Genomic DNA, 144,179 nt, shown 5'->3' on the forward strand with positions numbered 1-144,179 from the left:
GCACTGATGGCAGCCATTGTCCCTGTCTCTAGCCTCCCCCCTCCAACTTCCTCCACCCTGACCCAATCCCCTGTACCTCTGCCTATCCCAAGCACACCATCAGACCAGCCTGCACACACCTCACCACACAAGGGAAGCTCAGGCAAACATAAGCACCACACATCCCACAGGCACTCACGCAAGCATCACACACATACAGACACACCAACATCCACTGCCTCCACTGTGTCCCCCTCCTCGTCGTCTCCCTCCTCCCTCCCAGTCTCGTCTACACTCACACCTACAAGCACTACCACTACAGCTACTACGTCCCGCACCAGAACACACACCACCACACCCCGCTCACGTGCACTCACCACCCCACTACCATTTACACGTCCCCTGTGTCCTCTCCCAGTGTGTCTGTGACGCCCCCCCGAAGATACACAAACGCAGGCACACACCCACCCAACAGCCATCCACCTCACGACAGCCTCCAGCCCATACACCTGCACCCAAATCCACAAAACGTACACCTCCTACAACCACCACTTCTTCTTCCACTCCTAAACCCCCTCCATCTACCCGTCCCAGTGTCTCCAAAAAACTTTTCCTGGCCCCCCTTAACCTATTTCCCACCACCACCACCCCGAAATCTCCGGGACCAGTGGTGCCTGTTGTTACAGGTATGTGAAGTGCACCGGCCACCAGGCCAGCCAGTGTGGCACAGAGCCAGAGCACAGCGAGTCCCCCCCCGTGAAGCACCAGAAGTTGGACAGTGCCCGGCGGGAGAGGGGGAAGACTCCAGCCAGCAAAGCCGCTCACAAGGGTCCCGGAGGGAGTGTCGACTCAGCTGTGACTCCTCCCAAGGTGGGGAAGGGGCAGAAGAAATCTCCAAAGTCTGGGAGGAGCAGCATGGTGGAGAGGACCGCCATCATCCCCGCTGCCCAGGAGGCCACCGCCAGAGTCACTGCCCAAGAGGCCAGCCCCATTGTCACTGGCCAGGAGGCCACCGCCAGAGTCACTGCCCAAGAGGCCAGCCCCATCGTCACTGGCCAGGAGGCCACCACCAGCCACAGCCCAGCTGGCTAAGAGGGCCCCGCAAGCCACAGCCCAGCTGACCCATGAAGGACCGCCAGCCACAGCCCTGCTGGGCAATGAAGGACTGCCTTGGCAAGCACCGCTGAACAGGCCAGGGACCGCTGAACAGGGCAAAGACCGCCATGGAATGCACCGCTGAACAGGTCTGACACTGGCAACGCAAGCACCGCTGAACAGGCCAGGGACCGCTGAACAGGGCAAAGACCGCCATGGAATGCACAGCTGAACAGGTCTGACACTGGCAACACAAGCACCGCTGAACAGGCCAGGGACCGCTGAACAGGGCAAAGACCGCCATGGAATGCACAGCTAAACAGGTCTGACACTGGCAACACAAGCACCGCTGAACAGGCCAGGGACCGCTGAACAGGGCAAAGACCGCCATGGAATTCACCTCTAGCCCATTTGCAGCTGGGGCAGTGACGCAATTGTGACCGTCACGGGGTGTGTGCTGCATTCTGGGCACCAGTCCCCCTCCAGCACCAGTGGAGACTGTTATCCACTTGAGAGACTGTGGCTTTGCACTCCCCAGGATGTAACAGTGGGCAACCTACCCACTGCAGAGACTTGAGAGACTGTGGCTTTGCACTCCCCAGGATTGAACAGTGGGCAACCCACCCACTGTAGAGACTTGAGAGACTGTGGCTTTGCACTCCCCAGGATGGAACAGTGGGCAACCCACCCACTGTAGAGACTTGAGAGACTGTGAGCTGTGACTCCTCCCAAGGTGGGGAAGGGGCAGAAGAAATCTCCAAAGTCTGGGAGGAGCAGCACGGCGGAGAGGACCGCCATCATCCCCGCTGCCCAGGAGGCCACCGCCAGAGTCACTGCCCAAGAGGCCAGCCCCATCGTCACTGGCCAGGAGGCCACCACCAGAGTCACTGCCCAAGAGGCCAGCCCCATTGTCACTGGCCAGGAGGCCACCGCCAGAGTCACTGCCCAAGAGGCCAGCCCCATCGTCACTGGCCAGGAGGCCACCGCCAGCCACAGCCCAGCTGGCCAGGAGGGCCCCGCAAGCCACAGCTCAGCTGACCCATGAAGGACCGCCAGCTACAGCCCTGCTGGGCAATGAAGGACCACCTTGGCAAGCACCGCTGAACAGGCCAGGGACCGCTGAACAGGGCAAAGACCGCCATGGAATGCACCGCTGAACAGGTCTGACACTGGCAACGCAAGCACCGCTGAACAGGCCATGGACCGCTGAACAGGGCAAAGACCGCCGTGGAATGCACAGCTGAACAGGTCTGACACTGGCAACGCAAGCACCGCTGAACAGGGCAAAGACCGCCATGGAATGCACCGCTAGCCCATTTGCGGCAGGGGCAGTGACGCAATTGTGACCGTCACGGGGTGTGTGCTGCACTCTGGGCACCAGTCCCCCTCCAGCACCAGTGGAGACTGTTATCCACTTGAGAGACTGTGGCTTTGCACTCCCCAGGATGTAACAGTGGGCAACCCACCCACTGTAGAGACTTGAGAGACTGTGGCTTTGCACTCACCAGGATGTAACAGTGGCAAACCACCCACTGTAGAGACTTGAGAGACTGTGGCTTTGCACTCCCCAGGATGGAACAGTGGGCAACCCACCCACTGTAGAGACTTGAGAGACTGTGGCCTTGCACTCCCCAGGATTGAACAGTGGGCAACCCACCCACTGTAGAGACTTGAGAGACTGTGGCTTTGCACTCACCAGGATGTAACAGTGGCAACCCACCCACTGTAGAGACTTGAGAGACTGTGGCTTTGCACTCCCCAGGATTGAACAGTGGGCAACCCACACACTGTAGAGACTTGAGAGACTGTGAGGTGTGACTCCTCCCAAGGTGGAGAAGGGGCAGAAGAAATCTCCAAAGTCTGGGAGGAGCAGCACGGCGGAGAGGACCGCCATCATCCCCGCTGCCCAGGAGGCCACCGCCAGAGTCACTGCCCAAGAGGCCAGCCCCATCGTCACTGGCCAGGAGGCCACCACCAGAGTCACTGCCCAAGAGGCCAGCCCCATTGTCACTGGCCAGGAGGCCACCGCCAGAGTCACTGCCCAAGAGGCCAGCCCCATCGTCACTGGCCAGGAGGCCACCGCCAGCCACAGCCCAGCTGGCCAGGAGGGCCCCGCAAGCCACAGCTCAGCTGACCCATGAAGGACCGCCAGCCACAGCCCTGCTGGGCAATGAAGGACCACCTTGGCAAGCACCGCTGAACAGGCCAGGGACCGCTGAACAGGGCAAAGACCGCCATGGAATGCACCGCTGAACAGGTCTGACACTGGCAATGCAAGCACCGCTGAACAGGCCATGGACCGCTGAACAGGGCAAAGACCGCCGTGGAATGCACAGCTGAACAGGTCTGACACTGGCAACGCAAGCACCGCTGAACAGGGCAAAGACCGCCATGGAATGCACCGCTAGCCCATTTGCGGCAGGGGCAGTGACGCAATTGTGACCATCACGGGGTGTGTGCTGCACTCTGGGCACCAGTCCCCCTCCAGCACCAGTGGAGACTGTTATCCACTTGAGAGACTGTGGCTTTGCACTCCCCAGGATGTAACAGTGGGCAACCCACCCACTGTAGAGACTTGAGAGACTGTGGCCTTGCACTACCCAGGATTGAACAGTGGGCAACCCACCCACTGTAGAGACTTCAGAGACTGTGGCTTTGCACTCACCAGGATGTAACAGTGGGCAACCCACCCACTGTAGAGACTTGAGAGACTGTGGCTTTGCACTCCCCAGGATGGAACAGTGGGCAACCCACCCACTGTAGAGACTTGAGAGACTGTGGCTTTGCACTCCCCAGGATGGAACAGTGGGCAACCCACCCACTGTAGAGACTTGAGAGACTGTGGCTTTGCACTCCCCAGGATTGAACAGTGGGCAACCCACACACTGTAGAGACTTGAGAGACTGTGGCTTTGCACTCCCCAGGATGGAACAGTGGGCAAGCCACCCACTGTAGAGACTTGAGAGACTGTGGCTTTGCACTCCCTAGGATACATCAATGGGCATGGAGCCCCCTCGTGGATCTGGTGTGGTGCACTCATCCGGCTGAGGTGCCCCCTCCTTCCCTTCCCCCTGAGGTGCCTGTTGTATTTCTATCTGATGCCCCAGCAGTGTTCTCTCCGTTTTGATCAGGTATCTTGTGTGGGCCTCGCCCATGCATTTTGGTCCCAGTGGTCCGCGGACAATGAATGGTGCATTACCTGCACTACTAATCGTGGTGTATATTTTGTTTAATGTGTATATATATCTGTAAATATTTGCTTACTGTATTTTGATATATTACAATGGTTCCACTAATTTCCTTTTGTCTTTGCATTCTTCCGGGGTGGTTGGGGGGTGTTACTGTAATGTATAGATAAGCATTGGTGTGTGTGTTGTAGTGGGTGAGGGTCGGGTGGGGGTTGGGATGTTGGTTGTGTGTGTCCCTGTGTTTTTGCCTCCCCCCTCCCCTATGTCATAGGTGCAGTACTCACCGTGCTCTTCGCCGCCGGCGTTGATGATCCTCGTATAGGAGCAGGAAGACTATCGCTGTCAGAATATGGAGTTCCGGCTCCATGGTGTCCTGATTCCTCGTGGGATGTGTAGAGGTGAGCGTTTTCCCTTTGAAATTGCTGTTACCGCCGTGTTTTTATCCGCAGTGAATCTGCCCCGGAAAAGGTGGCGGATTGGTAGGTTGTGATACTGTGGGCAGTACATTGTCCTTCCGCCTGTCTGTTGTCAGTGACCGCCGCGCTGTTTGTCTGTACCGCCGTGGCGGTCGGAGTGTTAAAGTGGCTGTCTTTGTTGGCGGTTTCCGCCACGGTCATAATTCCAAAATGTTTACCTCCGGCCTGTTGGCGGTGTTACCGCCGCTTTAACACCATCCTCCAGGGTTGTAATGACCACCTGAATCTTTGGCCCAGACAGTGAAAACATGAGTAAAAATAGGAAACTAATGGAGTTATAGTATCACAAAATGTATCTTCATATGTATACTTTTTATACACGCACACACACACACGCCCACATTGTGTTCCTGTGACGTCGTACTTCGTCTACCAATGATGACCTACTTTGTCTAAAAGTGATGCCCTCCTACACACTTCATGGATGTTCGACTCTTGTTCAAAACAGTTGGAAAAGTCAACTGAGCCAGTTTATAGTAAGCCATTGGATGAGGAGGTGTTTCCTGATTTAGGGTGAGGCCAGGCGTCACGTATCCAGTTTAGTAATTGACTGTTTTGTTTCTTTGTAGTTCATTGTGGGGGTTGTCCTTTTTGACACTTTGCTGAGCATGACTGATCAACCTGTTACTCAGTAATTTGGACTTCAGGCCAACACCGTTGCAACTGCTCAATTGATCCGCAGCTCAACACGCACATTGTGCATAGGATGTGAAAGCACGTGCCACAAATCTGCTGATTAGGCTACACCCCACAGTCCTGCCTTTAATGGATAATTAATTATTGAGTATTTAAAGATCAACCAATATTAATTAGTAAAAGTCTTTGAAAAGGAATTAAAAACACTACTAAAAAGTTGATTTAAAGCAAGGAAAAGAGTAAATAGGTAAAACACAAGCCGCCTTGAATCAACTTCAAACACGTATTAAAATTTCAAATTGGTCACTCAGCCAACCGTGCTCAAGCCAGGCACCGAAAAGTCAATTTTCTGTGGAAGAACGTGGCTGTTAAAAAAAAAAACGTTGAAGTGAATCCTTCCTGGAGGCTCGTAGGCTACGTCAATCAGTTTAGCCATAACTGGCGCAGAGGTTCAAATTTCCACTAAGACCTCGGTCTTCCAGGTGATGAAGATGATGTGACAAAATGTTTGAACTTTTTTGTATGCTAAGTCAAATTAATATTTCTGCGTCTCAGACACTAATTCATAAAGTGTGGCAGGGTCCTATCCCTACTACAAACATAATTTTCAGAGTCTCCAGCACTCTCCGGTCAACAGACAATGAGCCCCTGTAGGACAAACAGGACCTCTGGGTCACTTCAGTCCAAAAGCCCTCGGTATTCTTGCAGGCAGTAGCCAATATTAGATGACTAGCAGGTGTTTTGCCTGCTTCAGACTGAGAGGAGACAAAATGTAAAGAATCATGAATCTGAGTAATTGATTTATTAAGGCACTTCCAAAAGGCTGGTGAAGGGAAAGAAAAATGTAGAGGTTTATGTCAAATGCAGCAACATAAGTTCACTTCTGAAGATAATCACAGCAGTAGAATAATAATGATCATAGAAACAAAGAAAATGCACTACTTCAACAACGGATAATATATATATATATATATATATATATATATATATATATATATATATATATATATATATATATATAGATATAGTGACTATGTATTCAGTCACAACGCAAAGCTGAAAATAAGAATTAAAAATGCATCACCATGAGGCTTGACAGTGACATCATCCCTTTTGGCAGCATCAGGCCGAGGAACCCTCACAACCGAAACAGAGGGAGCGTTTCCAACCGCATGGGAATCTTCTGTGCACGGCGTCCCTCCTCAGAAATAAGTTAATTCCAACCCTGTGGTCAAGCTTCCTGCCCTTATATACATTAAACAAACTGGAGAGGAGAATTCTAGAAGCCACCCCTCCCATCAGATGAGTTGTTCAAAAGCTGGCAGCACCAGGTCAATATTGGAAAGATGGATGTGTGAGACTGGTCAACTCTCACAGTGTTTTTCTAAGACTTAGCTATTCCCTGCCTTTCCATAAACATTCTCTGCCTAGTACAGCTTATCATCAGGGTTATTCACTTCCCAATGTTATGTACCTATACTTCAGTGAAAAAGAGCAAAAACACGTTGCACAAGCTGTGCGCAGAAAAATACCTGATGGTGTGTGACTAAGCTAAGCACAAAATGGAGTCAGTGGTCAAGTTGGAGCAACATGTTAAATACAGATAGCATTACAGCAGCTTACAGCATCCAGTCAGCATTCAGGTTCCTTTTTCATCGAGAGTCAGACAGGTTGCTGCTTGCAATCCCAGAGTCTGTTCTTTTTTCCTACCTCCAAAGGCTTTCAGAGGCACAGTAGCCATGGGAAGGGTATTTGAATGACAAAGAATGATATCACTGCTGTATAAATACTGTTAATTCTGCCCTAATTTACATCAGAATAGCCCAACTCCTGTTCTTAGGATGTGTTTTATGACGGAAAAACCCACATAGACCATCGTAACACAAAGCCCAAAAAAGTGGGGAGATGGGCTCTCAGAGTCAAAACTCCTTCTATGCCTTGAGCCTCACTAATATTCCCTTATCACTGCTCTCTGAGGTATAATGAAGATTCATACACCTGCCTTGTAATATAGCCTGTTCCATGCTCTTGTCGAAGAATTTCTGTGTTAATAGAATTGTGCATTATTAACCACATGCAGTTTAGTAATCTACACTCTAATTAACATGTATATTAATATGATGGTACTGAACTGAAACGATTTTGCAAGTCCTGTCAAAGTGCATTTTCTTTGCTTGTGCTAACCAGTCCTCACTGTCATTGTATTCAAAATGGATGTCTCATCGTGTCACATTCACTGTTTATTATTTCTCTGTCACATATTTAAGAAAGTCTTGTTTGTTTATTTATTTCCGAATTACATGATTCTTGAAGAAGACTCTCTAGCAGGGGCTCAGAAATATAACTTTTCTCAAAGATTCTTCTGCCTGCCCACAATATGCCATTCATTCACAATGATTAACTGTTGTTTTGTAACAAGGTTGTTCTAATTTCTCTAGACGACATTACCACGGGGAGGCCTCAATCAATAGTCATGCAGTAGGAACATGCTTAGTTGTTAAGTATTAGAAATGGGGTTACTGGTTGACTGGGGTTTGAACCCTGGTCAAGCAGCAACCACAATCCTAGTCAGGGTAAGGCACAAGCAAACCCCAAATTAACCTATGCTGAACCCCCTGGTAGCTTGCCACAGAGCTGTGAAGCTTAGCTTAAAGGCACTGTGTACAGTATTTGCTCAAAACTTCAAACAGTAAAACAGTTAGAGCTCGATTTAATTAATAAATCAAGACCAAAACAACAAAAATACAATTAGTAATACCAGCAATATTGTGTTTTAACACTTTTATAAAAATAGCACCAAAGGGTGTAAAGTGCCAACTGTGGATATCTGGTTGCACCAGACTGGGACAATGGGGGTCATTACAACCCTGGCGGACGGTGTTAAAGCTGCGGAAATACCGCAAACAGGCCGGCGGACAAAAAAAGGGAATTTTGACCCTGGCGGAAACCGCCAACAAAGACAGCCACTTTAACACTCCGACTGCCCCGGCGGTACAGACAAGCAGCGCGGCGGTTACCGCCAACAGACAGGCTGGAGACAATGTACCGCCCACAGTATCACAACCCGCCAATCCGCCACCTTTTCCGGGGCGGATTCACCGTGGATAAAAACACGGCAGAAACAGCTTTTGCTATGGGAAAACGCTCACCTCAACATACTCCACGAGGAACGATGACTCCATGGACCCGGAATTGCAAATACTCCCTGCCCTTGTCTTTCTGCTCCTCTACGAACAACAGCTACGTAGGCGCAGAAGACACCGGTGAGTACTGCACCTACGACACGGGGGAGGGAGGAGGCAAAAGTTAGGGGGACACCCACCAAACACCCCCACCCTCGCATATCACAACATACACACCAATGCATTCATAAAAATAACAGTAACAACCCACAATCCCCCCGGAAGAATGAAAAGACAATGCGAAATTTGGTCAAACATTATAATGTGACAATATACATGTCTTAAAAAAATATACAGATATATATTACAAAATCACTCAGAATTATATACAATACGAGAAGTAGTGCAGATATGTACACAACAATGTCCGTGCACCAGCAGTCCAAAAATGTATGGGCGCGGCCCACAAACAACACCTCACCACAATCGGAGAGAACACTGCCGGGGCATCAGATAGAAATACTACAGGCACCTCAGGGGGAAGTGAAGGGGGGGGCACCTCAGCCAGGTGAATGCGAAGCCAGATCCACGATGGGGCACCATGCCCATTGATGTATCCTGGGGAGTGCAAAGCCACAGTCTCTAAAGTCTCTACAGTGGGTGGCTTGCCCACTGGGCCATCCTGGGGAGTGCAAAGCCACAGTCTCTACAGTGGGTGGCTTGCCCACTGGGCCATCCTGGGGAGTGCAAAGCCACAGTCTCTCAAGTCTCTACACTGGGTGGCTTGCCCACTGGGCCATCCTGGGGAGTGCAAAACCACAGTCTCTCAAGTCTCTACAGTGGGTGGTTTACCCACTGGGCCATACTGGGGAGTGCAAAGCCACAGTCTCTCAAGTTTATACAGTGGGTGGTTTGCCCACTGGGCCATCCTGGGGAGTGCAAAGCCACAGTCTCTCAAGTCTCTACAGTGGGTGGGTTGCCCACTGGGCCATCCTGGGGAGTGCAAAGCCACAGTCTCTCAAGTAGATGCAGTTCTCTACTGGTACTGGGTGGGACTGGTGACCATACTGGATGAGTCTCCATGTGAAAGTTCATGTCCTGTCACTGTCCCAGCTGCACATGGGATAAGGATGCCTGATGTGGCGGTCCATTCATTCCTACACGGTGCTTGCCCTGTTCAGCGGTCTTCACCATGGCGGTCTTTGCCCTGTTCAGCGGTCTTCACCATGGCGGTCTTTGCCCTGTTCAGCGGTCTTCACCATGGCGGTCTTTGCCCTGTTCAGCGGTGCTTTGCCATGGCGGTCTTTGCCCTGTTCAGCGGTCTTCACCATGGCGGTCTTTGCCCTGTTCAGCAGTGCTTTGCCATGGCGGTCTTTGCCCTGTTCAGCGGTCTTCACCATGGCGGTCTTTGCCCTGTTCAGCGGTCTTCACCATGGTGGTTTATGCCCAGTTCAGCGGTGCTTTGCATGGCGGTCTTTGCCCTGTTCAGCGGTCTTCACCATGCGGTCTTTGCCCTGTTCAGCGGTCTTCACCATGGCGGCCTTTGCCCTGTTCAGCGGTCTTCACCATGGCGGTCTTTGCCCTGTTCAGCTGTGCTTTGCCATGGCGGTCTTTGCCCTGTTCAGCGGTCTTCACCATGGCGGCCTTTGCCCTGTTCAGCGGTCTTCACCATGGCGGTCTTTGCCCTGTTCAGCGGTCCTTTGCCATGGCGGTTCTGATACGGACATTGGTGTGTGGCATGACGATCTCTACACTGGGCATTGGTGTGTGGCATGATGTTCCATCATTGCCCAGCGGGGCTGTGGCAGCCGGGGCCCTCCTGGGCAGTGACTCCGGCGGTGGACTCAGGACCAGTGACGATACTTGTGCCCTCCTGGGCTGTGACTCTGGCGGTGGTCTCTGGACCAGTGACGATAGTGGGGCCCTCCTGGGCTGTGACTCTGGCGGTGGTCTCTGGACAAGTAAAGATACTTGTGCCCTCCTGGGCTGTGACTCTGGCGGTGGACTCAGGGCCAGTAACAATACTTGTGCCCTCCTGGGCTGTGACTCTGGCGGTGGTCTCTGGACCAGTGACGATAGTGGGGCCCTCCTGGGCTGTGACCCTGGCGGTGGTCTCTGGACCAGTGACGATACTTGTGCCCTCCAGGGCTGTGACTCTGGTGGTGGACTCAGGACCAGTAACGATACTTGTGCCCTCCTGGGCTGTGACTCTGGCGGTGGACTCAGGACCAGTGACGATACTTGTGCCCTCCTGGGCTGTGACTCTGGCGGTGGACTCAGGACCAGTGATGATACTTGTGCCCTCCTGGGCTGTGACTCTGGCAGTGGACTCAGGACCAGTGACGATACTTGTGCCCTCCTGGGCTGTGACTCTGGCGGTGGACTCAGGACCAGTGACGATACTGGTGCCCTCCTGGGCTGTGACTCTTGCGGTGGACTCAGGACCAGTGACGACGGTGCTGGCGGTTGTGTCTGGACCGCCGGAAATCATGGCGCACTTCTCCGCCGTGACACTCACAACAGGCTGGCAAGACTTCCTCTGGACCTTCCCCACATTTGGTGGGGTCACAGCTGCCTCTCCAATCCCCTTCGAACCCAGGTCAGTTGTTGTCCCACCAGGAGTCTTAACATGGTCCCGTCGTCCACTCTCCAATTTCAGAGCCTTTACAGGGGGTGGGCTGCCAGTGCCTTGGCTCCGGGTCCTACTGCCTGCCCTAGTGGCCGGTGCACTCCACAATCCCTGAACACGCACCACTGGTATTGGAGGCTTTTTGGCTGAGGCGCTACGACGGGACTGATGAATTGGAGGGGGGGGGCAAAAAGGTAAATTTTGCACAGGGACAGTTTCTGACGAACACTGGGATGGGTAGCTGGAGGGGGTCTGGGAGTGGAGGAAGAGGAGTTGGTTGTAGGAGGTGTTACTTTAGCTGTTTTGGGTGCAGGTGCAGGTACAGGAGGCTGTCGTGAGGTGGATGGATGTTGGGTGAGTGATTGGCGGCGTTTGTGTACTTTGGGAGGGGGCGGCACAGACACACTGGGAGAGGACACAGGGGACGTGTAAATGGCAGTGGAGGTGGTGAGTGCAGGTGAGTGGCTTGTGGTGCTGGGTGTCCTGGTGCGATTCCTGGTGCCTGTAGATGTGGTGCATGCAGGTGTGTGTGTAGACGAGACTGGGAGGGAGGAGGGAGAAGAGGAGGAGGGGGACACAGTGGAGACAGTGGATGTTGCTGTGTCTGTATGGGTGTGATGCTTGTGTGAGTGCCTGTGGGATGTGTGGTGCCTATGTTTGCTTGAGCTACTTTTGGTTGTTGACTTGTGTGCATGCTGGTCTGTAGGTGTGCTTGGGATGGGTTGGGGTACAGGGGATTGGGTCTGGGTGGAGGAAGTTGGAGGGGGGAGGCTAGACACAGGGACAATAGCTGCCATCAGTGCTGAGGCCAGAAATTGCAGGGTTTGCTGAAGGACAGCCTGACCAGAATGAATGCCCTCCAGGAATGCATTACCGTGTTGTAACTCTCGTTCTACACCCTGGATGGCATTCACAATGGTAGACTGCCCAACAGTGAGTGACCTGAGGAGGTCAATGGCCTCCTCACTGAGGGCAGCATGGGTGACTGGGGCAGGGCCTGAGGTGCCTGGGGCGAAGGTGATGCCCACCCTCCTGGGTGAGCGGGCACAGGGCGAACGCTTAGGGGCTGCTGGGAGGGCGGTGCTGGTAGGGGAGGTGGCGGCTGTACCTGTAGAAGTGGTGCGCACAGATGGTGCCGCCACCACAGGGGAGCTCCCATCGGCGGCCGAGTCCGTGTCGCTGGTTGGTGATCCGGTGGCCGACATCAAGCTCCCCTCGCCCTCCGTCCCATTGGTGCATTCAGAGTCCGTGGTGTGGCCCTCCATGGCCATGTGGGATGCAGCTCCCTCATGCTCCGGTGCCACTGTACCTCCGCCTGTTGATGCTGATGTACAAAAGGACAGGGAGAGCAGGAAAAGGGGGGGGGGGAGACAGAAGAAAGAGAGTTTTAGTGCATGGTATTCCGCTACCGTTGGCGGACAAGACAGACGCAGCAGCCCCCTGCATTACGCCGTGCTCCTGCACTCTGCACACGTAATTTCTGGGTTATGGCCTACATGGCAATGGTGGACATCTGCACACATGGATGCCACAGGGGCAAATAAACCTCGACTTGGCACTCTGCTGAGGTGGGGTTGAGCGCCACATGGCCTACATTACGGAGGGGCTTTGCCTACCTAACTCGCCCTGGCCTAGGGACACCCACAGCCCACCTCCCCCACCCAGACCCCTCCACTGCACGCAAAGTCCAGAGAATGAGGTTGTACTCACCCCCTTGTGTCTGCTGTGATGTCCTCAATTGCCCATCCAACTCCGGGTAGGCCACCGCAAGGATCCGGAACATCAGGGGGGTCATGGTGCGACGGGCACCCCTCCCACGTTGGGAGGCCATCCCCAGCTGAGCCTCCGCTGTCTTCTTGCTGCAGCGGCGAATGTCCTCCCATCTCTTACGGCAGTGGGTGCCCCTTCTATGGTGGGCCTCCAGGGTCCAGACCTCCTTGGCGATGGCACGCCAGATGTCGTTCTTCTGGTGGGCGCTGACCTACATGACATGCACAAGGGAAGAGGAACAGTCATTACCAAGTGCCCGGTCGTTGTGAGTGGCCCCCCTCCCTACTCTGGCCATGTGGCCCATTCATTCCCATGCATAACTGTTCTGTGTACTCTGCCCCCTTCCCTCTTCCACCCAGCCCTCTCCACTCAGGCCTAGCCCATACAACGTGCTCCCTCTGTACTAACCTGTTGGTCTGGAGGACCGTAGAGTAGCGTGTACTGGGGGAGGACCCCATCCACAAGTTTCTCCAACTCCTGTGCAGTGAAGGCAGGGGCCCTTTCCCCAGACGCAGCAGCCATCGTCGCTTCCAGACCGAGGTCACAGCTGCACTAGCAGTGAAGGTCCTCTCCTGTCGAAGGTCAGGTATCTAGTGATTGAACAGATAGAAAATGGCGGTGACGTCCGCGGCGGTGACGTCCGCGGTGGTGCGCATCATCACCGCCAGCGCACCTGTTCATTGGCTCCTGGGACCCATAGGGTCCAATGTTAACCAATGCAGCATTGCGCCGCGGTCTACGACCGCCTACCGCGACGGTGTGCAACACCAGCGCAGTTACCCCACAATCCCATTATCCCAGTTTAGAGGTCAGGCAGCCGCCATTTCAGGGGCCCACATGGCTTCATTTACTACTGCGTCACACATAGCTAGGCCTACACTCAACACTCATACAGGAAGGGTTTTGTGTCTGGTGTAGTCTTGTGTGTAACAGTGGCTACATACCTGGAGGATTAATGACTGGTCCTTCACTGTTGTCCTTCGTAGGCACCGTCAGCTGGGACATATGAGAAGATGGCGGAATCCTCCGGTGTACCGACCGCTGGTGGACCTGTTGACAATGGAAGAAAGACATGTCATCGTCACCTACAGGTTTGACCGTGCCACTATCCAGGAACTATGTACCCAGTTGGAGCCAGACCTGATGTCACCGATCCGCCATCCGACTGGAATCCACCCTGACGTGCAGGTGCTGTCAGTGCTCCATTTCCTTGCAAGTGGGTCATTTCAGACAACAGTGGCCATGGCATCAGGGATGTCCCAGCCTATGTTTTCCAACGTCTTGTCCAGAGTGTTGTCTGCCCTGCTGAAACACGTAAGGAGACACATCATATTCCCTCAGGTGGAGGATTTACCTACAGTGAAAGGTGACTTCTATGCCCTTGGACATATTCCCAACGTCATAGGTGCCTTTGATGGGACCCATGTAGCTCTGGTCCCCCTTGCAGGTGTGAACAGGTGTACAGGAACAGGAAGAGTTATCATTCCATGAATGTCCAGATGGTCTGTTTGGCAGACCAGTACATCTCGCAGGTAAATGCTATGTTCCCTGGCTCAGTGCATGACGCCTACATCCTGCGCAATAGCAGCATCCCTGATATGATGGGTCAACTCCAGAGGCACCGTGTATGGCTCTTGGGGGACTCTGGTTACCCCAACCTTTCCTGGCTATTGACCCCAGTGAGGAATCCCAGGACCAGGTCAGAGGAACGGTACAATGATGCCCATGGGCGGACTAGGAGGGTTATCGAACGCACCTACGGCCTCCTTAAGGCCAGGTTCAGGTGCCTCCATGTGACAGGTGTATCCCTATTCTACTCACCGAAGAAGGTGTGCGACATCATCGTCGCCTTCTCCATGCTCCATAATTTGGCATTGCGACGCCAGGTGCCTTTTCTGCAGGAGGATGATCCAGATGACGGTGTTGTAGCAGCTGTGGAGCCTGTGGAGCCTGTGGACAGTGATGAGGATGAAGCTGAGGAAGAAGAAAACGACAACAGGGATTCAGTCATACTGCAATATTTCCAGTGACACACAGGTGAGAACATTTTCTGGTTTAACATTACATTAACTTTCACACGTCTACCTCTATTCTGTACCTACATTTCACTCACTATTTGTTAATTGAGTTGTACCCTTCCATTTCAGTTTCACAAGTGTGGTAACCTACGTGTCAACTGCTTGCATACTTCAAGGGCTTGTGATGTGTGACATAGGTATGTTAGCCTTACAATGGGTAACCCATTATGACACTGTGATTGATAATACAAAGTACCAAATCATAGACTGACTACAGATTTTTTGGTGTTTCAAGGGTGTTTATTTACGTGCTCAAAAAATTAAGGGGGGTTGTAAAATGGTGATGGGTGATGGTGGAGGAATGTCCATGGCAGAGTCCAGTCTATTAGTCTCACAGGTGCACTGCCCATCTGGGCATAGGAAGTGGAGCTGGGGCAGTCCGAATATGGACAGGGTAACAAAGTGGGATAGTGGGAGGACAATCAGGGTGGTCTTATTTCCTGGTGGGGGTCTTGCCATCTTGCTCTGTCCTGTTCCTGGATCTCAGGGACCGCTTGCGTGGTGGTTGTCCGTCTGCAGGGGGTGGGGTGCTGGTGTGTTGGTCCTGTGGCGGGGCATCCTGTCCACTAGCGCCGGCGGAGGTGGTGGGCAGTTCATCATCCTGGCTAGTGTCAGGGGCCCCTTGGAGTGCCACGGTGTCCCTCAAGGTCTTTTGAATGTCCGTCAGCACCCCTACGATGGTGCCCAGGGCGGAGCTGGTGGTCCTGAGCTCCTCCCTGAACCCCAAATACTGCTCCTCCTGCAGGCGCAGGGTCTCCTGCAACTTGTCCAGGACCGTGGCCATCGTCTCCTGGGAGTGGTGGTATGCTCCCATGATGGAGGAGAGGGCCTCGTGGAGAGTTGGTTCCCTTGGCCTGTCCTCCCTCTGTCGCACAGCAGCCCTCCCAGTTCCCCGGTGTTCGTGTGCCTCCGTCCCCTGGACCGTGTACCCACTACCACTGCCCCCAGGTCCTTGTTGTTGTTGGGGTGGTGGGTTATCCTGGGTGCCCTGTAGTGGTGGACACACCGCTGATTGACCTGTCCTGGGTAGGGAGGTTTGGGCCCGCTGGGTGGCTGCTGTGCTGGTGTTACCAGAGGGTGGAAGGTCGGTGTTGGGCTGTGGCTGGGCAAGGGGAACCGACTGTCCTGAGGCCCACGATGGTCCGGGCTGATCATCAAGATCCAGTGGGGCAGAGCTGCTGTCGTCACTGTGGGCCTCTTCTGGGGGTGGAGTGGTGTTGTCTGGACCCTCTGGTGTGGTGACGGTCCTTTGGGTTCCTGCAGGGGAATGAGAACATGATTATTGCATGTGTGTGTGTCATGGTGTGCAATGGGTGGGTGTTTGTGTACCCCAGTGCAAGCATTCCTGTGTGGGGGCTTGTGTGATGATGGTTGGGGGGTGTTCTGGGTATGTGCAGTGAGCATGCTTTAGTGAGGGGTGCCTATGCTTAGTTGTGTCATGCAGGGCTTGGTGTTGGGATGGGTGGTTTGTGTTATGGGTACATTACTGTGGATGTGGGCTGATAGGGGAGGGTGTGAGGGTGGGGGTGTGTGATAGCATGCAGGTAGGGTGGGGGATGTGATAGTTAAGATTTGACTTACCAGTGTCCCATCCTCCACCGACTCCTCCGAGGCCCTCAGGATGCAAGATGGTCAAGACTTGCTCCTCCCATGTTATTAGTTGTGGGGGAGGAGGTGGGGGTCGGCTGCCAGTCCGCTGCACCGCGATGTTGTGCCTGGATACCGTGGAACGCACCTTCCCCCGTAGGTCGTTCCACCTCTTCCTGATGTCCTCCCTATTTATTGGGTGCTGTCCCACGGCGTTGACCCTGTTGACTATTCTGCGCCATAGCTCCATCTTCCTGTCTATTGATGTGTGCTGTACCTGTGAGCCAAATAGCTGTGGCTCTACCCGTACAATTTCCTCCACCATGACCCTGAGCTCCTCCTCGGAGAAGCGGGGGTGTCTTTAGCGTGACATGGGGTGGTGTGTGTGAGGTGTGGGGTGGTGTATGTGGTGATGAGTGTGGTGAGTGTAGTGGTATGTGGTGTTTTGTGCGTGGATGTTGTGTGGGTGATGGTGTTGTGTGCCTCTGTGTGATGGGGTTATCAATAGCAGTGCTCTCTCTCTGGCCTTCTCTCAGAATTTCTGGTTGTAGGGGTTTGTGGGTGATGTGGGTGTGTGTTTTATATTGTGTTGGGTGTGTGGGAGTGTTGTTTGTATGTGTATCAGGTGTGTGTATTTGTAATTGTCCAATGTGGCGGTGTTTTGTATATGTGTGTGTATTTTGAGCGTGGCGGTGTGTACCGCCAATGGAATACCGCGGTTGAAAGACCGCCGCGTGGATTTGTGGGTCGTAATAGCATGGGCGTGTTTCTGTTGGCGTGGAGGTGGAGGATTTGTTTCCGCATGTTTATCGCTGACCTTTGGTGTGGCGGTGTTTTGTGGGTGTCTGAATTTCGGCGGATTCCGAGATGTGTGTCATAATAGCTGTGGCGGTCTACCGCGGTGGTGTATTGGCGGTCTTCTGCACGGCGGTAAGCGCCTTTTACCGCCAATGTTGTAATGACCACCAAAGTCACAAGTTCAGGTCAACTGTAATGGAGCACATGTTGGCTACAGGGACCTAGGTAGGACCGCCAAACAGAGTACCTTAAATCCTGGTTTGCCGAGCATTGCGCTGGTCCATTTCAAAGATACGTCATGCAGCTGAGGCGATCCATCAGAGAAAGCATAATGGTGCAGCCAAGTTATGCTCTATCAACCCCTCCCCAACTGATGATGTATGGCATCATCACAAACTACTTTCCTTCTGAAATAAGACTCTCTAGAACATGGTGTTTTTTACCAATTTTTACCTAGATTCTTCCAAACGTTTCATATAATCATAATATTTACAATGTTGATCCTCTGACTCAACATCAGCCCTCATCCTTTTCTTTCCCTTCTGAACCTTCAGTCTTTGGAAAACGTTATATCTCACCACCAAAACTATCACACGTGTGGCAATAACAAAAGGCTTCAAGACTAAACCCACAACTCCACTTTCTAATTTTCCCACCCACTTACCTATAACAGAAAATCCATCTACAATTGCTTCACATACACCTGTTATTTCCTAGTCCTTCAAGTCTTTCGTCAAGCCTGAAATATTCTGTGTATACTTTTCCAAATGTTTAATATTGTCCAGGATGTAAGTGCAGCACTGCTGGACTTTTAGCCTCTGACAGATTCTGCCTTCTTTTGCAAGTAACATGTCTAACGCAAGTCTATTTTGAAAAATCATATATCTGATCACTATCATTTCAAAATTTACAACCAATAAAGCTCCTGCTGTGTTGGTAGCTAAATTATCCACAACGGTAGACAGCCTTCTAATCTTTAAGTCATTCAAGATCACTCCCACAGATGGAATCACAGCACCAAATATGCCACCTACCACTTCTCCAGCATTAAGACATCATTTGGGTCTAGAACCTTTAATCCAGACAGGATCATTAAGATGTTCTATATGATTAATCTTGAGAAACACTAGCCGGAAATAACACATATCATACCATCCCTTGGGCAGTTGAAAATAAGCATGCTTTCCACAAATAAAATAAATTCCAGGTATAACAGTGTCTTCTCCATCCAAATACAACTTGTAATTCCCTCAAACTTCGAAAGTATGGTCACATTCACTTTTTCCCACAAATACACTGTCAGTATCAGATCTTTCACTCCAAATATATAATCTTCCCATATGTTTCCAATCTAAAGCTAATGTAGATAATTTTCTAGTTAAGTGATGTTCAATCTCTTCCTTAGTCCATTTATTCTGACTTTGAAGGCTCTCATCCAATTGTGAGCTAACTTCTAATTCCCTTCTTCGATCTTCACCAAATTTAGAAACTTCTTCTCAACTTCAGACAACATACATTGTAAATTGTGTCTGTGTGCATAAACTGTGTCTAATGTTGTAATGAGAGCTGGAAGTCTGTTTAAATGATCAATTATAGGTTTCTCTGAAAGAGTCAAGTCATAATTTGAAAAATAATATTGATAATGTCCTGTCACATAAAACAAACTCAACAAAACGCTATGTGAAATCTCATAAGTCACGGGAATGCGATGATAGCTGATACCTTCTGACACAGAGCAAGGCAGTTGTGTACATACATATCAGCCCCTAGCCTTCATTGTGTCGACATATGCATATCATAAGCAAAAATATGAATTTGCAGAATAATCTCCTCTAGGTGCAACTAACCGTAAAGCTTTCTCATCTAAATTATGGAGTTTTCCATTCCTAGGGGTTGATGTGGAAGGACAAACACTAAGGGGGTCATTACAACCCTGGCAGTACAAGACCGCCGGGGCTGAAATGACGAAAGCACCGCCAACAGGCTGGCCGTGCTTCCCTGGTCATTATGACCGCGGCGGAAGTGCTGCGGTCGTACCGCCGGGGCCGGCGGTTTCCCGCCACTATGGCCCTGGCGGTAGTAATCCGCCAGGGCAGCGCTGCTAGCAGTGCTGCCCAGGGGATTACGAGTCCCCCTACCAACAGCCCAAACCGCCAGGAAAAGGCTGGTGGTACGGGGAGTCGTGGGCCCCATGCAGGGCCCCATGCAGCCTGACAGGGCCCCATGCAGCTTTTCACTGTCTGCTATGCAGACAGTGAAAAGCGCGACAGGTGCAACTGCACCCGTCGCACGGCCGCAACACCGCTGGCTCCATTTGGAGCTGGCTCCTATGTTGCGGCCGAGATCCCCGCTGGGCCCGGATCTCATAATGACCACGGAGGGGGTGCAGCTGCATTGGCGGCCGCCCGGCGGTCTGATGTTGGCGGGCGGCTGTAGCCGCCCTCCAAGGTCATAATGAGGGCCTAAGTATAGCTGGGTTATCTACAGATGCAGTAGGGGAAATACTCTTTCTAATAGTGCTACTAGCACAGTGAGGAGAATAAGCAATATTATAACTACTATGTACCTATGTCGATTTCTCTGATTTGGCTGTATTACTTTTCTAAATTCAGATCTAAAATTAGGTGGCATGCAGCAGCAACAGAATACCTCCCTGTTAATTCCACCTGTGCAAATAGCAAATAAAGTTCAAACATTCTGGAACATACATAAATCTTCGTGAGACTTCCCTAACCCTACTTCGTGTTCTTTTACTCTGGCCTAGCTATTCTTCTGATTTCCCTATCCCAGTAAAAAAAAATGTCCCTAAGGATCACACAGTTCAAACTCATCGATGGAAATGAACATTCACGGTACAGTTCAAGCAAAATGTTTAGATCATGGAGGATCACTTGATCTCGAATTGTGACACTAATAACTCCAGAACTATTTGTCTGTGTCATTTGCAAAATAAGTCCACTCAGATAAGGAGAGCCTCCAACTGGGCACTCTTCTCGATATCCTCACAGTCTCACTTTCACCTTTGCTTAGATCAGAGTTCTTAGGCCCATATTTATACTTTTTCACTCAATACTGCGCTAATGCAGTTTTGCGTGCAAACGTTTACAGCTAGCTAGCGCCATCCAAGATGCTTGCCGGGCGTCTTATTTATGGAATGGCGCAATCTGGCACAAAAGGTCAGTGCCATGTAGGGGGGCCCATCTCATGGCCCCCAATGGCATTAAAAAATGCAAAATACCTCTGCTTACCTATACTTACCTGGCATGAGGTACCCCATCCTCTGCTGTCCCTCTGGTGTGGGTGTCCCTGGGGCCTGGGGCCTGGGGAGGACACCTGTGGACTCATTCCATGGTGTTCCACCATGGAAATGGGCCCACAAGGTCCCCTAATGCTTGCGCTGACCCAGACGTTAAATAATGGTTCTAAGCAAGCTTAGTGCCATTATTTAGGCCCGCCTCCCTCGTGTGCACCCTTTTTGCACCAGAGGATAAATAAGGTGCCTGGGCCTTAGAGTAATTCTTTGCCCGGGAACACCTACCTTGCATCTCATTGACTTTAGCAAAAAATGACTTTAACTCCATAACTTTAGTGCTAGACTGGTCTAGTGCCAAAGTATAAATAAGGAGTTAGGTTTGCACTGAATTAGTGTAAAAAAAAGAAGCTAATTCAGCGCAAAGCTAGTATAAATCTGGGCCTAAGTATTCTCTAATATTATCTGTGGCAAATGTTCTCTAGGCAAGATCACTCTTTCTCTCTCTTGTCTTCTGGACCATTGGTCTCCAGCTTCTACTCGTCTTCTCACAGCACTGGGTCCTTCATCAGGGTCTGACTCTGAGCTTGTCTCACTCACCACCTCCATGGGAAAGAGACAGGCTGCTCAACGTCAGGTTCTACTTCACCAATGGCTTGTTCCTGACCTCTCAGAGACCAATCAAGTGCTGTGTCAGCCTTTGTTTGACCCCTGAAAGCTTGGTTGACCTGCTCCTCTTGTTTCTCTGAAACCACCAGCACTTCTGGAACAGGTGCTGTCATATTAAGGGGGCATCCATCTCTGCCACTATGGGAAGCGTGAATTCAGCTGGGGAGATCGCCACATTTTACAGCCGTTGTGGTGACTAAGGTTACCTGATATGGCCCACGCAATCGCGGTTCCAGGCACATCTTCCAGACGTGTTTCTTCACCAGGACCCAGTCGCTGAACTGAGGTCATGGGACTGCTCTTGCTGCGGAGAAGTTGCTGATGCGCCAACCTGATGGAACACAGAACATACCACATCAGCCAGGCCTTTGCAATAATCAAGGACCATGTGTAGGAAAATGGCTCCCTGTTGCAGTTACCCCCCTCTTTTTGCCTAATATTGATGCTGACTTGACTAAGAAGTGTGCTGGGACCCTGCTAACCAGGCCCCAGCACCAGTGTTCTTTCACTAAAACTGTACCATTGTTTCCACAATTGGCACACCCCTGGCACACAGATAAGTCCCTTGTAAAAGGTACATGTGGTTCCAAGGGCCCTGTGACCAGGGAAGGTCCCTCAGGGCTGCAGCATGTGTTGTGCCACCCCAAAGGGATCCCTCACCTAACACAGGCACAATGCCATTGCAGATTGTGTGTGTTGGTGGGGTGAAAAAGGCAAAGTCGACATGGCATCCCCCTCAGGATGCCATGCACACAAAATACTGCCTGTGGCATAGGTAAGTCACCCCTCAGCAGGCCTTACAGCCCGAAGGCAGGGTGCACTATACCACAGGTGAGAGCATATCTGCATGAGCAATATGCCCCTACAGTGTCTAAGTCCATTCTTCGACATTGTAAGTACAGTGTGGACATATTAAGTATATGGTCGGGGAGTTTGTCAAAAACGAACTCCACAGCTCCATAACGGCTACACTGAATACTGGGAAGTTTGGTATCAAACTTCTCAGAATAATAAACCCACACTGATGCCAGTGTTGGATTTATTACAAAATGCACACAGAGGGCATCTTAGAAGATGCCCCCTGTAATTTACCCAAACCTTCAGTGCAGGACTTACTAGTCTGTGCCAGCCTGCCACTGAGACGAGTTTCTAACCCCTGGGCGAGAGCCTTTGTGCTCTCTGAGGACAGAAACATAGCCTACACTGGGTGGAGGTGCTGCTCACCTCCCCCTGCAGGAACTGTAACACCTGGCGGTGAGCCTCAGAGGCTCATGCCTTTTGTTACAGCACCCCAGGGCATCCCAGCTAGTGGAGATGCCCGCCCCTCTGGCCACTGCCCCCACTTTTGGCAGCAAGGCTGGAGGAGATAATTAGAAAAACAAGGAGGAGTCACCCAGCATTCAGGACTGCCCCTAAGGTGCCCTGTGCTGAGGTGACCCCGGCCTTTAGAAATCCTCCATCTTGAGATTGGAGGATTCCCCCAATAGGATTAGGGATGTGCCCCCCCTCCCCTCAAAGAGGAGGCACAAAGAGGGTGCAGTCACCCTCCAGGACAGTAGCCATTGGCTACTGCCCTCCTGACCTAAACACACCCCTAAATCTAGTATTTAGGGGCATCCCAGAACCCAGGAAATCAGATTCCTGCAACCTACAACAACAAGAAGGACTGCTGACCTGAAAGCCCTGCAGAGACGACGGAGACGACAACTGACTTGGCCTCAGCCCTGTCGACCTTTCTCCAGACTCAAACAACCTGCACAGCGACTCATCCAACAGGGACAAGCGACCTCTGAAGCCTCAGTGGACTGCCCTGAACTCAAAGGACTAAGAAACTCCCGAGAACAGCGGCACTGTTCAAAAACAGCAACAACTTTGCAACTTTCTTGCAACTTTTAAAGAACTCACTCTTCCCTCCGGAAGCGTGAGACTTCACCCTCTGACGTGGCTCAAGCTCCAGAGAACCAACACTACAGGAAGGACTCCCAGGCGACTGCGACCTCGTGAGTAACCTGAGACGACCCCCCTGAACAACCACAGCGACGCATGCAGAGCAGATCCAGATGCTCCCCCTGCCCGCAACTGCCTGGAACAAAGAACCTGACGCCTGGACCAAGACCTGCACCCGCAGCCCCCAGGACTAGAAGGAACTGAACTCCAGTGCAGGAGTGACCATCAGATGACCCTCTGCCTAGCCCAGTCAGTGGCTGGTCCGAGAAGCCCCCCTGTGCCCGGCCTGCACCACTAGAGTGACCCCCGGGTCCCTCCATTGATTCCTAATGAAAACCCGACGCCTGCTAAGCACACTGCACCCGCCGCCCCTGTGCCGCTGAGGGTGTGTTTTGTGTGCCTACTTGTGTCCCCCCCAGTGCTCTACAAAACCCCCCTGGTCTGCCCTCCGAAGACACAGGTACTTACCTGTTGGCAGACTGGAACCGGAGCACCCCTGTTCTTCATGGGCGCCTATGTGTTTGGACCCTCCTTTGACCTCTGCACCTGACTGGCCCTGTGTTGCTGGTGCGGTGACTCTGGGGTTGCCTTGAACCCCCAACGGTGGGCTGCCTATGCCCAGGAACTTGAACTTGTAAGTGCCTTACTTACCTGAAAAACTAACCAATACTTACCTCCCCAGGAACTGTTGATTTTTGCAGTGCCCACTTTTAAAATAGCTTATTGCCATTTTAACTAAAACTATGCATGTTACTGCTCTTATTCAAAGCTCCTTACTTACCTGTGTGGAGTACCTTGCATTTTATGTATTTACTTCAAATCTTGAATCTTGTGGTGCTAAAATAAATTAAGAAAATATATTTTTCTATATAAAAACTATTGGCCTGAAGTTAAGTTTTTGAGTGTGTGTTCCTCATTCATTGCCTGTGTATGTACAACAAATGCTTAACACTACCCTCTGATAAGCCTACTGCTCGACCACACTACCACAAAATAGAGCATTAGAATTATCTAACTTTGCCACTATTGTACCTCTAAGGGGAACTCTTGGATTCTGTGCACATTATCTCTCACTTTGAGATAGTATATACAGAGCCAACTTCCTACACCGTCATCGGTAATGTTCACTAGTGCATTGCCAGGATGCGCTGGCAGTTTCATCGCCCTACCCATTATGATCTGGTGGTGAGACAATCCAGTCTTTTGATCAGGTACACTCCAAAGACTCATCAACACAAGAGGCAATGCATCAGGCCATTTCAAAGATGTCAAAGCACACACTTTTGCCAATCTGGATTTCAGCATGCCATTCACTTTCTCCACAAGACCCGAAGCCTCCGGTCCATAGCTGCAATGTACCTTCTGTTCAACCTGTAGTGCTGCGCATAATAACCTCAAAAACTAAATATTGAAATGGGTACATTGATCTGATTCCAAAGAAGTCGGGTAGCCAAATCAAGGGGATGAGCTCTCTTACCAACAGTTTAAATACTGTGAGGCTATCATTTCTTCTGGTTAAGTATGCTTTGACCCAATGCAAGAGGATACACACAATCATCAGGATGCGTCTCAGTCTGTTACACACAGGCATTTCAATAAAGTCCAAGTGCATCCAACTGCAGGGTCCTCCTGACCTCCCTATGTGTACTCAGTGGAACTGCAGTTCTCTTTTCAGCACTGGTCTTTTGACAAAAAACACACCTGTGACACAAAGCCTCCTCCATCAATCTGAATTTCGGATTAAACCAGGTGTATCTGAATAACCTCAGCATGGCATCCCTACCAACATGAGCTGGACCATGGAAATATCTCACCATTAGAGGCAAGAAAATGTTCGGTAACACTGGTCTTCAGTCCATCGAATCCCAAATATCATAATCTCTTTTGACCCAACCTGCTCAGACCCAACCCTGCTGTTCCTCCTCTGGCATTTCCTCTTGCAGGCTCTTGACTTCCTCCCAGGTATCAGTGGAAGTCAACAAAAACTTGTAGTTAGCCTCATCTATCCCCTCATTGGTATATTGTCCATTGAAGGTACAAACAAATGCACAATATCTTGCAACCTTGTCAGCATAATTATTGCCCAAAGTCACATGATCAGTACCTGGATGATGTGTAGGGCACTTGAACACTGCAAGCTGCTGTGGCAATTGTAATGGGCCCAGGAGGTTTCTCGCCTGTTCGCCATTCCGAATTGGGGATCCAGAAGACATCATAAATCACCTCTGGGATCATAGTTGTCCAAAGTCATGAAAGGCACCAAAGTCCCACTGACCCCCATATTTGTACTTGCTTTGCACCGAATTTGCATATTTTTTTTACTCAAATTCAGCGCAAACCTAATTCAACATTTATACTTTGGTACTAGACTCGTTTGGCGCCAAAGTTTTGGAGTTAAAGTCATCTTTTGCTAGCGGGAAACTACATTGCGTCAATGAGATGCAAGGTAGGCCTTCCTGGGCAAAAAATGACGGTATGGCCTTAGCACCAAATTTATTCCCCCACCGGGCTAGCGTCCTTTTTTGTGAGGCTAGCCAGGCCTTAATGCCGGCTAGCGTCATTCCATAAATATGACACCCGGCCGGTGTCTTGGAATGCTGCTAGCTGGCGGTATACTTTTTCAAGAAAAACGGCGTTAGTGCAGTTTTGCGTGGATAAGTATAAATATGCCCCTGACTGTCTGTAAAGATTGTCACTTTCAACTGGTCTGAAACACAGAATGCCATAGTAAGAGCAATCAATTTAGCCACTTGGGTGGAGAACACTCCTTGAGGCCAGGAGGCTTTGACAACGCCTGGAAGAGTGCAAATAGCATAAGCTGTTCTCTGGCTCCCCCATTATCTCATAAACAAGAACCATCTACATAAAGAAGAAAATCAGATTCAGGCAATGGTTCTTCTCATATATCTGGTCTTGGTTTGGCGCACAGTTTACAGACATCAATACAATCATGGTTCACTTCACATTCTACATCACTTTCAACATCTGGTAGGGCAACAAAGTAGAAGGGTTTTAGATACAACAACATTTGACAGTTATATTCTCTGCTGACAATATAATTTGTTCATATTTGGTCTGGCGGTTGCTAGTCATATGTTGAGTTTTCGTTTTGGTCACAACAATTCAATCGAATGTGGCACATACACCATTAAAGGGTGTCCTATTACAGTATTCTCACATCTCCTAATACTCGTGCTGACGGAGGCCACGGCCTTAAGACAGCTGGTCAATGCAGAGGCAACTGAATCTAATGTGGCTGAAAAATATGCCATGGGCATCCTGGCGTTTCCATGAGTTTAGTTGTATAAATACTGAGAGAGCACAACCCTCCCTCCACTGCAGAAAAATTTAAAAGACTTGTAATCAGGCGTCCCTAGAGCTGGGGCACGACAGAGACTTTCTCTCAGTTATTATCCCAAGGTACCAGATAAGACACCTCCTTGTGTATCAGCCTCTTTAGAGGCTTGGCCACTATGTAAAAGTTGGGGATCCAGTGACGACAGTAGCTCACCTTTCCCAAAAGCATCCTCACTTCCTTTTGTGTTGTTGGCAGACTCATTTTCAAGATTGCTGAAATTCTCTCCTGTGACACTTTCCTCACGCCTTTTTCAATGTGAAGGGCAAGATACAGTACTTCCTTCAGGACAATTCCTGTTCCTGGGGACAATTTATGTCCATTCTCAGCCAGGTGGTTCAACAAAGCAATGGTATTCTGTTTACATGCTTTCTGGGTATTCAACGCCACCAAGAGGTCGTCGATATACTGTATCAAGACTGAATTACAAGGCACAACCAAGTTTTTCTTAAGAATCTGATTAAAAATGGTTGGACTCTCAGTATACCCCTGTGGGACTCGGCACCATGCCAAAAACCCTATTTTCGAACCAAAATGCGAAGAGGACTTGACTATCCTCATGCAAAGGTATAAAAAAGAAGGCCTGATACAAATCGATGACAGTGAACCATTCAGCTTCACATGGAATCAGAAACAATATAAAAGCTAGATTCGGTACCACAGGACAACAAGGGATGACTATATTGCTCACCTTAGGCCAATTAGGTACAATCATATACTTCCCACTCAGCTTCTGCAAGGCCATGATAGGGGAATTACAAGGACTGCTCATGATCTCCTTCAGGATTCCCTGCTGAATGTTTTTGGAAATTCAACATTGGGTTTGACTATTATTTGGACAGGCTCAACCTCTATATTCAGGCCAATATCCTTACCTGAAAATTCCCCAATTTTGACTGTGTCTCTCAAATCTGTGAGTAAATCATCAACAGTCAAGAAGGTGAATTTGATACAGTATGGCCCATCATTTGCCAATTTGAAGGCAGCATCTTCATCATGCATTTGCCTCGCTGTACCCTTTGGGGTATATAGATGGTACAGTTGAGTTTGCAGAGTAAATCTCTTCACGAGATTCACTGGTCTGAAATCGCACACCACAAATCTGTGTCTGTCTTCAAAAGATCCTATTATCACCAAAACTGCCTCAACTTCCTGGGTCCACATCTGTTTGTCTGATACCCCTATAACGTGGACTAATTTTCCTGAGAGTGTTAGGTTTAGAACCTATACTGTTCTTAAGGTAGAGTAGGTAGCACCAGTATCACCCAAAAATGACACAGAGTGACCGCCCACCTCACTGCTTAGAAATTATCCACCTGATCCACATCTGAGGCTGTGCCAAGCATGCAGCCTTCCTCCTCTCTCAGGCACCATCAGGCTGACCAAACCCATAGTTCTCTTTGGGTTCAGACAGAGGAAATTGTTGGAAAGCATTTCCTCCCTGTATCTCATTCATATTCCTGCTCAGAATCTGATGAGCATTGGCTCTGGGACTCATCGCATTTTGTTGTGGTATTGGAGGTTGTGGAACCTGCTTCATCAGAACTTGGGGGCATGTTAAAGTTTAGGTTTTGGTTTCTCCGTCTCAATACATTTTGCATCTGTGGTGTGTTAGCATTCTCTGATGTAGAAATCCTGAATTTTGTAGTTGGTTAGCCAGATTAAAAGAACATTCCAACTTCCAATGCCCCATCCGATTACAGATGTGACAAAGGGTTGTCCTTTTCAGACTATTGACATCCATTCCAATAGTCTGGTCAATAGGCATTTTTCAGCCCTAACTTGCATGGGGCTTGACCCTTGCTGGTATACACCTTGCATTGTACCAACATTGCTCACTATCAGCTGAATCTGACTAGTTCCCTGAGCTGCTTTCATCTCTGCAATCATACATTTCTCCTTCAATTTCTTCTGCTTCATCTCAATCTCATTGTAGCAGTACTTGGGGTACAGCAAAATGTCATCAATTGACTTATTCTGCCAACAAATCAGATGTTGCTGGACTTTGAGAATGACTTCTGGTCTCAGTTCAATCACAAACCTCGACATATGTCCTATATCTTTAGCTTCTAACATCTCCATTCAAATAGGAGTCAGAACAATGCTTGCTGGAACCACGTGTGCCTAAACAACGCGGTCAAAACAACGACTGCGTTGTTACCACGAATGCCTTTACCACAAATGCCATACCAGTGACTTTTTTTTGTAAAGGCATTCCTGGTAGAGGCATGCGTGAACGGCATGCGGGGTTCCAGCATGCGACTCCTCTCACCTCTAAAACAATCGTACCCCAACACCCCACCCCTAAAAACTATTCTACCACTACCCCAACCCCTAAAACTTAAACTACCCCTGCCCCTAAACTACTGCGACCCTCCACTCCTCTCAAAATTAAAAAGCCTGCCCCCCCACTCCTGCCCCTAAAAGTACCTCGACCCCTCACCCTGCCCCTAAAAACGAAAAATACCCCGACCCGCCCACCACAGCCCCTAAAACTACAGTGACCCTGCCCCTAAAACTACTGTGACCCCCACCCTCCTAAAACCTAAGCTACCCCGACCCCCCACCCCTAAAAACTAAAAATACCCCAACCCCCCACCGCGGCCACTAAATCTACAGCGACCCTCCCCACCCGCACCCCTAAAACTACTGCGATCCCCTACCCCCCTAAAGCCTAAACTACCCCGACCCCCAACCCTGCCACTAAAAACTAAAAATACCTCGACCCCCCACCTCTAAAACTACCACAATCCCCCACCCCCTAAAACCTAAATTACCCCGACCCCCACCCCACCCCTAAAAACAAAAAATACAGCGACCCCCCCACCACTGCCCCTAAAACTACTGCGACCCCCCACCCCCTAAAATCTAAACTACCCCAACTCCCTACCCCGCCCCTAAAACTACTGGGACCCACACCCCTATAAAACCTAAACTACCCTGACCCCCTCCCCTAAAACTACTGCAACCCCCACCCCCTAAAACCTAAACTACTCTGACCCCATCCCTGCCTCTAAAAACTAAAAATACCCCGACTCCCTACCCCTAAAACTACAGCGACCCATCCGCTAAACCAAAACTACCCTGACCCCCACCCCTGCCTCTAAAACTGCTGTGACCCTCCACCCCTTAAAACTTAAACTACACCAACCCCCTACCCCTGCCCCTAAGAGTACTGTGACTCCCATCCCGATAAAACCTAAACTACCCCGACCTCCTCCCCTAAAACTACTGCAACCCCCCACCCCCTAAAACCTAAACTACTCCGACCACCATCCCTGCTCCTAAAAACTAAAAATAACCCTACCCCCACCCCTAAAACTACAGCGACCCGTCATTAAACCTAAACTACCCCAACCCCCACCTCCAGCCCTAAAACTACAGTGACCCCCCACCCTGCCCCTAAAACTACTGACACCCCTACCCTCTAAAACATAATTACACCAATCCCCCCACCCCGCCCTTAAAACTAAGGCAACCCCCACGTCCCCTAAAACCTAAACTACCCCAACCCGCCCCTAAAACTACTGTGACCCCCTAAAACCTAAACTACCTGACCCCCCTCTCCTCCCCTAAAAACTAAAAATACAGTGACCCCCCACCCCTAAAACTACCGCGTCCCCACCCCCTAAAACATAAACTACCCTAACACCCCACCCCCTAAAATCTACACTACCCGACCCCCCCACCCCTCCCCTAAAACTACAGCGACCCCCCACCCCTCCTAAAACCTAAACTACCCCAACCCCCCACCCTGCCCCTAAAACTACAGCAACCCCCCACCTGCCCCTAAACCTAACCTAAACTACCCTGACCCCCCTCACCCCACCCCTAAAACTACAACAACCCTCCCACCCCACCCCTAAAACTACTGCAACCCCCAAAACCTAAACTATTCCATCCCCCAACACGCCCCTAAAACTCCAGTGAACCCTCACCCCCTAAAACCTAAACTACCCCAACCCTGCCCCTAAAACTAAAAATGCCCGACCCCCCCACCACGCCCCTAAAACAGCCCGAGCCCCACTTACCTGATTGCGACCTCCGACGAAGCTGACTCCCTTCCTCTGTGCCTTAAACACACATGTGCATTGTTCAGCACATGGGTGGTTAAGTCACCGAACAAGGAAGTCGTGGTTAACGAAAGCGTTGTTCCGCTTTTGTTGTTCACGACTTTGTTGTTCGGGAGTCGTGGTTGGGGATGTTTCCCTCTCCATTCCACTGTACTGTTTGAACGCCTGCAACAACCTTTCATAATCAGCATGGATCGACACCTTTGACTCTTGAGTTGGTCAGTCAATTTTAGCCCAATCAACATCTTGGGAAGGCACCTTCCCCTTCAAAAATGTAATTGGTAAAGGACTCTTTGTTATCGGGTTTCTATTTGGTTCCGTCTCAGGCCACTGGACAGCTACCTTACACTGCATCCACAAGTCACTTGGAACAACAATGTCAAACAAAGTATTTAAAGCAACCCACAACAGCTGTGATATCTTCACAAATCTCTTAACCTGTCTGTTCCATTCCACTGGCTTCTCACGTCATTTTGAAAAATCATTAGTAAATGATGCAAGATCACTTCTGCTGCATGGCACATGTGCATGCCCCCTACCAGGCACTTCTCTGAAGGGAAAGGTTGTAACGCTCTCCTCTGATATAACTGGAGGCTGTTCACCTGGGGATTTCTTTACCTTCTTCTTTTTCACCCATTTGGTCTCCCACTTGTCTCATTCATTCCATTTCCTAAGATGTAAATTTGTTTCATTATCTGAGTTTTTAGTCCCGGAGTTCTCATATCAGCAATATCTGTTTCTCTGAAACAAACTTGATAACTTCTCTGAAAGGACTTAGTTTTGTTTAAATCTATGTTATATTTTTGAGCTAATTCTGCCAATTTATCATGAACTTGGCCCGCTCACTTGGCAATATCCATAAATGAGAGTACATTTTCATGATAGGTCTCTAATTGCTCCAAGCCTTGCCAGATCCAAATTTCTTTCTTTCACTGTTGATAGAATAGTTCCCTGACTCACCTCTGTGCTCGTATTCTCTCTAGATGAAGTACCTTCATAACAAAATTTCACCAAATCATCTATCTCCTTCACACTAATGGATCGGGTCACGACAGGAACCTGGCGCGTAGCACAATTTCCTTGAGCACAATCTCCCAAATTTAAAGACAGCGCCCATACAGGAGTATTGGTAGGCACTTTCTGTTAAGTACCTATTGATGTGCATCCTGACAGGTTTAAATTTGTTCATGCACTTGCTTCACATTTGGAACTAGTATGTGCTGGATCCAAAGGAACAAACTCCCTGACATCTGGGCTGTTTGGAACTCCACCCTGCCCTCCAACAGTATTAAGCACAGTGAGATTTTAAGTATTTTTCTCAGAGCCTTCTGATTTATATATAGGTACTACCGGTCCAAGAGTAACTGGGATTGTAAGGGCATCAGCAGTACTCATGGTAAGATCAACTGGCACACACTATCTCAAACCTTCACTTCTTGGTTCAAAAGGCATGTTAGCTGAAAAGTCTTCCACGGAATTAGGAGTCATCTTAGCCGGAGTAGTGGCAAAAGTAAATGGACCATTACCACCAATATCTGGTTTCTACTCTTGTTTATTGTCTCATTGTATGGGGTGGACGATCTGATAGTAACACATACAAAAGCCTATCTCCAGAGTCGTCATCACTGCCTAAACTCATGTCATCAGGCTCTTTTTGTTTCTTCTCCTTCTGTTTTCTAATTGTTTTTGTAGGAAAGTACCCTATTTCTTTGCATGGTTACCCCCATTTTCTGCCTGTTGTCAGTGTGTTTATGTTCTCTCCCTTCGAAATTGGTAACTTAATTACTTTTACCCCACATTTGGCATATTGGTGCCCCCATGTAAGTCCCTAGTATATGGTACCCAGGGCATGGGCTATCAGGGGATCCCCATGGGCTGCAGCATGTATTATTCCACCCATGGAGAGCCCATGCAAAGCGTTCTGCAGGCCTGCCATTGCAGCCTGCGTGAAAGGGTGCATGCACACTTTTTCACTGCAGGTCACTACATCAGGTCACTGTAACTCACCCCTACGGCAGGCCCTTCTAGCCCAGAGGCAGGGTCCATGTACCTATATGTGAGGGTACCCCTGCACTAGCAGAGGTGCCACCACGACCTCAGGACCATTTTCCTAGACCTCGTGAGTTTAGGGACGCCATTTTACGCATGTACTTGACATAGGTCACTAACTAACATAGGCATGTTTGGTATCAAACATGTTGGAATCATACCCCAAGGCTTTTGCAAGCATTGATTGTATGATTCCATGCACTCTGGGGGCTCCTTAGAGGACCCCCAGTATTGCCATTACAGCCTTCTGATGTTTTCCAGGCAGCCCCAGCTGCATCCACCTCACAGACAGGTTTCTGCCCTCCTGTTGCTTGCAAAGCTCGAGCCCAGGAAGGCAGAACAAAGGATTCTCCTTGGGAGAGGGATGTTACACCCTCTCCCTTTGGAAATAGGTGTTGCAGCCTTGGGAGGGTAGCCTCACCAAGCCACATGAAATGCTTTGAAGGGCACATTTGGTGCCCTCCTTGCATAATCCAGTCTACAAATCCTGGCACAAAACTGGATAAAGGAAAGGGGAGTGACCACTCCCCTGTCCTTCACTACCCCAGGGGTGGTGCTCCAGAGGAGGATCCCATCTTGGATTCCAAGTAGCAGGGAACTCTGGGAGCATCTAATTTACCAATGCTACCAGGTGACGTCAGAGCCCTCCCCGATAGGTACTTACCTGGTTAGGTGACCAATCCCCCCTTTCAGGGGTATTTAGGGTCTCTCTTTTGGGTGGTTCTTCAGATTCGGATTGCAGGAATCTTCTGCATCCTCCACTTCAACTTCTCACTCAAGAAACTGCATCAGGACCCTCCAGGAACTCTACAATCTGCAACAAAGAAGTAAGACACCTTCTGCAACATTGTATCTTCAGCTCCTGCCAGCAACTGCAACTGTATCCCAGTCGTGCATACTCTGAGGACAGCCTGTCTTCAGCCAGCACCAGAAGAGCGAAGGAATCTCCCTTGGGGTGAGGGAGTCACTCCCCTGATTCAGCAGGCACCTACTGCAACGACGACCGGCTGCCTGGATCCCCTCTCCTGCTGAACTGCGTGGATCCTGCATCCTGAAGTGGTCCTGACGTCCTACTTTCTACCTTTGATGGAGGTAAGAGCTTGCCTCCCCACGCAAGACAATTCACCCATGTACTGCGTGTTTTTCAGATGCCAAGGCTTGTTGGCATCCTTCCATGAAGTTCTTCGTGCATTGTGCAGCTCCGGACCCCAACACTCTATCCTGTGACGCACATCTTCCTGAGTGGTTCTGCAGCAGCATGGGAGCCTCAGTCGTAGTGCTGCATGGGCCTCCTTTTGCACCTCCTTTGTCCCCATGCTGTGGGACTCCTGTATACACTGCCTGGTCTTCTGTGGGCTCTCTGAGTTGCTGAGAGCCCCCTTTTGCTCCCCCTCCTGGGTAGAGTCCATCTGGTCCTCCCTGGTCCCAGGCAGCGCCATTTTCCACTAACCGTGAGCTTTGCGTGTTCCAAGGCTTGTTGGTGGACTTCAGTGACACAAACCAGACTGCAATCCTCTATCCGGTGTGGGACATCACTTGCACCAACCAGGAACCTGACTCTGTCTTCTTGGGTGCAATACTGACTGTTCTTCTTCACCGGTGGTTCTTCTTTTGCACTTTTATCTGGGTTAGCAGGGGCTCCTGTTCTTCCTGGACTCTTCTGTGCTTCTTGGACTTAGTCCCCTTCTTCCACAGACCTTCAGGTCCAGGAATCCACTGTTGGTGTCTTGCAGTCTCTTCTGGTTCTTGCATAATCTTTGTTTTCATTTCTGTGTGTGTTCTGGGAAAGTTACTGTGTTTTACTCTTGCTTTCCTGGGCACTGGGGTGGATTCTAGTACATACCTTTGGGGTTTTCTAGTAGTCCCAGCGTCCCTCTACACACTACACTTGCCTAGGTGGGGAACCGACATTCGCATTCCACTTTCTTAGTATATGGTTTGTGTTCCCCCAGGCCCGTTTTTAACTATTGTGATTGTCACTAATTGCACTGTTTTCTAACTATTTGTATGCCTATTTCTGCATACTAGTGTATATAATCTGTGTATTACTTACCTCCTAAGGGGAGTATAGTCTCTATGGTATTTTTGGCATTTATTTTTTTAACACTAAGGCCCATATTTATACTCTGTTTGCGCAAATTTGGCGCAAACCTAGCACCATATTTATACTTTGATGCCCGACCCCACGAACGTCAAAATTCAGCAGTGTGCGTCATTTTCTGGATGCGTGAAACCGCCTTGCATTAATGACATGCAATGTAGGCGTTCCCATCCACAAAATTACTTTAAGGCATGTGCGCCTTATTTATACTCCCACGGCATATTGACGCACAGAAGGGGGCGGGCCTTAAAAAATGGCATGCAGCCTGATTTGTGCTGTTTTTTAACACCTGGGCGAGGGCAGGCGTTCAGGGACCTGGTGGCTCATTTCCATGGTCTTTGACCATGGAAGCAGTACACAGGTGCCCTTCCCTGCCCCAAGGGACACCCCCTGCCACCCTCGCCCACCCCTGGAGGACACCCATGGATGGGGGGGACCCATCCCAGGTAAATACAGGTAAGTAGAGGTAAGTAATTATTTTTTAAAGTGACATAGGGGGGCCTAACGTGCCCCCCCCTACATGCCACTGTGCCCAATGACCATGCCCAGGGGACAGATGTCCCCTGGGCATGGCCATTGGGCAGTAGGGCATGACTCCTGTCTTTCCTAAGACAGGAGTCCTTTCAATGGGTGTTGTGCGTCAAAAATTGTCGCAAGTCCGGTTTGAGTCATGATTTTTTTACTCTAACCTGACTTGCACCATTTTTGACGCACAACCCCCATTCTTCTCTGCTCCTGTGTTGCCCGGTTAGAGTCATTTATTTTTACTCTAACCAGGCCGCAGCGCCGGCTAACGTCATTCCATAAATAAGGCGCCCGCCTCGAGCGTTGGAATGGCGTTAGCCGGGGGTAAATTTTGTGACCCAAACCAGCGCCGGCGCTGGTTTGCGTCAAAAAGTATAAATATGGGCCCAAGTGTTTTCTTTCATGTGTGTGAGTACTGTGTGGCTACAGTGGTATTGCATGAGCTTTGAATGTCTCTTAGATAAGCCTTGGCTGCTCAGCTATAGCTACCTCTAGAGAGCCTGGCTTCTAGACAATGCCTACATTTCACTAATAAGGGTTAACTGGACCTGGTATAAGTTGTAAGTACCTTAGGTACCCACTACAAACTAGGTCAGCCTCCTACAATGAATAGTTTCCAAACACACAAGAAAGTTAACAAACACTTTGATTGAAACCTCGACCTGTGGGGTATCATCCAGATCAGTACAGCTTCAATCTGCGCAATAGGATTATCTATACCAATCAACTCACATTCACACAAAATGAGCCCCTATTTTAACTGTGCAGTTGACAACTTCTCACAATGAGTACAACCTTTTAGTAAACTATTTAACATGGTGTCTCTTGCCACCTTTAAAAACTATCCTGGTATCTTATGTCACGTTGGATCTATTAACCTCTTCAACCTCTTTTACAAATCGCACTCTCACAACAAGCAAACATCTACGCAAGACATCATCCAAACTCACAAACATGGCAAGCTAAGTACAAACCACTATAATTCATAATCATATTAATACTCACAAGCCCATCTCAAATATGGCAGTCTTCCACTCCTCCGCAACTTCGGAAATCTTCCGCAGTTCGGACATGGGCTCTGGTGACTGGGCCCTAAGGACTAGCTTATCTAGGAGACAAGGATCTAACTCTCCTTACTTCAGGAACCCAACCATCATCACTCTGCTACCATGTGATCTTGCAGCATCCCTTCTTTCTGGGTTTGATGAATATTTTTAGGAGTCCCAAAGGGCAAAGAGAAACACCTTCTCTCATGGTACTAAATGAAAATGTAAGCCATTTGGTTGGACATTAAGAGGCATAATTATAGGCCCCTAGCACCACCTTGCACCACATTAACGTCATTTATTTTGACGTTAATGTGGCCCAACGAGGCCAAAATCCCAAAGCTGTGGTGAAATGCATGCATTGCGCCACACTGTAACCCTTTGCGCTATATTATGCCTGCGCCTGGCGTAATATATACAAAGGGGGTGTTCCCCCGCTAGTGGAGCCAGAAATTGGTGCAGGAAAAAGTATGGGATTTCCTTGCACCATTTATTTACGACACTTTTAACACCTGCTGAAGAGCAGGCGTTAAAAGGGGACTTCCATTCTTTATCATGGGCCCCTATGTACTCTGCAGGAGTAGCACCAAAATTTTGGTGCTACTCCTGCATAGTACATCGATAGCGTCATAAAAAGTGACACTATTGCCCCCTACCCTGCCACATGGTCCGACGTATTTTAAACATGGCGCACACATGGTGCGGTAGGGGGGTGCTAAGGGGCGCCGGGAAAGTGGCGCTGCACTTAGTGCAGCAGCACTTTCCATAAATCTGCCCCTAAATCTCAGAGACAAAATTAAAGTTTAGAAAGGGATTTATTAAAGACTCTAAGCTAAGCGAAACTTACATAAATGAGTCTCAAAAACATGGTATATATGTATGTGATCACCAAAAGAGAATCAAAATGTCGCACAATGTTACGTTTTACTAACATATAAAAGGCAGATAATTCAATAGCGACAATGCAGGAAACAAGGAAAAGCATATGGTGATGTGAATTCAGACTCTGAGTTTCCTGCTTAACCATTGAATCTAAGCTCTTAACTATTCCAATAAACTAGAGATAAATATAGGGTAATGCACAAGCAAACACCAAATTAACCTGTGCTCACTCTCTGGTAGCTCGGCACAAGCAGTCAGGCTTAACTTAAAAGCAACGTGTAAAGTATTTGTGGAACACTTCAAATAGTAAAATAGTGAGAGCACCACACAAAAAGGATGCCATAGACAAATAGAACATAATTTAATAAATAAAACAAGACTAAAACAACAACAATCCAAAAGGTAGAACTTGAGTTATGAATTTTTAAAGAATACATTTTAAAACAGTGCTCATAAGCAAGACGTGCCAACCGGGGACATCTGGTTGCACTGAACCGGGACAAAGTAAAAAGTTTACAACAACCACGATGGAGTGCAGACCGGCTGCAGGGACCCAGTTAGCCATGCTGAACTAAAGTACCTTAAACCCTGGTTGCGGAGATGTGCGTGGATGAGAAACAAAGATGCTTTAAGCAGCCAGGGAATGTGTCAGTTCTGACATGCGGTTAGGCTGCGGTGCAAAGATTTGATGCTTAGCTGTTGAAGATCCTGTCGATGGGACTCACAATGTGGAGATTGGTGTCATGGATGTGTGGTGCTGTTGAGATGATGCGTTGGTTTTGATCAATGCAGAAGCAGCTATGTAGAGGTTCGGCATCATCATCAAGGCTGCCGTTGATGAGGAATACGAGGACCTTGCACCAAGGATAGTGTCACAGTGGCAGTCCCAAAGGCGATGTGCTGATCCCAAGATGCAGCAATGCAAGTCTGTTGAGCCAGTAATGATCCACGCAGTAGTGGTCATGAGCTGGTTCTGTTCCACACCACATGGGTGATATGTTGGTTCCACTGGAGCAAGCACCTTAGGCCCACTTCCAGGGTCCAAGACTGGGGTAGCACTACTTGGCAGGGAAGACTCAGATGGCAGAGTCGAGGTGGAGAAGCAGAGTGGTTGGAAGTCTTTTATGTCCCTGAGACTTCATCGCAGGAGGCTATCCAACTAGCCCTTGGAGTCACTCTAGGTTCTGGGTTGGAGAGATACAGATCCAGTCCTTCTCACTCCTAGGCCAGGGGCAGGAGTCACAGGTCAGCACAGGAGAGCAGGAGTCCAGTCGAGCAGCAGTATAGCAGAGTGGCAGGCCTACAGCAGCTCAGGAGCCCTTAATCCTGGCAGAGTATCCACAGGTCGAGAAGTGTACTGAAGTGGTGGTGTCTGAGGTCCAGTTATTTTACTCAGTTGTGCCTTTGATGCGGGGAGAGACTTCAAAGACATGCCTTTGAAGTGCATAGATGTCTTGCCCTTCCTGCTCTGGATCCAGACTCACTACAGGAGGCATGCAGCCGTTTGTGTGTCTACAGGATACAACCTATTCAGGTGTGAGGCTGTGTCCAGCTCCTCCCTCCCATTGTGCCCAGGATGGCCCATCAAGTCACACCTAAGTTTCCTTTGTATGTGGCTGTCTACACAAAGCCCAGCTGTCCCCCACCTCAGACATGTTATCAGAGACAGACAGCAGGCACCAAATGGCTTAGGCAAGAAAATGACAAGTTTCTAAAAGTGTCATTTTCAAATCTGCAATTTAAAATCCAACTTCACCATAAGCCAGGATTTTAAATGTTGATTCCAGAGATACCAAGGGGCAGATTTATGGAAAGTGCACTTTTCCTGCACCGTTTAGCACACCGCTAACACCACCATGTGCGCACCATATTTAAAATACGCGCATCATGGTGCAGGGTAGGGGGCAATAGCGTAATTTCTCATGATGCTATTGATGTACTCCTCAGGAGTAGCACCAAAATATTGGCGCTATTCCAGAAGAGTATACAGGGCCCCATTCTAAAGAATGGAAGCCCCCTTTTAATGTCTCCTTTTGAGCAGACGTTAAAAGTGCCATAAAAACTGGTGCAAGGAAATCTCATAGATTTTCTTACGCCATTTTTCTGGCTTCCCTAATGGGGGAACGCCCCCTTTGCATACATTATGCCTGGCGCAGGCATAATGTAGTGTAAAGGGTTAACGAGTGGTGCAATGCATGCATTGTGCCACCCTATAAATACAGCGCAGGGATTTCGGCCTCATTGGGCCACATTAACGTCATACACAAGTATGTTAATGTGGCGGAAGGTAGCGCTAGGTCATTATAAATATGACCCAAACACGAAAGGTCTATCTCTACCGGACTGTGAATTACAGTCATAAGATGTAATAAGGTGATCCCAATGTTTTCCACCAGGACATGTGGTACTTAAAAGTGAATCTCCAACTTTTTATATACAATGCCCCCGCCCTAGGGGCTGCTTAGGGCCTACCTTAGGGGTGACATATGAATTAAAAAGGAAGGTTTGGCCCTGATAAATGGTTTACTTTGCCAGGTCGAAATCACATTTCAAAACTGCACACACAGGCTCTGCAGCAGCAGGCCTGAGACATGTTTGAAGGGCTACTCAAGCGGGTAGCACAATCAGTGCTGCGGGCACACTAGTAGCATTTAATTTACATGCCCTGGGTACACGTAGCTCACTTTACTAGGGTCTTGTAAGTAAATTAAATATGTAAATTGGGGATGAGCCAATGTTACCACATTTTGGAGAAAGAGCACAAGCACTTTAGCAATGGTCAAAAGAAGTAAAGTGTGCAGAATCCTAAGGAAAGCAAAAATAAAGTCAGCAGAAATAGGAGGTTTAAAGGCAAAATGTCAGGGGGAACCACACCAACGATGCCCGGTCTAACATGTGTCCCCCCTCATATGAAAGTAGGAAGAGCTACCCAACCTCTTGAGAGTTCTCTTCACCAAGGGCCTGATTTAGATTTCAGCAAACGGGTTACTCTGTCACAACGGTGACGCCTATCCTGTCCACCAAAATATAAATTCCATTATTTTCTATGGGATTGATATTTCAGCGGACGAGATATCCGTCACTGTTGTGATGGAGTAACCCGTCTGCTGAAATTAAAATCAGGACCTAAGCCAGAAAAACCTGGAGAGACCATCAGCATTGCCATGGTTTGTTCCAGGATGGTGTTCCACCATAAAGTCCATTCCCTGTAGGAAGATAGTCCACCTCAACAGTTTGGAATTCTCACCCCTGATCAGCATTAACCATCTGAGGGATCTGTGGTCTGTTTAAACCTGTAAGTGAGAACCAAACAGGTACAGTCTCAGCTTCTTCAGTACACAGACCTCAGCAAGCGCTTCCCTCCCTATTGCACTCCATCTCTTTGTTCTGGGAAGTAACCTCCTACTGATGAAGACTACAGGTTGATCCAGGCCCACTTTGTTTAGCTGTGAGAGCATGGCACCTATGCAATGCTCTGAGGCATCTATCTACACAGGGAATTCTTGGGAGATGTCAGGGGCCTTGAGCATGATTGCTGTGCACATGGCCTCCTTCAGGGTGTCAAAGGTTTTCTGGCATACCCCCATCCAGATCACCTTACAAGCTGCTTCCTGGAAGTCAGGTCTCTGTCAAGGGGGCAACAATGGTGCCATACCTCTTGACAAATCTCCTGTAATAGCCAGTGAGGCCTAAAAAAGAACCTCACCTCTCTCTGGGTCTTGGGGGGTTCCCAAGTCAGGATGGTTTCAATTGTGGCCGGGAGGGGCTGCACCTTGGCTCTTCATACTTGGTGAACCAAGTAGACCACTGAACCCTGCCCTATCTGGCACATACTGGCCTTAATAGTCAGCCCTCCCCTCTTCAGAGTCTGAAGCACTTCCTTAAGGTGACACAGGTGGTCCTCCCATCTAGAACTGAAGATCGTAATGTCATCTAGGTAGGCAGTACTGAAGTTCTCCAACTCAGGCAGGACCTAGTTGACCATCCTCTGGAGGGTGGCAGGGGCGTTCTTCAACCTGAAGGGCATTACCCAGAGCTGGATGCACCCTTCTGGGGTAGAGAATGCAGGACTCTCCTTAGCCCCCTCAGTCAAGGCCATCTCAGATTAAACGTGCTGAGGAACTTGGCATCTCCTAACCAATCTTTAGGCTCATCAGCTCTGGGGATAGGGTGCACATAAGTCTTATTGACCGCATGGAGCTCATAGTAGTCCACTCAGATCTTAAGTTCGTATGTGACACTTGGAGGAGCAGTCTTGAGGACCAACACCACTGGGCTGGACCAAGGGCTGTTTGAGGGCTCAATAGCCCATAATGCCAGCAACTTGGAGACCTCCTCCTTAATGCTGGCTCTCACTTTGTCAGACAACTTGTAACTTTTATTCTGCCTAGGCAGGCTGTCCCCAGTATCAATATCATGGGAGCACCATGTAGTGAGTTCTGGGGCAAGGGAGAATGATGAGGCAAACAGCACCGGCAACTGGGAGCAGACTTTTTGTTGGTCTAGGGTCCGTGGAGGGGAGTAGTAGACACCCTCTATGACCCATCCTCCTTCTCATTAGAAAAATGGAAGTCAGGGAGAGGATTACTCTCCTCTTACGCCCCATCATCAGTGACTAGGATCATGCTTAGCTCAGACCTCTCAAAGTTGGGCTTGGGGCGATTGACATGCAGGACCCTCAAAAGGTTGCTGGGAGTCTTGAGGTCCGCCAGGTGGGTGTCATCACATGCTCCTTCACCTCAAAAGGCCCAGACCAGTGGTCTTGTAGGGCCCTGGGTTCCATGAGCTGTATTATCCACCCTTTTAGACCAGACCAAAACTCACCCAGAGTGGCATTCTGGTCATACCACTGTTTCATGTTCTCCTGACTGGTTTCCAGATTCTCCTGGGTTAGTTTCCAGACATGCGCAGTCTGGTTGTGGAGTGTCAGCATGTAGCTGATGACCTGTTGAGGTGAGGGAGGAGGAGGAGGAGCAATGTTGGCCATCGTGGCTAGGAGGCATCAGGGGAGTGTAGACGGTAGAGAGAAGGGACGGAAGGGAGCGGGATTAGAAATTGAAGCGAGAAGAGAAAAGAAGGTGGGAAGAAATTGGGAAAAGAGGAAAAGAAAAAGGAAAAAGAAAAGAAAGAATCCCTTGGGTAATGGAGGGGAGGCAGGTAACCCGAAACGAGTCAAGTGTAAACAGGAAAATTAAGAGAAGAAGGGAAAAGAAATGAAGACCGGGAGTAAAGGGGGAGAGTAGCGAAAGGGGGAAAAGAGAAGAAAAGGGAAATAAACCAGCAAGAAACCAAAGGCAGAAGCCCCAGGAGAAGCCGGCAACTGTGCACTGCAGGTATAGGCCTGTGAATCCAGGTGCACCAGAGGTCCAGTGGAGAGGGGCAGATAGAGCAAGTGATAATGAATTAGGTCGGTGCCAGAGCCGTGAGTCTGGGAAGAGGAAGGAAATGCGTCGGGCCAGGAATCCCAAATAGGGGGGGAGGAAGATAAAGAGGGCATGAACAACAGCAGTTGGCAAGAGGGGGTGGAAGGGAAGGAGTAGGCTCTGCTATAAGGCCCGTGGCCCACGGATCAACACTAGGGGCATAACAGAGATGCAACAGCAATAATAAGTTAAACAGTGGTGTTTAAAACAACAAGCTGCTCGGCAAGGTGGAGCATTGCATAACAAAGCAGAACATGGCAATGCATAGCAAAACACTGCAAAATACAACTGTACATGAATAAGCATTCTACGACACAGTATTTATACAGAGCAGGAGAGAAACATGCAGGCAGTAGTATTATACCTAGTCCTCCATCCTGAGGGCGCATGAGGCCTCTACATGCAGCAGCCAAAGCAAAACAACAAAGAACATGGCAAGAATGAGTGTGTCTAAGACCTCAGACTGTTAAGGTTTCAGCAGAGCACACGATTTGTCATGGCCACTGTCCAAAGTAAGATCATCAACCTCTTTGAGGGCCATGTCCTTGCCAACCTGGGATCAGGCTAGACGGGCCAGCTCCCTGCCCTGGTTGCGGCCCTTACTAGGACTCCAGTGACCCCCAAATGTGGTAGGGGGAGGATGTGCCTGAAGGGCAAGGCTTCTTAGAAGAGTCCAAGGGTGTGAAATCCATCTCTTGTTCAGAGGGGTTATCCACGAAGGAGCCCATTGCCTCCGGGATGAAAAGTCCTTTGACCTACCATTGTTCATGATCCTCATGCAGACACTTTCAAACAGTCCAAATCTGATGCCCAATTTCCTTAGTTGGGGCTGCAAAGCCAGGAAGACTTTCCCCTTGTTGTTGGTCTCCCTAAAGATGTTGGTGGCTATGCAAATTTCATGACCCTCGTATGTGTACGGGAACGAGCTACAGTCGAGTTGTCGCACATGCTCATGACTGAGAAAGCAGGCAATAAAAAGGCGTGCACTTTCCAATGTTGCCAAGCCAGTGGGAGGAGGGCCATGCGGTGAGCCCGCTATATTTCCAGGGGAGGAGAGAAGATCAGCCCTGTGAGCTCGGGAAGAATGTCCTGAATGAAGCCCCTGACATCAGAGCCCTCTGCACGTTTTGTGAATCCAAAAAAAACAGATATTGTCCGTTCGGCTTCTATATTTCCGGTCTGTGAGTTTGTTCCACAGGTGCCAGAGTTCCTGGTCTCTATCCAGGATGGAGTTAAGGCATGCCTAATTCCCTCACTATCCTCTCCCACTTTCATCTTTTCCAAAACTCTCTTCTTCTTTGCCTCTCATTGTTTTCCTCTCTTCCTCTGTCTCCTATTTGCTTCCTTTTTGCCCCTATTTCCACCCCCCTCAGGCATGTGGATGGGAGTATGGATTCCCTGTTAGCTTTTCTTCTGTTTGTTTCTTTATGTTTTGTCATGTTACGTTTTTCTCCATCCCCCCACCTGCTGACCACTCTGTGTACAGATGTGGACCCATGAGACCTCCTTGATATTGCCCTGCCTTGTCCTTCAAGGGTCCCTGCGTCGTGTGAACACCACAAGCCATATACCAAGCACTCTGTTTCATCCTGCACTATGTTGTTTGTACAGTATTACTGTTTCACATATGGTACCTTATGTTCCCCATCCATCCTTCCCTTATACACTGTTTTGTTTTAATCTTCCAATAAAGAATTATGAAACGGCATGTAGCTGACCACATCTTGGGCGGGCCTTTCCATTAGCTTGCTTTCAGCCCTCCTTCACCAAACTGAGAGGTCCTCTCACAGGGTGTTCATACAGAAGTTTAAAGGGGTTGAAGCCAACCCCCTTCTGTGGTACCTCCCTATAGGCAAACAAAAGGCATGGCAGAAAGAAGTCCCACTTCCACCTCATGGGTTCCGACAACCCAGGTGTCATGCCTTTTAGGGTACTGCTGAATCTTTGAACAAGCCCATTAGCTTGGCGGGTGGAAAGGAGTGGAGAACTTTAGCCCACACTCCTTCCACATGGCCTTCATGCACCCTGACAAGAAATTGGTACCCAGGTCCAACACCACCGCCTTAGGGAACCCCACATGGGTAAAGATCCCCATCAAAGCCTTAGCCACTGCAGGCACAGTCACCATTCTCAGAAGGATAGCCTCCAGGTACTGGGTGCCATGGTCCACCAAGACCAGGACGAACCTGTTTGCCCATGGCTATTTTGGGGTAGTGAGGTCCAACAATGTTGATGCCCACCTTTGCAAAGGGATGCCAACAACTGGAAAAGATTTCAGGGGAGCCTTGTGCTTCCTTCCTGACGTGCCACTGGTCTGGCAGGTAGTACAGGATTTGCAGAATGCATCTGAAGCCTTGCTCTTTTGAGGCCAATAAAAGTAGGTGGGTAACAAGTCTGTCAAAAGACCTTGTTCTGCCTCAAATGACCTGTCATAGTACATCAGGAACCACCTTTGGTAGGAAGGCCCTGTAGCACAGGGGGACAACCAACACATGGGTTGCACCAGACTGAGGAACCTTAGGCTTGCTACAAAGGAAACCATTCTCCCAGTAAATCAGGTGATCACCAGAGGTGTTTCCAGCTGCCTGAACTTTGTCCAGCTGCCGCAGATCCACAAGAGTAGAACATTCCCTTTTCAGTCTGCAAAACTCCTCGCTGGTGGGATCGCCTTCCTTCTACCAGTTGGTCAGCTGAGACAGGTGCCATAGTTCGGTCACATCCTCCCCTGTAGGCTCCGGGGCGTCCTCCTCAGGGTCAGCCTCTTCCCAGGCCATGGGTATTTCAGGAGCAGGTTTCCCACATCCCTTGCCCTTCTTCTTCTTGGCAGGCCCCTGGGCCATTCTTCCAGGCTCCTGGTCCTCTTGACTAACCTTCTAGGCTGCCATGGACCGTATGGTGAGACACACCTACGCAGGCAACCCTAACATCTCCAAGTGGGGCCTGAGCTTCACGTCCTTCCAGGTGGTATGCTCCAGATCACTGCCATGCAGACAATCCATAGACAAGGACAAAATCACAGCTACCCACAGGGAACCTGAGACACCCCCCTCCTCATTCAAAGGGAACCAGACCCACTGGATAGTGACTCTGACAGTAGTCAGCTGGAACAACTTGGGGTCTATCTGCTCTGAGGACACCAGATTACATCTGTCGATTGTCATGCTGGCTCCAGAATCTCTCAGAGCCGCCACTCTTTGCTCATTTATGGTGACCCACTGCCTGTATTTCTAGTTTTTCTAGGCATGAGGGCCCTCTGCATCATCTCTATGTCACCCAGGGACATTAGGGTATCCTCTACTCTGTCCTCAACACTATCTTGGACAATCTCCTCTCCAGGCGCTACACTAGCCAGCCCCAGTGACGGCCTACCGGAGGGGGTCTGTGCCCACTTGGGACACTTGGCATCTCCTTGAAGTACCCTTCCTGTTGGCACTCATAATACTTGAGGGGTGTCTGACCCTGAAGACTATCAAGGAACCTCCTTTTTTTCTTCAAGTGGGTCCTGACCCATAGAACTAGTTTTGGCCCTTTAGAAAATTCCTTGTTTTTATTCTTCTCTCCCCTTTCCTTCTTCTGATGGGGTCCCTGCCCACCCTTGTTGGGGTCCCTGCCCACCCTTGTTGGGATCCCCACCCCCAGATACTTTATTGTGGACCCTGGTGCTGACCCGGTGGTCTGCCTCCTTAGAAGGCTTCCTGGAATGAGTCCTTAATGTCAATCAAGTGTTGGCACAGATCTGTAAAACAAAGACTGAACATGTGCTCTTTTGCAATCATATTCTACAGTGCCTGGTAATCCTTTACTTCACTGTCCTTCACACAGCCTTTTCTGTCTTGAACAAGAAATCAACACAATCCACCCAGGTCTGTTGAGCCAGCTTCTGACTCTATCTAAAATTCTGCCTACACTTTTCTAGGGTCATACCATATTTTCAGACAAGGGCTTCCTTCATGGGGGTGCCTCATCCTGTCTCCTGCATCTAGGGCCAGTAGGGTGTCCCTCCCCTCGCCAGGGATATGCCTTCACAGAATAGTCACCCAAAAAATCTATCAAACATTTATAGAGCCCAGCAAATCACCTGTAAGGGTCTTGAGGTGCTGGAGATATGATAATTCGAACACCTAGTTGTTTAGTTCTCATCTGAATCACTGGAGTGACGGTGCGGTCCTGAGTTGCAGGGCAAGGTTGTTCAAAGCCTTGGCTTCCAGGTGTGAGAAGGAGTGTCCTGTGTTGTTGACTAACAGATCAATGGGGTGTCTGTGAGGGAGAGGGAAGCTGATCAGAGTTGTCTGGTCAGTTGGTGGAAGGTCAGGTATTTGTTGATGTATGCTGGTCCTTTGCTGTGTAGGGCCATTTAGATGTGGGTCAGCATCTTGAACTGGCATTTCTTCTGAATCGGGAGATAGTGCAGTTTCTTGAGATGGGGTGTGATTATCACCTAGTGGTGGTGGTGCCTGAAGTACATTTCTTATACTCTCTGGTACCTTTGATGTGGGGGAAACTTCAAAGACATGCCTTTGAAGTGCACAGTGTGTACTGGACAAAGCCTATTCAGGTGTGAGGCTGTGTCTAGCTCCGCCCTCCCATTCTGCTCAGGATGCCCCATCAGGACAGAGATGGCCCATCAAGTCACACATAAGCTCCCATTGTAGGTGGGAGTCTAGGGTGAACATACAAAGCCCTCTTGGGGTGTACTCACAATGAGGGATTGAGACTACACTTGCATCAAGTTCTGCAGACTTCTTTTCAGTCTCAGGTTGATAGCTAGGTCCGTGCTCAATTTAGGCCCCACGGGGCTTCAGCTCACACTAAGGTAGTCAAGGCTTTTGCTTCCCTTCAGGTCCCTAAGGCTCCGTTTTGCCCTCAGTTATTTGTGGCTCCTCTTCATCCACAGTTCTCTTTGGCTGCTGCTAGCAATTCCCTTAGGAAGGAGCTCACAGTAAGCACACTAAGGCTCCTCCACACTCCTAGGTCCCCAGAGAGTCCTGCTCCTAGACGTGCGGTACAGTGTGTGCACACACATCAACTGCAGATCATAAATCGGGAAAGCTCTGTTTGCACATCTTACGTATAGATGAGAAAAGAGGCATCTTTTACATGAATGTAATCATAATTGTGAGAGAGCGTAACATATAATCTATATTAACATGAAATGTTTATGAACGAATGTATAATAATGTCGCATAGAAACTGTACTAACATGTTTTGCTAAAATGTGCACTTGAAATGTGACCATGGGGAGTGGCCACCAATGTATACGGGGACTAATGAAAAGGACTAATATTGATGTCATTTTATATTAAATGTGATTTACACTAATAATAATAGGTATATGTTGTAGACTTTTGCTAATAAATCTTTTGGGCCTTAGTTAGCATGAGTCGAGGCCTACCTGCCTGACTCTCATATTAAATGTATTTTTCTAACATGCAGTGTGCTGACTTGCTAAAGGACATGAACTCTTGTTTTTTTTAAACTAGAAGCTAAATGTAACTGTAGTAGATCCGTTCTCATGAAATTCACCCTGCCTATAGTAACGTTTTTAGCTAAATGCAACAGTGTAGATTAACAAGGTCGCCTAAACCGGTAAGGACAATGGAGTCACTGACCGAAGATGTGCAAAGGACCACAAGGCGATGAAATCATACCGGACATTCCACCCGCTAAAGCCGTCAATCATTAAGCACCAATAAAATATGTGAGAGCTGTTGTGGGGTAACAAATTTGATGAAGTAATGTGATTTTAATTGGTTAAAGATAGTGGGGTGCAACCCCTTGTCCAATTAGATTTTAGAGGAATGTACAACGAAAAAGGGATAAAACCCCTTGACACACGGAAATGAGTTAGTTAGTTAGTTAGGGAGATTCTGATGCGATTTGATATGATCCAGAGACTTTGTCACTTTACCTAGTGACTTTGCTGATTTTACTTAGAACCATCCTCGTCCTTAGATGGCCCATTTCCACTTTACCTCCTTATGAGGGAAGTGCCTGTTCCTTTTTGCAGGAGCTGAATCCTTTTTTGATGGTGAATCAACTGATGTCCTGAAGACGAAGACAGAACTTGAGTGCTGACCAAACTTGGAGGGTAACTATATGACAATGAAATTGTGATTGTCTGTTTGCTTTTTATTTCTAGGTACCAACTGCTTTTCTTTTGACAGGAGCCATAGCTAGATGTTTTCCAAATTGGTGTTACTAAATTGTTTTGCATGAAGTCCAACGTGCCAATGCTAATTTGAGGTTAGGTGAGAGGTTCATTGAACTGACACAAATAGACAAATGACTGAATCTATGTTTTGTTGAACAGTGCGCTAATACACTCTGCTGGGGAATAACCTATGTTCAAGCTGTGTTATATTCTAATGGTTGTGGTTTTTGCTTTGATGAAATCTTATCAGAGTTGCCATATTGTGACTATGCTATTGTGTCTCTTGGTTTTGAGATTAATAAATTTGCTAATAGTATTGCAACCAATAGGGAATAAATATCACTAAATTCATACTAAACTGGTGTGGTTACTCATGACTGCAAGGTCATGGTGGTGTCTTGAATTTGATTAATGTCTTTAACTAAAGTGAAATGCATTATTGTGATAAATATTGACGATATTATTGACGTAATGATTGACATGTTGATTGGCTATCTCGTCCTAAGGTGTCTCTCAACAGGGTCAAAAGATTCATTGGCCTAAAACGAGTCCCAATGTGTAATAATTTATCATAAAGGGACGGGTTAACAATTGGGAAGCATGGTGCAATAATCTCTTTTTTAAATAATGGAATGTACATTTGAGAGTTGATTTCAATCCATCATCATAATATGATGCAAACCAAGGAAACAAAACAAATGGAAAAGGTGAGAAATTCAATTATCATCTTAAGTAATTCACCTCAAAGGGTGCAGTTGGTACTTCTGCTGATAAATTAACACAGAACTCAGGGCCTGATTATGTATCACAAGCCCCCATACATTAAAAATATAATTATGTAATAAAGACAAATAACGTTATATTTCAAAATGAGGTCGTTCTACTGGACATTCCGTTTGTGGTTCTACACGTGTATTGGAACAATGCTTTGCTGGTTTAGCACTCCTTAAGATGTCATGTTTGCAAGTCGAAGAAGTGACTGAAAATGAAGCAGAGATTGGGGGATACAACGAAAAACAAATGAACAGAGTACTATTGTTATTAAATGACATGTTGACAGAGCCAATTAAGGAACCTTTAATCAATATTGAACAAAAATCAAGGAAACTAGAGTCTCTAACTTGAAAAAGAACTCAACAGGCATATGCATGCCACTCCTTCGGCAAAGTATCATAAAGCTGTAAGGATACTGTGTGAACTAAGGTCGAGTAAAAAGCCAACTGTATGTGGCAACCGAAAAGATTTCACTCAAAAAACGGAATGCAATCCTGAATGTTAATTGGACTTAATTTTCCATAATATGAAGTCGCTGGCTAAGTGTCTTGAAGGTTAAAAAAGAGATTGAAGTCGGATATACAAAAACATACCTAACTAGAGGAATAGAAGGAATATTTGGACGGTATAAAATCAACGTTGGATGAAAATGTAAGAACCACTCAGAGATCAGAAAGTTTTCAAGATATACCCTGCATTATAAATTAGACGTAGTTAACACAGAGCAGGAATCTTATAGTAATAGAGAATACAAAAATAAAATATCTAGTGTGACAGAGATCAGCAGTGATGAAGAACTGGGACTGAAACAGAAAACCAGAGAAATAGTTGCAATTGTATCAGACCCAAACCGTGTAGGAACATCAAGTCCAACAGTAACAAATAACTGATGAAAAACAGAGCTCAGAATCAAGGCAGAGGCTGCCACCGGAAGTGCAAGCACTAAGTACAGAAGGAAGGAGAAGACAGCATAAAAGTGATCCTTAAACAGCCTAACCCAGTTACCAGGCCTTTGTTAGACATAAACCGGAATCTTTCGACACACACGAGACGAGGTAAGGAAATAAAAAAAACCAGTAAGAAGCAAAAAAGTAACTTGTGATTAACATATCTTAAATTACCCTTTCGTGATTCCAAGAAAAAGTTCTTCAGAAAGGGACTTAATTTGTACCCGCTACTTTGATGTTTTAGTAGATTTATCAAGTAAAATGTGACAAATTGTATTGCCACCAAACTTCCCACCATCTCCTCTGAGTAAGCTAACCCCATACTTGGGAAAAGTAGCATAACGTCATTGACCAGAATAATGATAACCTCAAAAGAATATTCTATAAATACAACTCCCTATATTGCTAACCAAAAAGGATAAATAAATGTTTTCGTCTTTGGTAAAAATCAACTGCATATAATGAAACAGATTAGGGTAATGTTTACAATTACTGAGCAGGAAAGGCTGTACATACTCTCACTGAAATGTAAAGTACTTGTTGGTAGTAACTGCAAAGGAGCACTTTGTATTATGCCAGAATCTAGCACCAAGCTATGGTGGATTTAGTGTTGCTGCTTCTGTGATCTAAGAAATATGGCATTACTAAAGAGGAAAATACAGAGCTACTCCAGGGGGATAATAAAAGCCTTGTTAGGGTTGAACAGCTGCATACAGGATTGTTCATCCATCCTTTCAGGTTCTCAATGCAAACTGAGACATCACTATGTAGGAAGTGAGGGTTCGCATTAGGCAGAGTAAGAAACGCTATTTGGAGATAGGGAGAGAACATTTAATGGGAAGTGTGTTTCTGCTGTGTCTGGAATGAGTTGCGCTCAGTCAGTAGTGAGCGACCACTCCAGTGGGGAGTGGGGGTGTCTCTGCAAATAATATGAAATCTCTATATGAATGAGTTGCTACCCTATGGGGCATATTAAGCCCTGTCTGCTGGGAGTCACAGGCCATTCAATGGGAAGGCTTAGTTGCCAACTTACCCCAGGTGACGTGTGACAGCTTATAGTCAGTGTAGGTGATAGCACTTTGCATGAGGTTACGGCGCTAGAAGTGAAACTACAAGTCCAAAAACGCAATGTGTTTTAGGTTAAAAGCCAGAGCTGGTAGACGATGTCACACGACATGGGGAATTGGAAGCTATTTTAGTGGAGAGAACTCTGTAGTGCAGCCTTACCTGTTATACTGCTGATATATTACTCAAAAGCTTGCACCCTCCCTTCGCTAGTGGCATATTCCGTGTGGAACAAAGAAACTAGCAGGGGCATAGATTTGGAGAGGGAATTGAGGTGTTACACCTCCCTAATAAATGTATTTTGTGACAAATAGTTGGGTACAGGTGCTTTCTCAGGGGGGTATGGTGAAATGTTTGTCGGATTTCACAGGTAACTTTTACACATACAGACAAAACACGCCCACACACTTCCTCTTAACCCCCCACCATCTGGAAAGGCTTGAAAAATGCTGGCTATTTCACAAAATAATATGTATTTTCTCACTTCCTGCCCCTACCAATCTGCATTTCTATATCTTTCCACTTCTCTTACGCCCCTCAGGTGTGCCCTGCTTGCCGTATAATGTATTTTAAAATTATGTGCCAACATGAGTGTTGGGAAATCTGAAGATCACATTCCCCAGTCTTTCTGTCCAAGCTTCCCCCTGGAAACTAGGCCCCACTTCTCCATAGGAAGACCTGGCCAGAGACCCTTCCCCCACCGCTAATGCAAAGCTAGTGCTATTGGTTTACCTATGATGCTGCTTATAAGCAGAGGCTCCCCAAGGATTGCTTGTAGTGCCTTGAGGAAGCCTGGTGGCTGACACACTTCATGCTGTGTAGTCTGCGCTAAGCCATTGTCTTTCTAAGCATGTTAATGATCGTTACTAGCCTGTGTCCTTTGGTCAGAAGACGGACCAGCACATGCTGCACAATTTTAAATGCTGCTTGTCAGGTTGTGCACCAGTGCCTTCAGCTGCCCAGGAAGGTGGACGCCAATGAATCCTCATGAAATAAACTGATCCACCAGTTGGTCTCAGCCAATGGCTTTTCAGTCAGTGATTGATCTCCAACCTCGCCTACCCAGACCTAAAAGATAGTCAGGCTAAACTACAGTACAGACACAACACTTATCAACGCCACAGACAACATCTATATGATCCTTGACAGAGAAGACACAACAGTCCTCATTCTCCTTTACCTCCTTGCAACATTTGACACCCTCTCACCCTCCATCCTCATCAGCCGTCTGTTTGAAATTGGTATGAATGGACCCGCTCTCTTTTGGATCTGCCCCTTCTTAACGGATAGAACTCAAGCTATCAACCAGGCACATTACTCCTCGGAAGTCCGCACAGCCCCTTCAATGCATAGATGATGCCACTGGCCAACAACATCCATGCACAGACATCCACATTATCTTCTACACCAATGACAAGCAACTCTCCCTCTTGGACAAGAACCCCAACATAAGAAACAAGTTCACTGCCTGCATGTCAAAAGTCGCTAACTGGATGAAAGCCAACTATCTAAAGCTTAACACTGACAAGACAGACATAGTGATCTTCGGCAACAACAATTCACCATGGGACTCCAGCTGATGGCCAGCCAACAGAACCTTCTTTTTCTTTTAATGGTGAGGTTCAGTCCGCCCAGGTGGAATTGTCCTACATGGCTGGGGTTAGGTGGTCAAATGATGAAGCATGACACTATATAGTGTGTGAGACCACCTAGTCCGTAAAGGAAACACCCCCTACACCCAGTGAGGTTAAGGAGCTCCAGGAAAATCTCCCTTGGGTATAGCTCCTCATTATAAGTGAACCCCATACCCTTTTGTGTTTTTTTCAGCCAACAGAACCCACATAATCATTGACAGAAAACTGGACATGACCGGACAAGTCAATGCCATCACTGCATCCTGTTTCTACACCCTGAAGATGCTGAGCATGATCTTCAAATGGCTCACAAGCAACATTAGAAAAATTGTCACTCTAGTTACCAGCAATTTAGACTATGGAACACCCTTTACTTCGGAATCACCAAACAACTCACTAAAAGACTACAAACCATCCAGAACTCGGCAGCAAGGATCATCCTCAATCTACCACACAGAACTCACATCACACCACATCCCAGGGGGCTCCACTAGCTCTCAATACACAAATGCACTCTTTTCAAACTCCTCACACCACATTCAAGGCAAGACACAACTTACCTGAACAGTCATATCACCTTCCACCAGCCTCCCAGAACACCACTGCTCTACAGGACTCCTCCTCACACACATTGCAGGCATACGCAGAACCAGATCAGGAGAACTGGTGTTCTCTTACATTGCTCCCAAAGATTAGAATGGCCTCTCACTCCACATCAAAGACTCTTTCTTTCTTCTTGAATTCCATAAAAAGCTGAAGACCTGGCTTTTCAGTTAACCAACCTACCATATGCAGAACTACGTACACAACCTGCTCAGAGCCAGGATACCCTTGCGATCGATAGTGCACTTTACAAATACACATAGCATAGTAACTGGCGAAGTGGACTTGGCTCAGGCCAGGGCAGTGCCCCCTATTAGCATTAATGGGCTACCCCCAGGGCAGCTATGAACTTGTGCCTGCCGTGGGGGCAATGCACTTGTAAAAGAGAAGGGAGTCCTGTATGCACTTGAAAGGGGTACTGATATCCCCCAGCCTGCAGGTGCAGTGAGTGATTGCACCAATGAGGGGTGTGTCTGGGGGAGTCCATGGAAAAATCTCCATGAGGCTGCCCTCAGGAAGAGTAATGACACTGCACTCATTTTTTGTAGCATACAATCAGAGCGTCTTCTGACTGTTTTTTTTGCCTGCATCTATAATGTGTGCTGGTGCAAAGGCAAAGTGTTTTACTCATTTGCACAGGGCCAAGCTCCCCTGTAAATGAGGTAACTCCATCTTAAGATAGCACTAGTACTGTATGGGTAGTGACACTATCAGCAGGGCTGACTTTTGGCATGGGTGAGCTGGGCACAGGCCCAGGGAAGCGCTAATCTTCTGAGAGGCATAGGGAACTGTCCGCACTATGCTCCTGCAGACAGCAGAGTGACAGTCACCTGGCTCCAGTCCTGCAGGCACTGTTTTTAACACCCCTTCAGACTGCTTTTTTACCCTCCAATCTCTCTCTCACCCACTGCTATCACAAAATATTAACCCCTTGTGAACTGACTCTCATGCACTAGAGTGCAATGCGAGGACACCAGGACTCATGTGGTACCATGGATTGTCAGATCAGCATTCTAGTGGTTGATGATGTTGTGGCCAATCCCATTAAAATGGAAGGAGAAGGAAGTAATGGTGGCATGAAGCAGTAGACCCAGAGGACAGAGGCATGTGAGGATTTGCAGGAGAAGGAGCGTGGTGTGTGGAAGAGACAGTGTCAGGGGAACGGGGGGAGGAAGCCCAAAGGATGTCTGCAGGAGTGGAGGGAACTACCCTAGGGCATGGGAAACCCAAGAGAATGGGAAAGGAGGTGCCTGATGGGAGAAAGGATGGCGTGACGAACATACACCATCAGCTCTTCAAGGGGAGGCAGAGACGATTTCCCCAGGAGAGGCGTTTTGGATGTGGCCGCTGCAGCTCTTGATCAGAGCTGTGGCCTCAGGCGATTGATCAGCAGGGGTCCGAGGAGTTCAATGTGGTGGGTGGCAACATGAGAAACATTACTTGGTACTGGTAGTGCTTGGATGCATAGGTTCAAAGGTGTCATCAGCAGCTGCACTATTTTCACTTGAATGTTTTTTTTTTTTCTCTTGATGGACAGCTGCACAAGGTTGAACACGGGGCTAGAGATTCACTGTCTGAGAAAGTTTTTACCTCATTCTAAGTCCCGAAGAAGCACACTGTAGTGTGGTATTGGGACCTATACGGAGTATTAGGTGCCTGATTGCTAAAAACTATGGGCCATATGTACAAAGCATTTTTCGCAGAATTGGCCTGTTTGAGACTAGAAAAATGCCTTTTGAGATGTACAAGGCCCAAACTGAGATTCGGTAACTTGTTACCGAATCGCAATTTGGGTTTTGCAATTCGGTATTAGGGAGGGGCGTGTTCAGGACGTCCATTCCTAATACAGAATCTAAATGGTATGTATGATTGTTTTTGACCTTGGATGCAGTTGCAAAACAATCACAGTTATCACAAATTTCAAATTGGTGCTAAACCATTCGTAAAGGGGAATGGGCCCTTAGGGACCCCTTCCCCTTTGTTAATGCATGTGAAAACGTTTTTAAAGAGCAGGCAGTGGTCCCACCGACCACTGCCTACTCTTCAAAAATGAAACTGAAACGTTTCATTTTCTTTCTTTTTAAACGCAGCCTGTTTTCCTTTAAGGAAAACAGGCTGTGTTTAAAAAAAAAAGATTGTTTTATTTAAAAGCAATGACAGACATGGTGGTCTGCTGACACCAGCATGCCACCATCCTTGTGATTTTTTGCGATTCCTGGTGGGTCGCAAATTGCGACCTACCTCATTAATGTTAACAAGGCAGGTCTATTTGCAACCCACTGAGAATCACAAAAGAAACTCAGTGGAGTTTCTTACATTTGTAATTGCGATTCCTTAATTGCGATTCGCATGGAATCACAATTAGGGAATCTCAATTCCAAATATACGTACATGTACCCTATGTCCTTTTATTCCCACAAATATACCATTGTATGGAGGGCAGAAGTCAACAAGTCCAGTCTGTGGAACCAGAAAAAGGTCCTGGCCTGTGGTGGTTCGACCTTATTGAAGTGTTACAAAGCATATTCTGAATAAAAACCATTACACCCACACCTCCTCTGTAGTGGTGTCCAGTCCATCCTCCTGTTACACCCCCATTCCCCCAACAAGTAACTTGGCACCAGAGTCAAGAGCAAACTTGGGAGTGATTCGGGTGAGTTGGCAGAAATACAGAAAATTGTGTATTCAGAGGCCAGTCACAACTTTGATGTAATCTGCCAGGGACTGACCTCTGAACACCAAATGGGCCCCCCTACTGTTTCATTTTATTTACCGCCAGCAGCAATGCTGCCAAATGTATTTCTGCCCCAGGCGCAATTATACCGAAGCCCGACTCTATCAGTTTTACACAAAAGCCCATACAAGCATCTGCATCTCCATTTGCAATATATAGCACTCTGGGGGCACAGAGAAAGGGCAAACAAACCAGTTGCATCCTCAGAGCATTGCATGTAACCCAGCCCCAAGTGTCAAGAGGCAGTGGCTAACAGCTGTAAAGTAAAACATATTTTTTGCTTCTATTAACTGCCATGCACAGCAACCCATACCCCTATCCACCTGCCCCCTTGAGTAACTTTGTAAGACCCAGGCCCTCTTTATGAGTCTGGCGGTCTTGAGACCGCCAGACTCGCCGTGGCGGTCTCACCGCCGTATTACAAGTTGTGGGGTTTGGCTGAAACCAAACCTCCATAACTCCGCCTGGCCCACCGGTGCGGTTGCACCACTGCGGCAGACGGTGTCGTCCTCCATTCCGGCGGCAGGCCTCAGGCCGCCGTCTTGATTATGAAGTTGCAAACCACCAGGCTTTCTGTGGTGGTCACCCGCCACGGAAACCTTGGTGGTCACGCACCAGGTGACAGAAATCTCCATTCCTGTCGCTGGCACACACACATACACACATGTCCCCACACATGCACACATTCCCCTCACCCAGCTACACACTCACAAACTCCACTTTCATGCACGCATGTATGCACATGCACACACATGCAGCACATGCATACATCCACTCAGACACCCTCACTCACTCGCATGCATCGACTCAGACACCCCCACTCTCTCGTATGCATCCTCTCAGACACCCCCATACACGCTCACATACACGCACACACACATTCACATTCAGTCGCATACACGCACAAATTCACCACCCCCCTCTGCAGAGATGCACACACGCACCCAAACACACAGACCCCCTCCCACCTCCCCTTTCGGACGCCCACTTACCTTCTGAGACAAGAAGGACATCCGGAAGAGGATGGGTCCTGGCGGTCTTCCCTCACCGCCACCACCACAGCAACAGGACACCACTGAGTCATATTACGGCTTGTAATACGGTGGGCGGAGTAATGCTGGCGAGGGATCAGCCTCTGCACCGCCGACCACCAGAACTAATGATGGCTGCTTTCCGCTTCAAAAATGGAGGTGAGCAGCCACCACTCGTAATATGGCGGTCTGCTGACCACCAGCACTGGCAGTCGTCTGGCGGGTTTAGCTTTGAAACTGACCGCCAAAGTCATAATGAGGGCCTTAGTGTGTGCTGTTGTTTAATTTGCGCTCCTACTCTGGGCTTCTTCCAACCTGAAAATATTGAAATGTTACATCCCTGAAACCAGTACTCCACTAAACACAGATGAGCACAGCTGAATGTGTGCAGTGTAAAACTGAGGCCAGGGTTTAACCAGTAGAAATCACCTTAAATAAGTGCAGGGGTTCAGTTTTGTTCTTATAAGTCCTCTATGACCCTATTGAATGCCAGGGTTGCAGAATACCAATGGTGCCCAGTTAGGTTGATCGCGCAAGTGCTTTGACCTGTTGTAAGTATTGTGGGATTTTAACCACGCCATCGCTTTCACGCATTCCTGGGCGTGTCTTTCAAAAATCCATTGTTATCATTGGTAATTGCTTTACATTTGCCCCTCCTTGGGGCGGTTTTGTTACCGCCTTGCAGACTGCCCCTGCTCAAAGGATAATTACAAGTGCCAGTACGTTTGACTGCAAGCAAACTTCTTTTTCTTTTTGTCTCTCCTTCGTGCTCATGCTCTTGGTGGCCATGGTGCTTAACATCAGCTCGCTTATGTCAACTGCTTAAGCTGCAACAAAATTCCAGTTAGGAATTTACAACGCTAATAGCTCTAACTCAAGCAAACGCGAGACCCATTGCATTGTAAATGCTTGTTTGATTGCAGCTCATGCATCTTTTACGCCACTCTACAATTTCTGTTGCTTTACCTCACTCTCATTTTTCTCCTCACATGCAAGAAAACTAGAGAAATAGATACTGAGGCACGAAGCCACAAATATTGACAAATATTGGGGCAAGAACTTACTGATACAGGTACTCAGTCGGAAAGACATGGTACAAACTGTGGAGCAGGCAATCAGAGACGTGGCTATTAGGGACGAAAGAGACAGGCTATGGCCTGAGAACAGAGGCCCAGCCTTGTAAGATGCAAGTTGGCACAGATGTTCATGATGCTTAACATTGTAGAGCATTCGTTTTGTACTTCCTCATTACGGATACTTATAGAACACTGACTTCACCACAGGGGCAACAGTGTATGTTTTTCATTTTATATTTTTGCGTTTTTACACAGCGCAAACATGGCTCAATATAAACATATACAGCACTTTCCAGTAATAACATAACACCGGAAAGTGGATTATGCAAACCTTCTTGACCCATTATGGTACTCAATGGCTTTAGTTTGGACACGAACATCAAACAACAATAGAATCCACAAGATCAGCTTTTGCCTAACCAAACACTCAAGACGACCCACTACAGCGAGCTCACTCTCACTGAAAAGAAATTAAACTTACAGCCAGATTTACAAGGCGCTAGTACCACCAGAGTGTCTTTTTTCGGTGGCGCTATTTGCTGCACCACTTTTTGTGGCTTAATGCCTCCTTATAAATATGGGCCCCTCCCACGCAGTTTTCTGCAGCAGCGAGGCGTGCAATGGGTGTTGCTGTGGGCGTTCCACCGCAACACCCATTGCTTTTGACGCTGCCCAAGATTTACGAGAAATCGTAAATCTTTGTCAGCACCAAAAACTAACACCACCACAGGGGTGGCGGTAGCATGACGCAATGAGGAGCAATACTTTTATTCCTCCTTGTTTTTGCTTTATCTATGTGTGCTGCATTCTGCAGCGCACATAGAAAGAGCAAAATGCCATAAATCACCTTCCTGCACATAAACAATCTGTCTCCTTGATGCACACATCCTTGCACTATGGTGCAAGGATACCTGTGTTGCCGCTGGCAGCTAAATGTAGCACAAGCGCAGTGGGAAACACAGGGGTGTACTGTATTTTTGTAAATAAGGCACATCCCTGCACTGCAAAAGTGGTGGACGCTGCAAATTTTGTTGCAGTGCTGCACCACTTTTTGTAAATCTGGGCCAAAGTCTTTCCTCTACGTCCACCTCTATGCACCCAACCACCACTGACCCCCTCCACCCATTTCATTTTGCAAACTTCATGTCCATCTTCACTCACCTCCTCTTTCCAGCCATTCCCAAACAAACTCCCTGGTTCAGATTCCCACCCAACTTACTCTGTCCTCAGCTGAAATGAATATACCAGACCTCACCACTATCAACTGTCTCACAACTATGTACATATCAATGTGGTATTTCTATAGCGCAAACCTAGGCAAAATGCAGCAGACCGCATGCCAAAGTTGAGCATAAACTCATTGGGTAGTAGGAGAGGTAGTTAGTTTCTAGACTGCTAGTGAATTGTAATGTGGTCTTATTTAAAGACTTGAATCTTCAAGCCTTGGAGCAGCACTGGGGCAGTCCTGGTGGATAGTGGGCTGTTGTTCCATATCCTGCTCCTTTGGGTGTTTTCTTTTTTGACATTTCTTAGTCTGCAGGCTGATGTTACCTGTTGGACCTGGCCCTTTTACAGGGTCATTCCCCAGACGTTTTGCCTTTTGCCTCCCTATTTTTCTGACCGTTGTTGGCTGACGTTATGACTCTGAGCACTTTTTCACTGCTAACCAGTGCTAAAGTGCATGTGCTCACCCTTGTAAAATTGGTATGATTGGCTTACACCTAATTGGCAGATTTAATTTACCTATAGGTCCCTTGTAAAGTCGTATCCCTACACCCAGGGCCTCTAAATTAGATGCTACTAGTGGGCCTGCAGCGCTGCTTGCGCCACCCACTGAAGTAGCCTTTCAAAGCTATTTCGCAGCTTTCTGCCACAGGGACTTGGCATCTAAATTTACTTGCCAGGTGCATAACTCCCTTTTACTACATGTAAGTCACCCCTAAGGTACGCCCTAGCTACCCCTAAGGGGGTTTGTGCATACTTTTCAGACAGCCTGTACACAGGGAGGGTGGAGGTGTCACAGAGGTGCAGCTACATATTGTATAGCCTTCCTCGGCTGAGAGAAGGGAGAGGCGGGGCACACCTGCATTTGTAAAGGCTGTGCCCTGGACTTGCACAATAGGGTCGTTTACCCCCCCACTGATGTTTGGAGCCTGTGCTGGAGGAGAGAAGGGGCACTCCCAGAACCAGTTGTAACTGGTTGGAACACCCTCTCCTCCTCATTGTAAAACACACTGTAAACTTAGTATAAGTACAGGGGAATTTTCCCCACAATTTAGACATTCTTTGAACATTCTTGGAACTGGACCAAAGGCTGTTTAGAGGACTCACAGGAACAGCCATGGACTTCTGCTGTTGTGCTGACCTGTGATCCACCGGAGGAACAGTCACTGCATGCATCCACTTTTGTGCTGGCCTGTAGCTGTGTTCACCAGCCCTGTGCCCCTTCTTCAATTTTTGTCTCCAGGGTCAGGGTGTTGTGGCCCCTAGCCCCTGTGAAACGACTCCATCCTGAGGAGTGCTGCTTCAAGGACTGAGCGCTTGGAGAGTGCTCCTGTATGACCCATTAGCGCTTTGAAAAGTGCTTCCTGGCTGCAAGGTTCACCGCCGCAGCCTGGGACACCAGTATTGCCTTACGCTCTGTTTTGAAGTACTTCCTGTGTGGCAAAATCACTGCCGCAGCCTGGGACTTCCTTGTTGTTCGGCGCGCCCATCAAAGTACTTTCCATTTGCCAAAGATCACTGCCGCAACCTGGGCGTCTTGTTTCAACGACGCGCGAGCGTTGCACGCTTCCCAGGGCCCCCGGGGCACAAGAAAAAGGTAATAGGAGCAAGAGTGCTCCTATCAGTACCCTCAGGGCACGGCTTGCTCCTTAGAGCATCCCCGGGGCACCAGCCGTTCGCCATTTTTGGACAAAATCACCTCTGCGGCCCGGGAGCTGCAGAAAAACACTCACGCACCGGATCAGGTGTGGGTGAGTGTGAGGCAGCGGCCCCAGGAGGGAGAGGGACCTCATCCGAGGTTTCGTCTGAATCCCAGGGCCGCCCCTGAGGAGCAGGACTCGAGAGAGGTGAGGGGAACGTCCCCCCTACCCTGATCACTTGCATAGGAGCAGGACGCTCCTATTTTCAGCCCGGCATTATTTTTAGAAACGGGGAAGGGAGGCCTGGCCGGAGGCCCCTTCCTCTCGCCCCCATTACTTTGTTGGGCTACCTTGCCCCCACCTCTTGGTGATAGGGCCCGTGGAGGCCTGGGGGAGCTTCACCGAGATTGTGGGCCCCAGGAGGGGCCCGTTATGCACAACAGAGGGGGTGCTGAGTGCCCCTCTCCCCCAGGAACTACGGGTGGCCTCCGTTGAGGGCATAGGAGTGCCGGGCCCCCTACCACTAGAAGTGCCCTGTTCCACCAAATAAGGTACTTTTGGGGACACTGGGAGGGTGGTATGCTCTAGGGTTATTGTTCTACTAATATGTATTGACTAGATGTTCCTATTATGGGCATGCTAGGCTGATGTATGTTTACTCTCTCATGACTTGCCATATAATTTTGTAATGTTCCTGATATAGGCTCTTCTGATATTTTCTATGACAAGTGCACACATTTATTTACTGTGATTCCTGACTACTGCTTATGTTGCAGAATCCTGAGTACTTACGTATTCTAATGTGACAACTGCTTATTCTTGCAGAATATTAGTAACTTGTGTAACGTTCTAACAACTGCTAAGGTAGCAGGGTATTACTGACGTCTAATGTTTGGTCTAATTATGTTTTGTGCAATACAGTGTATTTTTACATAGCTCAGTGTTGTGTTTACTTTGTGGTGTACATATTGCGTCACATGTGTTGTGTGTGTCGTGCAAACGCTTTACACATTGCCTTCGGGGTTAGGCCTGAGTGCTCGTGCCAAGCTACCAAGGGGGTGAGCAGGGGTTATCTTGGATGTGTAACTCCCTTGGCCTGACTAGAGTGGGTGGGTTCTGCCTGGCTTAAGTGCATACCCTAGCAAACCAGAAACCCCATTTCTAACAGTATCCTTCTCCACAATTATGAAACTGCTGTGTTCAGTAGGTTAACATTTCATATACACAAACACACACCAACCCATGGCCATATATCTACTCGTCTTTCTCCAATCACGTTTTTGATGCCTTCACTCAACTTAGATGTTTCTCACACAGGTCCCTGGCTTCATCACCACCACACCTGTCAATACTCTGTCGTTTACATTCCTCCTCTATGACTAGTACTCCACTTTCAATCCAGTCAGCCACTACACATTGCTGCATATTCTCTTTCCTCTAGGTATGGCGGGACAGTACTTGCCTGGTTTGCCTCCTAAATTGAAGACTGATGCTTTCCTGGGTCCTGGGGCTTCAGCAAATTGCCACCCAAACCTCACCTCATGGGTATTTCCCATGGCTCAGTGTAAGGAAATGCCTCCTTGGCATGGTTACCCCCTGACTTTTTGCCTTTGCTGATGCCAAGTTATGATTTGAAAGTGTACTGGGACCCTGCTAACCAGGCCCCAGCACCAGTGTTCTTTCCCTAAACTGTACCTTTGTCTCCACAATTGGCACAACCCTAGCACCCAGGTAAGTCCCTTGTAACTGGTACCCCTGGTACCAAGGGTCCTGATGCCAGGGAAGGTCTCTAAGGGCTGCAGCATGTCTTATGCCGCCCTGGGGAGCCCTCACTCAGCACATGCACACTGCTTGCCAGCTTGTGTGTGCTGGTGGGGAGAAAATGACTACGTCGACATGGCACTCCCCTCAGAGTGCCATGCCAACCTCACACTGCCTATGGCATGGATAAGTCACCCCTCTAGCAGGCCTTACAACCCTAAGGCAGGGTGCACTATACCACAGGTGAGGGCATGGGTGCATGAGCACTATGCCCCTACAGTGTCTAAGCAACACCTTAGACATTGTAAGTGCAGGGTAGCCATAAGAGTGACTCCACAGCCACATGACTCCACAGCACCATAATGGCTACACTGAAAACTGGGAAGTTTGGTAACAAACTTCTCAGCACAATAAATGCACACTGATGCCAGTGTACATTTTATTGTGAAATACACCCAGAGGGCATCTTAGAGATGCCCCCTGAAAACATACCCGACTTCCAGTGTGGGCTGACTAGTTTTGCCAGCCTGCCACACACCAGCCATGTTGCTGGCCACATGGGGAGAGTGCCTTTGTCACTCTGTGGCCAGGAACAAAGCCTGTACTGGGTGGAGGTGTTTCTCACCTCCCCCCGCAGGAACTGTCACACCTGGCGATGAACCTCAAAGGCTCACCCCCTTTGTTACAGCGCCACAGGGCATCCCAGCTAGTGGAGATGCCCGCCCCTCCGGCCACTGCCCCCACTTTTGGCGGCAAGGCTGGAGGAGATAATGAGAAAAACAAGGAGGAGTTACTCCCCAGTCAGGACAGCCCCTAAGGTGTCCTGAGCTGAGGTGACTCTTACTTTTAGAAATCCTCCATCTTGCAGATGGAGGATTCCCCCAATAGGATTAGGGATGTGCCCCCCTCCCCACAGGGAGGAGACACAAAGAGGGTGTAGCCACCCTCAGGGCCAGTAGCCATTGGCTACTGCCCTCCCAGACCTAAACACCCCCCTAAATTGAGTATTTAGGGGCTACCAGAACCGAGGAAGATAGATTCCTGCAACCTAAGAAGAAGAAGGACTGCTGACCTGAAGCCCTGCAGTGAAGACGGAGACGACAACTGATTTGGCCCTAGCCCCACCAGCCTGTCTCCCTACTTCGAAGAAAACTGCAACAGCGACGCATCCAACAGGGTCCAGCGTCCTCTGAAGCCTCAGAGGACTACCCTGCATCTAAAAGGACCAAGAAGCTCCTGAGAACAGCAGCCCTGTTCAACAAACCTGCAACTTTTCAACAAAGAATCAACTTTTAAAAGACCACACGTTTCCCGCCGGAAGCGTGAGACTTTCCACTCTGCACCCGACGCCCCCGGCTCGACCTGTGGAAAACCAACATTACAGGGAGGACTCCCCGGCGACTGCGAGCCCGTGAGTAGCCAGAGTTGACCCCCCTGAGCCCCCACAGTGATGCCTGCAGAGGAAATCCAGAGGCTCCCCCTGACCGCGACTGCCTGCTTCAAGGAACCTGACGCCTGGAAACCACACTGCACCTGCAGCCCCCAGGACCTGAAGGAACCAAACTCCAGTGCAGGAGCGACCCCCAGGCGACCCTCTGCCTAGCCCAGGTGGTGGCTACCCCGAGAAGCCCCCCCTGTGCCTGCCTGCACAGTTGAAGAGATCCCCGGGTCTCCCTATTGATCCCTATTGAAAACCCGACTCCTGTTTGCACTCTGCATCCGGCTGCCCCTGTGCCACTGAGGGTGTACTTTCTGTGCCTGCTTGTGTCCCCCCCGGTGCCCTACAAAACCCCCCTGGTCTGCCCTCCGAAGTCATGGGTACTTACCTGCTGGCAGACTGGAACCAGGGCACCCCTATTTCCATTGAAGCCCATGTGTTTTGGGCACCACTTTGACCTTTGCACCTGACTGGCCCTGAGCTGCTGGTGTGGTAACTTTGGGGTTGCCCTGAACCCCCAACGGTGGGCTACCTTGGACCCAACTTTGAACCATGTAAGGGTTTTACTTACCTGTGAATTTAACATTTACTTACCTCCCCCAGGAACTGTTGATTTTTGCACTGTGTCCACTTTTAAAATAGCTTATTGCCATTTCTGCCAAAACTGTACATGCTATTGTGATAATTCAAAGTTCCTAAGATACCTGAGTGAAATACCTTTCATTTAAAGTATTGTTTGTAAATCTTTACCTGTGGTTCTTAAAATAAACTAAGAAAATATATTTTTCTATATAAAAACCTATTGGCCTGGAATTGTCTTTGAGTGTGTGTTCCTCATGTATTGCCTGTGTGTGTACAACAAATGCTTAACACTACCCTCTGATAAGCCTACTGCTCGACCACACGACCACAAAATAGAGCATTAGAATTATCTCTTTTTGCCACTATCTTACATCTAAGGGGAACCCTTGGACTCTGTGCACACTATTTCTTACTTTGAAAGAGTATATGCAGATCCAACTTCCTATATTGGTGGATCAGTGGTGGGGTACAAGACTTTGCATTTGCTGGACTACTCAGCCAATACCTGATCACATGACTACATTCCATAAATTGTGATTAGAAACTGATTTTTGAAATTTGAGCTATTTTTCTAAATGTTTAAAAGTCCTGCTAGGGCCTTGTGTTAGTCCCTGTTAGCATTTCTTTTAGAGTTGAAAAAGTGTTTGTAAAAGTTTGGATTAAGTTCTAGAGATAGTTTTAGATTTTTAAAAAGTATCCCAACTTTTAGAGAAATAATGTCTACTGCAGAAGAGATGGTGGTGGAGCTCAACCTCACCCCTTACCTGCATTTTAGGATGTCAGAGTTAAGGACTCTCTGCTAAATCAAAAAGATAAAAACTGGATCAAACCCTACCAAAGTACAGCTCCAGGAGCTCTTGGCAGAGTTTCCTAGAGACAACCCCTCTGAAGATACCCTTACAGAGGGGGAAGCTAGTGATGTGGAGGAGAATTTCCCCCCTCCAGTCCTAATTAGGGAGAACAGGGCTCCTCCAACCCTGACTCCACAAGTTATAGTCAGAGATGCTGCTTCTCCCACAGGAGAGTCCAGCAACTCTGGAAGCATTGAGGGCAGCCTCAATGAAGATGACGTCCTGTTAGCCAGGATGGCCAAAAGATTGGCTTTGGAGAGACAGCTCCTAGCCATAGAAAGGGAAAGGCAAGAGATGGGCTTAGCTCCCATCAATGGTGGCAGCAACTTAAATAGGGTCAGAGATACTCCTGACATGCTAAAAATCCCCAAAGGGATTGTAACAAAATATGAAGATGGTGATGACATCACCAAATGGTTCACAGCTTTTGAGAGGGCTTGTGCAACCAGAAAAGTAAACAAATCTCACTGCAATGCTCTCCTTTGGGAAATGTTCACTGGAAAGTGTGGGGATAGACTCCTCACACTCTCTGGAAAAGATGCAGAATCCTATGACCTCATGAAGGCTACCCTGATTGAGGGCTTTGGATTCTCAACTGAGGAGTACAGGATTAGGTTCAGGGGGGCTCAAAAATCCTCGAGCCAGACCTGGGTTGATTTTGTTGACTTCTCAGTCAGAACACTGGATGGTTGGATTAATGGCAGTGGTGTAAATGATTATGATGGGCTGTACAGTATGTTTATGAAAGAACACCTTTTAAGTAATTGTTTCAATGATAAACCGCATCAGTATCTGGTAGACCTAGGTCCAATTTCTCCCCAAGAATTGGGAAAGAAGGCAGACCATTGGGTCAAGACTAGGGTGACCAAGACTTCCACAGGGGGTGACCAAAAGAAAGGGGTCACAAAGACTCCCCAGGGGAAGAGTGTTGAGACATCCAAGGGTAAAAGTAAAGAGTCTTCTACAGGGCCCCAAAAACCTGCACAGGAGGGAGGGTCCAAAGCCTCTTCACAATCCAGTTTTGGGTACAAGGGTAAACACTTTGATCCCAAAAAGGCCTGGTGTCGTAGCTGTAATCAGCAGGGACACCAAACTGGAGACAAGGCCTGTCCCAAGAAAGGTTCCACTTCTACTACTACTCCAGTTAGCAATGAATAGCCAGTCTCCAGGTAGGATGAACAGTGTTCCCAGAGCAAATCAGGGTTCACACTGAAGCCACATTAGTTTCTGAGGGTGGGGTGGACTTAGCCACACTTGCTGCCTGGCCCCCTAATATGCAAAAATACAGGCAGCAACTCTTGATTAATGGGACTAGTGTAGAAGGCTTGAGTGATACATGTGCCAGTGTCACAATGGTGACAGACAAACTGGTTTCCCCGGGACAATACCTGACTGGACAAACTTATCCAGTCACCAACGCTGACAATCAGACTAAAGTACATCCCATGGCTATGGTAACTTTAGAATAGGGAGGGGTCACTGGCCTGAAACAGGTGGTAGTCTCCTCTAATATCCCAGTAGACTGTTTGCTTGGAAATGACCTGGAGTCCTCAGCATGGGCTGAGGTAGAACTCAAAACCCATGCAGCCATGCTGGGTATCCCTGAACTGGTGTGTGTCAAGACAAGGGCACAGTGCAAGGTTCTGGGCGAAAAATTGGTGTTGGAGCCTGGAATAATGGCCCAACCCTCCAAGAGAAAATGAAAGAAGACTGGTGAACCAGCTCAAACACAGCAAAAGAAAAAGAACCTCTCTTCCCAGGAAGAAGTTCTGCCCTCTGAGGGAACTGAGCCCATGGAGTTGGAACCTTCTCAGGTTGAACTCTTAGGCCCAGGGGGACCCACAAGGGAACAGCTGTGTAAGGCGCAAGAAACCTGTCCCTCTCTTGAAGGCCTTAGGCAGCAAGCTGCTGAAGAGACCAAAGGAAAAATCAGTGGAACACATAGGGTCTATTGGGAAGATGGACTCCTTTACACTGAGGCAAGAGATCCCAAACCTGGTTCCACTAGGAGAGTGGTAGTGCCTCAGGAGTTTAGAGAGTTCATCCTGACCTTAGCCCATGATATTCCACTTGCTGGGCATTTGGGACAAACCAAGACTTGGGAGAGGTTAGTCAACCATTTCTATTGGCCCAACATGTCCCAGAAAGTGGAGGCGTTTTGTGCCTCCTGTGTCTCCTGTGCCATCTGTCAAGCCAGTAGCAAGACAGATGGCCATCCAAAGGCCCCCCTCATTCCACTTCCAGTGGTGGGGGTCCCCTTTGATAGAGTGGGAGTGGACATAGTGGGTCCAATTGAACCTCCCACAGCCTCAGGGAACCAGTATATCCTAGTAGTAGTGGATCATGCTACTAGGTACCCTGAAGCAATTCCCCTTAGGTCCACTACTGCCCCTGCAGTAGCTAAAGCACTCATTGGTATCTTTACCAGAGTGGGATTTCCTAAGGAGGTGGTGTCTGACAGGGGTACCAACTTCATGTCAGCATACCTGAAACACAGGTGGAATGAGTGTGGGGTGACTTACAAATTCACCACACCCTACCATCCACAAACCAATGGTCTTGTGGAAAGATTCAACATGACATTGAAGGGCATGATCATGGGGCTCCCTGAAAAGCTCAAAAGGAGATGGGATGTCCTCTTGCCATGTCTGCTTTTTTTCCTACAGAGAGGTGCCTCAGAAGGGAGTAGGGTTTTCCCCCTTTGAACTTCTGTTTGGCCATCCTGTAAGGGAACCACTAGCTCTTGTGAAAGAAGGCTGGGAGAGACCTCTTCATGAGCCTAAGAAAGATGTAGTGGACTATGTACTAGGCCTACATTCCAGGATGGCAGAGTACATGGAAAAGGCAAGTAAAACCCTTGAAGCCAGCCAACAACTCCAGAAGATGTGGTATGACCAAAAGGCTGCTATGGTTGAGTTTCAGCCAGGGCAGAAAGTCTGGGTTCTGGAGCCTGTGGCTCCCAGGGCACTTCAGGACAGATGGAGTGGCCCTTACCCAGTGCTAGAGAGAAAGAGTCAGGTCATCTACCTGATAGACCTAGGCACTAGCAGGACCCCCAAAAGGGTGATCCATGTGAACCGCCTCAAACTCTTTCATGACAGGGCAGATGTAAACATGTTAATGGTTACAGATGAGGACCAGGAAGCTGAGAGTGAACCTCTCCCTGATCTCCTCTCCACTGACCCTAAGGATGGCTCAGTAGATGGAGTGATCTATTCAGACACCCTCTCTGGCCAACTGCAAGATGACTGTAGGAAAGTCTTACAACAGTTTGCTGAGCTCTTTTACCTAACCCTTGGTCAGACACACCTGTGTACCCATTATGTGGACACAGGAGACAGCATGCCTGCCAAAAACAAAATTTTCAGACAGTCTGACCACGTTAAGGAGAGCATCAAGTTGGAAGTCCACAAGATGCTGGAACTGGGAGTCATTGAGCACTCTGACAGCCCCTGGGCTAGCCTAGTGGTCTTAGTCCCCAAACCTCACACAAACGATGGTAAGAGAGAGATGAGGTTTTGTGTGGACTACAGAGGACTCAATTCTGCCACTAAGACAGATGCCCATCCCATTCCAAGGGCAGATGAGTTAATTGACAAACTAGGTGTTGCCAAATATTTGAGTACCTTTGAATTGACAGCAGGGTACTGACAAATCAAAATGGCACCAGGAGCAAAAGAAAAGACAGCATTCTCTACACCTGATGGGCACTATCAGTTTACTGTAATGCCCTTTGGCTTAAAGAATGCCCCTGCAACCTTCCAAAGGTTGGTGAATCAAGTCCTTGCTGGCTTAGAGTCCCTTAGTGCAGCTTATCTTGATGATATTGCTGTCTTTAGCTCCAGCTGGCAGGATCACCTGGTCCACCTGAAGAAGGTTTTGCAGGCCCTGCAAGCAGCAAGCCTCTCTATCAAGGCATCCAAATGTCAGATAGGGCAGGGTACTGTGGATTACTTGGGATACCTTGTAGGTGGAGGCCAAGTTCAGCCACTCCAACCCAAGATCCAGACTATTCTGGACTGGGTAGCTCCAAAAACCCAGACTCAAGTCAGGGCATTCCTTGCCTTGACTGGGTACTACAGGAGGTTTGTGAAGGGATATGGATCCATAGTGACACCCCTCACAGAAATTAACTCTAAGAAAATGCCCAAGAAGGTAAACTGGACTATAGAATGCCAACAGGCCTTTGACACCCTGAAACAAGCTTTGTGCACAGCACCAGTTCTCAAAGCTCCAGATTACTCCAAGCAGTTCATTGTGCAGACTGGTGCATCTGAACATGGGATAGGGGCAGTTTAGTCCCAAACAAATGATGATGGCCTTGACCAGCCTGTTGCTTTCATTAGCAGGAGGTTACTCCCCAGGGAGCATTGTTGGAGTGCCATTGAGAGGGAGGCCTTTGCTGTGGTTTGGTCCCTGAAGAAGCTGAGACCATACCTCTTTGGTACTCACTTTGTAGTTCAAACTGACCACAGACCTCTCAGATGGCTAATGAAAATGAAAGGTGAAAATCCAATACTGTTGAAAGGTGGTCCATCTCCCTACAGGGAATGGACTTTATAGTGGAACACAGACCTGGGACTGCCCATGCCAATGCTGATGGCCTTTCCAGGTTCCTCCACTTAGAAAATGAAGACTCTCTTGGGGAAGGTTAGTCTCATCCTCTTTCGTTTGGGGGGGGGGGTTGTGTAAGGAAATGCCTCCTTGGCATGGTTACCCCCTGACTTTTTGCCTTTGCTGATGCCAAGTTATGATTTGAAAGTGTGCTGGGACCCTACTAACCAGGCCCCAGCACCAGTGTTATTTCCCTAAACTGTACCTTTGTCTCCACAATTGGCACAACCCTGGCACCCAGGTAAGTCCCTTCTAACTGGTACCCCTGGTACCAAGGGACCTGATGCCAGGGAAGGTCTCTAAGGGCTGCAGCATGTCTTATGCCACCCTGGGGACCCCTCACTCTGCACATGCACACTGCTTGCCAGCTTGTGTGTGCTGGTGGGGAGAAAATGACTAAGACGGCATGGCACTCCCCTCAGAGTGCCATGCCAACCTCAAACTGCCTATGGCATGGATAAGTCACCCCTCTAGCAGGCCTTACAGCCCTAAGGCAGGGTGCACTATTGCACAGGTGAGAGCATAGGTGCATGAGCACTATGCCCCTACAGTGTCTAAGCAAAACCTTAGACATTGTAAGTGCAGGGTAGCCATAACAGTATATGGTCTGGGAGTCTGTCATACACGAACTCCACAGCACCATAATGGCTACACTGAAAACTGGGAAGTTTGGTATCAAACTTCTCAGCACAATAAATGCACACTGATGCCAGTGTACATTTTATTGTGAAATACACCCAGAGGGCATCTTAGAGATGCCCCCTGAAAACATACCCAACTTCCAGTGTGGGCTGACTAGTTTTGCCAGCCTGCCACACACCAGACATGTTGCTGGCCACATGGGGAGAGTGCCTTTGTCTCTCTGTGGCCAAGAACAAAGCCTGTACTGGGTGGAAGTGCTTTTTCACCTCCCCCTGCAGGAACTGTAACACCTGGAGGTGAGCCTCAAAGGCTCACCCCCTTTGTTACAGCGCCACAGGGCATCCCAGCTAGTGGAGATGCCCGCCCCTCCGGCCACTGCCCCCACTTTTGGCGGCAAGGCTGGAGGAGATAATGAGAAAAACAAGGAGTAGTCACTCCCCAGTCAAGACAGCCCCTAAGGTGTCCTGAGCTGAGGTGACTCTTACTTTTAAAAATCCTCCATCTTGCAGATGGAGGATTCCCCCAATAGGATTAGGGATGTGACCCCCTCCCCACAGGGAGGAGGCACAAAGAGGGTGTAGCCACCCACAGGGCCAGTAGTCATTGGCTACTGCCGTCCCAGACCTAAACACACCCCTAAATTGAGTATTTAGGGGCTCCCAGAACCCAGGAAGATAGATTCCTGCAACCTAAGAAAAAGAAGGACTGCTGCCCTGAAGCCCTGCAGTGAAGACGGAGACGACAACTGATTTGACCCCAGCCCCACCGGCCTGTCTCCCTACTTCGAAGAAAACTGCAACAGCTACGCATCCAACAGGGTCCAGCAACCTCTGAAGCCTCAGAGGACTACCCTGCATCTAAAAGGACCAAGAAGCTCCTGAGAACAGCAGCCCTGTTCAACAAACCTGCAACTTTGCAACAAAGAAGCAACTTTTATAAGACCACACGTTTCTCGCCGGAAGCGTGAGACTTTCTATTCTGCACCCGACGCCCCCGGCTCGACCTGCGGAAAACCAACACTACAGGGAGGACTCCCCAGCAACTGCGAGCCCGTGAATAGACAGAGTGGACCCCCCTGGTCCCCCACAGCGATGCCTGCAGAGGAAATCCAGAGGTTCCCCTGACCGCGACTGCCTGCTTCAAGGAACCCGACGCCTGGAAACCACACTGCACCCGCAGCCCCCAGGACCTGAAGGAACCAAACTCCAGTGCAGGAGCGACCCCCAGGCGACCCTCTGCCTAGCCCAGGTGGTGGCTACCCCGAGAAGCCCCCCCTGTGCCTGCCTGCACAGTTGAAGAGATCCCCGGATCTCCCTATTGATCCCTATTGAAAATCCGACGCCTGCTTGCACTCTGCACCCGGCTGCCCCGTGCCACTGAGGGTGTACTTTCTGTGCCTGCTTGTGTCCCCCCCGGTGCCCTACAAAACCCCCTGTTCCGCCCTCCGAAGTCGTGGGTACTTACCTTCTGGCAGACTGGAACAGGGGCACCCCTATTTCCATTGAAGCCTATGTGTTTTGGGCACCACTTTGACGTCTGCACCTGACTGGCCCTGAACTGCTGGTATGGTAACTTTGGGGTTGCCCTGAACCCCCAACGGTGGGCTACCTTGGACCAAACTTTGAACCATGTAAGTGTTTTATTTACCTGTGAACTTAACATTTACTTACCTCCCCCAGGAACTGTTGATTATTTCCCTGTCTCTACTTTTAAAATAGCTTATTGCCATTTTTGCCATAACTGTACATGCTATTGTGATAATTCAAAGTTCCTAAGATACCTGAGTTAAATACCTTTCATTTAAAGTATTGTTTGTAAATCTTGAACCTGTGGTTCTTAAAATAAACAAAGAAAATATATTTTTCTATATAAAAACCAATTGGCCTGGAATTGTCTTTGAGTGTGTGTTCCTCATTTATTGCCTGTGTGTGTACAACAAATGCTTAACACTACCCTCTGATAAGCCTACTGCTCGACCACACTACCACAAAACAGAGCATTAGAATTACCTCTTTTTGCCACTATCTTACCTCTAAGGGGAACCCTTGGACTCTGTGCACACTATTTCTTACTTTGAAGTAGTATATGCAGAGCCAACTTCCTACACTCAGTTCATAGCTTCCCCCTTTCTGTCTCGCTCAACACCAGCTTACCTTCCCTTGCCATCCGCAGGCTAAAGTAAGGGCCTGCACCACAGACGACCATCACTAAGGGGGTCATTCCAACCCTGGCGGTCGGTGTTAAAGCGGCGGCCAACCCGCCAACAGGCAGGCGGTCCAAAAAATTGAATTCTGACCCTGGCGGAAACCGCCAACACAGACCGCCACTTTAACACTCCGACCGCCACGGCGGGACAAACAAACAGCGCAGCGGTCACCGCCAACAGACAGGCGGGAGACAATGTACCGCCCACCCTATCACAACTCACCAATCCGCCACCTTTTCCGGGGCGGGAGCCCCGCCGATAAAAACACGGCGGAAACAGACTACGAACGGGAAAACGCTCACCTCTACACACTCCACGAGGAATCTGGACAGCATGGAACCAGAACTACACATCCTACCAGCTATTGTCTACCTGCTCCTCTACCAGGAGCACGAACGCCGGCGCAGAAGACAACGGTGAGTACTGCACCTACGACACAGGGGAGGGGGGAGGAGAAAAGATTACGGGCACACACATACGTGACACACCCACCCTCACCCACAACTACCTACACATCAATGCAGAGCAACAACTCAGAGTGACACCCCCCAAACCCCCCGGAAGAATGCAAAGACAAAATAAAATGATCATGAAATTCAAATATATTGTAAGGCTACGTAAAAAAATAAATTCAAACATCTATAACTATATACACATATGTAAATTGTCCTGTCCAAATTGGGTTTCAGTCATTGTACGTGGGCCGATGGGCCTCAAAACATGGGCAAAGCCCACACAGGAGACCCGAAGCCATTGGAGAGAACACTGCAGGGGCATCAGATAGAAAAACGACAGGCACCTCAGGGGGAAGGGAAGGGGAGGCACCTCAGCCACATGAGTCCACGACGCCAGATCCACGAGGGGCCTCCATGCCCACTGTCCCATCCTGGGGAGTGCAAAGCCACAGTCTCACAAGTCTCTACACTGGGTGGCTTGGCCACTGTGCCATCCTGGGGAGTGCAAAGCCACAGTCTCACAAGTCTCTACAGTGGGTGGCTTGCCCACTGTGCAATCCTGGGGAGTGCAAAGCCACAGTCTCTCAAGTGGATTACAGACTCCACTGGTACTGGAGGAGGCATGGTGCCCAGACTGCATCGTGCAGCCCTGCCCGACACAGATCCGGGCCTGCCCCTTCCGCCAATGGGCCAGAGGTGCCTGAGACGGCGGTGCCCAGCGGAGCGGTGCTTGAGACGGCGGTGCCCAGCGGAGCGGTGCTTGAGATGAAGGGCCCAGCGGAGTGGTGCTTGTCTTGAAGGGCCCAGCGGAGCGGTGCTTGAGATGAAGGGCCCAGCGGAGCGGTGCTTGTCTTGAAGGGCCCAGCGGAGCGGTGCTTGAGATGAAGGGCCCAGCGGAGCGGTGCTTGAGATGAAGGGCCCAGCGGAGCGGTGCTTGTCTTGAAGGGCCCAGCGGAGCGGTGCTTGTCTTGAAGGGCCCAGCGGAGCGGTGCTTGAGACGGCGGTGCCCAGCGGAGCGGTGCTTGAGACGGCGGTGCCCAGCGGAGCGGTGCTTGAGATGAAGGGCCCAGCGGAGTGGTGCTTGTCTTGAAGGGCCCAGCGGAGCGGTGCTTGAGATGAAGGGCCCAGCGGAGTGGTGCTTGTCTTGAAGGGCCCAGCGGAGCGGTGCTTGAGATGAAGGGCCCAGCGGAGCGGTGCTTGAGATGAAGGGCCCAGCGGAGCGGTGCTTGTCTTGAAGGGCCCAGCGGAGCGGTGCTTGTCTTGAAGGGCCCAGCGGAGCGGTGCTTGAGACGGCGGTGCCCAGCGGAGCGGTGCTTGAGACGGCGGTGCCCAGCGGAGCGGTGCTTGAGACGGCAGTGCCCAGCGGAGCGGTGCTTGAGATGAAGGGCCCAGCGGAGCGGTGCTTGAGATGAAGGGCCCAGCGGAGCGGTGCTTGACTTGAAGGGCCCAGCGGAGCGGTGCTTGAGATGAAGGGCCCAGCGGAGCGGTGCTTGTCTTGAAGGGCCCAGCGGAGCGGTGCTTGAGATGAAGGGCCCAGCGGAGCGGTGCTTGAGATGAAGGGCCCAGCGGAGCGGTGCTTGTCTTGAAGGGCCCAGCGGAGCGGTGCTTGTCTTGAAGGGCCCAGCGGAGCGGTGCTTGAGATGAAGGGCCCAGCGGAGCGGTGATTGAGATGAAGGGCCCAGCGGAGCGGTGCTTGAGACAGCGGTGCCTAGCGGAGCGGTGCTTGAGATGAAGGGCCCAGCGGAGCGGTGCTTGAGATGAAGGGCCCAGCGGAGCGGTGCTTGAGATGAAGGTCCCAGCGGAGCGGTGCTTGAGATGAAGGGCCCAGCGGAGCGGTGCTTGAGATGAAGGGCCCAGCGGAGCGGTGCTTGAGATGAAGGGCCCAGCGGAGCGGTGCATGTCTTGAAGGGCCCAGCGGAGTGGTGCTTGAGATGAAGGGCCCAGCGGAGCGGTGCTTGAGATGAAGGGCCCAGCGGAGCGGTGCAGAGATGAAGGGCCCAGCGGAGCGGTGCTTGTCTTGAAGGGCCCAGCGGAGTGGTGCTTGAGATGAAGGGCCCAGCGGAGCGGTGCTTGAGATGAAGGGCCCAGCGGAGCGGTGCTTGAGACGGCGGTGCCCAGCGGAGCGGTGCTTGAGATGAAGGGCCTAGCCGAGCGGTGCTTGTCTTGAAGGGCCCAGTGGAGCGGTGCTTGTCTTGAAGGGCCCTGTTCAGCGGTTCTTGAAACGGCGCTGCCCTGTTCAGCGGTGCTTGTTTTGAAGGGCCCTGTTCAGCGGTGCTTGTCTTGAAGGGCCATGTTCAGCGGTGCTTGTCTTGAAGGGCCCTGTTCAGCGGTTCTTGAGACGGCGGTGCCCTGTTCAGCGGTGCTTGTTTTGAAGGGCCCTGTTCAGCGGTGCTTGTCTTGAAGGGCCATGTTCAGCGGTGCTTGTCTTGAAGGGCCCTGTTCAGCGGTTCTTGAGACGGCGGTGCCCTGTTCAGCGGTGCTTGTTTTGAAGGGCCCTGTCCAGCGGTGCTTGTCTTGAAGGGCCCTGTTCAGCGGTGCTTGTCTTGAAGGGCCCTGTTCAGCGGTTCTTGAGACGGCGGTGCCCTGTTCAGCGGTGCTTATTTTGAAGGGCCCTGTTCAGCGGTGCTTGTCTTGAAGGGCCCTGTTCAGCGGTGCTTGTCTTGAAGGGCCCTGTTCAGCGGTTCTTGACATGTGTCTCCAGGGCACCATATCTGGCCAATATATGGAGTTCACTCGCCATCTGACTTCTCGCTTCCGGGGCCCTCCTGTGCTGGAGTCCTGGGCCCGTGGGTGTCCTCCTTCACACCCGGAATGGGGCTGGTGGGGCCCTCCTGGGCAGCTCGCCTGCTGCCGGAATTGTCAGCCGTGCTGCCCTTGCCATCCTTCCGTGATTCTCTGTGGCCCTTGCCTCCCTTTGTAGATGTGCCAGGTGGCACCCCACTTCCTGACGGTGCCAGGGTAGTGCCTTTGGAGGCTGCCGTCTCTGGCCTCTCGCGCCGGGCCTTGCCTTTCTTGGTTTTCTTCCCAGGGGGTGGGCTGGCTGTCCCTTTACTGCTGGCCGATGTTGCTGCCCTTGAAGGTGGTGGACTCCAATATCCCTGTACTATGGACCTTGTAGGTCCAGGGGTTGTGGTGGCTGAGTTGCTGATTGGACTCTTACGAGATGGAGGGGGTGGGTCAGGTGATGGAAAGAGGTTAATTTTGGACAGGAACATTTTTTAAGGAGCAGTGGGAAGGGTAGGTGCAGTGGGTATGGGAGTGGAGGAAGAGGATGTGGTTGTAGGAGAGTCAAGTGTGGTGTCTTTGGGTTCAGGTGCTTGTGATGGAGGCTGTCGTGAGGTGGATGGCTGTTGGGTGGGTGGCTGCGTGCGTTTGTGTGGTTTGGAAGAGGGGGTGACAGACACACTGGGAGAGGACACAAGGGACATGTAAATGGCAGTGGGGGTGGTGACTGCACGTGTGCGGAGTGTTCTGGTGGGTGTGCTGGTGATGGACGTAGTGGCTGATGATGTTGTGCATGCAAGTGTGAGTGGAGACGTCACAGGGAGGGAGGAGGGAGACAGGGAGGAGGGAGACGAGGAGGAGGGGGACACAGAGGAGGCAGTGGCTGTTGGTATGTCTGCATGTGGCTGTTGCTTGTGTGAATGCTTGTGTGATGTGTGGTGCTTATGTCTGGATGAGCTGCCCTTGGCTGTTGAGGTGTGTGCAGGCTGGTCTGTAGGTGTGTCTGGGATAGGCAGAGGAACAGGGGAGTGGGACTGGGTGGAGGAAGTTGGAGGAGGGAGGCAGGAGACAGGGACAATGGCTGCCGTCAGTGCTGAGGCCAGAGCGTTGAACGATCGCTGATGGGCAGCCTGACCCAAATGAATGCCCTCCAGGTATGCATTGCTCCGGTGCACCTCCCTTTCTACCCCCTAGATGGCATTCAAAAGGGTAGACTGCCCAACAATGAGCGTCCTGAGGAGGTCAATGACCTCCTCACTGAGCGCATCAGGGGTAACTGGGGCAGGGCCTGAGGTGCCTGGGGTGAAGGAGATGCCCGCCTTCGTGTGCGAGCGGGCACGGGGCGATCGCAGAGGGGCTGCTGGGAGGGCAGAGCTGGTGCGCTGGGTGGCGGCTGTACCTGTTGTTGCGGTGGGCACGGATGTTGCCGCCACCACAAGGGAGCTCCCTTCCGAGGACGTGTCTGTGTCGCTGATGTCTCCACGTGTCCCCGTTGTGGAGCTCCCCTCGCCCTCCATCTCACTGGTGAACTCCGAGTCGGTTGCATGGCCCTCCAGGGCCATGTGAGATGCAGCTCCCTCGTGCTCCGATGCCACTCCTCCTCCGCCTGATGATGCTAATGCACACATGAACAGGAAGAGCAGCAAAAAAGAGGGGGGGGGGAATGAAGACATGTTGAGTGCATCCATTGGCAACACAGTTGGCAGAGAGGACAGACACAGAAGCCCCCTGCACTACGCCGCGCACTTGGGGTACACTACTCAATCATTGGGACTTGGCCTACAAGCCTATGGATGACAACTGCACACATTGGTGACACAGGGCCATGGATAGCTGTACTTGGCACCCTACAGAGATGGGGGGCAGGGGCACAGGGCCATGCCTTACGGAGGGGCCTAGCCTACAGAAATCGCCCTGGCCTAGGGATACCCACAGCCCTCCTCCCCCACCCAGACACCTCCACTGCGCGCTAAGATAGCAGAATGTGCGGGTACTCACCCCCTTGTGTCTGCTGTGATGTCCTCATGCGCCCATCCAAATCTGGGTAGGCCACCGCCAGGATCCGAGACATCAGGGGGGTCAATTGACGAGTGGCACCCCTCCTACGTTGGGAGGCCATCCCCAGCAGAGCCTCCGCGGTCTTCCTGCTCCTGCGGCGGATGTCCTCCCAACTCTTGCGGCAGTGGGTGCCCTGTCTGTTGTGGACCCCCAGGGTCCGGACGTCCTTGGCGATGGCACGCCAAATGTCGATTTTCTGATGGGCGCTGACCTATGTGACATGTACAGGGGGAGAAATAACATTATTATAATTTTCTGCATGCTCGGTGTGAGTGGCCCCCCATCCCCACCCTTGTCATGTGGCACATGCTCTCATCCATCGTTTGATGCATGCCTCAATCGCTCCCCTCCCCACCATCTTTTATCCACCCGACTCAACCCAGGCATTGCCCCCAAAGCATGCTCCCAGTGTACTTACCTGTTGGTATGGAGGACCGTAGAGTAGCGCATACTGGGGGAGGACCCCATCCACGAGTTTCTCCAATTCTTCAGAAGTGAAGGCAGGGGCCCTTTCCCCAGTCGCAGCAGCCATTGTATCTTCCAGACCGAGGTCACAGCAGCACTTGCAGTATAGGTCATCTCCTGTGGATGATCAGGTCTCGAGTGATTAAGCAGATAGAAAATGGCGGTCACTTCTGCGGCGGTGCGTACCGCGGCAGTGCGTCCCGCGACCGCCGGCGCACTTCGTCATTGGCTCCTGAAACGCATAGGGTTCAATGTTAACCAATGCGGCTTTGCGCCGCGGTCTTTGACCGCCTACCGCCACGGTGTGCCACGCCAGCGCATTGACCTCACATCCCATTGTCGCACTTCACAGGTCAGGCAGCCGCCATTTCAAGGGCCCACATGGCTTAATTTCTACTGCGTCACACATGCCTAGGCCTTTCATTGACACTCATACAAGCCATTCAATGCATGGAGAATCGTGTACTGTGCAAGCTGTGGGAACTTACCTGTGGGTTGATTGACTCTGTGCTCGCTGTTGTCCTTCCTAGGCACCGTCCACTGGGACTTGCGAGGAGATGGAGGAATGTTCCCGTGTACAGACCGCTGGTGGACCTGTCGACAATGGAGGAACGACATGTCATTCTTACATACAGGCTTGACCGAGCCACTATACATGAACTGTGTGCCCAGCTGGAGGCAGACCTGATGTCACCCATCCGCCAACCCACAGGGATCCCCCCTCTAGTGCAGGTGCTGTCAGTACTCCATTTCTTAGCAAGTGGGTCATTTCAAACAACAGTGGCCATTTCATCAGGGATGTCTCAGCCTATGTTTTCCAAGGTGTTGTCCAGAGTGTTGTCTGCCCTGCTCAAACACATGCGGAGATACATCGTTTTCCCTGAGGTGGGGGATTTGCCTACAGTGAAGGGTGATTTCTATGCCCTTGGACATATTCCCAACATCATTGGTGCCATTGATGGGACACATGTGGCTTTGGTACCCCCCAGTGAAAGTGAACAGGTGTACAGGAACAGAAAAAGTTATCATTCCATGAATGTCCAGGTGGTCTGTTTGGCTGACCAGTACATCTCCCATGTAAATGCCAAGTTTCCTGGGTCAGTGCATGACGCGTACATCATGCGAAATAGCAGCATCCCTTATGTGATGGAACAACTACAGAGACACCGTGTGTGGCTAATTGGTGACTCAGGTTACCCCAACCTGTCGTGGTTACTGACCCCAGTTCGGAATCCCAGGACAAGGGCAGAGGAACGCTACAATGAGGCCCATGGGCGAACTAGGAGGATTATAGAAAGAACCTTCGGGCTCCTGAAGGCCAGGTTTAGGTGCCTGCATCTGACAGGTGGATCCCTAATGTACTCACCAAAGAAGGTGTGCCAGATCATCGTGGCCTGCTGTATGCTTCACAACCTGGCATTGCGACGCCAGGTGCCTTTTCTGCAGGAGGATGGTCCAGATGGTGGTGTTGTAGCAGCTGTGGAGCCTGTGGAGAGTGAAGACGAGGAAGCCGAAGAGGACGACACAGACAACAGGGACACAGTGATACAGCAGTATTTTCAATAACACACAGGTAAGAATCAACACCGACATTTTACATTTACTTACAGTCTCCTGCCTCTCTACTGTCTGTCCTTTTCACCCAGTGTATGCTAACAGAGTTGTGACTTTCCCTTCCAATTTCAGAGATGTGGGCCCCACTGCGTGACCTCTGCTTTGTTTGCCCATGGACTACAGCTGTGTGACAGTGGTATGTTGTCATCACAATGTAACTGGTCATTTTGGCACGTTTATGTCTAATACATATTTTCAAAAAAACAGGCAGACTCCAGATTATTTGTGTGCAATAAGTGTGTTTATTAAAGTGCTCAATTTTGAGACATGGTTGAAAATCGGTGATGGGTGATGGTGGAGGAATGTCCATGGCAGAGTCCAGATTCTCAGTCTCACAGGTACATTGTCCATATGCCTGTGGAAGGTGGAGCAGGGGCAGTTTAAGGTTGGACAGGGTGACAATGTGGGACAGTGGGATGACATCAGGGGGTATCCTTTCCTGGCGGGGGTCTTGGCATCCTACTCTGTCTTCTTCCTAGATCTCAGGCCCCGCTTGCGGGGTGGTTCTTCTTCTGCAGGAGGTGGGGTTCTGGTGGCCGGTTGTTGCTGTGTCGGGGCCTCCTGTCCACTAGCGCCGGCGGAGGTGGTAGCCTGTTCCTGGTCCATGCTAGTGACAGGGGCCCTTTGTGGTGCCACATGGTCCCGCAATGTGGTGACAATCTGGTTGAGAGCCACAACGATGGTGCCCATTGCGGAACTAATGTTTCTCAGTTCTTCCCTGAACCCCATAAACTGTTCCTCCTGCAGTACCTGGATCTCCTGGAACCTGGCCAGGACCGTCGCCATCGTCTCCTGGGAGTGGTGGTATGCTCCCATGATGGAGGTGAGGGCCTCATGGAGAGTGGGTTCCCTGGGCCTGTCCCCCCCCTGTCGCACAGCAGCCCTCCCAGTTCCCCTGTTTCCCTGGGCCTCTGTCCCCTGGGCCGTGTGCCCACTACCACTGCCCCCAGGTCCCTGTTGTTGTTGGGGTGGTGGGTTAACCTGGGTGCCCTGTAGTGGTGGACACACCGCTGATTGACGTGTCCTGGAGACAGAGGCATGGGCCCGCTGGGTGGGTGCTGTGCTGGTGTTCCCAGAGGGGGGTAGGTCTGCTGTGGCCTGTGGCTGTCTGAGTGGAACCGACTGTCCCGAGGTCCCCGATGGGCCGGGCTGGTCATCTGGGTCCAGGGAGACAGAGCTGCTGACATCACTGGGGTCCTCTTCTGGGGGTGGGATGGACATTTCTGGACCCTCCTGGGCAGTGTGGTGGCGTTCGGGTCCTGCAGGGGTATAAGAGTATGGTTATTGCTTCTGTGTGTGCCATAGCGTGCAATGGGTGGGTGCCCGTGTACCCCAGTGCTGGCATTCCTTTGTGGGGGCTGTTGTGACGGCGGTTTGTGGAGGAGATGGGTATGTGCAGTGGGCATGCTTAGGTGATGGCTGTCGATGGTTTGTGGTGGCATGCAGGGTTTGGTGTTGGGATGGGTGGGTTGTGATGGTGAGACATTAGCAATGAGGATGTGTGATGGTGGTGGGGGGGAGGGTGGGGGTATGAGTTGGCATGCTGGTGGGGTGGGGGGGATGAAGTAGTGAAGATGAGACTTACCAGACTCCATTCCTCCAGATACTCCTGCGAGGCCCTCAGGATGCAGGATGTTCAAGACCTGTTCCTCCCATGTTGTAAATTCTGGGGGTTGAGGTGGGGGTCCGCCGCCAGTCCGCTGCACCGCGATGTTGTGCCTGGATACCATGGAACGCACCTTCCCCCGTAGGTCGTTCCACCGCTTCCTGATGTCGTCCCGATTTCGTGCATGCTGTCCCACAGCGTTGACCCTGTCCACTATTCTTTGCCATAGCTCCATCTTCCTGGCAATGGTGGTGTGCTGCACCTGTGTCCCGAAGAGCTGGGGCTCTACCCGAACAATTTCCTCCACCATGACCCTGAGTTCTGCGTCTGAGAACCTGGGGTGTCTTTGGGGTGCCATGGGGTGGTGTGGATGAGGTGTGGGGTGGTGTTTGCGGTGATGATTGTGGTGAGTGTAGTGGTGTGTGGTGTTTTGTGCGTGGTTGTTGTGTGGGTGATGGTGTAGTGTGCCTCTGTGTGATGGTGTTCTCTATTCTGTGCTGTCTCTCTCTGGGCTTCTTCTCTGATTTGTGGTCATAGGGGTTTGTGGGTGATATGGGTGTGTGTTTTATAGTTAATTGGGTGTGTGGGAGTGTTGTGTGTATGTGTCTCAGGTGTGTGTATTTCAAATTGTCCAATGTGGCTGTGTTTTGGAGCTGTATGTGTATTTTGAGCGCGGCGGTTTGTACCGCCAATGGAATACCGCAGTTGAAAGACCGCCACGTGGATTCGTGGGTCGTAATGGCATGGGCGTTTTTCTGTTGGCGTGACGGTGGAGGTTTGGTCTTCGCCAGTTTAACGCTGGCCTTTGGTGTGGCGGACTTTTGTTGATGTCGGGTTTTTGGCGGTTTGCCTCTTGAGGGTCAGAATGACCGTGGCGGTTTACCGCGACCGCGGCGGTGTTGTGGCGGCCTTCTGACCGGCGGTAAGCACCTTTTACCACCGAGGTCAGAATGTCCCCCTAAATGGCCCGTTACTCACCCATGCTAAATTCTACTAAAACCCAGATCGTATAGTTCCCATTATGCCCTGCAGTACCATCTCTGCTGGTTTGCAAATCTCTTCTGCAGAAATCCTCATATCCCACCCCTCGCTGAGGAGTCTTGACCTGGACTTTACTACACAGATAAAACTGACCTCCTTCACGACCACCTCTGAAATAGCATAAGCTCGTTTTTTGAACTGCTTGTAATAATTAGAGCTCTAAAGCTTTTTTATAAAATTGCACTGAAAATGCATTTTTCATCATTTTTCTTGGAGGGTGCAAACCCAAAATACTTCTGGGGAAGGTAGGGCTTGCCTGACAAAGCATAAAGTAGTGGAATATTTAGTTAAAAACCAATCAGAATCCTATAATTTCTAGCCAATTAACGCAAAAATTTCAAAATTACCTTCTGGTAATTAATTTGTAAAAACTTTGGAAGAAAATTCACCACCACAAAGCTATCCTAATCCCAAGGCCAGTTCAAACAGCTTGTCCGGTGCAAATCAAGGAAGTTATTCAAGTTTTTACTACTTTAAAATTCTCATCACATTCCCTAGCTAAAAGGCCCAAATCAGTCTCATTCTTATTATCTGTTAACTTTAGAAAGAAGCTATTTTTGACATTGGTGCCTTTCACGACTCACTCTCCCTTTCTCCATGGGATTTGAAGCCACCTAAACCTAAATTTGCACGGCAAGCAAATCTGCAGTCACTGGATAAAAGCTGATTTCTGGGATCATGTTAATTACCATTGATCATTCACTGCAACTGAACCAACACCCAATGCTGCTTTTTAAAGAAAATTTATTGAAAGGCCTCATTATTTACCATTATTTTTCTGAATTGCAGCCAAGTCTGGATGTGATGTAGCACCTACCGCACCTCTAGTTTCATCACCCGGTATTGTGGGTCACACAAAAGTGTGAGATGTGGGACAAAGATGGTATAAGGATTTGAAAGCATGAAGGGGGCTGTGAGGGATGACTTTTCGAGCCTTCCCCCTCTAGTAGGAAATGAGCTCTGGGGATGCGCCCAAGGGTACCAAGCTACCCGCTGCCGTGCTCAATTTGTAAAATAAGTTCCAGTGCCCAAAGTTATGTTAGGACGTTCGTGGCCAGTGCTGCGAATATAGGGATGCCGAATACTAAGGTTGCACGGTCATATTTCCAACATATACCACTTTCGTTCACCACCAGATACTACCTACCTCTTTATCTCACTCTTTCAGGTTCGTTTTCATCCCTGTACCACTGTTTTACAGTCTTTCTCTTCCTCCTTGTTACCCCTTAGAGTGTTTTTCTCTGTCTTGTTCTGGGTGGAAGTCTGATGAGGAAAATATGCGCCGGTCCCCAAAAATCACTGGCAGTTTGCGCCACCTGATAGCAAGGGTGAAATTAAGCACTGCTCATCAGGATGATGGTGTAGGGAAAGAGTGCATTTACACTACAGTAATGGATGACACTTGAGATTAGCACATGGACATGAGACATCGCCCCTTGGACAGAATGGCTCTGTGGATTCCCGCAGAGCCTGTCAATTCTCAAAGCTCCTTGTTTAGTGGGACAGATAACCACGTTCGCACACTTCTCTCCCACTATCCCTTTGACCCAATGAAACCCCACCATTCCACGCGCAGAACTTCCACACTGACAGCCCAAGAAAGCATCAGGAAGCCACTGCTCCTCCTGCCCTTCCTTGGCCTCTGGATACGGACAGAAGCACAAGATGCAGGCGGCCTTGATGAGGGCTGGTAGCTGTCGTCCTTGCTTTCATGTTGTAACATTTATTTTCAAACGACTTGCTTTTAAAGAAACCGTCTTTGTGTAGTCGAAACCCACAGATGAGACTGCTGCAGTGATGTGATATCGCGCAAGGAGGGCCCTTTTCTGTCAGCGCTATGTTCTTTTCAAGTGACTCGCTGCTGCTTTTATGTTAGTAATCTCTCTCAGATGTGCTTATTTCTTCTTCCACCCACAGCAAAACTTAATATTTCAGTGCAGCAGATAAATCTGGAGGCTATTGAAGTAACATCCCACCGTTTAACGGTGCCGAATGATACTGGAGTGGGAACATGGAAGCATCTATTTAGTGTCCAGCACACAGAAATATACATGCGTGTGTGCGTGTGTGTAACAAAGGTTACAGGGGCATTATAGTTAGGTTGCAGTGATATTATCAATGATGTCACGAAAGACGTCATGACTGCTGTATTATGTGGGGCAATTAGCAGTGTTTGGCAAGCGCACGAGTTATAGCTACTTCAGGGCATAAGTTACTTGGGATAACTTTAACTATAACTGCTGAATTTCTGTGGTTTTGTGTTTGTAAAATCCGAACCTAACTATAATATCCTTGTAATCTTTGTTTTTTTAATGAATTTCTAAGCTTTTTAAATTCCATTTCCATTTCCTAACTATAACGTCCCTGTAACTTTTGATCTTTGCAAAGAATTTCTATGGTTTTTATGGGTGAGCACAAAGTGCTCCGTCCTTTCTGTAATCTCTCTTTGTGCTTGAAACCACGCCCATGCCACGTCAGTCACTTACATTAGTTCGTGGACTTGCCTTTTAAAATCCGCTTGCTTTCATTTGTGAAAGGCATGCATACGTCATGCCTTTTCCGGTGGTTAGCCCACTTACACAGCACCGGTAAAGTACCAAAAACATACAAGGCTCGATGTTTTCAGCCTGGAGTCCAGACTACTTTATCTGTTTATTTTCCAAGCAGTGCGATTGCGCTGCATTTTACATAGCGCGATCGTGCAGCATTTTTTTTGCTTTACAATGCTAATAGTTCTAACTTGAACAAATGCGAGACCCGTTGCATTGAAAATGCTTGTTTAAAGTGGCGGGGGTTGGCGGCCAGACCCTGCAGCCAACTCCCCACATGCAGCCAACATGAAGGTGCAGACAAACTTCAGGTGTGCGCAGCAGGGAGTCGGCCGCAGGGCCTGGTCTGCAGCTAGGCCCTGCAGCCAACCCCCTACATGCAGCCAACCCAACGAAAATGGGGAGGGGGGCATGCAGCCCACATTCCCAGGCCGATTTCTGACCCCAGGGACCCATCTCCTGGTGCTCGTATATATATGAGGAAGGGGGAGGGGGCATGCAGCCCCCCTCGCCACGCCAATATTGGCCCAGGGACCCCATCTCCCAGGGCCCTGACTTATTATAATGGGAGAGGGGGCATGCAGCTTCCCTGCCCAAGCCAATATTGGCCAAGGGGCCCCCATCCCCCTGGGCCAATCCAGTAAATGGTGGGTGTCCTGGAGCCTACCCAGGGCACCCACTGCATATTAAAAGGGGACACAAGTAACACCTACCTGGGCCAATATTAGCCCCCAGGGACCCCATTTCCGGAGCCAATTGAATTATTAAGTGAGGAGGAGGCTGCACAAAATGGCTGTGGATAGATTTGGATGAGAGTAATGATCCATGATCATAACCTCTGTTTTGTCTCCGTTCAGCTTGAGTTTACACTCCAACATCCAACTGGAGACTGCCCGTAGGCAGGGGGCAAGCCGAGATTCAAATGAGCTCTTCGAGGTGGAGAAGGAGACTACCAACTGAGTGTCAACTACACACGATACTAGCGAGAGGCCAAATGGCTCTACTATGCTTGCCAGTGGTAGCATACAGATATTAATTAACGTAGGGCTCAGAGATGAGCCCCGAGGCACTCCCCAGTGACTGTTGAAACAACTCGAGTAAAAGGAGCGATTGAGTACCTGGAAGGATCCTGCATCTAAGAACTCAGTGAACCACTTTAAAGCATGCCCTATAACTCCAATTTCCCCCGGTCTGCGGAGTAAGATGCTACGGTCACCGGTGACGAAGGCAGCACTGAGATCAAGGATCACGATTGCTGAAACCATTCCCTGATCTAGGCGCTTCCTGATTTCTTCCGTAACTTAAATTAATGCTGACTCTGTGCTGTGTGAGAGTCTAAAACCCATCTGGGAGGGATGAAGAATGTTGTTGTCTTCCAGAAAGGTGGAGGGATGAGTTTTGACATGTTTTTTAAGTATCTTAGTGAAGGCTGGCAGCATGGAGATGGGTCTATAGTTATTTAGTACAGATGGGTCTAGGTTGAGTTTCTTGAGCAGAGGCTTTATGATATCATGATTCCACTGTGGAGGGAAGGAGCTGCTGGCCAGTGACAGATTCAACAGGTCGGTCAAGATGGGGACTATTATTGGCGAACCATGAGCTAAGATTGATGGAGGTGCAGGATCCAAAGGAGATCCAGATTTGAGAGTGCTCAATAATGTTGAGGTTGTTTCTGGGGAGAGAGGTGGAATCCTTGCTAGGCTCACTGTGTCCATAATGCAGGTTAGTGGTTGTTCTTCATCCTTAGTTCCTCGTTGTGGGTAACCGGTTTTCCATCTTCTTTTCTCCACAGGGTTGGTTGTGTCAGAAGACCTCACCTCGGGAACAAGAAAGGACACAAGGCGTTAGGTAAGTAATCTCTATATATGGTATAAAAGGGTTTAGGGGCTAGTAAAGGACCACCAGAAATGAATCAACTTCATGTACTGATAAGGGTTATACTTTCTTGTGTGCTCCCAGGTGCCTAAGACAGTATCCAATGTGATGGGGGGGGGGGTGGGTGCATGCACTCCTCAGTGGTCCTGCTCCCCTTTATGTCCCCTTATTTCTTCTTTCTTTCGCACCCCCTTTCATCCCCCTATGAGGAACTGTACCTTGTTCAGCCACGTTCCTCCTGTAATGTGGCTGGGAGTAGACACCTGTAGTCCTTCTGAGGCTTGCTACTCGTCTCCTCTCCCTCTGCTTTCTCCCTCCAGCCTCTCCTTGCACCTGCCTTCCACATCATCTTCGCTGCCCTGGCCCCTCTTATTCCCCTTATCTCCGCTCCTCCTGCTTGTTGTCTCCTCCTTCACGCTGCTCTCTTCTCTCCTTGACTTTGTCCACTCTTCTCTCCCATCCTTTCCAGCGTCCTCTCGTTTTTTCTCTGTAAGCCAGAAGTCATAAATACTTCCGGGTGCAGATCTCTGTGTCTGGCCCCCGGGCGACTGATTGAGCTGCTCCATGGTTGCGGCATCATCTGCGGCATTCATTCAGTCCACTGCTTCCCGGCGACAGTTTCACTAGTAACTTTGGCACTGTTTCACGAAGCTGCACAAAACAAAAAATTAAAGTTCATCTACATAGGTTCCTTCATGGAATGTTTTGCCAGGCAAAAGGGGGTTTTAAAACGTAAAATGTTGATTTCTATGTTAATTCCTCTTAGGAAACTTTGCTTGCTGATACAGAAAAATGTTTGAAGGGAACTATGCAGAATTTGGCTGGAAGTCAGAACTTTACTTTGAAGGCATGCTTTTTGTAATGTAGGTAAATCCATTCAGCTGCTTTCGAGAAAATAGTGTTTAAAGACGGGGTCAGGTTGGGCATGAAGGATTTAGTGCTCAGAAAAAGTTAGGTATGTATAGACGTCTGATACCACAGCACTGCCACAGTTCTGGGAAAAAAACAGGGAATTCGGATTGGCTATGGGAGATTTTTCTTCCATCAGCCATTTGGATACCAAGACATTTGTGGGGTAGGGTCAGAGGTCGTTGGCCCAGAGTGTCTCCCCCCCTACCTACCACCACCAAAAGGGATTTAAATAAAACATGGGCCCCAGTGCACCAGAACTCTTGCGGCACTCCCATGAGCCATTGTGTTACTTCAAACAGGAGCCACAGTTCAAGCTTACAGCTCTTGAAACCACAGTAACTTCCAAGCTTCCCTGAAGGAGCTTGTACAGTACCACACTACTCCCAAAAAATGAAAATAAAGGAGAAGAGAATGTGGGTTGAGCATGCAGAGATAAAGGCTGTTCCCAGTACGGTTGGCTGCAGATGGGGGTTTGCTGCATATGAAGACGTGTACACAAGGCAGGTTTCCCGCATGTGGAAGGTTGGACATACAAAGCACACGATCAAAGCCTCTGCACAGCAGGCAGTTACCCACCTGCAGGTGGGGTGAGGTGAGGTGGCCGGTGCAAGGTCTGGCTAGGGATGTTGACTGCAGGTCTTGGGCATTGACCACAAAATCTCAAAATTTACTGGAAAACAATAGTTAAAGTAACATCATAGATAGGTCTTGAAATGAGATGAAAACTAAGGTTTGAAAAAAAATGATTTTCTCAAGGTATAGGAAACTGTCATACCAGAGAAACCTAGCACAGTACCAGTGTAGAAAAACACACATTTGTAATGCAATAGGTCAGGCATTTGCTTGAGTTAGAACTATTGGTGTTGTAAATTCATAACTGGACCTTTCTTGCCACATAAATTGGTCAACCCTGCCTCAATTTTGCTTTTTCCTGACACATAATTCCAATGGCCCTGCATATATGTAAAGCATTTCCAAATACCTTCTTCCTCTATCTGCAGCCAAAAAACGAAAATATTGCCACTTAGCATCCCAATTTAAATCTGCCTTGCTAGTTCCAATAGAATACCACTTTCACCATCCCATCATCAGAGTTGCTAGTTGGCTAACACAATTTCCAAACAAAAGACCAAGACAGCCATGGAGGAGTAACGAGATAAATAAACTAGAAGGGTAACCCAAACTTATCAAGAGTGTTCAAACAGTCACAGTGTAATAAGGATGCTAAGTTGGCCTAAATCATGGTCGTAATTGCAATAATGAGAGATTAATAAAACATTCACAATTATCATGTAAACTCATTAAAAATCTTTATCAGAAATACACTTTTGTCATTAGACTGTAATGCTTAGAATAGCCCCTAGAAAACACCACAATGAAAATAGCATTTGTAAAAACATAGTCATGTAACCATACAGTTAGCACCTTGAGTGCATGACCACATGAAAAGAAAATGTAAGCAAGTAATGCACTGTACCCATATATTTAGCCCTTAAAAGGCATATCGCATAACACATTTTAGGGCTAGCAACAAGGCCTTTAAAACACAAATTACTCCCAGCTCTATAACAAAAGTTGCAACCATGAGAGCGCTTAAAAAGACACTGAATGATGGGTGGGGTTATTATTTTGGGGTCCCCACTGATCTAGTGTAGGGACCCAGAGATGATGTAAACAAAAAGAGCATGTCGTGGTGAATGCTTTGAAGGTGATCTGATTGTCCGAGGACCACCACAGGCTGAGTTATGAGCAAACTTGTTTTATAAAACTAATGCCTTGCAAAGCATTTTGGGGCGAATTTTCTCACTGCAGATATTGTAGTATGTTGATATCTGTAATGCTTAGAACAGCTGCCAGAGGACACAACAATTAAATCAACATCTGCAAGAAACATGGTCATGTAACCACATAGTTAGCTCCTAGAGGGCACAGCCACATGAAAAGAAAATGGCAGAAAGTAATGCAGTGTAACTATATATTTAGCCCGTAGAGGCTACATTTTCTGAGCTAACCGGCCTCCTGCAAAGATATTTGCAAACAAGGCCCTTATAACAGAAACTACACCCAGCTGTAAAATAAAAGTTCCAGCCACGAGAGAGCATAAACAGGCACTGAATGGTGGGATGGGTTATTATTTTGGGGTCCCTACTAACCTAGTGTGGGGAACACAGAGATGATGTAGTCAGAAAGAGCACACTGTCGTGAACGTTTTGGTGGTGGTCCCATTGTCCTATATTATATAAATATTACCCAGTGGTGGTTGCTACTAGGTAGTCATAGGTAAGTCAGCTATTCCATAGGAAAATCATTTTCTGTTGCTAAGAACTTTGGCACCATTTGACAAATTGCCTCAAAACATTACAAAAAGGTGCTACTTTTCACTTATTTGTGTGTGTAAAGTTTTGGAGTGATCCATCAAGGGGGCTGAGAAAAAAAAGGGGAGGGGGTTCTAAACACAAAATCTATATGTATTTTCCATAGACTTCTATAAGAAGAGCTACAGCAAAAACTGCTGAACAGAACTACACCAAATTTGTCAGGATTCTAGATCTTGGTGCGCAGATTGTGCTTTTTGTGATTTGGTGTAAATCAGTTAAGCAGTTTTTGAGAAATTAAGGTTCAAGAATAATTACATATTTGGATGGCTGGGTCTGCAAGAGGCTTGAGAAAGTCTTGCGGGAGCACCAGTTTAAAATAAGAGGGCTCTGATTGGCTCTGGGACTTTTATTTCCCTTGGGCCATCTCGCTTCCACAGGAGTCTGACTGGCTGCCAGCAACATGAGAAAAATGTTACTAGCAGCCATTACAAGATAGAGGACTTAGGCCCTCATTATGACATTGGTGGTAAATCCCACTTACTGTCATGCTGACTGTCGCCAACATACCGCCACCGCAGATATCCGTTCACCATATTATGACACACACACACCAATCAGTCACTGTTCAGCCACACATACAATTCCGAAGGTCAGTGATAAACTGATGGTATTCAAAACCACACCGTTACGCTAACAGAACAACGCCCACCACATTATGACCCACGAATCACCACGGCAGACATTCAATGGCGATAAACCATTGGTGGTACATATTGCCGCGCTCAAAATACACACACACATACAAAACAACACCACATTGGACAATTCAAACTACACACACTTGACACCCATACACACACCACACCCACACACCCACAACACTATAAAACACACACCCACATTACCCACAACCCTTTACCATTACAAACCATTGGCACGAGACAGACACCACAACCACAGACAAGACCAGAGACACACACCACCATCACCTATACACCACCCACCCACGCACCTCACAACACACACCCCAGCACATCACCCTACACACCCTACACACCCTCACCCACACAACACCCATGGCACCACAACGACATCCCAGAATCTCTGAGGAGGAACTAAGGTTCATGGTGGAGGAAATCATCCGGGTAGAGCCACAGCTATTTGGAGCACAGGTGCAGCAGATATCCATTGCTAGGAAGATGGAGCTATGGCAGAGGATCGTGGACAGGGCTAACGCCGTAGGACAGCACCCCAGAACAAGGGATGACATCAGGAAGAGGTGGAATGACCTACGGGGGAAGGTACGTCCATTACTGCAAGACACCAGCTTGCAATACAGAGGACTGCAGTTGACCCCACCTCCTCCCCCACAACTAACAACATGGGAGGAGCAAGTCTAGGCAATCATGCATCCTGAGGGCCTGGCAGGTGTAGGAGGAGGACTGGACTCTGGTAAGCCAACTCTATACTACTACTACCCTCCTACCTGCGTTCCATCACATACCCCCATCCTCACTCCCATCACACCACCACCTCCCACACACCCCACCATCACAACCCACTCATCCCAATGCCAAGCCCTGCATGCTTTACCAATGCATGGACACTCCACACAGACCTGCATGAACACCTATCACTAAAGCATGCACACTAGAGAGAATCAGCTAGCCCACCACATAACAACTCACACAAGGTAAAGCTGCCAGGGCAAAAACAACCATAGAGGGCAACCCAACCATTCACAATATGTCACACACAGAAACATTAACACTTCACTTACATCCCCACAGGTATCCCAGCCAATGCCACAAGAGAAGAGGTGCCAGCACTATCCAGTCCCCCCACAGAAGAGGCCCAGTGATGACAGCAACTCTGGATCTGGATGACCAACATGGCCCATCAGGGACCTCCGGACAGTCGGTTACCCAGCCACAGTCACACACCACCACAGAGCCTCCCCTCTCAGGAAACACCACCACAGCACCCTCCCAGCATGTCCATACCTCTGTCCCCAGGACACGTCAATAAGCAGTGTGTCCACCACTACAGGGACCCCAGGGCACACCTCAAACCCAAGACAATCAGGGACCTGGGGTCAGTGGCAGTGGGCACACGGTTCAGGGGACAGAGGCACAAGACAACAGGGAAGCTGAGAGGACTGCTGTGTGCCAGGTGGAGGACAGGCCCATGAAACCGACTCTCCAGGAGGCACTCACTGAGATCCTGGGAGCATACCAACATTCCCAGGATACGCTGGGCCAGATCCTGGACAACGTGCAGGAGAACAGGCGGCTGCAAGACGGACAGTACCAGTGGATCAGGGAGGACTTGAAAGCCATTAACACCACCCTGGTCTCCATAGCAGGGGTGCTGCCAGACATGGCCAACATTGTGAGGGAGGCAGTCGTACAACAGCGGGCCCATGCCACTAGCCAGACTACTGAACAGCCACCCACCTCCACTGCCGCTAGTGGCCAGGAGGCCCCACCACAGGACCAATAGGCCACCTGCACCCCTCCCCCTGCAGAAGGAGAACCACCCTGCAAACATTCCCTGCAATGCAAGCAGAAGTCAGAGACCATTGCCAAGACCCCCACCAGGAAATAAGACTCTCCTGATTGTCACCCTTGTGTCCCACTCTGTCACCCTGTCCATCGTGAACTGTCATTGCTCCACTTCCTATGTCCCCTTGAACAATGCACCTGTGCTACAAATAGACTGGAACTATACCCTGGACTTTCCTCCATCATCACCCCAGCCCATAGTATTTCTCCCTTTTCTTCACAGCACTGCAATAAACACACTTTGAACAAATGCAATTATGGAGTATGTCAAATGATTTCAGTATGTATTCGTTTAAACATTGCAATTCAACTGTACAGTAATGTTTACATAGGAAAGTTGGCTGCAGTGAACACACCAGGAGCGGTAGTGGGGCGCCAACATCTGAAAAAAGAGTTACCAAAGGGTACAGTGTGTGGGCATAGAAGTGGGAAATCACAGCCTGCCAGTGACAATGTGAAACAAAAAGATGACCATGACGTGAAGTTACACTGTCTTACCCGTGTGTCATTGGAAGTATTGTCTAATCACTGCAGTTCTGTTGTCCTCATCCTCATCCTGTGCCTCCTCATCTTCACTGTCCACAGGGTCCACTGCTGCCACACAGCCATCTCCAGCCTCCTCTTCATGCAGAAAAGGCACATGGCGTCTCAAGTCAAGGTTATGCAACATGCAGCATGCCACGATTATCTGGCAGACCTTCTTGGGTGAGCAGCACAGGGATCCACCTGTTAGATGGAGGCACCGAAACATGGCCTTCAGGGGGCCAAAGGTACGTTCAATGATGCTTCTTGTTCGCCGATGTGCCTCATTGTAACATTCCTCAGCCCTTGTCCTGTGATTCCTCACAGGGGTCAGCAGCCATGATAGGTTGTGGTAAGCAGAGTCACCTGCAAATATTGAGGGACAACAGTTAGCCACACACTATTCCTTATGGCCCACACCATACCCATACAACAACATCCAATGGGTGGAAAGCAGGGCTCACCTATTTGGCACACCCTGTGCCTCTGTAGTTGGGCCATCACATTTGGGATGCTGCTATTCCTCAGGATAAAGCATCATGCACAGACCCAGGATACTTTGCATTAACATGGGAGATGTACTGGTCGGCCAGGCACACCATCTGGACATCCATCGAGTGAAAACTCTTTCTATTTCTAAAGACCTGTTCATTTTGCCGGGGTGGGGGACAAATGCAATATGTGTTCCATCAATCGCCCCAATGATGTTGGGGATATGTCCCATTGCATAGAAGTCAGCCTTCACCGTGGCCTAGTCCTCTACCTGGGGGAAAAAATGTGGCTGCACATGTGTTCAATCTGGGCATCCAGCACGTTTGAGAACATTGGCTTTGACATTTCTGTTGCCAAGCCCACTGTCACTTGGAAACAACCAGTTGCCAGGAAATGGAGCACAGATAGGACTTGCACAAGAGGGGGGATCCCAGTGGTGTGACAGATAGCAGATATCAGGTCAGGCTCCAGCTGGGCACACAGCTCCATGATTGTGGCCCTGTCAAGTCTGTAGGTGAGGATAATGTGCCTGTCCTCTATTGTTGCCAAGTCTACCAGGGGTCTGTACATGGGGGGATGTCTCCATCTCCTATTCATCTGCAGCGGTGGCAATCTATGGGGCAAAAGAGCGAAGAGACGGTCATAAGCTGTACATTGTAGCCACTACAGTTCCATGCATGATGTGTATTTGAAATGTATAGTGGCATATGTCCTGTATGTACAATTGTGATCTGTGACGCATTTATGATCCATGACATGCCCCCCCCCCCCGAACTGGCGTCCGCCTGTCCTGTGTGGAGGGACAGGTGGAAGTGAGGTAATTCCGCTGACGTTGTGCGCAGTTGCGGGAGGCGGTCGGTAACCGCCGTGCAAATCCTCATTGGTTATTATTGGGCCCTATGGGGTACAGTGGCCAATGGTGATGTGCGCCGGTGGTGACGGTATGCACCGCCGCGGACGTGACCACCATTTTCTATCCGTTCACTCACTTGCTACCTGACCTTCAACAGGAGAGGACCTACACTGCATGTGCTGCTGAGACCTGTGTTTGAAACCTACCATGGCCCGTGTGACTGGGGAAAGGGCCCCTGCCTTCACTTCGGTGGAATTGGAGCTACTAATGGACGGGGTCCTACCCCAGTAAGAACTGCTCTATGGGCCTCCAAAACAACAGGTGAGTACACTGTGAGCACAATGCATGGGGCATGAATGCATGGAGTGGTGTGTGTGAAGGCCTCGTGGTGGGCCATGAGTGTAACAGCCAGGACGGTCTGACTAATACCTTTCCCTGTGTATATTTTCTCTGCAGGTCAGCGCCCATCAAAAGAAGGGTATTTGGCGTGCCATCGCCAAGGACGTGCGGACCCTGGGGGTCTACGGCAGGCGGAGCACCCACTGTCGCAAACGGTGGGAGGACCTGAGATGCTGGGCACGGAAGACGGCGGAGGCTGAGCTGGGGATGGCCTCCCAACGAGGAAGGGGTGCCGGTCGAACCCTGACCCCCCCAATGGCCTGCATACTGGTGGTGGCCTATCCGGACCTGGATGGGGGCTTGAGGGCATCACAGAAGCCACAAGGGGGTGAGTACAGTGCCCATCATTACTACTGATGCCTGGTGGGGTGGTATCCGGGTGGGGAATGTGTGTCTGTGGATGCCCCTAGTCCAGGTCTGACATTGCAGAGTAGGTCCCAAGTTGGGCAGGGTTCTGATGTGAAATTCCTCCTACCTAGCTAGTAGGCATTCACTACTAGGCAGGGCTGTGTGGGTCCCAGGTATGCTGCAGTTGGTGGTATGTGTCCCTCCCCATGCCATGGTCACTAGCATTGTTACTGATAGTGCATTGCAATGTGCGTAGGGCTGTTCCCTGTGTGTGAGGGTGGTGTGTACACCAACGGTGGTGTTGGTGCAGCCATTGACCAAGTGTATCCTTTGTCTCTATCCCCCCTTTTTTGTTTTGTCATCCTGTCCTTATGTGCATTATCATAATCTGGTGGCGGAGCAGAGGCACCGGTGACGGAGGGAGCTGCATCCCACAGGACCCAGGAGGCAGAGTCCACTGACCGTGAAGGCACCAGTGGGACGGAGGGCGATGGGAGCACCACAGTGGAGATGAGGGGACAGTTCGGACATGGATACCTCCTCCGATGGAAGCTCCCTGGTGGTGGCGGACACCTCTGTGGCCAGCCCAACTACAGGTACAGCTGCCAACCCCAGTACCAGCACCGCCCTCCTAGCAGCCCCTCATCGAGCTGCCCATGCCTGCTCACACAGGAGGATGGGCATCTCCTTCGCCCCAGGCACCTCAGGCACCTCAGGCCTTGCCCCAGTTAGCCCTGCTGCCCTGAGTGAGGAGGCTATTGACCTCCTGCGATCCATCTCTGTTGGGCAGTCAACCATTGTTAATGCCATCCAGGGGCTGACAGCCCAAAAGCAACAGACCAATGCATTTCTGGAGGGCATTCACACTGGCTTGGCGGCTCAACAGGGATCAATCCAGGCTCTGGCCTCCTCTCTGATGGCAGCCATTGTCCCTGTTTCCACCCTCCCCCTCCAACTTCCTCTACCCAATCACATTCCACTCAACCCCAACCTATCCCAAGCACACAGGCAGACAAGCATGCACACAGGAAAACACACAAGAGTGGCCCAGGCAAACAAAGGCACCACACTTCATCCCACAGGCACTCACACAAACACCATCCAGATGCAAACATACCAACATCCACTGCCTCCACTGTGTCCCCCTCCTCCTCCTCCACCTCCCTCCCAGTTCCGTCTACACTCACACCTGCATGCACTACATCCTCATCCACTACGGCCATCACCAGCACACCTATCAAAACACACACACCCAGGCAGACACCACCCCAACAGCCATGCACACTTCCCCTGTGTCCTCTCCCACTGTGTCTGTGCCCCCTCCTTCCAAAGTACACAAACGCAAGCACACAGACACCCAACAGCCATCCACCTCACAACAGCATTCAGCCCATGCTCCTGCACCCAAACACAGCAGACAGACACCTCCCACAACCACTCCCTCTCCCTCCACTCCCAAACCTTCTCCCTCTCCCCGCCCCAATGTCCCTAAGCAGCTTTTCTTCTCCACCATTGACCTCTTCCCTCTCCCTCCCCCATCCTTCACGTCTGGCCAGGGTGGGTAAAACCCAGGGAGGCACCTCAGCCACCCAGTCCACGGGCCCAGTAGTGTCCACAGCAATTCGTGGTAGGGAAGGATCCCGGGCACCAGGCAGACACACAGAAAGGGAGCCTGCCCCAAGTGCTGCCAGGAAGGGCAAGGAACCCTCCCCAGCTGCTGCCAGGAAGTGCAAGGAGCAATACCCACCTGTTGAAGTAAGCCTCAGCAAAGCCTACTAGTGCAAGGGGTTCACCTTTTTCTGAACAAAGTCCTCAGACTATGTAGGAAGAAGTTGGCACAGGAACTGAAATAAAAGACAAAAGTTTATTAACCTCATGAGGTGGTACTACAGTTCAAACAGCACCCTTCGGTAATGTCTGAAGTAGCACACTGAACTGAGAGAGCATGGTCCTTTTATACCCACGCAGGGGCTAAAAGGAGGTGGTACAATTATAGAAGCAAGACTTCTATACATATAAGGTCATGTGGAAATACACAGTCGACAGGTAGGAGGAGCTAACAGTTTTCAAGGACTAACAGCTGCAGACCTTACTGAGCATGTGCGAAAGTGGGAGATGCTAAATATAACTTGTCACTAGGCAGATTTCAAGAGTAGTTAACAGAAAGGTAGGACAGAGCACATGGCAGCATGTGGCAGAGAAAATGGTTGCCATGAATACAAAATGGATTCAGCGAAATGTTCACAATAGTTACTAAATACAAGATGTCTTTCTGCTAATGCTTAATCTAATCGCTGCTAAACTACAACACAGCTGCTGCCAGGAAGGGCAAGGAGCAATCCCCAGCTGCTGCCAGGAAGGGCATGGAGCAATCCCCAGCAGCAGTCAGGAAGGGCAATGAGCAATCTCCAGCTGCAGCCAGGAAGGGCAATGAGCAATCCCCAGCTGGTGCCAGGAAGGGCAAGGGGCCTGCACCATCAGGCAGAAAGGACAAGGGGCCTGATGCTGGGACTAAATCAGAGCCGCCACCACCAACCATGGTGGTGCAGCCATCCGAGGCTGAAGGGGATGGGCTGGAGCTTCCCCCCCACCACCACCAGCAGCAGCAGCACCAGTGGGCAGCCATCTGAGGCTGCAGGGGATGGGCTGGAGCTTCCCCCCACCACCAGCAGCAGCAGCACCAGCACCACCACTGAGCAGCTGTCACTGCCGGCAGACAGTGTGTAGTCCTGCATCCATGGGCTGCTGTGCGGTTTGCCCCCTGCTAATCCTGTGGGTATGACACCCACCTGAGAGACTGTGACCTTGCACACACCAAGATCGTCATCACGAGGCTCAATGCCCCCTCCAGAACCAGTGGGTATGGCACCCACTCACCCCATCATGAAGATCACAGGGCACAATGCCCCCTCCAGAACCAATGGGGAAGCCACCCACTCACCACATCCTCCCCAGGATGAAGATCACAGGGCACTATGCCCCCTCCATAACCAGTGGGGAAGCCACCACTCAACCCATCCTCCCCGGGATGAAGATCACAGGGCACGATGTCCCCTCCAGAACCAGTGGGAAAGACACTCACTTGAGAGACTGTGACTTTGCACTCCCCAGGACCAAGCAGTGGACAAGTCACCCACTTGAGAGACTGTGGCCTTGCACTCCCCAGGACCAAGCAGTGGGCAAGTCACCCACTTGAGAGACTGTGGGCTTGCACTCCCCACCACAAAGCAGTAGGCAAGTCACCCACTTGAGAGAATGTAGCCTTGCACTGCCCAGGACCAAGCACCGGGCATGTTGCCCCCTCCAGGATCAGTGGTGTTGTTCCATCTGCCGGCTGAGGTGCCCCCCGTTCCCCGTCCCCCTGAGGTGCCTGCCTATTTTTGAACTGATTCCCATGCAGTGTTCTCTCCATGTTGTTGCAGGAGTCAAGTGGGGCCTTGGACTTTGTAATGTGGCCCTGTGGCCTGCGCACATTGAGGACTGGGCAGTGTCCCTTGATTTGTATATACGTATATACTTTTGAATTGGATGTTTGTATTTCTACTTTATTTATATTATTACACTCACTTTCATCTATTCCTGTGGTCCTTGCATTATTCCTGTGGGGTTCGGAGTGAATAAGTTATGTTACTGCATCAGCTTTTGTGTATGGTGTTGGGGGTGTGTGTGTTGTGCGTGTGTGTGTCACTCTCTTTTTCCTCCCCCCCCGTGTGCTAGGCGGCTGTACTCACCCTGGTTGTCTTCACCGTCCTTGGTGTTCGTGGTGGATCAGGACGTAGGCAACCATGGGGAAGATCTGCAGTTCAGGCTCCATGGCGGCGTGGTTCTTCCCTGAGTCTCCAATGGTGAGTCGTTTCCCTTCTGAGGTCTGTTTCTGCCAGGCCTTTGATGTCGTTGGTACCGCCCCGGAACAGGTGGCAGATTGGGCTGTCATAATTCAGTGGGCAGAACATTGGCTTTTGTCTGGCTATTGGCAGCTACCGCCATGGTGGCTGTTGATTCCGGCCTTGCGGTCGGTGTGGTAAAGTGGCTGTCTGTCTGAGCTCTTTTCACCATGGTCATAATTTGGCAGTATTTACCGCCAGCCTGTTGGCGCTATTACCGCCACTTTATCACTGACTGGCAGGGTTGTAATAAGGGCCTGAGGGCCAGATGTAGGAAGCATTTTGCGCCTCGCAAACGGCGAAAAAAGCAGTTTGTGAGGCGCAAAAGGCCTTACGCGATGCAGAGTCACATTTTGCGAGTCGGTACCGACTCGCAAAATGTGATTCCGACTTGCAAATAGGAAGGGGTGTTCCCTTCCTATTTGCGATCGCATCGCGATGTTGAGTTGCTTTGTGACCGCGAAAGCTTGAAGTGGATGGTAACTCATTCGCAAAAGGGAAGGGGTCCCCATGGGACCCCTTCCCCTTTGTGAATGCCACAAAAAAGTATTTTACAGAGCAGGCAGTGGTCCTATGGACCACTGCCTACTCTGAAAAAACGAAACTAAATGGTTTCGGTATTTTTTTTTTTTGCAGCTCGTTTTCCTTCAAGGAAAACGGGTTGCAAAAAGGAAAAAAAAACTGCTTTATTTAAAAGCAGTCACAGACATGGTGGTCTGCTGTCTCCAGCAGGCCACCATCCCTGTGAGTGCCTAGACTCGCTATGGGGTTGCAAACTGCGACCCACCTCATAAATATTCATGAGGTGGGTCTTTGCGACCCCATAGCAAGTCGCAGAAGGGGTCTGAGACACCTTTCTGCATTACATTTTGCGAGTTGCAAATTGCGAGTCGCTAGTACTCGCAATTTGCAACTCGCAAAATGTTTTCTTTCTACATCTGGCCCTTAGTCCCCTGTCCTGAACATGTGAAAAAAAGAAAAAAAAGAATTTAAGCAATAATGGCCCCAGGGACCCCATCCCCTGGGGCTAGCTCACTAGCTATGTCCCAAGGAGCCCACCCCAGGACAAAGTGGTTTCCCTGCCTGTCCCAGCACCAAGCAGGAGCAGATAAAATGTCTGCTCCCAGCAGGCAGAAGCTTTAAAAATGCTCCCGCCATCGGGGAGCAGACTTGAGATCTGTTTCCCTGCCTGCACTGATGTGGGCAGGGAAACAGATCAAGAGATTACTACTGCTAGAAGAAAGCATCATAAGTAGTTGCTCCCTGTGGGCAGGAGCAATGCCCCCTTCCGCTGCATGTGGGGAGCCAGCTAGGGCCTTGGGGGCCTTGGGGTTCCCCCTCACTCCTCAATGAGTATATGGTGGGAGCCCTGGAAGTGCACCAGGGCATCCAACTTCAATAATGAGGTCCCTAGTGGGTGAGGTCCCAGGGCCAATAATGGCTCAGGGAAAGGGGCAGTGCAGCTACCCTCTATATTAATTTAAGGAGTGGCCCTGGAGCATGGAGTCTCTAGGGCCTAACAAGACCCGGGGAGGAGCCCTCCATCCCTTTAAATAAAAAAACAAATAGCCCTGTATATGGGGTCCCCAGGGCCTAACAAGGCTTGCGGCCCCTCCCCTTTAATACAAAAAGAGCGCCTGAGGGATGGGGTCCCCAGGGCCTTAAGAGCCCCGGGGAAGGTGGCCATATGGCCCATCTCCCCCTTTTTTGTACGTTTCGGCACCGGCTGTGCCCTCCCCACAGCCTGTAAACACTTGGGGAGGGAGGCCCCTTCCACTTTAAAAGAAAAGCTTCTGGTGGATAGGGTCCCAGGGCCGTATAAGGCTCGGGTAAGGGATCCACGTCACCTGTTACCCCTTTGGAAGAGATATGGCCCTTGGGGTGTGGGGTCTATACTAGAAACCAGAAGGGGTCCCTGACAAGATAAGAAGAGAAACCCAGGGAACGACACTCTAAACACAAAGCATGTATCTCTCCTACTATATTTGCAATATATCACATCAATATTTGCTATGCATTTTTTTTTTTTAACATAAATACTTTATTCAACTTATGTGTACTTCATTGTCAAAATCCAAACAGAAAAAAAGCAAAAATTCCTAAACAGTCTAGGAATAAAGAAGAAACATATCAACATACATAAGCCAAGACAATAATCATGAAAAACACAGATTAAGGACCAACAAAATACAAAGCTACAGTGACAAAAGACCAGCATATACAAACACATATCACATGACAATGACCACACATATATATCAAACCAAGAAATCATAACTCATAATTTATAAAAGATAAGTGTACATTCTATACCAAAAGTATAGTTATCAGTACTTTGTCCAACTACTAATAGATGCACATTCAGTGCCGGTAGATGAATGTTAGTTTCGAGCGCTGCAACCCTTTTGTACGCTGCTAGATGATCCTCGAGATTTGCGTACTAGTGTTTATTTAAATAGTTATCCATTAAGAACACTGACCCTAAAGGTTCATGGTAGGCAGTATGGACTTCTTCCTGTTACTCAGTGACCTTTCATAAACTCTAGGCCATTGTCTAGCTGTAGCCTAGCCACTGCTGACGTGCGTTTCGGTGGACACACACCAATTTGATATAATCGTAATTTTTCACGCCACCTTCATTAGGGCGATATATAGAAATAAGTACTGGACCTATACTATAAATCTAAACAAGAATCCTTAAACAATATAATTTAGTTATATATAATAAAACTCATAGGGAATCATTGCATATAAAACCAACCACCATGTTGCTAATAAAATGCTTATGAATATCCCTCACACAGATATATACAGTGATAAAACACAGAGAGTGAAAAAGTGATACAGCTGACTCAACTAAAAACACCTCCAATGTGACTCAGAAGGTTCAAAGGTGCATAAAAAACCCACTCACAGCCTCTGCCATAGGAAAATAAAAGGATAGAATACAAATAATCCATTTCTAGGGAAAGAAAACCTATATACCTCACCACCATATCTGATAAAACCTGATGCTCGACTTTAAGTAGATATTCCGTCTGTGTGATACTGGGCATCTAAAACAATGACACAAAAAAGTCTCATTATTGCTATTACTAAAATATAATGCATAACTAAAACGGGCATGTGCTAGAGCCAAATTTAAGGAAGGTGAATGGGGCCCTAAACAGCGAAACACGCAGCATGGAAGTACAAGCACAGGTCGCTATGCCAAAAGGACGAATCCTTGAAGGTAAAATAAATGCTCCTTCACTTACCCACAAACGGGCGAGGGTTGATAAATCCTTGGTTCTTCTGACAACAATATCGGGGGATACGCATAACATTCCTATCCGTAAACCGCCTTCCTCACTTCCGTCCGTAAAAGCACAGACACCCAACAACATAGACAAAGGGTTCCAAGGAAAGATCGTAGAAAAGGACCCAAAACTAAGGCACCCATCTTGAAATGGCTTAAAGAATCATACGAGTACATAGAACCCGTCCTTGAAGGTGGAAGAAGATTATCTGTTAAAGTCTGTCGCATACTCCATACAGGAGCATGTCAAGAAAACTTAATCTGCAGAATTATACACAGAATTACAAGAGGAGTTTTTAAAAGGAAAGCCAAAGTTCCTCTAGTGAGACCTATGTAATTAGGGCTCTGCAGCATCGACTATGAGTTTCTCCATCTTCCTGTTACAGAGCTGATTTACAAGGTATTTTGCCAGGGTATTTCTTCTTTCAAACTATTATCACAGGTATCTAAACAGAAAATCCAAAAAACGTCCCTCTTTTTCCTAACGGCTTCCGAACTATGGCCACATTTAGGGACAATCTTTTCCAAGATGGTCCATTTTATTTCTTCTTCCTTATGTTCATGTGTAATCCAATGTGTGACAAGCAGAGCACTAGGCTTGCGTGTCTTAGTGGCCGACCTGTGCTCATAGTACCTTATTCTAAATTCTCTAGATGTCTTGCCTACATAGCCTAAATTGTATGGACATAGAATCAAATAGATCATTTTTTTTTATCTACAGTTTGTCATAGTAGCTAACTCAACTGACTTACTGTTACATGTTAATCTGTCAGACACTATGGATCCCAGGCATGCTGACAATTCCCACATTTTTGGTTGCCTCTAATGGGTTCCATACCAGTATTAGATCTTTGTACAAATTTGTTGTTGGTATTCATCGCAGATTTAACTAATATATTTAGTAGATTTCAATTCCTCTTAATAGTAAAGGGGGGTTCTCTAAAGCTTCTTAGTCAGTGCTGATATTCAAAATGTGCCATTGGGAGTTTATGATTTGTCTGATTATATCATTTAAGTTCGAATGACAAATGGCACACAGCAACCTTTCATTTTCTTTCTTTTCTCTTTCTTGAAACATTGACGGTCATAATACTTAACTCATTTTAGAGAATCTTTAATCAATATCTGTGGATAACCTGTCTGGATAAATTTGTCTGCTAGTACTTCCGCATGCTCCAAAAACTCCTACAAGTCTGTGCAATTCCTTCTAAGGCGTAAGAACTAACTAAAGGGAATCCCTTGTCTTTGACATCTGGGATGATAGCTATCAAAATGTAAGATAGTGTTCCTGGCCATGGGTTTAGTGTATAACGACACCTATAGATGTCTACTTTTATGTTTGATACAAACATCCAAAAATTCAACTTGACTTCGATCACTCTTCATTGTAAAGTTAAGGTTTGTATCGCACAAGTTGAGCCATAAGAAGAACTCTTCTAGTTGTTGTTCTTCACCTACCCATATGAAAAAAACATTGTCTATATATCTAGACCACAATTTGTTTTTCAAAAAACGGAGCAGTTTCATTATAAATTAACTTCTTTTCAAAGAGTCCAACGTAGAGGTTAGCCACACTTGGGGCACAAGCATCTCCCATCCTGAATACTTTGATCTGTTGATAAGTTGTTTCATTAAAATCAAAGAAATTATTATGTAGGACCATATTTAAACATTCAATGACAAATTCATGTAATGGACTAGGATCAACATCCATAAATGTCTTCTTCGCGCATTCCAAAGCTTGTTGTTGCAGAATATTCGTATATAAATCTTCCAAATCCATTGTAAACAAAATTTCATTTTCAGGACCAAATTTAGTATCTTCTATTTTGGAAATATAATGACCATATCTTTTACATAAGAAGGGAGCTCAATTACCAAGGGTTTCAGAAACGTTTCTACATATTGTGACAGTGGTTCAATGGCAGAACCTATAGTCAAAACAATGGGATGTAGAGGAGGATCAAAAGGGTTCTTAGGTACTTTAGGAAGCCCATAAATAATCTTGTATGTTCTGAGGTAAGAAAATCAAATTCTTTTTGGCAAATTATACCCGGTTGTAATGCAGTATTGCTCTTATCCTTGGGGGTGGGGTGTCCAGAACCTTATAAAGGCTTGAGGAGGGGGGCCGCCTCCTCCACCTTAAAGAAAGCATGGCCCTAGGGGATGGTTTCCCCAGGGCCTTTTCAAGGCTCAGGGAGAGGGGGGGCGCTCAGTCCATTCCCTTTAAAATAATCGGGTGTGGGGGTTGGATTTCCAATCGCCTTATAAGGATTGGGAGGGGGGCATTTGGTCCCCCTCCCCTTTAAAAACATAATGCCTCAGGGATGGGGTTGCCAGGGTCTAAAGTAGCTAGGAGACGGGACCCACGTGCCCCGCCTTTAAAAACAAACAGGCCCTGGGGGATGGGCATAAGTAGCTGCTCCCTGCAGGCAGGAGCAATGTCGGTTAACACTGCATGTGGTAAGCCAACTGGGGCCGGTGACGCTTTGGGGCTCCCCCTCTACCCCCAAATGAGTATATCGTGGAAGTCTTGGGTGGGCACCACGGCACCCATCTTTAATATTGCAGTCCTCGGAGGATGGGATCCCCTGGGGGCTGATAATGGCTTAGGAGGGGGGTCACATGGCTCCCTCCCCTTAATTTTAAGGAGTGGGCTTGGTGGATGGGGTCCCCAGAACCTAACAAGGCTTGCAGAGGGTTGCCATGCAACTCCTCCCCTTTAATAAAAATAAAAGGCCCTGGGGGATGGGGAGCCCAGGGCCTCATAAGGTTTGGGGGCACACAGCCTCTTCAATATTAAAAAGGCCCTGGGGGTTAATCCTGCACTTTTGTTATTTACTTGCAGTCTGGGTTTTTGATATGGTTCTTTAGAAATGTGTTCAAATGGTTTAGAATGGTGCTGCCATCAGGCAAGGAGGTGGTGGAGCAAAAACAAATTTCTAGTTTTACATTGTCTGTAGGGATGTCTTTGAATGATTTCAAAGATGTGCTCATCAGCTTATCTTGCCGTGTTGTTTGAACACTGAAATATGGACATGGGAGTCTCATAAGGTAAATATATCATGTTTTTGCAAGTTGTCGTTGCAAGGTATTATCCACTCCCAAGATTGAGGGGGTGGGTTATTTTGGAATGCTCTACCTCCACCGTGCATAAAGGTGAGCGCTTTTTAAAAGTTTTTCCTCATGAACAAAAAATAAATAAAAAGAAGCATGTGTGCAGAAGTGTTTTCATTTTCTAACCCACCCGCCTTGCACAATGGTGGCAGCGCAATACGGGTGTGCTCCCCCACCTTACACAAACTGTGTTTTTTTTTTATTTACAACCCTACCTGCCTTGCTGAAGTGTAGCTGCTGAGACGTTGGGATGCTGAAGGCAGGGCCTGTGGGTGAGGAGGAGCGTGGAGAGCGGTGCAGAGCTGCTGAGGTCACTGCAGTTGTGGTTTAGAGCTGGGATTATAGGGGTACCAAGCCCACGGGGGCATCTGTATTGACTAAACAAACTCCTTTGCTTTTCCCCATGCCCTTTGTGGCCTCTAGGTACACTCTCCCGTCATTGCTGCCTGCCACGGCTGCCCTCCCCAGCCCTTCCAGCCCCTCAGGAGGTGGAGGTGGCGTCAGAGGGAAGCTGTGCTGCACAGCAGTGTCAGAGCTGGTGGGAGTTCATCGAAGCTGAGGCTCATCTCCTTCGGGCATGCGCCCCACCTGTGCTCGCAGTCACCGACCTTTTCCGCTGACTCCCATGAACCCGATAACAAGCCGTGATTTGGCCATCAGAACCAGCTCAAAAATCTGCAGAACGAAAAAAACGATCCCCGTTTTTTCTAATAAACGTTGTGTGTAACAGGCAATTAAAATACTTGTAGGAGTGGAGGGTGGGGTTCTGAGTCGGGCTGATCCCGATGGTAGGTGGGTGAGCCCCGTGTCGTGGAAGTAGCCCAGCTAGGTCTGGCTGCAGATTGGGACCGGGTGTGCTTCCTCTCACACTCCCAAAGTCCTCCTGCATCTTTTTTGTTTGACTTTGTGAACGTCCTCATTAGCCTATGATATAGTTCAGAAGACCATAACTAGTTTCAAACTTTTCTGTGCCCTCTTCCTACTTGCCCACTGCTTGCTGCATTACTGCTTATTATCGACCCTTGTGTTTTGGAAGACTATTTGCTACCGTTCATTCTTGTGCTTGTACTAGTGTGCTTATACCCTATGTGGCTGCACTAATACCTGTGGTGATTTGTGTAAGCACGGAACATCATGACATCATTACTATGATGTCGTGGTATTCCGTGTTCTATTGTGACAGTTGGGGCTAGAGAGCTCTGTGCCCCTTTTCCCTGGATACATGCCTGTTTTATGCTCTCTTCATTTTCTGAATAAATACATCATAAAACCAACGCTGGTCTGGCCGTATTACTTCAATGGCGATGAGGGTCAAAATGGATCAATAATCCCTGGAAACGGATCGTTTGAAGTTTTTACCGGACACACAGAAGTTCGGCCTTGGAAGTTCAGACTCTACAAATCTTTCATCTTTGTTTACGTGAGCCATTTAATTACGCTTTAAGGGGCACAGAGCGTGTAGGCGGCGTGGTTGGTTGTGCACTGTTGTATCAGTGCCGCAAAGATTTTAACTTTATTGCTGACAGTAGTCGTTAAGCATATTTGCTCGTGCGACGGAACGAGCACTACTGGCTTCACGCGGCGTTAGCAGTTTCATGCGACTGCTTCCTCTCGCGCGTCTGCACGAGCTTGCGTAGCTTACACTTCTACATCGTACACACGTCTCTATACGAACGCGTGTGAGTTTATTCTGCTCTTTTAAAAAAAAAAGAAAGAAGAAGACAAAACTTACCTGATATTAGCAATCACTCAGACAGATCGTCATTGTTCATCGGATCCTTCATTATAAAAAAAAAAAAATTGTAATAAACATAGAAAAGGGTCTCAGTTTTTAACCCTACCATTGGAATAGGAGAAGGACACTTACATGATGTTCAATATTTATTTTTCAGCCATCTTTTAGTTGGTGATTTCACTTGTACATCTAGAAGAAATAAATAAGAAACAATACTATAAAAGGGATAAGTAATAATAAGAAGCAATATAAGAAGAAATACAAACATATTGAGATAAGGAAAGAAAATAATAATAATATGCAAAACGTTTTACCCCCAGCACCTTTTCTACAAGATCCTGGTGATCCACCCCTTGAATGGAAATTGTGGCAATGCTCGTTTAAGGCATATCTTGGTGCTATAGATGGCCACAAATTTAGACTGGAAAGAAAAAAAAGTTTATAGTATTATCATTCGGGAGTTGAAGGCCAAAACATTTTTGATCACCTACCAGCCAATGAATTGGCTGAAGAGGAGGATCTGGATGAGTTTGAAATGGCCATTGCACAGCTAGATAAATATTTTATCAAAACAAAGAACATTGTAGTACACCGTTACAAGTTTTTTATGAGATCACAAAGCTCCAGTAAAAGCATTGACTCTTTCATTACTGCATTGAAGGTGTTAACAGCTAAGTGCGAATTTGAGAACTTCACATCGCAACTCATCAGAGATCAGTTAATTGCCAGATGTCATTCAAAAAGGATCCAAGAGAAATTATTAACTTGCAAGGATCCTTTGTTAGACTAAGCTATTGACATTGCCAAAAGCATTGAGTGTTCAATGGAAGACGCCAAACAACTGGAAGCATCTATGTCCAATACAACTATCTCTGCAGCAACTGTAAATGCGCAAAATAGCAACAACAAGAAACAAGATCATTTTGAGAAAAAGCCAGACAATACCTCAGTCAAGAATAAGTTTAATCAGAGACCAATTTGTTGTAGATGTGGTTCTTCCATGCATCTTTTAAGAACTGCCCGGTGATACATCAACAGTGCAGGAACAAAACTGGGCATTTTGCGAGAGAGTACAGGAGTGCCAGAAAGAACAACATTCGCTGTGTGTTGAGTGATGACGCTGAGAGTGTTGTGGGAGAACGAATGAACGAGTATGTCTTAGTTGTCAAGGATGTTACCGTATCAACAAGGTTATAATTGATCCAGATGTTGATGTAATTATTGAGGGGACTAAAATTAAATTATTAGTAGATACAGGGGCCCGATTAACCATAATAGAACAAGACAAGTACAAGGAAAGTTGGGCCTCCAAGATTCTTTATCCTCCAGATGTGGCCACAGTTGCGTTTGAAGGCAGCAAGATTGACTTATTACGTTATTTTTGGGCATCATTGACTATCTTGGATAAGACATTGCGAGGTAAAATTTATGTTGTCAAGAAAGGTATCAATGTTTTAGGGCTGCTTCATCAAGCAGAATTCAATCTTACCATCAAGCCGGGTCGAGATAAACCTGTTGTAATAGAAAAGAAAATTTGAGTTCTATCAAAGTTGCTTCTAGTCAGGTACATGATTGGCAACAGAAATTAAAAAAAATATTATGTGAATGGTTAGGTAAAATCACCAACTATGCACATAGGATAAAACTCAAGCATGATGCTGTTCCTGTAAACATAAACTAAGAAATGTTCCTCTGAGTGTCACATCTGAATTGTCCAATCTGTTAAAAGAAATGTGTCAACAAGGGGTAATCGAAAAAAGTTGAAGCAACATTATGGTTATCTCCTATAGTTTTGGCCAAGAAAAAAACTGGTGATTTAAGAATGTGCGTGGACTTGAGGAGTGTAAATGAGGCAATATGGGTGGACAGTAATCCTCTGCCCAGAATTGATGATTTAATTACTAAAATTGGTTTGGCCAGGTGGTTCACCAAACTGGACTTAAAGTCGGCCTACCACCAAGTAGATTTAGATGCGGATTCAAGACATCTAACCGCGTTTATTAAGCCCAATGGAACTTTTCAATTCTGCAGATTACCTTTTGGCTTAGCCTCGGCGGCCGCAGTGTTCCAAAAATTAATGTCAGATATGTTTCCAAATAATCCTAACGATGTAATCTTTCAAGATGACATTTTGGTGTTTTCCTGTGATGAATTGACATACGATAAAGCTCCAGAAGAGGTTCTATGTACTTTAGAAAATAGAGGCATGACATTAAGAGGAGACAAATGTGTATTCAAAGCCAGGGAGATTGAATATCTTGGCCATGTCTTCTCAGAAGGTAGTGTTAAGCCTAAACCAAGTTTGGTCAAAAGCATTTTAGAAGCACCAGCTCCAAAATCTAGAGACCAACTTTTATCTTTTCTTGGTTTGTGCGAATTTTATGCTAAATTTTAAAAAAACTTCGCAAAAAACACAGAATGCTTTAGAGTGACATTGAAGAGCTCTGTATTCACGTGGTCTGATGAATGTAACAGAATGTTTGAACAGATCAAATGTGAAATTGTTGATGTTCCTGCCTTACAACCATTTTCGGAAAAAAGAAGTACTGTGGTAACCGTTGATGCATGTGAGTATGGTCTTGGGGCTGTTCTTTCTCAATTATCCGATGACGGGAGAGAAAGTATGGTGGGTTTTGAATCGAGAACATTAAGACAGGTTTAACGCAAGTATTCTGTTATCGAAAAAGAACTTCTAGCTTGTGTGTGGAGTATTGAGAAATTTAAGCAGTATCTGTGGGGTAGACCCTTCACGTTGAAAACTGATCACAGACCATTGGTGGAAATACTGTCTGGCATGAAAATGAAACGTTGAATGGCGCAAATTGCTAGATTGTCTGCCAAGGTGCTGGAGTTTACCCAGTTGAATATATTCCTGGTGGGAAAAATAGGAGGGCAGACTGTTTATCTAGATTACCCGTTGAAGATAGTGAGGAATAGGAATGGGAAACAGAAATAGAAGAATGTTTTGTTGCTTGCGTAACTGAAAATGACATGCCTTTAGATGAAAAGGAATGGACAAAGGTGGTGTTGAATGACAAAATATTGTGCAAAGTAATGCGCATGGTCAAAGTAGGCTGGCCTAAGGAAAAGTGCTTACCTTCAGAGCTACAACCATTTTGGAAGCTATCTGACGAACTGTCTATTGAAGGTGATAAATTAGTTAGAGGAAATAAACTTTTTCCACCTTTATGTTTGAGGGAGAATTTGATTACTGCATCACACGCTGGTCATCTGGGGGCCACGATTACTAAAAGAAGATTAAAGTCTTATTTTTGGTGGCCAGGGATGGACAAAGAAATTGATGATTTTGTAAGAAACTGTACGAGATGTTACACCAGTGATAAGGTGTTAATTACTGAAGGTGTGACTAGTGCATTTGTTCCGTCTCCCGCAAGAGCTTGGTAAAAACTGGGGCTGGATTTTCTTGGCCCTTATCACATTTTGCCTCCTGATATGAGATATTTTGTGGTTATACTTGACCATCTATCCAGATGGGTAGAAGTTGAACCGGTAAGGTTTCCCACTACTCAAGTTGTGATCCACTGTCTTAAGAAAATCTTTAGTTGTGAAGGTTTCCCAGAGCAAATTTTAACTGACAATGGGGTTCAATTTGTATGATCAGAGATGCTCCAATTCTTGAGTAAATGTGGTATCAAGCACATAAGAACTCCACTTTATCATCCACAAAGTATTGGCATGGTAGAGCAATTTAATCGTGTTTTAGTAGACTGTATTCAAGCTTCTTACAGGAATCACTCATCAGTAGATCAAGTTATAAAGGAGCTAGTATGGTCTTATCGAACCACACCTCATGTCGCCACAGTGAAAACTCCTTTTGAGCTGATGAGAGGGAGATTACCTTCTACGGAAATATGTCCTTTTTGGATGGTAAAGTTGTTCCATGAAGGTTGTGACTTGAAAGAGGCCTGGGAAGCTGCAGAACACAATGCCAATTTGAGTGGTTTACCGAGGTTAGACGAGAATAACAGAATTAAGGAGTTGCAGGTGGGTGACTGGGTAAGAGCAAAGAATCCAGTTTTAGTTAAAAAGGGTCTATCCAAATTTAAAGACTCTCAACAAATTTGTGAAATACGTAAGAATGCAGTGAGGTAATCTGATGGGAGTTGGTGGAGTACTTCACATATTCCATTGGATCCGGCTGCTAGGAAACAGGTTGAGAATACAAAACAGGTTGAGAATATACATTTCAGCAAAATAAGTAGTCCAGGTAGTGGTTGTTATAAAAATAAAATAAGTAGCAGAATTTGTCACAAACCAAAGAAATTTTAAGATTTTGTTACATATTAGTAATATGAATATGAAATATATATATATTTCAGTGCACATTTTGTGTCACTCAACATATGTGGGCTATAGCAAGTTACAGTAATGTTGTAGTAGGTTATGGTTATGATGTTGTTTTATTTGAGTCTTTAAAAAAAAGAGGGGAAATAATGTGATGATCTGTGTAAGCACGGAACATCATGACATCATTACTATGATGTCGTGGTATTCCGTGTTCTATTGTGACAGTTGGGGCTAGAGAGCTCTGTGACCCTTTTCCCTGGATACACGCCTGTTTTATGCTCTCTTCATTTTCTGAATAAATACATCATAAAACCAATGCTGCTCTGGCCGTATTACTTCAATACCTTAAGGTGGACTGTGGCGAGTAAGTAGGTGACACTGATTACTTAAAGGCAAGAACCTCACCAGAGGCACAAAAAACGAAGCAAGGAAGATCCTGGTGGGGGGTGAAAATAATTTTTGCCTCGGCCCGGAGTTAGCAGTCAAGAGGACAGAAAGGGGGTAGGGGAGGCAAAGTGGGGTTAGCATCCAGTAAGATATCATGAGGTCCGGGCATGAAAGACTCATGCAAATACGGATAAAAAGGAAGAAAGGGCCTCAGCTGCTACAAAGAGTAAATACAGTGCAGGCAAACTCGAGGAGGGAGAATCAGATTTTAACGTCACCAGTAGCACCTATGTTCGAAAAATCATTAAATGTTCCACAGAAATTTTACTTTTTACTAAGGGTGATCTGCTTGGAAATACATCAAAGATGGAGTGCGAGGATAATAAGACGTCTGGCTGGGACCCAAACAGTGATGTGGACCTCCTATTGGTAATGCCGGACTCGCCTCAACAATAAAAGTCAGAATATGATGCTGTAGGACCCTTAGTAAGAAATGGAATCCCAATGGCAGTGAAACTAAATGTGGAAATTAATAAAACGAAAAATATAATTGCAGCAGATGCTGTAATAAAAGAAAGGTTATGCAGGGAGGAATCAATCTGACCAAACTCAACCCTCGTGCAAGATCAACTATCAATAGTGCAAAATCGGTAGGAGAAGCAGGGAGTACAATATGGGAACGCTGCTTCACAAAGTAAGTCGCCTATAGAAAAAGATCCCATAACTGCTTGGGCTATACTGCTTAGAACATCGCAGCTGACATTCAAAGCAATAACCTACCTGTCAAACAAAATGGATGTTCAAATTGATTTACTGAATTTAATGGCCACCTCAATCTTAGGAATTGACCAGAAGCTGGTTTATTCGGGCTCACACTCACAAAGCGTCTTCATACATAGAATGTATGTGTGTTGCAGTTATTAAAAAACTAGTGACAATGCCGGAGGTCCTAAGTACAATGATAAAAGATCTAAAAACAATTGTTAAGCCTGCTACTCCTAGTCTATACCCTCAATGGTCTGCAAAACAATATAGGATCACAAATTTACATCAAACCCCCGAAATAAGAGAAAGGAGGGCCTTAAACAGAAAAAAGGAGAAGACCCTAAAAAAATGAGGGTGAGACTAAGCAAAACAAACCTACAAAAAACGAGGGTGAGACTAAGCAAAACAAATCTCAAACTGTAGTATCTACTATGGATAATGCTTTACCCACTTTAGACATACAGCGAGCTCCACTGAACGATGGTAAACATCAAACTGCCCATTAATTACCTTTAGAGTACGTAATAACATAAAACTATGAAAGAAGCTGCGTAAAGCAAGAAATAAGCAATGTGCTAGTACATTAAGGATGCAGGTATTAAATGTTCAGAAACTGGAGAAAAAAACAAGACGAGTGTACATCTAAAATGATGCAATTCGGACACAGAAAAGTATCAGTCAGAAAATATAAAATGATTCCCAATCTTTAATAAAATACAACATTGCCAAGTAGTGAGGACACCAAATGTAGAACCAACAAATAAAGAGGATGTTAAAACTAATTTCCCTCAGTTTAGAAAAACAAAAAAATTAAAGCAATCAAGTCAGAAGAGAACTGGACGAAAAAGATTTGATGTTACAGCAAAAATCAACTAAAGATACCACAAATCAGAATAAGGCTAACGACCACTGCAGCTTCAGTGTGACCCCAGTAAATATGAACTTAGGCGAAATGCAATATACACTAGGCTCAAACCCAAACCGCTCAATTAATGTAGTTGCAAGATGTGAGGAAATAGATAATACAGCTCAAACTTCGACTCCCTATTGTAAAATAATGTTTACGGCAATATATAAGTCAAGAGGGTCTCATGATATACTGAATAGAGGGAATATCTTAAATCTACTACAGGCGATTCCCTCTTGTTCTGTGCGAGCCACTCACCTGAATTCCAGGCATTCCGATGGGGCGATGGCAATTCCCTAATCCTGGTAAGGACTAACGTGACTGCAATGAAGAATACATTGCCCTCTTGCAAGTCCTCAAGGGGAGGGAGGTTTTGGCAAGAGAAAAAGAAAAAATACAAGTTTCTTCTTCGTGGACTGCAGAATCAGACTGCTGGACCCTGGACTGCATGTTATGTTGGGCGTCAGGACTTCTGATTTCTTAAAATACTGAGTTCTTGGTTTTTAGGATTCTGGGCTGCAAATGAATTACTTCATTAATACATTGAACCTGCATAAACTATTGCAAAATTATACATTGAATAACGTTAGTTATATTGTGCATACATTTCAATAAGGCTAAACAAGTCTCTTCTTCTTTTTACATTACTTTCAGAGTCTCTGAAGTAATGTCCAAACTAAAAAAACAATCAACTTGACTAAAGGCCTTCTTTGTGTTCTGGCGTAATCTCTTTCTATAATAGTTTTGATAAACTTGCTCTATTTACTACATCGTAATTCTCAGGGGAACGCTTTTTACACGAAATACATCTTTCCTTAATGTCTGTTTAGTGGTATCTTGGATCCCTGTCCAAACGATAAATCATGCTAGTTCTTATTGTCATAAGTTATTTAAAAGAAAGAGCTCTGTTTTGTTTCATTTAAGCGATTAATCTTTCTTTACCTTGAAATTAAGTTACTTGTTTGAAAATTTCAGAAGAACTCAAACTGTTTTTTTCACCTTTCTTATTTTTCTCTCTTTTACAGGAAATACCGGATAGTCTGCAGAAGACTGAAGAGGAGAGCCAGGGCTCTGCAGGAAGCTGACCGGAGGACGAGGATCGCCGGAACTCGACTGCAGGCTGTCCCGGAGGACGAGAAATGCTGGAACTCGACTGGAAGCTGGTCAGAAAATGAGGAATACTGGAACTTGACCGGAGACAGGATGGAGTACAAGGAATTTGACTTGCACTGGAACTTGACTGGAGGCAGGCTGGAGGACAGGGAATTTGACTTGACTGGAAGCAGGTGAGTAGATCTATAGGTATGAAGCCAAGCAACGGCTCGGACTCACAAGCATCCTTAAATGATCAAATGCGCACATGTGCCTTTTGGCGGTTGATTGCTTGTTAAGGAAATTAGCAATTATCCTTCAGACTGTGGCACATGGTCAATACAGATTACATTGTAAAGAGCACACGTTTTGGCAGTTACAGTTGGAGCAGGTGGAAAGGCAGTTGATTGCTTGTTAAGGAAATGAACAAATATCCACCTGATTGCAGCACATGGTTAATACAGATCACATTGTGAAGAGCACATGTTTTGGCAGTTACAGTTGGAGCAGGTGGAAAGGCAGTTAGTTGCTTGTTAAGGAAATTAACAATTATTCTCCTGATTGTGGCACATGTTCAATACAGATCACAATGTGAAGAGCACATGTTTTGGCAGTTACAGTTGGCACAAGTTTAACAGGTGGTATACAATGTGCACAATCAGTAAGCATTGGTTTTAATAAATGAGACATTTAACAAGCATTAGTTATTACAAACTTTATATTCAAGGATGTAATGAACATACCCACATAAGTCTGAATGTTGCAAGCAACAGCATTTTAATGCAATCAAACTCTTAGAAGTGCTAGTGTACCCACAACAGTTCTCCCCCAAAAGGCTGACGTGGTGGGCTTGGTTTCTTAGGATTTAACCAAATAAATTGTCTCACCAAACGAGGGGCATGAATGAAAAATGCAGGTTCCCAAGAATGCTCAGAAGGATCATATCCTTTCCAGTCTATCAGATAATGCAATTGACCATGGATTTGCTTAGCATTTTAAAAAAATTGATCGTGTGAAGAGGACAAGGACGGAGCTTTGCCACTCGGATTTAAAAGACTGGGAGCTTACTCATTAATATAGGGCCCTGTGAGATTAAATAAATTGATTTGGGAATTAATAGGATTTTTTGAGGTTATCCGGTCTGTGGACTATCGTGAAACTAAAGCCAATGTGTGTGTAAACATATGGATTTGAGATGACTGGTTAATTGATACCTACTCAGTTTATGGTAAATGCAGATTTGAAAGATATATGTGGGGAGTATATCTTAATGTCCTGAAAAAGGTGGTGGAAGGGCTTTTGAAAAACCACCAAAACGCGTAGATGCAAATTGGATTGCTGGACCCATTGGAACAGGCCTGAAATTGAACAGAGACTGTGGACAGAAGTCAATAGGCCTATACCAAAATACCAAAATTGGGACAGCACATACATAATAGTCTAGGGTGGATGTCTTTTTGCTTCGTCTCCCTTATGTCTGATTTTTATATGTGATGGTTTTATTATTAGTGTAAAGTGTGGTTTCATTTTATAATTTTATGGGTTTATATTAATTAAAATCCTATTGTTTATCACTGATTCCTTTATTTAGATTGATCATTGGAGGCACTGAGTGGTTGAGACTGTGTATTGTGTATGGTTGAGTTTAGGTTATCCCATTGGGGAATTTCCTTTTTTCAGTATAGCGTCTAAAATGTGACATGCCTCGTATTCCTGATGCACATTGAGAATGACTGGAGGGGGTGGTGAGTCAGGTCTGGTGTTTGGGTGGTAGAGTGTTAAAAGAGATACATGTAATACTGGGTGTATCGTATGATCCAGAGGTAGTTGCAGCTTCATCGTAACTGGTCATAAGACTTGTGTGATCTTGAATGATCCTAGATAACGTGGTTGCAGTTTTCTGGGACCTGCTTGGGTAATGTTATCAGTAGAGAGCCATACTAAATCTCCCATTTGATACGTGGGTTCAGGGCTTCTGTGTTTGTCAGCTTGTAATTTCATGTGTTTAGCTAGCTTGTTTTTTGCCTTCCATTGGATGTCCTGTAAAATCTTTAATCATTCACTGACGGAAGGGACTGAATGGGTTAAGTCTGGAAGGGTTACCGGGAGATTAAGGGGATGGGTGCCGGTGAGAAAATAAAATGATGATCACCCTAAACCTGAGTGGATCGAGTTATTATATGTGAATTCTGCCAATAGTAGGGCTTGGTCCCAAGTCCCTGTAAGTGAGGACAAGAGGCACCTGAGTGTGTTTTCTAATGTCTGATTAACTTTCTCCATTTGAGGATGGTGAGCAGTGGATAGGGCTATTTCTATGCCAAGTGAATAACAAAAGGCCTTCCAGAATCTTGATATGAATTGACTTCCACAATCAGAGATAATTTTCGTGGGCAAGCCATGGAGTTTGACTATATGTTGTAGGAAAATAATGCTGAGCTCAGCAGCCACTGGTAATTTCTTGAGTGGCACGAAATGTGCCATTTTTGACAAGAGGTCTACTACAACTAACACAGTAGTATGTTTGTTAGTTTCTGGTAAGTCTGTAATAAGATCCATGCTGACTGTGTTCCATGGTTTAAGGGGAATCGGCAAAGGTTGGAGAAGACCAGCGAGAGCGAAGTGTGAGGATTTATTCCGAGCACGGGTTGGGCATGAATTTACATGGTCATAAACATCTTTTTCCACCAAAATGTTCGTGAATAGTTTTCTAAATTCTTTTATATACCTGGGTGTCCAGCCAGAGCGGAATCATGACTCCAGGTTATTACTTGATGTTCCATTTCCTGTGTTGGAATGTACAATTTCCCTGCATGTAAGTAATAGTCCTGTTGGATCGTATTATATGGTTTCTGAGCTACAGTTCGGGGGGAGGTCATGAGTGGTTAGAGTTAGCCCTTTGACTGCAGGTATTATACTAGGTGGGTTACAAGAACTAGCATCCTCTGGGTGCCCTATACGTAACAAGATATCTGACTGAAGTTGTTTGGTCCCTGATCTGTATGCGATAATAAAATCAAAATCGCTGAAGAAGTGAAGCCATTGCATTTGTCTAGGGGTCAAAGCCTTAACTGAACTAAAGAATTGCAAATTCTTATGGTCAGTGTAGATGGTGACAGTGTACTTTGCTTCCAGGAAATGATGTTTGCACTCAGTAAATGCTGCTATACTCTCTAATAGTTCTCTTTCAGCAATGGTATAGTTGTGTTCAGGTGGAAGGAGTTTTTTTAGATGGATGGATGGAGATGCCCTGTTTGAGGATCTTTTTGTGATAAAACACCTCCCAGAGCGAGTTAAGAAGCATCAGCTTCAACATAAAATGGCTGCTCAGGATCTGGGTGGCATAAAATGGGAGCAGAGGTGAAACTTCATTTGAGAGTTGTGAAGGCATGTTTCCCTGCTCAAGACCAAAAAAGGGTTGTCCCTTCTTTAATACGGTGGAAATAGGGACCACCATTAGTGAGAATTGTGGGATGAAGTGTCTATAAAAATTTGCGAAATCAAGAATCATTTGGACATCCTTAACAGATGTAGGGGTTAGTCATGAAAGAATAGTGTCTACCTTTTTGGGATCCATGGAAATATCGCAGGGTGATAAGTGATATCCAAGGAATGATACTGAATCAGTGTGAAATGTAATTGTTTATAATTTGGCATAAAGGGAGTATTCACTTAGGCTTTGCAGAGTGGCCCTAATGTGCTGAGTGTGTTCCTGCTTTTTTTGTTTTAGAGAATGTCAAGATGTCATCGATATAGACGACAGCGCAGACATCTAGGAACTCATGTAACACATCATTGATAAAGTATTGGAATACGGCCGGGGTGTTGCAAAGCCCAAAGGGCGTCATGGTATATTTGAACAAACCAAACCTTGTCCGAAAGGTGGTCTTCCATTCATCTCCTCCCTTCACTCAGATCAGGTGATCTGCACAGCGCAAGTCTAGCATGGTGTAAATGGTGGACCCTTGGACTTGGCCCAACAGGACCGGTATCAGAAGCAAAGGGGAAAGATTTTTGATGGTTGCTTCATTAACCATTCTGTAATCAATACAAGCCCTTATAAACCCCAAATCTAACAACTCATCCAAATACTTGCGCAGATATTGATTCTCGGGTTCTGTTAATGCATGTATTCTACTGCAAGGAAGGACTGCTTCAGGAACTAGGTCTATATGACAATCAAAAACCCTATGGGGTGGCAACTGAGTTGCTTTGACTGGGTCAAAGACATCTTGGAAATCCTGATACTCTTCTGGTAGTATAGTGGGAGAAGGGTCATTGGCTGCGGAACAATGTAGGGGTGTCACAGGACAGTGGGCTTTTTGATAGCATGTGGTCATACAGAAGTGGGAGTCCAAGGAAACTGTTTAAAAAACCCAATCAATTTTAGGATTATGGCATTACAGACAGGGAATACCAAAAATAATGCCAAAAGTAGGGGTATCAATTAAGTAAAAGGTTGTATCTTCTGTATGACCATTGTCACATACTATGGTCAACAAATTAGTGTGAAACTGAATAAGGTCAAAGGACAAAGCTGACCCATCAACTGTCCTAACTGGCTCGGGTACTGCCTTGCTAAACCATGACACTCCCAGCTTGGCCACTAGACCAGATTAAGGAAGTTACCTATAGTACCAGAGTCTATGAGCACTGGTAGACTTTGTCTATTCTGAGGGGATAGAATGAGGGTTACTCTAATGGTCAGGTGTCTAGGTACATGGTTTAGGACATTAGTCAAGTATTGGAAAATCTGGTAAAGGGACCCTCTCAGTGAGGCGATCTCCGTTCTCTCCGAGAGCTTTAGATTTCCTGCTGGAGTTTGGGAACACTCAAACTAGTGACAGCTTTTTTCTTTTTAGGTTTAACTGTGCAGTCTCTTGGGAAGTGACAGGATTTACCATAATATAGGCACAGATTGGCCTTATGGCGCTGTTCCTTCCCTTCAGTAGATAAAGGACCTTTAACTCTCTGAATTTGCATAGGTTCTGGTTCCTGTGCTTTTTGTTCAATTTCTTTTTTATCTGTTTTTAAAACAACTACCCTGGGTTCACTTCAAGAACACTCAGATTTCCTTTCTCCTAATCGATGATCTAGTCTCACTACTAAATTAATAAATTCAGCGCAATCTTCTGGTAATTCAACAATATGGGATAAAGGGGGTTATTACAACTTTGGAGGAGGTGTTAATCCGTCCCGAAAGTGACGGTAAAGTGACGGATATACCACAAGCCGTATTACGAGTCCATTCTATCCTATGGAACTCGTAATACGGCTGGTGGTATATCCGTCACATTTGGGACAGATTAACATCTCCTCCAAAGTTGTAATAACCCCCAAAGTATTTTTAAAATTATACCTCAGGCCTTTGTAAAAAAGTGAAGTACGATTTTTCTTCAGGCCGTCTAGTCTCAGTATGTAACAGGTTGAAAGTAGTAATGTAAGTGAGGAGCTCCTTGGACCCTTGTCTTATATTTAATAATTTGTTATCACAAGACTGGATAAAAACATGTTTCATAAACAACCACGTTTAGGCTGCCTTAAAGGTGGCAAAGTTATATAGGATGGGATCATTGATTTCAATAAGTGGAATAGACCAATTGGCTGCAACATCACCAAGATAGGAAACTACAAAAGCTACGTTAGCAGCATCAGATGTAAATATTTGAGGTTTACACAAAATATGCAATTGCCATTGGCTCATGAAAACAGCAAAGCAAGAACTATCCCCATTACATTTTTCAGTGTTGGCCAACAGCACAGATGTTGGAGTGATCACTGTTACATGTAGATTCTGGTCAGAGCGATTAGCAGTAGTGGAAGTGGAGGGAGGAGTACCAAATCTGAGAGATTAATAATGGGCCTTGGACCTGAGGGATCCGTCCATTGTGTGAAGGATGTGGAACGTGTTAGGGTCGTCCTGAGCTCTTGATTCTCGGTTTGTAATTTCAGGACTTGTTACTGTACATTTTGTAGTAGAACTGACGATTGCTTAGTAGGGGTTAATTGATCTGAATCAGTGACAGTTTCATGATCCACGATGACTTCGCCCCAAGGGAACTTTAATGTTGTGGCTTGGCTTTCTGTTCTCTGTGATCCACTCACCTGAACTCCAGGCATTCCGATGGGTCGATGACAATTCCCCAATCCCGGTGAGGACTAATGTGACCGCGATGAAGAGTATATTGCTCTCTCGCAAGTCCTGAAGGGGAAGGGGGTTTTGGGAAGAGAAAAATTTAAAAATACAAGCTTCTCCTTCGTGGACTGCAGAATCGGACTGCTGGACCCTAGACTGTTTGTCATGCTGGGAGTCAGGACCTCTAATTTCTCAAAATACTGGGTTCTTGATTTTAAGGATTCTGGGCTGCAAAATAATTACTTCATTAATACACTAAACTTGCATAAACTATTGCGAAATTATACATTGCATAATGTCAGTTAATGTTGACATATTGTGCATACGTTTCAATAAGGCTGAACAAGTCTCTCCTTCTTTTTACAATTCTTTCAGAGTCTCTGAAGCAATGTCCAAACTATAAAACAATCTACTTGACTAAAGGGCTTCTTTGTCTTCTGGCGTAATCTCTTGCCAATAATAGTTTTGATAAACTTGCTCTATTTCCTACTTCCTAAGTCTCAGGGGAACGCTTTTTACAGGAAATACATCTTTCCTCAATGTCTGTTTAGCGCTATCTTGGATTCCCACCCAAACGATAATCATGCTAGTTCTTATTGTCATAAATTACTTAAAAGACAGAGCTTTTCAGAAGAATCCAAACTGGGTTTTTTCACCTTTCTTATTTTTCTCTTTTACAGGAAATACCGGATTGTTGGCCAAAGATGGAAGAGGAGAGGCAGCCGACTGGATGGCAAGGATCACTGGCCCTCGACTGGAGGCTGTCCAGAGAACAAGAAATTCTGGGACTCGACTGGAAGCTGGTCAGAGAACGAGGAACACTAGAACTTGACGGGAGGAAGGCTGGGGAACAAGGAACTTGACTTGCACTGGAACCTGACTGGAGTCAGGCTGGAGGGCAAGGAACTTGACTTAACGGGAAACAGGTGAGCAGAGCAATGGTTATGAAGCAAAGCAAGGCCTCAGACTCACAAGCATCATTAAATAATCAAATGTGCACATGTGCCTTTTTGGAAGTTGATTGCTTTTTAAGGAAATGAGGAATTATACTCATGATTGTGGCACATGTTCAATACAGATCACACTGTGAAGAGTAGATGTTTTGAAAGTTACAGTTGGCACATGTTTAGTAGGCGGGATATAGGCCTGGGTGGAGTTTGCATAGTTGCGCTATGCGGAACTACGTGAAGTTGCAAAGAATCTGTCGTGCTGTGCGGAGTTCCGCTAGCGGGCGGAGTTTCTTTCTGCATCCATTCACGTGACGTTTATCGTCACTTAAAACATGAAGTACATCTTTGTGTTGGAATCCTTGCACGAACTGCAGCACGCAGTTTGCATGGGCACGACCATCTTGTTTTTTGCTTTATGGTACTGGGGCCTACTTTTATCCCTCTTCGATTTGTCCCATACCACACTTTTAAAACGTATTTACCCTAATTTTTGATTATTATATTACCTTTTCTCTTCGTGTTTTTATATTTTAACTTTTTTCCTATTTGTTCCTTTTTTTGGACTTTTTTACTTTTTAAGTTTTTTGCTTTACTTTCTTTTTTTTTCTTCCTTCCTTTTTTCCTTTCTTATCTCTTCCCCACAGTTCCCCAGCTCCATGTCAGAGCAGGGGAACAGCAACGCCAGGCCCCCAACCAACATCGACAGCCGCCTTCCTTTTGGGTGTCACCGCCGTGAAGGGGTGCTGCCCTGGGCCATTTTTTCAGAGGTGGCTGCATTAGTCTTTTATGTTCAGCGCCACCTCCCCTCCACCTTGGCAGCAAGTGGCAGGACCTTGTCTGGGTACAGCCTCCAGGAGTGCCAGCAAAGCTGGGCGAGGGTGCGCTTGGCTGTGCACTGCAGCTCTGGGGTCCGGCGTACTCAGCAACAGCCAACGCACCTGTGGGCTGATATCCTGGACCATGAAACAGACCTGCTGGTCCTGCTAGGCATAGAGGTTGTGGGGCTCCGTGCGTAATAATTATTTATTAGTTGTGTCCTATGCTCTTAGTTTCATCCCAAATAGCAAGCATGCTGCTCACACGCAGGTAAATTAACTTTATGTTACAAATATAATATTATGTGATTGTCTCGTCATCTGGACAGGTGCTCAGAGCTACTTGTTTTTGGAGCTTGCTTGGGCTGATTAAGAAGTAATGCAGAGACTCCTCCTGTGCCCTGTCCTATCTAAGATAGTTAAAGATAATATTTGTATTAGTGAGTGAAAAAAAAAAAAGAGTTAGTATGTTCTCTCACTTCTCTGTGCCTTTATTTATTTGTAGGTAGTACAGTTTTAACTGCCAAGCAGTTTCTCTGTGATGTGTAGTTTTGAATGCATGCACCATCTATGCATTCATTGAAAGATTGAGAATGTGATGAGAACTGCATGCCCATGTAAGGTATTCTATGCATGTTTCATGAGAAGGCTTTTTTTTCTTGCACCAGCTCAATCATTTAAAAAAGGAAAAAAAGGTGTTTTCGAACATGGTCATGTAATTGTTTGTTCCCTCCAATGTTGTGTATTTATTATTATGGTATATTAGCAGTTGAAGACCGTGCATCATGGTTGGAAGTATGAGGAGGATAGCCCCGTTGCGTTAACCAACCAAGACCATAAGTCCTACATTGAACAATTCTTGCACCCTTTTATTTCTCTTGAAAAACTCAGATTCATCAATATCTAGTTCTGCCCCTCCATTATAAACATGTTTTGTTTGGCTTGACTACCTGTCAACATCAGGACAGTGCGCGCTGTACGGGCGACGAAAATGCAAAAACCCAGCCTTTATGCAAGAGCATAAATCATGCATTATATTTATATGCAGTATGTTAACCTTTTGCATTGCAGACTTTAACCTTGAAAAACACTATTAATGATGTTTGCAATAACTGTTCATTTGCAATGTACTGCTGCAGGCTTACTGAATGTGTTAGGGTGTGGTCCCTTTCTAGACCCTTCTAGAAGCTTTCCCGGCAGCATGACTGGGTGTGGTTTGTGGGCTGGGCCAGACTCTATATAAGGGAGCCAGCCAAGCTCCACGTGCTCACTATTCAGAGGTCCCGGTATAGAGCAGCAGCAATTTCCTGAGCTCCTGTTCCGGAAGCCTACTTTGAAGTTCCAGGCCTGCACTGCATTATCTTGGTGATCCTAGAGCAGGGTGGTAAGACGGTGGTCGGGCTGTTCCCCCGACCCCGCTATAAAAAGACTCTTGAATTCTTGGGCCTATTCTTGAAAACTTTCAGAGTACGCGAAGCATTGCTTTGATGTTAATCTTGGTGTTCGGATCGGCAAAGGTTTGCACGATCATTTCATGGCATTTGCATACTTTGTTCGAATCGGCTGAGCGCGCCATTCATGTCTTGCATGACAATCCTGGTGCATGGATTGGCAAAGGTTTTTGCGCGATCGTTTCATGGCATTTCCATACTTTGTTCGAATCGGCTGTGTGTGCGATTCATTTCTTGCATGACTACCTTGGTGTTCGGATTGGCAAAGGCTTGCGCGATCATTTCATGGCATTTAAAAATCCTGGTTAGAATTGGCAGTGTGCGCGATTCATTTCTTGCATGATTACCTTGGTGTTCAGATTGGCAAATGGTTGCGCGATCATTTAAAGACATTTACATATTCCTGTTGGAATCGGCAGAGTACACGATTCATTTCCCTCATGTAAAACTTGATTCCCAGATCAGAAACAGTGTGTAAAATCAGTTCATGACCATACAACAAAAGAACTTTGAAGTGTAATGTTGTTTAATGTGCACACATTTCTTTTTGCGAAGATGACAAAACCTAAATGTGACGTTCTTGTGCATATTAAGGCCCATATTTATACTTTTTGGCGCAAAACTGCACCATTTTGGTGCGCCGTGCGGGCGTCATATTTATACTTTGACGCACGGCGGCGCAAAAAACAGGTGGGAGTCATTATCTTTGACGCACACTGCGGTGTCAAGTCGTAAAGGAAAACAACGTTAACGCGGCGGAAATGACTGTGGGTCGATTTGCGACACCACAAACCGGATATGCGCCGTTTTTTTTTTACACAATAGCGTAAAAAAAAACAGCGAACACTGCCATTTCACCAGAGGAGAGCCAAAATGGATCCCAGATGCCACTACAGACCCCAGGAAGATGACAGCAGACCAGGAACCAGCCAGGAGGACCCACACAAGAACCAGGACACTTTTAAGAAGAAAAGAAAGTGTTCCTTTAGTGCAGAGGAGCAGGAAATTCTGGTTAAAGAGGTGACGGAATACCAGCACCAACTGTTTGTCACATCAAAGTTGCCAATCAGTAGGAGAGAGGCCATTTGGCAACAAATTGTCGACAAGATTAACAGTGTGGCTGACGTACGCAGAACTGTCATCGAGTGCAAGAAACGCTGGCATGACTGCAAGCGCAGGACCAAGGAAAAGATGGCCAGGAACAGGAAGGCAGCACTGCAGACTGGAGGGGGGAGTCCAGCACACCAGGAGGCCCTGGACCACATGGAGGAGATGGTCGCAGCAGTCCTCCCTGAGGAGATCGCCACAGGGATTCAAGGACAGGACTGTGCAGACTACCAGGAGACAACGCACATGCAGGGTAAGTCGCATGGAGAATTAAAATTCACTAATGTCATCTACAACCGGGGGAGGGATACCGACCACTAAATGCATGGAAGTCATCTAATACATGGAGTGGCATGGGTAAAGGGGCACGGCAGGGAGGCATGGCCCGTTCTGAGAAGACCTGGGGCACACCATTACACAACACCAACAACAGTCCCATGGGGGCATGCTGTCATGCCAACGATGGAGCAAAGGGAAAGCCACGCAAGGACGGAAGGCCACTACGTCAAACTGACATTTCGGCACACGTCAGCCAACATACCCGCTACATTAACTATGGCCCTATTAACAACCTCTAGCCATACCGACGACTGGAATGTAACTGCGACAACAGTTGCCACTACCACCTCTGCTCTGTGTGCAGCTCAAGTAGCCAATGGCAGTAACCTCCCCATGGATCATACACACCTAAATTAGGGGGTGAGGATGATAAATGCAACAATCCCCAGAAACAAGACAAAGGCCCCAGTACTCTCAAATGTCAATGCCCATAGTTGTTGCAAACATCAGCCAATGTAAACAACAATAGGAGCTACACAGCACTAAGGACACATCCATGCTGCATATGTCAGGGTCCATCCTGTGCCTGGGTAACAATGCAACATCCCAAATGTCATACTGCTCAGACAACAGCATTGAGGAGGGGAGACACATGTAACTGGTCACTGAAAAACACCTGCACAGTCAGAGGAGGAAATAGGACACTGATACGATTATCAGGGCAATCCAATGTAACGCACATTCCCCAACATCAGCAGGACACATTACCAATGTCAACATCCATATCGGATCATAACATTGCCATGCATAGGATATGCCACATGTCAATTACATTTAAGTGGATGTGAAAGATCAGAGATTGGGGCAGGTCCAGATTGGTAAGTGTGCTGCCAGGGCCATCAGAACACCCACAGCCAGTGAAAGGTCTCACCATGATACTGGATGTACACGGAGGGTTGAGTAGGACAAGAATGTGTCAATTCTCTATTTGGCATAAACCAACACCTAGAGGCAAAGAGGCTGACAAGTCTGATAACTCAATAACATACATGTGACACACAGGTGGGCCATAGGCCTGGAAGAATGCCCATCTGAAGGACTGGAGAAATTAACACAAAACAAGATCACAAAGTGAATTCATCAAAAGGCAGGCACGTCACATCAAAATTGCCACAACACAGACACCCTGTTTCATTGCAGAGGAAGATGGATCTCCTGCCAATATGCCTGTCCCAGATTTCCCTGATGAAATGGATGACGAGCCGATAAACATTCCCCAGGAGACTATCCAAAAGGTCCTTGACACCCTCCAGACCCCAACTTCAGTCACAAGGAGGAGCACAGAACAAGCAGCCATCGCAGAGGATCCACCCACCACCCCAATTGTAAGACCTGCCAGCTCCAATACAGCTGAGGACTCTGACGACACTGGCACCAGCTTTGAGAGAACTGTAGTTGGAGTACAGCGGGAACTGGCCAAGGAGGTGCGGGTGGGGATGCAAACTATGGCAGCCAGCCTTGAGGGGATGCGTTCGTGCATGATGTCATCTGCAGATCAGGCAGCAGCTATGCAAGCCCTAACATCCATACTGCAAGGAATACAAGAAACTGTCAAGGAATTCACCACTGCAGTAAGGGAGTTGCCACAACACCTCGCACCCCAAACCTTCCACTGCATGCACAAATGCAATCATGACTCCCTCAGGGCAGACCTGGCTGCCTACCATTGTGATGTGGCTGCTATTCTCAAGAACCAGCAGGCCCTCCTTGCTGCAGTACTGCCCTTAAGACCTTCACAGGGAGCAGCGACCGGGATGTCTGACTCCACGTCTTCTAACACTGCGGTGTGTGTTGCCCCTTCACAACCAACAACAACAAGGACAAAGCAGGCAACATTCACATTAGAAGAAGAAGACATGGAACAGATCACATTCACAAGGGAAATGACCCGGAAGCACTAGTCCCTGCCAGATGGCCCACATTTACCAAGGTCCTGCGCATTGTAACTTGCCAGTCTTGCAACAACTTTACTCAAGCACTGTTCTGCAAACCACTGTATATCTTGTCACCCAGCCCAGTGATTGTCTCTCTCCTACTCATTGCCAAATCCTGTCCCTCTGCACTGTCTGAAACATCAACCCCAGCATGTCAAAAGCATTTCCGTAACCCCTTGTGTTGGATCACAATTTAAGATGTCACTATAATGGATTCACAATCATGGACAATGTACAGATAGCACTACAGCACGTTTCAATAAATAGCACTTACACAACAAATCTGTCTCTGGGTAATGTGACATATCAACTGTGAAGTAGATAACTGAAATGTGCCTACTGTCAAATTACGTAGCTTGTCAATACAACTGTCCTGATAATATGTAGTCAGAGAATTCTGCACAGTGCCCATGATTGCATCATACTCTGCCCATCCTGAGGGACAAATCGGATGAAGTGAGAAACCATACACCACCGTGCTGTGTTGGACAGAAGAATGCATCCTCAGGGGATAACTAAGTCATCAAATAGTGGCCTCAAAATGTAAACATGCAAAAATAACACAATAAACATGCCACACTAATCTAAGTAAACACTAAATAAACTGCACAAATGAAGGGGTCTGAGTTATCATACAAATAGGTAATCATGCCAAACTGTGTCACAAATGATGTATGAGGGTCATGAAGACAAGAATACAAGATTGCCAATGAGAACTCATCTTATAAGGGTGTGCATGATCATCACACTACAGTCAGACCTAAAACTGTTTCCCCAATACCAAGTCTGGAAGCCCTGTTAGTGACTTTGAAAACACACATCAACAGAAACACATTGGGATCCATATTAACTGTGATTGGTGGTTGCAATGAAGGGTCGACACTTTGCAAGGTAGCTCCGGGCTAGCTGCCAATCCTACCACTCAGTTGGGATTTGTTTGTAGCATAGGATACAGATTTTATAGTACCAAATTGATGTACATTGAATCCAAACCCACGATCAAGTACCATTCAACACATACAATTAAGGGTTAACCAAATATTTATTAAATGCTAATCACAGATGCGGAAACTGAGGGCAAAAGCTTACCTACCCTAATCTACCCTGACTACTCATTACCCACAACTGTCCCTAACTTACCTAAGCTACACTTACTTATCACATGTAACGAAACGTTCTAAACATCTACCTCCCACCCCCCTTATGAGACAGGACACATGGAGGACAACACATACTAACCTAAACACATACTATACTATCCTATACAAATATATATTTTTTTGTAATTTGTTTTTTAATTTTTTTTTTGTTTGTTTTTTCTTTACACAAAAGAACCCCAACATAGCCCCCCACCCACCCACCCACACATGTAATAAGTAAAAATAGAAACAAGCAGGCCCCCCCACCCCACACCCACTAACACTAACTAAACTAACAGCCTATACTAACCTAACACTAAGCCCCCTAAGCCCACTAACTATAAGAACAAGGAAAGAGGAGGGAGGGGAGGTAATCATGTCCATCAAAAAAGTGTCTAGAGGTTGGCCCTCCGGAGGGTCCTCTTAATGGACTTAACCCGGCCGGTTAATGTGCTGCACGTCCCGGCTCAGGTGGTTCAACTTGCGCAGCACTTTGTCCATCTTATGTTCCATTCAATTGAAGGCTGCAGGGTCAACAGATGGAGCAGTGGCAGTCTATGTACCGGTGGAGGAGGTCTGTGTGGGTGTAGTGCCAGGCCTAGTGGACTGTCCTGCACCGGTGGCAATGCTGGGGCCTGGAAGTCCAGCAGATATTGGACAAACAGTGGCAGCTGTGGGTGGGGCCACCTGGCTCATATTGGTGGTTGTGCTGGTGGTGGCTGTGGTGGGCAAAGTAGGCCCACCCTGTGGGAAGGCTCTCCATGCCCGGGAGGCCCGTTCATGGCGATATCGCCGGGCCATCCTCCGGAACCCTGACTCCACCAGCAAGATGTGCTGATATCGCATGGCCCGGCGGTGAAATTCACGGACCTGGTCTGGAATCATGTTAGCAGCTGTGAAGAGAAATGCAGATATTCTACATTAGTAAATGCATTGTGTGAAATGGCACAGCAAGTTTATCAGACATTACATCTACTGTACTTGGAACAGCTCATATCACAATACAGAGCATTGAATGTCCCTGAGGAAGTATATGGCAGGCCAGACTACAAAGGTCACATCACACAAAGCACATCCATAACCTACAAGATGGGTAATAACTGGCTTTGATTTGCAATCTGAGTTCTGCCAGTTATCATCTAAGAATCATGCTGCATATCCTCCGCCAAGACCTGGGCTACAAATGTCAGTGTACGGAAAGCAAAACTAAAGCCACATGGTCTGCAAGTTGTAACTGGACTTGCCAGTATAGTACCAAGTGCCAAACCTGAGTGTGTATACTAGTATGCAACCAAACCGTCACTTATTCACATGTATGTGTAACATACTGGTAGCATCAGTACTAGGTACCCCATTCACAAACCCATGCCCGTGTTTGAGGGGGAAGTGGATACACAACTATAATTTGCCAACAACATGTACACCGAGGAGTGTATAGGAAACTCCACACATGTTTGTCTCTACAGACACACCACAGGTAAGGTCTATCTACAATTAGGAGTCAGCAAACCCTAGAGCACTCATAGGGTCAGACATGTCAGGAAATGCAGAACTTGGTACACAACATATACTTCCAGTGAGGCCTGACTTACATCAGACACAGAGTTGCTAGAACACCCATGATCATGAATTGCATGCACACCTAGGTCATTGCACTCAGGTTCCACAGACTTGATGCACTACATGTGGAAGTACATGCTGCTAGGAGGTTCTACCTAATGTTTCAAAATAACATAGGTAAATAGGGAAGTAGATGTCTATTGGAAAGCTATTTGCTGTACCAATCTTAGAGAATGTGGGTCTGACAGGCTGACTAAATTGGGGCTGACTTCCATTGCGACTCTTGGTGATACAAGTGTCATACACATGACTAACCCCAGTACTCACAGTGGGGCCTACAGGGATCTCCTACAAACCCTACATGATATCATTGGATACGCATTGGCAAACTCAAAACATGTGAGAACTGCATTCTCATTCATGGAACAAGAGAAAAGCTTGCCCAACGCATCACACCTTGCTATGCGTCCAACTCACACGAGTCCATAACCAGCAAACACAACACATAACAAAGACATATCAACACTTACTGAAGTGGTCGGGGTCCTCAAATGTCGCCACCCCTCCCACAGTGTAGCGTGCCGGTCCACCTGTAAGGTATGGAAGGAAGAAATGTGCTCAAAATCTGTGCACAGTGCAACAATTTCATAAACATTTACAGTGTGTAGGCTGAATAAGGAAATGGCAGCCATTCAGACATGATGGTACTGCATCTGATATATCACGGCCAACTTGTACATAGCATGGGTCTCCTGTGACAGTTACACACATATCTGCACACATACATTGGCCCTAACTATCATGTGGTTTCAAACATGCCCCGTAATTGGTGAGCACTAAAAAATATGGAGTGTAATCGTCTCATCATGTGCATCCAAGAGAGACATCCGAAGCCTGGTTACTTTAGGACTGCATTACCAGTCAAACATGCCTTGTGGCCATGACACATTTATTGCACATAGGTCCAATGTACAGAGGGAGGGGCAGGGACTTTTGTAAGCCAATCTGTTGTTACAGTTTATTCAACTGATGTGGCCCAGCTATGATGATTTGCACCAACCATGGAGATGTGAGGCCATGTGCATACACTTGGACTGCCATCCATATTTGGATTGTGGCTCAACTAATCCCAAAAAACATCTGAAGATGTTACCTCAGGGCACCTTACACCTTTTCACAATGTTTTCAAATCAAGAACTGACATGTATCCAAAAAGATCAAGGAACACAATAATCCCTCACATTCATAGTACTTCCGTGAACGCTTTCCTTCCACACTCACCAGACTCACATGAGACATATGTCTGAGCCACTTTGCTATTATCAATTGACGTGAAGGCAGCACTCATTTTCTGCATCATGTAGTGATTCTAAAGTCAGTCTAGCAATTGCGTCAACATAGTTGGCCTAAATGTTGGTACATCTGTACTTCTCTGTCAATAGTACCCTATATAGACATGATTGGCTCATATTTTGTTAGCTGTTCTGACAAAAAGGCTGCACCAATTTCCTTCATGGAAAAGTAACCTGTAAGTTTCCTGAGCACGTGCTACCTGACAGCTAGCAATTGTGATCCTTGCCATAGTGCATCAATGATCCCCTTATATTTCCCCAGCATTACACACAGTCAGCAAGTTAGCTGGCAGACATTGTACTAATCCCCTGATGTCATCACAGAGCATTTAATCGTGCACATTAACATAATTCGTACTCACCAACAGTGCCACCAATCATGATTCCCAGGTGGTCCAAGAGATCCTGCTCCCTGGTGATGAGGTCAGCCCACCGGTGCTTCAACTGGTGGTCACTCCTCTAGCTGGCATACACACGCTGCAGGTGATGCAGCACCTTTCCACCGGATTCTGCGCGCCTCTGTCGGATACCCCTGTATCACCCTGCCCCCTGCCTGGATCATGAGCGACAAGAAATACGTCACAAGCCAAATGAACCCCCCCAACTCCTCTTCCCCCATCCTGCCAAGATGTGGCCTACCAGACATACTTAGAAGTGAAATGGAATAGGGGTAAAATAAATAGAAAGGGGAAAAGGGGGAAAGTAGGGGTACAAAGACAGAAAAAAAGGAAACCTAAACACTAAAAGAGCCCAACTATCCCCAAACTAACACTACCCACAACAGACTCCCACAAACAAGAAAAACACAAGATAAATGGACAAATGTAGACAATTTCACAAATTGACAATATAGATAGCACACAGGACAAAAACAGCACAAAATTTCAGGACAACACTCTCTACACAGCCACACAGTCTAGAAGGATCATAGACTTCAAAGTGAAAGTGAAAGTACACCCACTGTACATGATCTGTAAACAGGATATCCTATTACATCACTTCCTGTATGAAAAGTCCCGCCTTTTTCACGTTATGCGTAATGTTTTTGTTTACCAAAACTGTATTTGCGTAAAAAATTGACGCACAGAAGTGAATATTAACCTGCATCCACATAATGGTACATGGACTGTACAAATATCTGGATGCGGGCTAAATTTCACTCCTGTGCATCAAAAAAAATGACGCCAATACAGTTTTGGTAAACAAAAAATGACGCACAACGCTAGGGACGTCAAAATTACAGTGCATTAACTGGTTTGGGGCATTTGTACTTGTTTTTTGGTTATGTTACATTTGGGACACATCAGAGATTGGCTAATTGAAGACAGTATGGTGTTAATGGTGTATGTTCACATGTGTGACATCATACTGCAGCGGAACATGATCCACTACTCCATTCACAGTATTTTTACAGTTGGCTGACGCAGTAGATGATCATAAGAGTGGCCTACATATATGTGTTGCACAAATTGTGCATGTTTGGCATAAGGAGAGGATAGCAATGTGACGCACATATGTACAATACCTAAATGTCTTTGGCTCAAATTGTGTGCTTTGGCAACTAATGTGTTGGTTGACCAAGTGTGTGTGTATCACATGAAGCATAATTGTACATATGGTTGTATGAATGTGGCGTCCATGTGTCCAATCCTTAGATGCAAGTCATATTGGAAACGAGCAAGGGCATGTGTTAGTCATACATGTAACAACACCCGTAAAGTGTACTTCCAAGTTTTAGGGTCACGTAGACACCACATGTGACATAGCATGCACCAGATGGATGGCAGACGCTTGTTCATGTCAATGGTCCACATTTTCTACATCCTATGTCCTAGAGTATTGGTAAGAGCTTCCTAGGCACTACTTGGAGAATCCCACAGTGAGTCATACACATGCATTGAGGAAGTGGGTACCATGTTGTTTGCACAGACAGACAAGGGTGAATCTCAAATGTATGATGACACCACAGTTGAGGCCATAGAAGTGAGCCCCAACTATCAAGTGGCTGTGGTGGACCAGCATACAAGACAGCACGTGTCCACTTATTTCCAGTGATCAATTGCACATAGGTGTCTTGTTCATGTGTGTGGTCCAATGATGATCCTGTATATTTTTGGGGGTGTAATTTGTCACTGTTCGGTCCAGGACTCATCATGAGTCAGTGGCAGCTATTCCTGTATCTACTGAGTATCCTTGGTTGATCAATGTGAGTAAAGTGGATGTGGACATGTGAACCAACATGTGGATGGTCCCACACTGTCACTAAAGACGTGTAATGAGACAGTCAACAGGGCAACCTTGGTGTGCTGAGTGAGATAATGTCTCAGGTGTCATGTTCCGGCAGGTGTCATTACAACATTTGTACACAGGTTGGCCTCTGCACTTCCCACTGCATCTGGGAACATCATAGCCTCTGTGCTGATTATTCTCCCAGCTATTCACCACACACGGCCCATCACTATGTTGTGCGCACTGTGATTCTGTGTTTGAACTGTCATGGTCCTGACCTTCGTGTATTATTCATGGACATTATTAGAGGTTGCTGGTTGTGCTGAAAGCCCCATACCCAATCCCTGCCTACGGCCCTGGGACACTGTCACACTTTGTCATTCATGCATAAATGCAACCCAGACAAGGGATGGGCCATAAATTTAGCTTTTCCAAGAGGATGTAACTCAAATGGTACAGTTAAAAGGCAGATGATGCTATGCAATGTATTTGTGTATGCATGGAAGAAGCCCATGCCCAATGCCCTCTGATGAATGAGGGGTTTGCTAACGCAAGTGTGGTACATATGTGGACACAGGGATACTTTAGTGTGACGCACAGACAGTTGCCAGTCAGGCTGACAGAATGCAAGGTGATTCAGGATCCAGCTACTTGACAAGATACGTAATCAGTGGTCTGACTGAGACTGTTTGGAGGACAGACTAGACAGTTGACATGTAAAACTGTGTATGTCCTGTGTTTTTGAAGGTGACAAATGAACCCAGGGGCTGTGTTACACGGCTTAACTAGTATCAATGCTTGACCGTGTATTTGACATAATAGCAACTCCTATGCTGTTCCAGGCATCATCAGGGGCAGTGCTTTTTGAAATGGGTGGTGTGCATGGAGGTGATCACAGGTGTGGGCTGCATCTGTTTCTCACCAGTCCTGTATGTGAGACTTGCATTCTAAGGGCCCACAGACATTTTCACAGGGGAAGCAATCTACATGTGCTAACAGGGCTTTGAAACTAGAAGACAGTGTATAAATTGACCTGACGTCCTTGCAGTCAGATGTTCTATGACAATGGCATACCATAGGAAAGGGTGTAGCACACTGGTTTGCTAATGTTGGTCTGTGTGTGTAGAGGAGGTAATATCAGGGTACACATCTTAGTATTCCAGGGACCTCTTCTGACAAGTGGGTTGTGACCAGGTGCATGGGTGTGTCAGGAGTTGGGAAATGGGCTGACATGAACATGGAATGTCATGTGTGCAATGCTGCTCATATGTGTGGCACTTGTGCTGTCTCTGTTCTGCTTCAATGGGACTCTGGTCACAGATGGTCCTTGCAAATATTGGATGCAGTTGGACTTACTGCTGTCAAGGGTCTGGTCAGGTATTCCTGTTACTGATGCCAAAGCACATCGACTGCCTCATGTATGAGGCTTGTTTTCCCCTTTTTGAGTGATGGTGTCTTAGTTGTGTGCCATATGCTGCGTTGGACCTTGATTTCAACATGTATGTGTGAAATAGATGTGGTCCTCTGCTATTGGCCTTCAAAGGAGAAATGTACATGATATATGTCATTAAGAGTGTGTGTGTATGTGACCATTGTATGTTAGGCATCACATTAGCTCTGGGATGTTCCGTGTCCTACTCAGTATCTCAGCAATGCTCCGTGAGGCAACACTCTTATTCTGATAAGTAGAGATGAAGGTGTGCAAAAAGGAATAGCCAGACCATGATATGGTGATTAGAATAGGTGTTTATTTAAATTCATTAACTAAAGTGATGAAGATGATCATATTCAAAAGAAATTATTTACGATCTTTTGCCGCCTGCGTATACCAGCGGCCGTGTTCTGTAGTTCCCCCTCCTGTTGCAGGCCAGCATACTCCTCTTCCTCCTCTTCAGGCATGTGTGGCTCTGGTTCCAGGAGGGGAATGTTTCTTTTGATACAAATGTTGTGCAATATTGAGGATGATCCTACAGACCATCTCCGGGGAATATAGGAGGCTACCACCAGTGATGTCGAGGCAGCGGAACCTTGACTTGAGGATGCCGAAGGTCCGGTCGACAATGCTGCGTGTCCTCCTATGGGCGTTGTTGTAGGCACGCTCTGCAGCAGTACTTGGGTTGCCAAATGGTGTCATGATCCATGGCTGGATGCCATACCCCTGATCAGCTGCAAGAGAAAATGATTGGGATCATGTTGATGTAGCTGGCACTACTGAAATGACCTTTCATTGCAGTAGTTGTCTTGTGTTGTCTGTGACTCTTTTGTGTAATAATGTGGCATCCTATGCTTGTAGGATGTACCATCTGCATTGTGTTGTTTCCTTGGCTGAACGAGTGTTTGTCTGCTAACCTTTTGTCAGCAGTATGTTTTGGGATTTGCAGTACAGTGTGCCCTCCCTAGCATTGTGACTTGTCATACAGGTGTCCGTGTGTCTTAACTGGGGGTGAGATGATAGTTCCATGCACAGTTAAAATTGACAGTGTTGTTAACACGTTCATATCAATGTACCCTGGACATCTCATACCTTTAGACTTAGGCAATGGATTAATGTAAAGGTCATTGGGACACTTACATTTTGCAAGGTGACATTTGGGCAACCCACTCCACACGTTGTGATCTTTGACGTCTTAACATTAGACTGTACAGTAATTTCCGATGTGTGACAGGTTCAATGGTGACCTAAGAAACATGGCTAGCGATGTCACGACCTCAGTGTGTTCCTGTTCACATGTTGCTGTTGTGGTGTATGTGTTGTGTGTCCTGGAGGGTTGCTGTGCAGTGTGTATATAAGTAGGTTTTTGTACTTACCAACAAGTAGTCCATTGCCATACCGTCCATCCTGGAAGTGTTCATTGATGGTGCAGTGACGGAAGATGTATGAGTCATGTATACTCCCAGGATATTTAGCCACAATGTTGGTGATCAATCCCTGGTGATCAACTATGGCATGCACGTTGATGGAATGTGTGTGCTTCCTGTTGCGGTAGAGGTGTTCAGTGCAGCAGGTGGCACAAGGGTTACATGTGTGCAGTCGATTGCACCAAGGACGTGTGGGAAGCCACTGATGAGGTAGAACCCCTGTTTTGCTTCCTGCTGCTTCTGCGGTGTGTTAGGGAAGCAGATGTGGCGGGGTGTCAGTCGAATGATGGCATCCAGTACATTGGGCAAAAAGGCAGAGAATGATGGTTGTGATATTCCGCCAACCAGGGCACCAGTTGTTTGGAAAGAGCCACTTGCCAGCATATGAAGTACGGCAAGCAGCTTTGTTTCTGTTGGGATGGTGCGGGTGTCACCAAAGTGGGGGCCAACTGCTGTTCAATGTTGCACAGTAGCTGCTGAATGGCCTGCCAGTTCAACCGGTACCTTTGGATGATGTTATGTTCCCTGAGGCCCTGAAGGGTGGTTCTTGGGCAGAATATCCTCTGCTGCCTTCTGCGCTGCCTTTGGGGTCCCTGCTGGTGTTGTGGTAGTTGCAGTTGTTGCTGCTGGGCTCTGCATCTGCGTGCACACTGGATTAGTATCACCTCCATGGCCCCCTGTTGCTGCTCTGCTGCTCTGCTGTTTGTTCTGTGTGTTCTGATTAAATACAGGTGTGTTTGCCCCATTTTAACGCCTGCCCTGACCCAGGCGTTCATTGTTTACGCAAATCGGGCTGTGTGTCATTTTCTGGCTCTGTCTCCCAGCCGTGCATCATTTTTGCCCGAAAGCATAAATACGACACACAGCCCTTTAAGCCATTTTTTGGAACGGGAACGCCTACCTTGCATATAATAACACAAGGCGGGTTGCCGCATCCAAAAAATGACGCACACGCCGTTTTTTTGTCGTCTGCGGGCTCGGGCGTCAAAGTTTAAATACGGGGCAACATTTGCGCTGATTGTGCGTCAAAATTTTTGACGCACAATCGGCGCAGACAGAGTATAAATATGCCCCTAAGTTCCTAGCATAATTCCAATTGTTTTCCAGAGGTGGTTTTCAGACAGCCTTTAGTCCTCATGTTAAAACAAAAAGGCAGTGTTTGTTCTGAAACTATGTTCTAGAAGGTTCTTGTATTTCTAGACATTACATGATATGTTATGAAAAGCTTTTATGAAACATTGCATTAATAATCCTTGATTTTATTCCAGGTATCCAGAGTTCTTGAGGTCTAGTTAAAGCCTAGTGCTAGGCCATTCATGTTCTTTCAGTCTAAATGTTATTTCATGTTCAGAGTATCACAGAACTCTAGATTCAACAGAGTGTGATTTCATGTTCTGAGTATCACAGAACTCTAGACTCAACAGAGTATTATTTCATGTTCCGAGTATCACTGAACTCTAGACTCAACAGAGTATTTTTTCATGTTCCGAGTATCATTGAACTCTAGACTCAACAGAGTGTTATTTCATGTTCCGAGTATCATTGAACTCTAGACTCAACAGTGTTATTTTATGTTCTGAGTGTCATTGAACCCTAGATTCAGCACAGTGTTATTTCATGTTCTGAGTCTCATTGAACCCTAGTTTCAACAGAGAGTTTTTTATGAACCTAAAAGTGATTTTATTCTGATGTTTTGTTGTTTAACCTTTTTGCTTCCTACAGGTCTCCTTCCCAGCTGTTCCCTACCTGCTCCTCTTTTCCCCACTTGGACTCTCTTAGACTCTGGGACATTCTAATCAGAGTATTGGAGCTGTCTTGTGGTGGACATGTTGGGAACGTGCGCAGACCCCGAGGATCTGGTGACTCTGACACTACCTTGCCTTTAAAACATTGCCAACCAACAAAATGCCCACCTGATATTTGGATATAAGATAAGCCTGTAACCTAAATATAGTGATGTATTGCAGTTGTATTTTAGTATTTAAAAAAAAAACAATAGGGGGATCTAAAATGTGTAATGTTTTTTGCTAACCGCACCGACCATCAGAGCCAGGGCCAGCAGTGACAGCGCCAGCACAGACACTGCAGGGGCTGTGGATGAGGGGGGAGTCTCAGCAGCAGCAGTGGTGAACGGTGGTATGTCATATTGCTTGCTTATTGATAATTACTGATATAGTCACTACAAGGGTGTACTAGTGTTATTGACTCACTCACCAACACCCTGCTTTAGCAGATACAACAGGAGTTAAGTATTAACGGCCTCTTCTATCTGCAACTAAGCAGGCTAAGGTTCCTAAAATGAACTCAAACTATGATGTGTTTTGGAAAATTGAAAGAAGGATTGAAGGAGAAAGGATGAATAAAATATAATAGGGGTGAAAGGATGTGTGGGCGAAAGGGTGCATAATAACCATTTAGGTAGGTGATGATAGGATGCAAGGGTGGGTGAAGGATGGATGAAAGGGTATAAGGGTGAAAGGATGCCTGCCCAGGTGGGTGAAAGAGTACTGGTGGAAGGATGCCTGCCTGGATCGGTGAACGGAATCCTCGGGTGGGTTAGATCTCTTTGATGGGTAAATGGGTGAAAGGATGCAGGGGTGGGTATTGGGTAAATGGATGATGGTGAAAGGTTTGATGAGAGCCGTGCTTGAAATTTGGATGGTTTTAAATGGCAAAGGGCTGGATAAGAGACTGTAAAGCTTACATGGTGTATATTGAAGCAAGCCAAGGGTGAAGAATAAGAATATTAGAAAAACAAATTTGCAATGATGAATAGATAAAAGCTTGGAATGAAGACACAGGGAGCTCTTCTGGATACGGGTGTTCTTCTCACCTACTTTACTTACTTGGAATGTTATGTTATCAAAGGTTTGATCCAAAGGGTTGGGTGGTGTTTCCCTTGACTCACATTATTTTTCAAGTGAGGCAGGTAATATGTATTTCAGCATCCACTAACCATCACCTCTCTCCCTCTCTATGGCCTTTCACCAGTGCCACCCATCATAACCTAACAGCTGCATGGTCCAATTCGTCAGAATCAGCACTGGTATGTTGGCTGTGCAATGTGCGTCTGTTTGCTTAAGTTAAGTTAATGTGTCAAAGTTTTCAATGCATGGCAATGCAAAAACAAAGTGTGCTTCCCTTCCTTCCCAGTGCCTACTCACTCAGTCACTTCTTAGTATTTCACTCCTTTAATCTTTCTTAAGTTCTGTCCCAGCCTTCCAAATAATTTAAAAAATCCATTCTTTGCTTGCACCACATTTTTCTAGTCATGTGATATATAAATATAATTCGTTATGGCGTCCATAACGGAGTTACTTCTATTCAAATTTTTCCCTTTCAACATTTGTCAACCACAGTGACTCACACTACTAGCTAAACCTTAGGCACATGATGATGATGAATTGATCAGCAAAGTGTGTATTCCACCTACCCAGCCTAATCTCCTCTACCTTACCCTGAAGTCGAATAAGTTAAGAAGATGTCTTTCCTTACTGCAAAACAAATGTATTTTTGGGGAAAAAAAGGAGGATGATAAGGACAGTGAGTAAAGTGGGACTAAGTAAGTCCCTTGACTTTCATGGATGTGATAGTCTGTGACGAATGCACTAAATACAATATATATATATATATGTATCCCATCCCTTAATCCTTTCCCTGTACTGCAGTGCATTGCTTTTCCTGCCGTCTACTCACAGCAGCCAGGATGTCTGCATGATTAATTTTATTATACTATGTGGCGTGTTTTATTCTTAGTATTTATCAGCCTCGCTGTCCAGGTACAATTGAAAGGCATTTATTTAGGAGAAGAACAGGGCCATTGGAATCAGATATATTTCTAGTAGAGCTGCCTCAGCTGCAGACAGTAATGAGTGTGCCTAGGGTGCCAGCTAAGCTTGCATGCCACCAATAATTTAGCACAATAGGAGAGAGAATACTTGTACTCCATAGCACATAATGGCTGTGACTCTAATCACCTCAAAATCTAATGCCCTGAGGTGACCAGCAAATGTACTGCTTCTGTGCCATTACATGATATTAAATGAGTGTTTTGCTCAGAGCACTGTTTACAATTTCTCTTTTTTCTTTCTTGATATAGCTATTCCTACTGGTCTACCATCACGGCAGGGAATAGCAGCCCAGCTGTGGTGGCAGAAGCTGGAGGCCATCAGGGCAGAATGTCAGCAGCTGGTGGTCCTTGGGGAGGAGGAGGGGGCAGCAGCAGTCAATTCCAATGCTCACGGCCCCAACTAGCCCCTAGTGGCTCCAACCCGTGCCTAACACCAGTGTCGCAGTTCCAAGGCAGCCACCAGCTGCCACACCATCACTGCAGCCCCCCCAACACACCTTTCCAACGCTGCATCCTTAGAAGGTTGGCACAACCAAAAGCCTGACAGGAAAGCATAGAGGGACTCCTCAAACAAGTCAAACGAGTCCTGGCCCATCTTTAGTGCCCCCTAGTGTGGGACTTGTTGTGGATGGAGAGTGTGGAAATGGATTTTTGGGACCAGGACTTTTGCACTTTGCTTTCTTTTATTAATGGACAATTGGACATAGTTTTTTGGACATTGATTGTGGAAAGGGAGATTTGTTTGGGGATAGGGGTGGGCCAGTTGTGGATGGAAGGGTTGGGTTTCTATTCTTTTTGTTAGGGACGGGGGTTAAAGAATATTTATTTATAGTTGTTTATGCCTAACATCTTTTTTGAGGTGTTTTACCTCACACTGCTGTCTTTTAGCGCAGCATGTTTTAAAAATCTGCTGATAGTGTATTCCTTTTAGCGCAGCATATTTTAAAATCTGCATACAGTATTTAACAATTATTTATGCGGTTAGGTACCCTTGTCCTACTACTCTTCTAATCTCTGTAGTGTATTCTGCAACCATATTTGACACATAAGGAGTGGGGGGGTAGAGATTTGCCATTGCCAATTATATTGCCTAAACTAAAAGTACAACAATGCTCAGTAGTTCTCTTACTTGAATAGATGAAGCGAGGGCTGCATGGTTTCTCAAGGTGCAATGGTGGTGTAGTAGTAGCATGCTAGCACACTAACAGTGAAGGCATCGAAAGCAAGGTCCCACTCCACCTAGGTGAACTCAAATGAAGATCCTGCACACAGAGTTGGTGTAGCTTCCACCATATCTGCCCCACCAAGTGTGTGATTAATCAGTAGTGTAAATTATTAAGTAACACCTCAATAAATCACACAGCCAGGTGTAAGAGGGTTAGGGACTTGATGAATGGATAAGAAATGTACTTTCTTAAAGGTCTGACAAAAAGACAAACACTACACAAACACAATATTCATCTTGGAAATGATCAGCCGCCTGTTGTGGGAGGAATAGAAAAAATTAGTATGTATGACACAGCTAACTTTACATTTTATCAGCCCTAGTGAGACCCAAGTGTTATATATCTAAAAATGTTTGGTCACCTACATTTGCAAAATAGTAAATATAAGTAATGTTGGGTGAAGCTAACACACACAGGCCCATATTTATGAAAAATGCTGCAAAACTGCACAAATCCGTCATTTTTCTTAATGCCAGCTAGCATCATTCCTTAGCGCCATATTAATGAAATGACGTAGGATGGGTTAAGGAATGGATAGCGCCCCAAAAAAGGCACTAACACCTTTGCAATGCCGTAAGAAAAAATTATGTTAATGCTGCAAAAATGGTGCAACACCGTTTTGCGGCACATAAACATGTTGCAAAAGGGCTAGCGTCATTTTAACACCGCATTAGCATCAAAATAAAATGCAAAAGCAGGAAAGAGTACAATTGCAACAGAATATTGAATCAACAGGCCAGGGGAGACACCAGGGAGACCCCCAATAACCAAGCACCAGCCAGGAGGGTACAGAAAAATCACAGAAGAAGGAGAAGAGGAGGCGCAAGTGTCACTTTAGTGAGGACGAACACAACATCCTGGTCAGAGAGGTGATGGAGCACCAACATTAGCTACTCGGCACGCCAAATTGCCAGCTAAGAAGAGAGCTGCAGTATGGCAGCAAATAGTGGACAAAATAAATTGTGTCGCTGAGGGGAAGAGAACTGTCACAGTGGTCAAGAAGCGTTGGCACAATTGCAAGATCAGAACTAAGGAGAAACTTGCCAGGAACCATAAGGCAGCACTGGATGTGGACGTCCTGCACCACAGGAAGGCCTGGATGAGCTGCAGCAGTCATTCTGAAGGAGCTGGTCACTGGAATTGCAGGACGACGCAAACTACCAACAACCACCACAAATGCAGGGTAAGTTGCAGGGGTGGATAGCTGGAACTCCACTAATGGCAGAAGGGGGAGGCACATAAGCCACACTCAATGCATCCGGACACATAGGCTCTGAGTAAAGACGTACCATCCTC

This window comes from Pleurodeles waltl, chromosome 9 (assembly GCF_031143425.1).
Source record: "Pleurodeles waltl isolate 20211129_DDA chromosome 9, aPleWal1.hap1.20221129, whole genome shotgun sequence".
Taxonomy (NCBI): domain Eukaryota; kingdom Metazoa; phylum Chordata; class Amphibia; order Caudata; family Salamandridae; genus Pleurodeles; species Pleurodeles waltl.